General features: G+C 40.5%; 2 protein-coding genes across 3 annotated transcripts in view; one reads left to right on the top strand and one right to left on the bottom strand.

Annotated features, from left to right (window-relative positions):
• The window catches only part of TMEM131 (transmembrane protein 131), a 103976-nt gene extending 96969 nt beyond the window's left edge, over positions 1–7007 (bottom strand). For both annotated transcript variants that reach the window (XM_068424104.1, XM_068424111.1), the window contains exon 1: positions 6834–7007. In XM_068424104.1, coding sequence (XP_068280205.1) covers positions 6834–6984 — 151 coding nt within the window. In that variant the 5' untranslated portion in view covers positions 6985–7007. The remainder of the gene's footprint in view (positions 1–6833) is intronic.
• A 44672-nt stretch (positions 7008–51679) lies between these two features.
• VWA3B (von Willebrand factor A domain containing 3B) lies at positions 51680–124266 on the top strand. Its single transcript, XM_068395171.1, has 29 exons — positions 51680–51742; positions 53966–54184; positions 56110–56204; positions 58553–58803; positions 60877–61036; positions 64931–65100; positions 67011–67135; positions 73853–73969; positions 78693–78889; positions 79536–79690; positions 81530–81668; positions 83058–83189; positions 86328–86426; positions 88701–88880; positions 90327–90454; positions 91931–92103; positions 93232–93396; positions 94512–94551; positions 94673–94829; positions 99137–99255; positions 102001–102051; positions 104222–104441; positions 111206–111326; positions 112153–112277; positions 113439–113585; positions 114132–114229; positions 117020–117032; positions 119433–119661; positions 123999–124266. The coding sequence occupies exons 1-29, from the start codon at positions 51703–51705 to the stop codon at positions 124235–124237; spliced, it is 4104 nt and encodes a 1367-aa protein (XP_068251272.1). The 5' UTR covers positions 51680–51702; the 3' UTR covers positions 124238–124266.
• The last annotated feature ends 19913 nt before the right edge of the window (positions 124267–144179 follow it).

Raw genomic sequence — 144179 nt, 5'->3', positions numbered from 1 at the left:
TAATGGATATATTGGTCAAATACCTTTAAAAACCTAAGCATGTTGTATTGGACTCAGCTAAACAGTTCTATTAAATAACATTTTGTAACTTCATACAGTACACAGACAGAAGGAGCTGTGAGGTACATAGTTTTACTTCCTGTACACCTCCTTCCATTGAAGTTCATTCAGGTATCCTTAAAAACAGTTCAATAACTACAGAAAAACTCCAGTTGTTCTCGGATGGTTCTCTACTGCTATTCATGCCAGGCAGTAGGAGGAAAGGTATTAAAAACGCCTCTATGAGTCTTAGTGAGAAGACAGATCTGGTAAGTGTAGCAGGAAAATCTCAAACTAGTGTAAAACTCCTCAATTTTTTTCTCCTTTTCAGGGAGTGGAATTACATTGCAATCCTTCAGCTCTTTGCTATTTCCCCATTATATCCAAGGTTTTTTAAAAAAGAGCGAGAGCACGAGTGCACACAATCCTGGTTTGGTCCCTTTAATAATCCAGTGTACAAGTTATCCAAGCTTGCTTATCAGAAAACGTTAAAACCAGATTTTAAAAGTGTCAAATGCAGATGCTGCATCACATCCTTGCTACAGTCAGTAAACCACTAATTGTTCCATGTAGACAGTTCAGAAAACAGAAATACCCAACATTCTCGCATCACATGTTAAAATGTTACCAGCTGCCTCTAACAAACCCATATCTGATACAGGATTAATCTTTGCCTGTATTTATGACTAGAAAGATAAATACCTTCCCTTTAATTCTCATGGCCATTGTTCCTTTAGTTTCCTACATCAGACATCTACATTTTCAGTTTACAAGCTTTACGAAATGGAAAAAGGGAATTTGGTGGACCTCTATACCTGGACTGTTTGTTAACAATTCTTCCATATAAGAAAGGCGGGTGACAGTGAGCAAACTAAGTTGAACTATGTTCCCATTTCCAAATTAACAAGCTAGATTACTAATGCCAAACAAGTCAATCACAAAATAGAGGCCATTACAGCAACGCACTAATACACTCCCTATGCAAGAAGAAATTCTGCATCCTCTATCTTGGTATTAATAATTAAAAATGCTGAATTACTAACACGAATTTTTAGGAAAAAACAGAAAAGATTTTTAAAGTAACTGTAGTTCGAACTCAAATTTGGTGACTACCACAGGTGAATGGATCGAATCAGTTGCCTTCGTAATAAGCACCCGGTGCGCTCACTTTTGGAACTACAGGATAACACAGGCTGGAAGTGACCCCAGAGGCCTCCAGCCCATGCGCCTGGTCAGAGTAGGTCTAGTTAGAGCAGGATGCTCAAGGTATTACCCAGTCCAGTTATGACCAACTTATGACCATGAAGAGTATAGAAGTACTTCAAATGCTGTCTTTTAAAAAAAAAAAGACACCTTCTTGCAGCTCCTGTTACATTACACCCAAGTAAGTTCATGCTATAGACTGACAAAGTCAGGGGCACCACATAAAATGGATCTTTATTGACTTTTATCCTTGCCGAACGCACACACACAGGAACAAACCAAACTGGTTGTAGCCTGTGCTTCAGTCACACAACTTTTACTGCTGGTTATGCACGAACCACAACATCCACCATTCACTGTCAAACTCCCAGCTGAATTACCAAGTTCACAGTTTGGAAGATTCTTTATACTTGTAAACTTAGTAAATCACACTATGGAACTGTAACATGTATCAATGTAAGTAGAACAAAGTTGGTAGGTTTTGAAACAAAGTGACACACAGCAAATCCCCAAGCTTTACTGCCAACTGCTGAAATTTAACATGCACAAATGTATCCAAATGACTCAAACTAACCCCTATTGCAATACTGGTAACCAATCACAAAAAATCACAACTTAAAGCTTTAAATAAAGTAATGCCTGAAGACTTCTGCAAACTTTGCAGAGGCTTCGTCATGTTAGACACTATACAAATACATAGCAAGTTCCTTCAAGAGTTTACGACACAAGGCCCTGAACTGCAGCACACTATCCTTCCATCGACCTCCACAGGTGAGGGTACCTCAGTCTGCCTTGCACATGCAATATAACTGGACACTGGTGAAGAAGAAAAAGGCAGAGGAGGGAACAGCAACCATTTCAAGATTACACAGAAGGTCATGGTGAACATGGGGTCTCAACTTCCTGCCCATTGCATTATAATTTTTCCTTATATTTAATTTAGTCCAAAGATTCTGCAGACAAGTAGGAGACCTTTCAATCCAAGCACATGGTTAACATTTATCATTCACGAGAGCAAAGACATAGTGCAAACCTAATCAGCTCTGCCATACTTAAATTTCAAAAACACAGTGAGATAGCATGGTCAATTTTTTATTCACTGTGTTCTCCTCACATTGTTCATGATTTTGATGTGCTACTTCAGCTGCTGGAGTGTTTTCAGTTTGACTAGGGTCATTATTTCTGGATCACTTTTTGATTTAAGTCAGGGTCAAAACATTAGCATTAAACAAATGGTAGCATGCTATATATTAGTTCTGACAGTAGGATATGACAAACAAGCAGTATATGTGGTTTTTTTAATAATGTTATTTTAATCATATAAGCTTTCTCCCACATCACCTTCCAGCATAAGTCTGCTTTCGATACTCATATGAAGTATCCTGGATTGCCATTTTAGATACTGGAAAAAAGCAAAAGGGAAAAGCTACTTGCCTGAGATAAGACAGAATGACAAAAATGGAACCAGACCTGCAGCATCCCAGTGCACTGTACTAATGACAATGCTTCCCATCAACTCTTCCACCATTATTTTACCTATCATTTACACTCAGTAACTATCTTAGTTTCTAGGATGTCAGCAGAGAATATGCCAAGCTTTAGAAAAAAAAAAGAACATTTCTCATTTTCACTGAGGTATCTGGCATCAGATCTTAGATGTTTAAATAGAAATTTTTCCCAGATCCAATACTAAGATGTAATTTCAAAAGTTACAGTTCGTGATTGAGGCTAGCCTAAATATCAACCTTGCTCTAATTGCATCAATCTTGTGAGCAGGTGGGTAGGTAAGAGAACTATCAAAATAGTCTCAACATGCTTTCAGTCAGCTGGCCAAATAAAAAGTGATTTTAAAAAAAAAATCACTGTTGTATAAAATAAAGAGGTTTTTTATTATAAATAAACAAATATAAATAAAGGAACAAACACAAAACAGTTCTCAGGTAAAAAAAGCATGCTGATATTAGACATTTGTCTTCAAAACATTTTACTGAGCATGGGGCTTATGGCATTACTATGGCTTTCTTCAACCTGACACCCAGAAGGCTGTTGTGTGTCCCCTCCAGAAAACCGCAACCACTAAAAAATAAAAACAACCCCCAAACAAACAAACAAAACCCAAAACAAAAACCGCACACACTCAAATATAAACTGAAAGTTGTCCTCAATCCATGTGGCAATACAGAACATGATAATTACACTAGGAAAGGATGAGCCTACATAAAGCCTGAAAATCATACGTATTTGCAAAAGAAACTCCTAAGTTATGTTTGCCCCTCCTAAATGGCAAGAGGGTCTTTGACACGGAATGCAGAATTTTTTTCCTGCCATGCCACTGTTTTGCTATGTGTCCACAGATTTCCCAAGTGAAAAAAACAAACAAAAAAATTTACAGCCTTCTCAGTCTTACTCATTCCTCAGCAATACATTGGGACTGAGGACTCAGCCAGACAAAAAAAAAAAAAAAAAAAAAAAAAAAAGTCACACATCAGTGTTTAGTCTGAAATTGATGTTTAAGTTTTTCTGGCTGATCCACACGCAGTCTTCTCTGCTCTTGTATTTGTTCAGATATCAGATACTCTCCACAAGTTCTGTTTTGCTAACACAGAGTGAGTGTACAGCAATATCACTGTTCCCCATGAGTTTGATTTATACCTTGTACACACAAATGATTTCGGTTTTGTTTTTTGCTGTTAGACAAATGGCAAAGCTGTTTATGTTACATTTTTACCCTCAAACTGTTTAACTAAGATTGGGGACTAGAAGCAGTCATGTCAATCTGGAATACTCCAGCATCAATCTTCTTCCTACTCATGACAGCTCCATAAAGAACTACTTGCTCCTCCTTCTCCATAGAAGCATGAAGCCAGCATTACTCTTCTGTGCATCAGCTCTATCTTTCCCCCAGTTTCTCCTCATGTACGTGCAAGGTACATGCAAGGTACATGCACCCTCCACCTTCATTTTTCAGTTTATTTTGTGATATTCTGATCTATCTTCTCTCACTCTTATAATTTATCTGAGTACCTGCTTCTATCCATTTTTTTCCGTAGCAACGTCTCTGGAATATATACTGCACTGTGTCTTACTACATTCACCTTCACTTCAGCAGTGTAGAAATAGTACAGGAGCAAGAATGTACAACCTCAGTTCTAATTCCTCTCTACAGCTTCCTTCCTGCAGCTGTAGTGAAACATCTATGTCCACATTTGGGGGATGGAAAGGATATTCCTAGCTATTTCCTTACTTTCAGATTATTATTTTTTTTAAACCGTGTCTTACTATATTTAACTTGACACAACCTGGTAGAAGCTAAGGCACTGCAGGACAGAGCCTGAACCACCCTCACCTCCTTTCTTCTGAATTACTGCTTCATTTTGAGCTCCTGCCTTGGTCTAAAGGCTCCCTGTCCAAGCTGGTCCTTCCTCTCCGATGCTCAGTTACTGTCCCTTGCAGACTGGCACTTAGATTGTAGTGGGACTGGATCTCACAAGTCATTTTTGACTTTGTCTTGCTTTAAAATTCCACTGTTCTTTTATCCAGGGTATAAATGGACATTTCACTCAGCAAAAGAAACACTCCAAGACAACAGTTTTCAACGTGTGATCCACAAATTCAGATCGTCAAGGAATTCTTCTAAGGAGTCCACAAAAGACAAATTAAAAACAAAACAAAACCAAACCAAACCCCCAAACACCAAACCAAGACTTATTAGTGAGTTTAAATGTACCGCTCGTAGGTTACACTCAAGAGGCAGAAAACTTTGGAAGAAAAATGAGTGTCAGAAATCAGAAAAGACTGAAAAAAAAATCCATGTTCTGTATAAGAATCAAATTCACTTTTTGAAAATGACAGAAGTGTTGCTGGGATAAGTTTTAAGTAACAGACTATCAATAGAAGGAAATGGTATCAGTACAAACTATTCCATTTTCCTGAAGGACTTCAATCATATCCGTGCAAACCCTGCTAATCTAAATCTGCCTTTGTTTATCTAGGAATGCCAAGGAAGTCCATAGAGAAAAAACGGTATCTCCTTCACCAATGAACAAAGCCAGACCATGGCCCCAACTGTCACAACTTTTAGGGCATGAATCAATTCCATCATACTGCTATATGACATCACCAATAAAGCTTATAAACTCATATAAGCTATTACCTGTAATGGAATGCAATCAAAATCAGAGTTAAAAATTATTATTTCTGAAGCATTTGAACTTTTCTAGTACCTCAAGACACTATGGACCGAACTGACAGACTTAAAAATTCTCATCACTTAAGGATACTGTGTCTTCTTCACACTATTTTCTAAACATTAAATTCTCTAACAAAGTCAAGTGAACAAGAGTGGCTGTGATGCAAAATTGATTGTTTTTTTTAATCTCCTCAATATCAACATCACCATATTTGTAAAAACAAGTTACTAGGAAATAACTCCAATTGAGCACTTCATTAGAAAATGAAAGGCGTATCTACGTTTATTCTGATACATGCACTATTAGGATGCATTTTCTTCCCTCAAGCCTGGTCTAGAGACATGACTACAGACTCCTTCCTAAATTCCTATTCCATACCCTTCTTATTCTTTTTTATTCTTATTCTGATTCATCCTGTTGGACCTCATCTGGCCAGACACATTTCAATCTCCTTCCAATATACCCTCCACCGGTACAGCAACTTGCTTGAAAAGTAAATTCTCGTGTCAGTCGAAGTAAAATCTGTTTTCACCTACTTCTGTAACACATTACATTTATCTGCTGCTTTTTAATGCTGCCACACAGCCACACTTTTAAGTAGACCATGAGTCTGCACCTTGGACATGCTTGAAAGCCGTTCTCAGCAGTGCTACAGAATACGCCTAGGTGTTTTGCTCGGGGCATTTTTTCCCTTGTTCAACCACAATGAAAAGACAACGTGCCAAAATCAAAAGACACCAGAAGTTAACAAGTCCCCGCGTCTGACTTTCACTCAAGTTTGGAGAAAACGCCATTGACCTCGCCAAGGCGTCCGGCACCTGTCAAAAGCTCGGGGAGGCCGAGGGGGTCTCGCTGTCAGTGCCCAGCGGGCATTTCTGCCCTTTCTCAGGCAGGTTTGCCCGTCTGTTTGCCTTGGCTCGGGCTCCTGCTGGAAGCCTGCCGCAGGGAAGCCAGCCCAACGCGAGAAAGCCTTTTTTTTTTTTTTTTTCCCCTTTTCTTCCCTTCTCTCCTTTTTAAAGGGCAGTTCCAGCCCCATCCCCGCCGCTGTCAGGGAGGATGAACCCCACCGAGTTCGCCCCGATGCCAGCGGCTCCCCCTACCCCGCCACCACACGAACACACACACACACACACACCCCCCCAGACCCGCCGGCGCACCCCGGCATCCGCGGCGGGGGGAAGGAGGAGAGCAGCGGCAGCGACTCCCCGGGCGGCAGCCGCACGGCGGGCACCGGGACCCGGCGGCACCGCCGAGGGGGAAGAGGCGGCGAGGCCGGTAGCCTCATCAGCCGCCCGCACCGCGGCCCCCTCCACCCCCCGCCGCAACCGCCGCCGGAGGAAGAAGAGGAGGACGAGGCGGGGGGAAGGAAGGGCAAGAAAAGAAGGGAAATCAGTGCCTCACCTTCCTTCTCGGCCCGGGCCGTGTGGAGGAGCACCGCCAGGACGAAGCGCAGCGCCGCGTCCCGCCACGCAGCCGCCCAGCTGCCGGCGCGAGGGAAGGGGGTGCCGGGGCAGCCGGAGCGAGCGGCCACCGCCTTCCGCCGCGCCGTCATCGCGCTGCCGCAGCCGGTTCGGGTCCGCCGTGTCTCCGGCCGGGCCGCGGCGCGCGCGCCCGGAGGAGCTCGGGGAGGGGCGGGGCCGGGCTGGGGGTAGAGGGCGGGCACCTCGCAGCGCGCTGCGTCTCCTGACGCGTGTGTCACGGGCGGGCGGGGGGTGGTTGGCCAGCGCCGCGCGCGGGCGCCCGCGGGGACGTTCTACGGGAGCGCGCGGGCGTGCGCACGCACACAGAGGCGCGTACCTGCCGCCGCGCTATTGCCAGGCGCGGGCGGAAGCAGGTGCCATTTTAAGTGCGGGCAAGCCGCCCCTTTCCCCTGTCCGGGTCAGAGAATTGGGGGCGTGGGTTGTTTTGGTTTGTTTTATTTTCTTAAATGTGCCTTTGGGTCTTCTGCAGGGGCTAACTGCACCTGGTGGGGTCATCCCGCCCCGTCAGTAGTCTCTTCTCCCCATCTCTTGAAGGGCTGGGTGTCGCTCTCATTGTTTCCCTACGGAGGGCAGCGAGGCTTCTGCCCACACTCAAGATGGTGGCGGGCGGGTGACTGCGCGCAGGGCCGCGGCGCGCGGGCCCGCCGGGGCGGTGGGAGCTCCGCTCTCTATGGTGCGCGCGGCGCCCTGCGGCCTCGCTTCCGGGGCGGGGGTAACGGCCGCCCGGCGGGGACACTTGTCTTCGGCGTTTGTGTCCTTTTTTTTTAGCTTCCCTCCCCAGAGGCGCGGGAGGTTGCGGGGCAGGGATGTCGGTCGCCTTCCCAGCGAGGGAATCCGCTCCCCCGCTGCTGGGCCGGGCCTCTCCGCGCAGCACCCTCGCTAGTAATAAAATGGGAGAACAGTGAGGTATTGCATGCCTGCGGCGTCGTGTGAAGCCCTGTGCTAGAGCGAGGGTGTGGTACTACACATCTGTGCTGTTGAGGAAAGCCATACCGGTCACCAACCGTTTCAGCGACATGAGCGGCCGTAGGGCCTTCATGAAACGCATGACGCGAATTTGCAGTGGGGGAGAAGGCTTGTTAGGACTACAAGGTTGCGTATCTGTCAAGTGGCTGCAATGTTGCACTGGCAAATGGGCACATTTCATTGATGCTGAAAGGAGCTGTGATACCAGGTGTGTGATGTGGTGAGGCTGCCGATAAGAAATGTGAACCGCAGCCCTAGCTTTCTCTGGATCTCGGCTGTCCAAGATCAGGACTGATACTGCCAAAGTCATCTTGGATAAAGCGGCAGAGGGAGAAGTCTGTAGCACAAATAGTCTCTGTTCACTGATGAACTGGCTCAGCTTTTTAGTGTAAAAAGTTGTATGAACCCATGCTCCATTCCTTAATCATTAATTTCCCTATGTGATCAACATGTTACATTTGGTTGAAAGTGCTTGAACACGTGGTTGAATTGCAAATGTCACAACAGGATGATAGATTTGGATAGTGTAATAGGCCCAGAGTCTCTAAGGGACTGAGTAATGCACAGCCTAACTAAAAATAGTAACATTTATTATGGCTTTTACACAATCATAACATACACTGTTCTTTGTTGCCAGAACACCCCAAAGACACCTTGAAATTCTGGATACTGTTGTTTTTTTGAACTATGGCCACAGCATCAACTAGTTTTATTTTCAAGGGAGAAATGGAAAGTTAGAAACAATGGGTCGAGGCCTTCCTCAGCAACAGTGATCATTTCCAGAAGACGTATGAAGATCTGAGTTGAAGGCTTCTGTGTAATTATTAATCTTTCAAACTTGCATAATCTTTTGACCACTGCATTGAAAAAGGACATGCATGAATCAGTGACTTAAGAGCATGAGTCTCTGGTCACAGTTCTCAGAACCACCCAAACCACAGTAAATATAAAGCCCGATCACAGCTGTGAGCAGGAGCCCACGTGTTGGCTTCTGTGGAGGATAGGTATGTACATCAAAGAGCATAATCAAATCTAGTTAAACGAACTCAGAAAGATGAACACCAGTTAGTGCTGCTTCTTTATTACAGTGGACCCTGTATGATCTTGATTTTACCTTCTTAACTAGGCTTCTACTGTACACACATTGCTTTTCTGGGAAAAGAAGTCAGCTATTTTCTATTTCTCGTATTTCAAATCCAGTGTTGCACAACCGAGCAGCCAGACTTTCTCGCTTTAATTGATGCTGTAGAGCATCATACCCACTAAAATGAATGGGAACTCTAATGAAACTAAGATGTAAGGATGGCAAAATCTGCCTCGGAGTAAAAATGGAAATGCCAACTGTGTTATTAAAAAAAAGAGGCCATGATATAAAAGAGAACAACTGTGAGTCCTACCATTATGGTATGTATGAATCTTAAACCTTACAGCATTAAAATATGGGCAGTTTCTAATTGTTCTATATACAGAATGTATTTTTCAAAAGATATTATTAGATGTGTAGAAAACAAATAGCTCACAGTACACATTCTCCCTTTCATCTTTGTCCAGAACTCCCACTGTTTTCTGTGCAGGAAAAAACAATACAATATGGTTCAATGTCTGTAAATGATAAAGCAAAAAGCATTCTATTAATTTATTTCTGAATTAATCTGGGTTATATTATTGCATACATGTATGAGGCTTTTCAAGTTGCTTGGTTTATGCATGCAGTGCATATAAATGTTAACATTTGGATATTGCAATATTGCTTGAGCCTGTTGAAAGGTTTTTTAAAAAACAATTCCTATACTAAAAATAAAAAAACTTCTTATAATGTAGTATGACGAGACATAGAATATAGTTTTTATGGAAATGTACTTGTGTTGATAAAGAGAAATTGCATGAATACTTAGACACTTAAGTTCAACAGCTGACTCGTCACATGAAGAAATGCCCTGTTCTACTGGAGAACACATCAGAGAGACTTTGAAATGGGGAGCTGTACTCTGAATTCTGCAGCTGTTGTCAGCTTTGTTAGCACAATTGCTAAAACAGAGTAAATTTAATGCCAGAAGAGGTATGGTCAGTCTATCTTCAGTCTTGCCTACCTTCAGTGGAAAAGTATGTACTTAAAGACTGCAACATTTACTGACCTACGGTAGTTTAAAGTATTCCTCCTGTGCACACCCCAGTGTCAGCTTCCAGCTGTCAGGGAATTTACCTTCCTTGATAGTTTACATCCTTTTTTTGGGCAAGGAACCAGAACTGCTAAAATACAGATGTGTGGTTTCTGTCCTGCCACCTTTGCTATGGAGGCAGAAGCTTCTGGGAGAGTGGCAGAGCAGTTAGAAGCTGTAACCTCTTCAACTGCTGGTACATCAGAGGTTTATCTGTCAGACTCCAAAAACCATAATCAAATGTTTGAACCGCCTCATCAAAAGTTCGCTGATGACACAAAACTGGGAGGAGTGGCTGACACACCGGAAGGCTGTGCAGCCATTCAGAGAGACCTGGACAGGCTGGAGAGTTGGGCGGGGAGAAACTTAATGAAATATAACAAGGGCAAGTGTAGAGTCCTGCATCTGGGCAAGAATAACCCCATGTACCAGTACAAGTTGGGGGCAGACCTGTTGGAGAGCAGCGTAGGGGAAAGGGACCTGGGGGTCCTAGTGGACAACAGGATGACCATGAGCCAGCAGTGTGCCCTTGTGGCCAAGAAGGCCAATGGCATCCTGGGGTGTATTAGAAGGGGTGTGGTCAGCAGGTCGAGAGAGGTTCTCCTCCCCCTCTACTCTGCCCTGGTGAGGCCGCATCTGGAATATTGTGTCCAGTTCTGGGCCCCTCAGTTCAAGAAGGACAGGGAACTGCTAGAGAGAGTCCAGCGCAGAGCCACGAAGATGATTAAGGGAGTGGAACATCTCCCTTATGAGGAGAGGCTGAGGGAGCTGGGTCTCTTTAGCTTGGAGAAGAGGAGACTGAGGGGTGACCTCATTAATGTTTCTAAATATGTAAAGGGCAAGTGTCATGAGGATGGAGCCAGGCTCTTCTCAGTGACATCCCTTGACAGGACAAGGGGCAATGGGTGCAAGCTGGAACACAGGAGTTTCCACTTAAATATGAGGAAAAACTTCTTTACGGTGAGGGTGACCGAACACTGGAACAGGCTGCCCAGAGAGGTTGTGGAGTCTCCTTCTCTGGAGACATTCAAAACCCGCCTGGACGCGTTCCTGTGTGATATGGTCTAGGCAATCCTGCTCCGGCAGGGGGATTGGACTAGATGATCTTTCGAGGTCCCTTCCAATCCCTAACATTCTGTGATTCTGTGATTCTGTGATCTCTCCTGCAGGGTATTACCTCTTCTGTGGGACATGGATCAAATCCAGGTGATGTTGCACTTTAATAATTCAGAAATGTTCATGGGGTCCCTTTCTCAGGTTCTGCTGGGAGGACAGGAACTCACAGTGGGAAATACAGTCTCTTAAATTGTCATTGAGATTTCTGTCGTGAATGTGCCCCGGGTGACTTTCTCTTTGCTTTTACCAAATGTTTTACATGGTCAATTGGTTGAAAATAAACCAGGCAAAGAAAGAAATGGGGAGAGGAGTCTGTTGGATCATCCAATCAACTTTTCTGCTAGTACAGACTTACTCCTGGTATCTTGTTTATTAGTATTTTTCAAATTATTTTTTTAAATAACTAAAAGAATTCCCACCGCTTCCTCTGAAAAATTTGCACAAGCTCTGCTCTTCACTGCCAACAAGATTTTCTGGTATTTGGTCTTTCCCCACGGTCTTTTCATTTACTCCTACCTGTTCCCATATGTATAAGCCCAAGTATTTCCTCCCCATCCTTAAGGTTTGCACTACTTAAGCATTTGCTGGCTGGGGACATGCCCCCATCTACCTCTGCTTAACAAAACTAGATGTATTAAGCTCTTTTAACCTTTCTCTATAAAACCGCTCTTCCAGATAATTCTTGCTGCTGTTCCTTAAATTGCCTCATTTGCCTCGACATTATGATGGATTGTACAGAAACGATACACGTACCAGCGCTGAGTCTGCTAGGGAAAAGTTGTCCTTTCAGAAATGTTTCAATAAGCTTGAGCTGCCAAAATGAGTTTGCATCACTTCAGCGCTTTGCATCACTTGGCTGCATTTTTGAGCACCCTCAAACTGGGTATACCACACTGTGGATCTGTGGTGTGTCTTTTAATTGCTGATACTTTGCAGCTCTGGTACTCAGCTGGACCTGTGTGCTGAAGGCACAAGTGGCTCAGGGCTCCCTCTCTGCTTCAATGTCCATGCCAGCTTCAAGTCATTGGAGGGCTTTGTTTCCAACATTTTATTTATGGCATTGTGAAACTTGTGCATGAAGAAAACAGAGTAGATATGATATATTGGGGTTTTAATATTCAAGACTGTCTACAAGATTTATTTTCAGTGAACCCTTGTTAACTTTTTACATAATGACTTTATTTTCTAGATAAACAGTGGTAAATTTGCTTTTTTATTATTTGTTTTATTTCTATTCTCTGTTCACTTAATCACTCATACGATCCTACACCTAAATTAAAATCCAAGATATGTCATATAATTTTTGTTAACCCACTGAGAGAAAATATCCTTCATTTCATTAGGAATTTTACATTTTATGAACTAAATGATGTAATGATCCAGAAGTTACTTTCTCAGAGAAAGGGATGACCACCTTCTGATCGGGCTTGTCATTTATCATACACACTTGCCCAGTGAGAGCCTGCTTTCAGCTTTGTCATGATAAAAACCATGACACTCTCTGTAATTTTGGTTTACTGGTTTCCTCTAATAAAAGAAATGATCACAGAATCACAGAATCGACTAGGTTGGAAGAGACCTCTGGGATCATCGAGTCCAACCTTTGACCTAACACCACTGTGTCAACTAGACCATGGCACTAAGTGCCACATCCAGTCTTTCTTAAACACCTCCAGGGATGGTGATTCCACCACCTCCCTGGGTAGCCCGTTCCAATGCCTAATAACCCTTTCTGCGAAGAAATTTTTCCTAATGTCTAACCTGAACCTCCCCTGGCACAGCTTGACGCTATGTCCTCTAGTCCTGTTGCTAGTTGCCCGGGAGAAGAGGCCGACCTCCACCCCGCTACAACCTCCTTTCAGGTAGTTGTAGAGAGCGATAAGGTCTCCCTTCAGCCTCCTTTTCTCCAGGCTAAACAATCCCAGTTCCCCCAGCTGCTCCTCATAGGACATACCCTCTAAACCCTTCACCAGCTTTGTTGCCCTCCTCTGGACTCACTCCAGCATCTCCATGTCTTTCTTGAAGTGAGGGGCCCAGAACTGGACACAGCATTCAAGGCGCAGCCTCACCAGCGCTGAGTACAGGGGGACAATTACTTCCCTAGTCCTGCTGGCCACACTGTTCCTGATACAAGCCAAGATGCTGTTGGCCTTCTTGGCCACCTGGGCACACTGCTGGCTCATGTTCAGCAGGCTGTCCACCAATACCCCCAGGTCCTTTTCCACTGGGCCGCTTTCCAACCACTCTTCCCCCAGTCTGTAGTGCTGTATGGGGTTGTTATGGCCAAAGTGTAGGACCCGGCACTTGGCGTTGTTGAGCTTCATACCATTGGTCTCGGCCCATCTATCTGACCTGTCCAGATCCCTCTGCAGAGCCTTCCTGATGCAGTATTTTGCTGGCAATAGCACTAGCTGTAGTATCACTATTGAGAACTACAACGTGAACTGTTGCTGTGGATACATACCTGGAAAGTTGCAAGCAATAAGCATTAGCCTCGTTCATTTGACCACCACTTCATGTTTCCCTACTGCTACACCAGTGTTGTACAATTGCCATATCATAGCCCCTCTCTCCGACTGTCATCATGACACCAGACAGAGTGGGCTGGTCTGATCTGGGATGACCTGATTAGTTGTGTCCGGTATATAGGTTTGATATATAAAAGGTGAAGGCACCCAGAGGAGGCTGGCTAGACATGGGTGTTGTGCGGCTGTAGTATAGTGACAGGAGCTCTCCGTGCTGAGTGACAGACCGCTGTCGCTTGACCTAATGCGTTATCAGTGCCCCCGTGCCCTGTCCCATGCAGTGCTATGCACTGGGACATAGCGAACTTGGGAGATACAGCACAAAGGGCTCAATCCCGTCATAAAGTCCAACGTAGCGGAAGACTTCAACACCAGGTTAGCTCTGTGCGTAAGAGTACTGTCAGTGAAGGGAACTGCTCCCATTCGACCATGGGTTTGTTAGATGTCTTGCTAGTACACTCCATACTTTCCAGATTCATTCCCCAGGGGCGCACTCCCCTTTTGCTGCAAGCACAGTAGTATTGCCTCCTCAGTGTTTGGCAACCTGGCACAATTTCTGGTGTAATTGACAGGTATTTTGTTGTGACAGCAAGGTGTGTGATATTTATTGCCCCGTACTCCACACTGATTCAGCAACACTGGAACTTTGTAACACAGGACTCCTCTCAATGATAGTCTGGTAGAAAACCAAGACTGCTGACATGGTATTGCAGCATGGTACCCACAGAATCATGCTAGATAGCTGCTAATTGTGTTGTAAATTCTGTATGTTGATTTTTCTGCTGGAAGAGGAGGCATCTAGTGCAAAAAACACCCTTGACTGCAGAAGCAATCCACTGATGCATTAGAAAGACAGAGAAAAGAGGAAGAAATAGAAAATGAATGGGCCCGAACAGAGTGCTGACCAACCAAATACCCTGTTCAGCCCAAAGATACACAGACTACGTTCTTAAGTTCCTAAAGTTTTTCTGAGTGTTGAAACTTCATTGTAAACCTGTTCTTTTGGTTAAAAGGTATTCTACCAAAATGGTGATATACTCAGCTATGTGTTTCTTTTTGATGAGCACATCCGACAGCACTGCAATGATGTGTCAGTGCCAAAGTGTATCCGTGCCGGTGTGAAAAGATGTTAGTTAATATTCAGACTGGTGAAGTGTGAGTGATTTTCATGGCAATTTGAAAACGATCAGCACGCTTGATCATTTATCCAGTTGTCTCCATGCAGATTCAGAAGCTCAGCCGCAGACACCTCCATCTGAAATTCTTGGCCAGAATTTATTCAGTCCCAGATTACCTGCCAATGCACGTGGAACCCAGCTATCCCTATGGCATAGAAGGGCATTTTTGTGAGATGCTGTTGATTTCAGTTCACGAGCTGAACAGAGCAATAGATGAAGCATGCAAAGAGGGCACACATCAGGGGCTGTGGATGCCAGTTGCTGCCTGGACCCCTGATCCTCAAAGGAGACCAAAGTGAGAGACATCTGCTCACGGAGATCAACTTGCAGGATGAGGCAGGATGAAATTCTGATGGTAGAATTTGATGAAATGCCTTGAAATTTGAAAGCAGGACCATCTGCTCCTTCCTACTTTATGTGCTTGTGGTATGCTGCCTTCTCCATATTTTTAAAATCTCTCTTCTGGAGGAGCTTGAATAGTTTGAGGATTAGCTGCTTCTCTTTGCCCTTCAGACAGCTCTAGATATTTTCTCCATCTTAACTGAGTCATATGCTACATGATATGAAGACTGAGTAGGTGGATGTCTGGATTTTCCTGTCCTTTCAGGTAGCCTATGTTATCATTAGTACTGGCATTCTGCGTACAGGCCCTCGGCTGTGCACTTCTTTTTTGGTCTTCTGCTGTCTCTTTCATTTCTGTTTCTGGCTTGGATTGTATAAATGATGGCTCTTCACTGTTGTCTGACTTCCCCTTTGCTGCTGTGGGTAAGCATCTCTTTCGGTTCTGCGTGTTAAAATAGAAAAAAAAAGATGAGACCAAAAGCTAGGGTAGACTCTCAGTGTGCAGCTTTGAAGCTTTCGAAAGACCTTCCCTGGTATTTTATTGCTGTGGACTGATTGACATCGCTTTAACGTGTCTCCAAGTGCTTATTATCTCATCTCTCACGCTGGGAAATAAAGGCTCCCAAGAAGAAATACAGAGATATTTATGGGTGAGGGTTAGCCCCAAGGTCTATAGACTGTACTAGTATGATCATTCAAGGCTCTAGTCCGTCAGCTTCCACTTTTATTTGTGACCTCCCCAAGTTGTTTTAAAATGTGCTGTGCTGTCTTTTTTTTGTGCTGGGGGAAAGAGTGGAGTCTGCAGAGCTGAGGTAGGGAGCTCATGGGCGTTGTCTCCTCCCTTTCAGACTTCAGAGGAGATACCAGATCTCTCACAGCAGAAAAAAGAGAAGTGGCACCAGCTGAGCAGGACAGGAGTAACACAGTTCCTGCAAGAGGGTTCAGTAACAGCGTGGGGCTGAGCAGTCCCGCAAACGGGATATAGGCAGTGGTTCAGGAATTGGCTGCAGTTCCCCATGCCAGCTCATCCTAACTGGGCTAGCATGTCTTACTGTCCTGCAAAATTGTATCTAGTGTCTATCAAATCCCAGTCTGAATAAGCTGAGATATGGCTAAGTGTGAGACATCCCAGTCTTTTGTTATACACCAGAGTACAAAAAAGGTTCAAAAGATGAAGCGCTGCCTTGGATGAGGAGCTGTGGTATGTTGGAGGGCCAAGGAAGCCTGAGTTGAAGCTCCTGAATAAGTAGTCAATTTTCTTGAAGAAGTTTGTTTTTAATAAGAACCAGCTGCTCTTCTTCCAGGTGCTGCTCTCCCATCAGCAACACAAGAGCTGTCAGGCTTGCCTGTCCAAACTGAGGTATAGACATCTGGGCATGCATCAGGACAGAGGTGGAATTTCATCTAACAGGAAGAATGAGGGAGAATTGAGAGCCCTGAGACAACAGAGCATTTTGTCACTGATGCCCTCTCTGGAACATTAAAGGGTCTTATACATACCTCAAGGGTTATGTCTACATGAATAGGTGTGGAGAGTTGCTTGCCTACTCTTATGCTTTGAGCCACCAGGATGCAGGCCAGCTCTGATATGGAAACTGAACCACAGTGGTGTGACACTGTGCTCACATTTACCATAACTGCTCTGTCTGCGGGACTTATCAACACAGCTTTGAGCTTTTGGTTAATGCAGCTACCTAATATCCAGACCAGTCTGGCTTACATCCAGCTATCTCAGACCACAAGCAACTGCATGCACCACTCTGCCTGGACACTTTTGGTTAGTTGCAGTAGTCAGCTCTCGCAATGGCATCTGCAGCAGTTGTACACAGATACATGAGCAAATTGGCTGTCATTGCACAGTGGAAGCAAACTGCTCTTGTGACAACAGAACTCTTAGTATATAATTTCATATTTCATAGTATACAATCCCTTTTGGATTGTTCAAGTAAAATGTAAAAATGACAATATATTGAAACTAAAGAAAAAAAAATTAAAACCAGACCAGTTCCAAACTATGACATATTTAAAATCACTTTGAAATGCAATTAAGCTTTTCAAAGACAAATGGGTTTCTTGTGGTTCCAAAACAAACAGTAGGCAACAAAATCCAGACTTACTTGTGCAGAAATGATTTAGGTGGCGAATGGGAAGGAGATGGTCATAGAGGGCTGAGCTGAAGAAAGTACATTTCCAAGTTCTTGAAAAACCCACGTAGGAGGGAGTCCTGCAGAAAATCTGTGAACTGACTATGACTCAACTTGATCCAGATAAGGTTTTCATAGGGGAATAAAAGACAAAACCTCTGATCTTGATTGCTGTGATAGAGAATTGGGTAATAAACAGTCCTGTTAATGTCTTAATCATAGCTTATACTGAATTTTCTCTTGCCAACATTCCTCTGCTTCTCATTGTACTTTGACACAGCGCGATTGCGTGAGTGTCTTAAAGTGAACTCAATAGCTTTTCCAGGAGGAAGCCTGACTCCTTGTTGGCCACCAAAGCTGGACGTGTTAGAAGAAAGCAACTAGATGAAAAGCAGCCAAGGGGACTTCCTGGCTGGGGATTGTGCAGCCAGCCATCAGCCTGCTTTCATGGGAACACTAATAACAGAAACATCCCCAGAGAACCATTTGGTCAAACAACAATGACAGATGGATCTGGGGAGTCCAGCTTCTCCTTTAAGCAACATCTGCTGGTGTTGGAAGTATCCAGAAAGCCACGCCACACTTACTTAAAAATGAAATAAACAAATAAATCTGCAAGAAGAACAAACCAAGATAAATGAGCTGCCAAAGTACATACTTGCCATGATAACCTGCATTTTAACAATGACGCTGCATGAAAATGTCGCACAGCAGCAGTCATGCCAGACAGAGAGCAAAGATTATTCTATATCATAATCAAGAGTCTGAGCCCAATGAGGGCTGGTCATGTCCAGAACTTGCAGATATTAAACTCGATCCTGCTCGAAACATGCTTATTTACTATCCCTTCTGGTTTACCTGCACATCCCTCTTAAAATATGGAGAAGGCAAAACAAAATTTTGGGAAGTGAAGCTTTGTTAGATTCGTGTGTGATTCTTAAGTCTTGTGATCTATTTTAAGTCAGAAAACTGAGATACAAAATGACTGAAAGTCAGGAAGAGGGAACACCAAGGCTTTGAATAGAAAACCTATAAATTTATAAGAAAAGAGATGAGAAAGCATATTTTTGAAACTACTGTCCCTAACAAAAAAAAACCAAACCACAAACAACCTAGCACTACAGTGACATTCTGTGAAATTCTCAAACTTGTTATTACATTTGGTCATTGATAAATAAGTCGGTACCCTAGTGGCTACCTGTACAGAAAGCTGTGCAAGTTTCTGGAGCACAAGTGAAAACTGAGTTATTCATAGTTTAACATTTCCTTTCTTTTTATGCTTCATATCTTTGAAACCAGTGTCATTTTTAGCTCTTCAAAATACAAGGGCACCAGTTTCATTTTTGCAAACCTACATATTTAAAGGAGGGTGTTTAAACAGTGCTGGCATCTTTGTATTTCTAAATGTTAGTGTTCTGGTTTTCCTCTAAATAAAGAAAGCAGGACTTGCAGTTGAAATTTAAGTTTGTAAGCTTCAAAAATGTGGTTAGAAAAAGTATGTGGAGAAACGAAAATGCCAATTAAAAATATCTGTGTTAAAATTGGACTGTAACGCCTGCTGCAATGTTACTGTTACCAATGCAATTGCTGTAGAAAGCAGAGTACCAGGACCAAGTACAGCAGCACAGGAATTCACTTTCAGCTATTCCAGCAGGGCAGAGCCCTGTGAATCACACTAGGAAGCACAGATCAAATCCTCTTATGTAAACATCATATGGGGCTGGCACTAGTCCGCTGTGCACCCTAAGAGGACTGCTGATGTGGCATTCCCCATGCTCACATTTGCTTTGCGTAATTGTGGGCAGTCGTTCTTGGGTGCAGGAGGCCTAAGTGTAAGCCTTCATATCATCTGCTGAGGGTGAGCAAAAACAGATGGGGAAAAGCAAACTCTGAATGTGGCCATGGGCTCCCAAGGCCACCTCATACACCTCTTGTGGTCACTGCCCTCCCCAGAGATAGGATATCCTCCCCACAGCACACCAATGTCCAAGCCTAGGTCCAAGTCCACGGAGACCCAGGTGGTCCATCCCACAGAATCACAGGATGGTTGGGGTTGGAAGGGACCTCTGGAGATTATCTAGTCCAACCCCCTGCCAAACCACGTTCCCCTAGAGCATCCTGCACAGGGTCATGTCCAGGCAGGTTTTGAATATCTCCAGAGAAGGAGACTCCACAACCTCCCTGGGCAGCCTGTTCCAGTGCTCTGTCACCCTCACAGTAAAGAAGTTTTTCCTCATTTTCAGATGGAATTTCCCATGTTTCAGTTTATACAGTCCCAGTCCCAGGTCCCGCTGGATCTCCAGAGCCATGTCGCTGGCATCCCCTCGTGTTTCCCAGCAGTTTTCTGCTTCAGTGCAGAGTGCTGAGGACTCATCTCCTGTTTCACACCAATCTTTGACTTGCTGAATCAGGACTCCGTGAACTGATTCAGACCCAGTTTCTGATGACTAATGCCAGGCACTCCCTTCCTCCTAGGCATCAGTGGCTCCTTAGTGCTCCCAAGCCCTGTTCAGCCAGGCAGCTACAGGACTGGAGACCAGATGTGCTGCTTTCGCCCACTGAACAAGTGGTGACAGCTAAGGCCTTATTTCAAGTGGCTGTTTTTTATTTATACAACAGTGTCAATTTGTAGTCTGAACTCTTTTTTAAAAAAAAAATTGTGTAGTTATAAGATCATAAAGTATGATCCCTGCACACACAGATCCTATAGTTTACAGGACTGATCTCTTTTTAAAGAGAGTCTGGGTGGGGTACTGGGGAACTCCTCTTGTAGCTCTTCTCAGTCAGCTGGGATCAGATGTGGAATAAAGCAAATACCTCAGGAATACTTTTAGCATTGAAGACTTTATGATAGGCGTAGTTTTATCTATGTAAAGCTGTCTTCTGCTGGGTTGTTTTATCATTCACACGTAGAAATCTACAACTTAGAGGAGCACTCTGTGTAAAAGCTCTGGCCCAACTTCCATTTGCCTCTCCTCACCCATCAAACACAAAAAGTGTAATGTGATACAAACACAGCAATTTCCCACTGAAACAGCCATACAGCATCACCACCAGGTGCTCTCTGCAACTTTTCCCTATTTTGTTTAGCAAGAATTTGAAAGCATTAGCAGTATGATCACTGCTGTGATCTCTGTGGAATCCCTCTGAGGAAGCCCACCAGTCCTTGCAGGCTCCAGCGTGAAATGGCTTGCTCAAGTGTGGGGGTTACCCTGCATTCCTCATTCTAGGTTATCAGCAAGATAAAAATGTTTGTTCTGCCGACCAGGCCTGTTCATTGCACGCAATTTTTTTTCTTGAAAGCTTCAGTGCAGAAGCCAATGACATCCCCAGTGAGTTAAACCTTCTTAACTAATCTTCTAAAAAAACTTCAGCGATCTTTTGGCTTGGTCTGGATCTTCCTCCTGTGGGTTTTTTGGGTTGTCTTCAGTTTTCATATCTTGAGTTAGGTAATTTATTATCCTCTGAAATATCTCTGGTGTATGCATGAATATGAAAGGTGCAGAACTTGTGGTGGTTTGTGCTGTCTTAATTTGTCAGTGTCAATGTAATTGGATGTCCCAGACTCCTAGTGAAAACCAAGAAGACATTCTGCTCTTGGCTTCAGGAAAGTGTGCCGCTATTTTGAATTGCATTTCTCATAGTTATTGCAAAGCTTTGACTCAGTTGTTAGGGAAGTTGTTGTTTGTTTTTTTTTTTTCTTTAATAGTTGCAGTATGGGAAGTTCAAGATGATGTGGATGTGGTCAGGCCATTTTCTACCACCCAGTGTAATCCCTCATAGTTATCCACTGTGAAAAGAAAAAAAGATGCAAGGGCACATTGTGGTATGTCACCTGATACTACACCCAGTTGCATTGCTCAAATCTCTGCAAATTTAAGGAAAAAAGGTTGTATTAGAACATTAGCTTCTATTCTTTGTCTTTGGTGAATGTTTGCCTAATTTCTAGACAAAGTGGGATATTTCACACTTTTTTGCCATGACATGCTGTGAAACGTTTGGCTATTGTCCTTAGGATCTGGTAATGTCAATCACATTTTTTGTTCTCACTTAGAGCTCAACTTTTGATGCTGCATGAGGCAGTGCCCTGACAAGGAGAAAACCTGACGGCACAGCTGTAGTTTCAAATACTTCAATAGGTTTACTTAGGTGTACTATTGCACAATGACCTAATTTAGAGCTATCACGGGGAGCAATTAATCTTTGTCATTCCATACTCATTCTAGAAGCACCTGAAGCCTGGAGATCTCCCTGAAGACACGTCTCTTCCGGCCAGCTTTCTGTGGAGGGGTTCAGTTCCGCTCCAGAGCACATTTACTCACTTCAGTAGCCCAGAACCCCTCCAGGGTCCCTAGATGAAGGTGACTCTCAGTTCAATAGCAGTAGAAATACTGATCACACAACATGCAATCCACTGAGTTTTCACATACACCAAATTTGATGGAAGATGAATTTCTTTTGGTGTCTGCGTCAGCCAGTCATTAGTAGCTCCCAGTGTTATTCATAGAATCATAGAATGGTTTGGGTTGGAAGGGACCTTAAAGATCATCTAGTTCCAATCCCCCTGCCACAGGCAGGGACACCTTTCCACTAGACCAGGTTGCTCAAAGCCCCATCCTACCTGGCCTTAAACACTGACAGGGAGGGGGCAGCCACAACTTCTCTGGGCAACCTGTTCCAGTGTCTCACCACCCTCACAGGAAAGAATTTCTTCCTAATATCTAATCTAAATCTACCCTCTTTCAGTTTAAAACCATTCCCCCTTGTCCTGTCACTACTTGTCCTTGTAAAAAGCCCCTCTCCCACTTTCCTGTAGGCCCCCTTCAGGTACTGGAAGGCTGCTATGAGGTCTCCCCGGAGCCTTCTCTTCTCCAGGCTGAATAGCCCCAACTCTCTCAGCGTGTCTTCATAGGAGAGGTGCTCCAGCCCTCTGATCATCTTTGTAGCCCTCTTCTGGACTCACTCCAACAGCTCCATGTCCTTCTTATGTTGGGGCCCCAGAGCTGAATGCAGTACTCCAGGTGGGGTCTCACGAGAGCGGAGTAAAGGGGCAGAATCACCTCCCTCGACCTGCTGGCCATGCTTCTTTTAATGCAGCCCAGGATGCGGTTGGCCTTCTGGTCTGCAAGCGCACATTATCGGCTCATGTTGAGCTTCTCGTCAACCATCACACCCAAGTCCTTCTCCTCAGGGCTGCTCTCAATCCATTCTCCACCCAGCCTGTATTTGTTCTTGGGATTACCCTGACCCACATGCAGGACCTTGCACTTGGCCTTGTTGAACTTTGTGCAGTTCGCACAGGCCCAGCTCTCAAGCCTGTCAAGGTCCCTCTGGACGGCATCCCTTCCCTCCAGTGTGTCAACCACACCGCACAGCTTGGTGTCATCAGCAAACTTGCTGAGTGCGCACTCAATCCCGCTGTCCATGTCGCCGACCAAGATGTTAAACAGGACCGGTCCCAATACCGACCCCTGAGGAACGCCACTCGTCACTGATGTCCACTTGGACATTGAGCCGTTGACCGTAACAATTTGAGTGCGACCATCCAGCCAATTCTTTGTCCACTGAGTGGTCCATCCATCAAGTCCATGACTTTCCAATTTAGAGACAAGGATGTCGTGCGGGACAGTGTCAAATTCTTTGCACAAGTCCAGGTAGATGACATCAGTTGCTCTTCCCTTCTCCAGCAATGCTGTAACCCCATCGTAGAAGGCCACCTAATTTGTCAGGCATGATTTGCCCTTGGTGAAGCCATGTTGGCTGTCACCAATCACCTCCTTGATTTCCATGTGCTTCAGTATAATTTCAAGAGGATCTGCTCCATGATCTTGCCAGGCACAGAGGTGAGACTGACTGGCCTGTAGTTCCCCAGGTCTTCCTTTTCCCCCTTCTTGAAGATGGGGGCTATGTTTCCCCTTTTCCAGTCAGTGGGAACTTCACCAGACTGCCACGACTTCTCAAAAATGATTGATAGCGGCTTAGCAACTTCATCCGCCAGTTCCCTCAGGACCCATGGATACACCTCATCAGGTCCCATGGACTTGTGCACCTTCAGATTCCTTAGATGGTCTCCAACCTGATCTTCTCCTACAGTGGGTGGTTCCTCATCCTTCCAGTCCCTGCCTCTGCCTTCTGCAACTTGGATGGTGAGGCTAGAGCTCTTGCCGGTGAAGACTGAGGAAAAAAAGTCATTGAGTACCTCAGCTTTCTCCGTATCTTGGGTAACCAGGTCTCCCGTTTCCTTCTGGAGAGGGCCCACATTTTCCCTAGTCTTCCTTTTATCACTGACATACCTATAGAAGCATTTCTTGTTGTCCTTGACATCCTTGGCCAGATTTAATTCTATCAGGGATTTAGCTTTCCTAACCTGGTCCCTGGCTGCTCGGGCAATTTCCCTGTACTCCTCCCAGGCTACCTGCCCTTGCTTCCACCCTCTGTAGGCTTCCTTCTTGTGCCTGAGTTTATCCAGAAGCTCCTTGTTCATCCATGCAGGCCTCCTGGCATTTTTGCCTGCCTTCCTCTTTGTCGGGATGCATTGGTCCTGAGCCTGGAGGAGGTGGTCCTTGAATAATAACCAGCTTTCTTGGGCCCCTCAAGAAAATTATCTTGGGCCCCTCAAGAAACTATTCTGGCAGTATGTTTTCTTTCCCTTCAGCAACTAAGTATTTTTTGTGGATCATATTTTCACCAAATCACAACCCTTTTCAGCTGTTGATTTCTGCAAAGAGCAGCAGGTGCTTGGACAGCTCTTCACATGTGTTGCTTTGGTCATTGTGTGCTGACATCTCTGTAGCTCCTGCTTTCCTGGATGAGGTTTCCCTCCATTTCGGCAACTCCACCTCCTTTGGCATTTGCCTCTACATCATCTGCAATACCATCTGGCCTGGAGACCCCTTAAGAAACAGCTTCTTTCATCTGACCCATGGGATGCCTATGAATGCATTGCACTTGGGCCTCCTCCAACTCTTTAGTCACTTCACTAGAAGTGATTCCTTGAAATGCTGCATCTGGTCTAAATGACTCACCCTGAGGCTGGGAATTCACAGCTGATACCTTTAAAAAATCACCCTAAATTTCTGTCTCAGTGTTTAGAGCTTGGTCAGTAGCCTGTCCATGTAGCCAGTACCAGTGACGTTATCTTGCTCAGTGTCCTGGTTTGGCCTAAACCAGGCCGATTTTCCTTTCAGTGATTTTTACTTTCAGCTAAGTCTCCTCTAACTAACTGCATGTTTTTGCAGACAGTGTCTGCTTCCAGGACTGATAACGCTCGAAGTTTGTAGTTATCACTGAGGCACCGGTAGGGATGTTGTGCAGAAAGGCTCTTGCTGTACTTATTCTTGAGAGAAACCAAGGTCACTGCTGAATTCCTCATTGCTTACGAGTGAAGAGCCGAAGGGGGGTCGCAGCTGCAGTGGGAAGCAGACAGGGCAGGTGACCCAAAATTGACCAACGAGGGTATTCCATCCCATACACGTCATTCTCGGTATAAAGTGGGGGGATCACGAGGGTCTCGCTCTCTTTCTGCTATGGCCGGTGTCCAAGGAGGACTCCGTCTGTTTTCCTGCTGCCCCCGATCCCGATCCGTGCGTTCCTGAATCCAGCTCTCGACCATCGCTAGGCCCAGGCTGGGCCTTCCCGGAGCCTGCCCTGCAGTGCCGGTGGTGACGTGGCTGACTTCAGGGGAGCTCAGTCTTGGTTTTGTATATATATTTGTATATATTTGATTATTTCTATTATTATTATTATACTTTTTTTTTTCATTATTATAGTTTATTAAAACTGTTTTAATTTTCCAACCCAGAAGTCTCTCTCCCTTTTCCCTTTCCCTTTCCCTCTGGGGGGAGGGGGGGGGATAACAGAGGGCATCTGCCGCAGGTTTAATCGCCAGCCCAGCTTTAAACCGTGACACTCAGCTAACAAACTATGAGTTGCCTTTGTGCAAACTCTTTTCAAAGTAAATGTTAATACAAGAGTTTCTGATGGCCTCCCCCTGGGCACACAGTCTCCTGGTATTACTCATTCCAAATTCAATACACGAAGTTCTGCCTCACTTAAACCATCTTCTGACCAGAAATAGAGGGAAACCCCCAGCAAAAGCTTTCTCAATGCAAATAACCGCCTCTGTGGAGGTTGCCCTGTTGCTGTTTTTTGGTTTGCTGTTTATTTGGCATTTCCAAGGAGCTACATTTCTGCTTTTTTCCTTCCTGCACTTCAAGAAAAGTTTTATAAGACTCTGTTTTGCAAGATGCACAGCCTACGTATTAAAAATTGTGGCAAGAGGCTTTGGCCATGCCAACCAGAAGCACTGTCAAGATGCTGTCCTGCTTTCCCTTTACCCTCAGAGAGTATTAACTGAGTGACTGGAAAGTCCTCCTACTCAAGGACAACAAGTTTCTTCTTAGAGGAAATGCTTTTTCTGTTTTGAGCCCACTGCCGCAGGTGCAAAGTACGCAAAGGCTACCAGGGAAAAGCAGTAACGTGCCCAGCGCAGACAGCAGCATTGCCTTCCTTTACTGCTGCTGGCTCAGAGGCAGCAATTACTGTATAAAGCTCCACAGCACGTTATTAATAAAATCCAGCACCATCTTTTGGAGGAGGTGCTGTCTGGCCTAATAATTTTAAACTACTTATTGCCTCACCTATCCAGGAGAGAGCAGGGACTGGGGGCTGCAATCTAGAGGCAACTGAGCTGCCAGAAAGGTAATGGTCGGGTTAAAGCCACACACAGTTTTTGTGCAGAGGAAGGCTTAAGTCAAGTCAAGGCAACGACAAGAGACTCACAAGAATCCTCTGAGCCTGAATCTGGCCATTGAACTGGGAGCTAGACCTGCAGAGTCCTGCTTTTAGGTGACCAGGCTTGCTGCTAATAGACTTTTCTCAGTAAACAAACAGCAACCGAGGCAATTTGCCAAACTGTCTTATTCTCATTGTCAGAGTGAAAGAATATTGACTCATACCTCTGCCAATTTGGTTTATGGTTGCTGTGTGGTCAAAGATTAGTAGGGCAATCTAAGGCACTGATCCAAGTGTGTTACCAATACCTTTGCAATAAACCATTTGTTTAAGACTTTGTCTCAAGTAAAATAGATGTTCTTATGAAGTTTAACATTAGAATCATATGTAATGTTTTTTTCTTCTCTTCTTTTACTTCTTCACAGAAAAGAAAGGCGTAGAATAATTTCTTACTGTGGCAGTACAATCTCATTTAACTTTATAAGCCCTGTAATGTAGAATGACTTTCATATAGCACAACTGCTGACGTGTAAAGATAAACACTATTATTTTATTATTTCTGTGACTCACTTGACATCAGTCCACATGTATTCATACCTTGAGGAGCATATTGGTGGGTAGGGAAATTTGTTTTAGTTACCAAGCAAATTAATATTTTAGTTCATTTTATTTATGGTGTATATCTACCACTGTAATAAAATGCAGACATTTAGGGCAAAAGTCCTTTCTGAGGCCTGTGGCTTGTGATCTCAGATTTGTAGGCAGCAGACAGCTTTTTTATTCATTTGTGTCTGTGGGGGAACTAGAGTTAGTAATGCTGGTAAAATAACAGCTGCTGAATGTCATTTCCCTATCATCTAGCAATTATAGCACCTGCCATCACCTGATAACTTAGTTGTTCTCTTGTACAGTCCTCACTCTGATGGTTTCAGATATTTGAATTCTTTCTCCTTCTCACAGAGTATCAGATGGCTCTAAACAGTGAGTGTGGTCTAATAGGCTCTATGCAGAAGGCTCTGCCTTTTTTCTTCCCCTGAAGGGGAAATTGCTCAGTAAGCAGGGCCTTCTGGGCTCATGAATAGAAATACCGTGTGGCTGAGACCCTCTATCTGTGCCTGTCTCCATCTTTCTGAAGGAAGGCCAGTTTTCTTAATTTTTTCCATCATTCTGAGCGTGAGAGTTATTGATCCCCCGTTACCAAAGATATCTGAGATCTGCCCAGCCATCTGCTGTTCCTCTGGGACTGCGATGCCGTGCCTCCCATCCCTACAGCATGATTCCAGTGTTTTGCTTTCGCAGAGGAAGGAGATGTCCTTTGGCAGCCTCCAGCTCTGATCCCCTCATACCTGGTAACCTGACTGCCTTCTGCTTACCTAGCACACTGTAAACTTTTTCTTATCAGTAAAAGTCTCTGGCAGAAGAGGAACCCAGGAGGTTATATGAGGGAAAAAAGACCCAACTACAAAAGCACTTATTTTTCTAAGGTGATCAAGAGATCAGTCATAGACTGTTCCTCTTACTCATCCTTCCAGCTACTAGACACTTCTGCAAGTACTATATAAAACCAATAAGCAGCTAAATGCTTCATGTTGCTGAAGAATTGATATATGCATGTTTCAGTTCTTCAATATCTGTTCCATTCCTATGAAGCCAGGAACGAAGAACAAAACCACCTATATTTTAAAAATGCTAAAAGAAATAGCTTAAGTACAATGTCAAGTTTTAAAGCCAGGCTGGCTGTTAAACCAATGGCAGATGGTCTCTATTAACCCTTTCCTTCCCCAGAAGGGGGAAGGAAAAGAGAAAAGGGAGAGAGACTTACAGGTTGGAAAATTAAAACAGCTTTAATAAAACAATATCAATGTAAAACAGTATAATAATATTAATGGAAATAATTAAAAATATACAAAACCAAGATCGAGCTCTCTGGATGACGATCATGTCACCACTGGCACTGCAGGGCAGGCTCTGGGAAGGCCCAGACTGGCCTCAGCAGCTGATGGGAACTGGATTCAGGAGCACATGGGTTGGGATCAAAGGCAGAATGGACAGAGTCCTCTTCGGACGCCACCCATAGAAGAAGAGCAGGTGACCCTCGTGATCTCTCAGCTTTAAACTGAGAATGACGTGTATGGTATGGAATACTTAGTTGGTCAATTTTGGATCACCTGTCCTATCCGCTCCTCCCCACAAGTGTGACTCTTTTACATCCTTTCACTTGTGGAATATAAGAGACTTAGCAGTGACCTTGTTTTCTGTAGGAATAAGTATAAGCAAGAGTCTTTCTGCATACCATTCATACTGTTACCTTAGTAATAACTATAAACCTCATGCATTATCAATTCTAGAATCAGACACTGTCTGAAAAACATGTAGTCACCTTCAGAAGGTGCAGTTACTTAGAAGAAACTTAACTGAAAGGAAAAACTACTGAAAGGAGAATTGGTTCTGTCCTAGTCCAAACCAGGACATACAACTATTTGAAGTAGAGGAAAGGATGCTAGCTACAACAGGAAGATCGACTTTTTCTGGGTGTTCACAAAGTTGTGCTTTCTGCTTGTCTTCCTCTGATGATTTTCCTTATCTCCATTGTCTCACTGCTTTGCTTTTTGTGCTTGACTGCTGAACAGCTTTTGGTCACGGGCTTCTTTTGACTAAGCAGATACAGCTGAAGTTTTTTCATGCTGCCTGAATTCTTTAATTGGAAAAGACTCAAGACAAATATGAGAGGCTACCAGATCCCTTCCTGTCATCTGTAAATAATTTTCAAAGGCTACAGAGAATGTTGAAGACATGTCAAGTTTTCAGTAATCTCAGAAGGAGAAAGAAAAGATCCTAATGTAAATACCAAGTAGTATATGTTATTTGTCCTGAGAGGCCAACATGCCAATCAAACTGAAAATATGTTCTTCAGTGGAAAACTGCTTGCAGCTTTAATCAGCATTAGCTTATTTTTTTGCAGAGTACCATATTTACCAAAGTATAGGGCAACCTTGAATGTACGGTGACTTCTCACTGTCTGCTTTAGCAGGAAAAAAAAAAAAAAAGAAATAGCATTGTGTGCTGAAAATTCCTTGAATTATCGTTGCAACCCAGAATGGTCCTACCTGTGACAAACCACCCCTAATGCCTGATGGAGACGAGAGAATTAATGTGGAGCAGGAAGTATGCTGGTTGTAAGGGCTGGGCTTGTTCTTAGACGAGGCAGTTGTGGTTCCATGTGAAATCAAGAAAAAGCCAGCAAATAAAGTTGTACCTCTTTAAATCTTGAAGAGTATTTCCAGGAGAATTTCTGGAAAGAAGTATACAAAAATGACATTAGAGACTTCTTCAGTAAAGAGCATGTGGTTTTGTGCCTATGATACATGGATAATGACATGAATGCTACCTGTAGGCAATTATGTAGTTTATGGGATTCTACAACATAACCCATACATTCGCGGAAATAATTATATCAATAATTAAAGGTATACCTTACGTCTAGATCTTGGGATCAACAACTGTGGGAAACCACAGCAGGTTCAGTATTGGGTTTGGTAACCAGATTATAAAAGAAGGAACCATGAGCTACAGATATTCCTTGCTAGCAGCAGTGCCTTCAGCTGGCATTTCAGGATGCTATTATAAGCAGTACTACCCTTAAATATCCTTTTGAAACATTTGATAAAGTCACAAAAGTAATTACATTTTTGTCCAACTTTATCCAGGAAATAAGGCACCTGGAGACAGTCATGCCTTTCCTATATACAGCCAGCCAGATCCCATGCAGAAGTGCTGCCTTCTGTTTCTGAGTGCTGCTTTGCTTTCTGTGCAACTTCTGATCGCAAAGGTGAGATTGAATTTGTGGCATAACAGCTCAAATGGAAAAAGTGCACATTAATTCCAGAGGTTGGCTAAAAGTCCTAGACATGGTACATCCATCCCAAACTCTACACAGAATGAACATGGCAGCACCGGAATCTCTTATCGAAATTACTTCATTTATTTTAGTTGATTTATGATTTAGGCTACAATTTCTTTGGGAATCAGATTAATGCTGGTAAAAGTCTAAATGCTCAAGTTTCCAAGGAGAAGTCCTCTCTTTCCCTCCTTCCCTCACCCCTGGTTCCAAAATCTGGAAGAAAAGCCCCCAAATCATTAAAGGTTTATAGATTTATTTTGCTAGAAACAATTTTACTGTATGTAGTAACAGGTTTGAACAGAAAGAGTACTCAGTTTTTAAAAATTTTACAGTTCTTGTGACAGATCCATCTTCCCGGAAACTGCTGAAGACATCCTTCAGATACACGGTCCTGATTACGCTCCTAACTGTGTAGTTGCCCGGATTTAGCTGTAGCATTCAGATTTCCAGCTTACAAGAAGTTTGTTGGGGGCAATTCCCAAATGTTTCCGTTCACTCAGCCAAACAAGGCATAAACTATCCTCTAAAAACAGGGAAGCTGATATAGGATTGTTTTGCTTGGACCTGTGTCCCAGCATTGCGCATAGTTAAAGCGCTTAGAGCCACAGCTTTGAATCACAGGAGAAAAGTCATGGCTCAAGGATGTATTACACACACATGAGGACTACATCGATGACTTGACAGCTTACAGATGCTGAGCAGGAATACATTTCAGGAAGGCCAGGGCTGTAGATCATTGCCTGGCATCTCTTCAGCTCTGCAAGCTGTTCTCTCCGGGATCGAGTTTCAGAAAGGAATGCCGTCACAGGAGATTTTACACCATGACTAAAACTGCTGAATTTCCAGCAGGATGTTTAACCTCCCACTCCAGGCTCAGTGCTCGCTTTATTTACTAGTTGTTACGTGGTGGAAGAGCAGGGGTACATGCTCTGTCTCGGGAGTGTATGTGTGAGTGGGGAAAGTACCACTCAAATCCCCAGCATCATAATCTCTCCTCCGAAACAGTAGGAAGAGCCCTCATCTCCAGGCAGCAAACTATTACAAGGGAAGAGCATGAAAAGGAATTGGAGTTCACTGTCAGCTTTGATCCCAGCAGAAAAATTATCTATAGAATAGAGCGTCCGAGGCCGCAATATATCTTCTGTTACGTTCTCCGTGCTGGGAGGGAGGATCTGGACAGGGTCCACTGCAAAGGCAACAACTGTAGGGAGGTTTTATGGCGATGTGGTTCTATTAGAGATGCGGGGCTCTGGTGTCAGGAGATTGACTTGGGACAACTCCTACAAAGCATACCTTTTGTTGTACGGCAACAAGCCACCAGCCAGGGGTCAAAGCTTTACCTGCAATTGCACCAAAATATTATTTTCAGTGAAATAGTGGTAGTCAATTATTATTCTGAAAGACCAATAATACTTAAATGATGACAGTTTCTTAATGTCACAGAAATACCAAGCTGCTCTTCTGTAGTAGCAAAAATATACCTCAAAATACAAAAGTTCAAAATGGGAAACCATGTACACATTGCTAACTTGTGCTGTGGGCTTGCTTCGGTCACTGCCAATGTTCACAGGTTCTTTAAGACTGACAAGGTTTTATCTTAAATCCCAGCTTCCTGAGTCATGGGATTTTATGAGTTTCTTCCCTCTTGTCCTTCCGCTCCTGTCAAAGGACGATGTTGGCAGCCATCATGGAAGTATTTGAAACCGTAGGCTTCCTGAAGCCTGAAAAAATAGAAAGCAAACAAACCCACCTTTAATATATATATACATACACATGCATACACCCATACACCCATAGGATGGGTGCGTCCATGTGTATCTGTCTGTCTGTATGGAGGGAGGGAAAGAGAGACATAAACATCTCATGATCTTTGTGAAGGCAAGGATTTCAGTTTTTGGAAGGCAGACACTGGCAATGCCAGCCCTCTTGAAAAAAAACCTTAGTGAAAAGTTTGGAGGTACATAGCTGGTTTGGAGAAGAGTCAGCACGCTGCCAGACTAGGTCCTTTAGGAGACAGCACACTTATGGCTGGGTCTTACAAGCACTTGATCCACTTGAGCAGCTTTTCACATGGGTGGAGTTGATAGTCAGCAGGGATCACGAGCTACCCATGAAGAAGCACAAGAGCTCCGTCTCTTCCAGCAAGAGATTCCAGCACCCTGACACTGTACTTAGTTTTCTCACTCGTGGTAGTAAAGTTTGCATCATACTTTGTGAGGTCAGAAGCTAAGGATCCAAAAATTACATTCTTCCTCATGAGTAAGCTTTAGCATGATCTGAGATGACTCTTGAGGTTAAAGGGTTGTAAGGCCAAGCCATTTATGAAAATACGCTTTTAAATATTGGCTGAGTTTTCTGAGAAGGAAATTTTGCACAAAAAAAAGCATAAAGAATTGCATCCAGTAGGCATTAAAGATTTAAATACATTTTTTGGTTATGATTTGTAATTCCATATGCTGTAGGTTTTATTTGTCTTTTTTTTTCTATATGCCAAAATAAATTTTAAAGCAAAAAAACCCCAATACATAAATGCTGGCAAATATTCTTACCGTCCAGTATATTCAGACTTATTTAATTAACTTGTCAGGCTTGGTTTTTACCAAGCTCTTTCTGTGGCTATGAGAAATTATATCTTCCAGATCTGATTATTCATTAAATGTCTACTGTGAATGATTTCAGACTCCCTCATGCTTAAAATATAGTGCATGTTTAATGGGATTAAGAATTAAAATATGTTTCTTCATTTTATTTAATTTACGACTTAAAATTACAGAATTTGAATTCTAAGGACGCTACAGAACACATCAATTAACTGTACTGAGCTAATTAACTTTTATAATAATTTTTTTTTTACTGCCACGCATACATTTTCAGACCTGAAAAAAATGGCTGGATGGTTTATTACTGAGATTAGCTTAAAAGCTTTGTTTTGATTTCAGTGGTGGGCACATTTTAATCCAGTTTTGGAGTAAATAATGAATGACTTAATCCTCATTGCATTTATCAGAAAGATCCAATAATGAAATTAAACATTATTTTAGAGTATTGTTTCCCACTGTTTCTTGAGTGGCATAATAAGGTCTTGGGAAGCTTGTTGCAGGACTTTGAATATGTGAACGTCTCACTGCTGTGCTATAGTAAACTACAGAGATTTTGCTCTCCTGCAGTAAGGGAGCAGGACCAGAGTTGAGGTTCTCAGTAGCTGCTGCTCAGAACCCCATGAGCCTGGCCCACTGCGCACCAATGGCTACAGGGGGGTTCCCACAGATTCCTATAGATTCTGGATTATATGGATTAGAGCTGTGTCTCACAAATTGCAGTTGGTACATTATTTTCATATGCCTGTTTCTCTGGAGAAAGTTATTTTATCCTTTTTGTCTTGAAGATGACAGATCACTTTTTTTTTTTTTAATGAGCTATTGTCCCTGGATGGATGACTTTATTTTCACCATTCAAGGCTATAAAAGAATGTTAAGCACAACCTTGGGTAAAATTTGCATGAGAAATTATTTGTAGCACACAGCCAACCACCACTTCATCATACTTACAGGAAACTTCCTCCTCTCTCAACAAAGCAAAAATTTAAAAATAGGACTCTGTATGCAAAGCCTGATGTTATCGCTGCTGTCTTCAGCTGCAGTCCTGTCATTTATGACAGTTGCGTAGTTTGCACAGCATAGGTCTTTACAGGCTGAGAATATGCTGAGAGAAATTCAATGTTTATGAAAATGCCATTAGAGTAATAAGCAAGAAGGAGGATGCAGTGTGAGAAACAAGTTTAAAGGACAACACAAGCATCCCTTAAGTGTCCCAATAGATCTTTTAAACTGTCTTAACCGGGCAGGAAAATATCCCCTGGACAATTTGCCAAAGATTGCTTCTCCTTCACAAGTAACTTCAAAATCCAAATGAAAGACCTTTCCAAGAGATACTTCCTGTCTCAGCTACAGCTACTGGGCTGGGGAATGCATTAGTTCAAGCAAGTCCTACAGCTTGCGTTAAGAAGACTTCACTGACCCTAAACTGAACTGAAAATCAACAAATCTTCGTGTCTTACTAGCTAAACACCTCTCAGGAAGATTAAGATTTAATGTCAATAGGTTACATTTCTTGGAGCACTTTTATCTGTGATATCTGTGATGATTCTTTATTCTCTCCTCTCCCTCCATAACACGTTCCTCTGTGGCATCCTCTTCTGCATGGAAGAAGCCCCCTGAGGTCACCTCATCTTCCTGTAATGCATTTTAAAGTCCCTTTTCTGCTGTGGTGCCTGTAAGAAAACAGCTGCTCTTTAGCAGCTTGAGGGAGGCACTTGTAAAACAGGAGCTACATTAAAAGCATAAGAAGCTGTGATACAGGTTTTTTTACGTTTGACTGTCTCTCCCTCTCCAAAATGGGTACAGGGCTTGTTCTCTTAGAGTCTCATCAACTAAGTGCAAATCAAGTGCAACATGGAACATTAAGAACCTGTGAGAGGTTCTTACAAACATTAATTAAATATTTAAAAATAATAATATGTACGCCCAGCCCCAGTTAACTGAGGCTGGTTACATAAGCAGCCATTTTGCTACTGGTGGACTTTCTTCTCTGCTTGGCAAAAATAGCTGGAAAATAGCTTTTTCTGGTTTGTAAAACTAGCTTATGCCACTGCCAGTTTCGGATAGTCACATGAACCCAGTTTTACAATCTCAGATGGAAAGCCTGGTTGAAGCTGTAGTAGGCAACAAGCCCTGTCTGGCAATACAATAATCCTTAAATGCTACATGTTCCTCAGTGCTGGATTAAAGGGGCTGCATTTAAGGCATTGTCTGGCATTCACGGTGTTCGGGGCAAATTTTGCCATTCAGTTTTTGAGGAAAGAAATGGGGTCTGCAGTTAGGGATGGTTTTAACAGAGGGCAACTAGGATAAGGCAAAAAATCAGCTATTTCTGTATTCTTTCTCTGGCCCTGCCCTGGTGACTTCACGTGTGGCTACACAAGTCATTTGACTTTGGGCAGAAGGAGATAAGACCTACCTCCCAATGCTGCCATGAGATTAGCTCCATGTTTGTAAAGGGCTTTGGCAAGATTAGGTGCTAAGTGTTATCTGGGTCTCCTACACTCCTGCCTCTGACACTGCCTCAACACCCAGGGCTTCGGCAGGTGCCCAGTGCAAGCCAGCGGCAGAGGGATGCCAGCAACCTCTGCTGTAGCCGCTCTCCCCCCTGTGTTAACATATGAAGCCACCTTTGTGAGTCTGTGCTGTGCTTTAATTACAGCTTAATTTGCTCTGCCTGTCATTTTTAATATGCAGCTGTATATATTTTGCTGTCTTCGATTGGTTCTGTGGTTATACTTATATTGAGTGGGATTACCTTTTGAGCAGCAGCGCAGATCAGTGGGAATACAAAAACATGTTAAAAGTAGAAGAGCAGGATTGTTTTACGCTTAGTGTCATTTCTCAGATGTTTTACTTGCCCGCCTCTTCTTCTTTGGGAAAGCATCCTTTCTCTCTTTTTCTAAGCATTTATGCCTTTTCCTGCACTTGTGGGAAAAGCAACTGGGCAATGACCTAATTCGATGCAAATGAAAGGGATTTCCTAGCAAAGGATGGTAATTTGCGCAGCGCTGCAGATATGTGAAAGCACTGAATGGTAACCTGGGAGTACTGAGAGAGGAAGACCTCTGCCGTAACAGAGCTATAATCACCTCGCACTTTCACTAATTGTCAGGATCCAGAACCCTTAAGTGCCATGCTATTTTTTATATAAAATCTATTAAATTGCTACATCTTGGCCATTTTCTCCAGCTATTCCTATCAGCCCTCATTATCGCCGGCCCTCAGTAGCAGGTCTCAGAAACAAATGCAGTTCCTACAGCCCTCCATTCATGAAACTGGTGGTGATAGAGGACACTCTCTATAAAGAACAAAAAGGAGAGAGCTGCTCATGACAATATAATGAAATGGGCTGTAGACCCAGCTTCCCTCTCAAAGTTAAACCAGGAATCATCTTCCAAACACAGTGCCTCAAAGCAGACTCTTACATATCTTACCGCTGTTATTCCATGTCATGGGGATGCTGACGGTCACTCCCGCTTACATTTTCACATTTTTTCAGCAGATGATTGATCAGCTAGGCAGGTTTTCAGGAATAGGTAATACGTGTTGTGTTTTTGTAATAGTTAGGTTCTTCATTCTCAGATGTTAGCCTCTTCTAAAGCTTTCTTTTATTACTTCTGTAGGTCTGATCAATTGAGCGTGCATCATTAAAATCAAAAGGGACAGCAGCACACAAGTGAGTTTTAGCTAGCTTAAAAATACAATAACATCTTAATAATAATATCTGGGAAGTTCCTCAGGAATTTGCTAAATGAACCTATTACTGCGCTCCTTAAAGTTTTGCCTGAGAAATTTTTATGGGGCTTACTTATCAGTGTTAATTCCCAGAGCTCTTCATTTTTACTTTAGTTTTACTGAGTATATGGAGATGAGAGAGAGCAATAGCATAAGAAAACCATTAACATTAACACCAATGGAAAAGGAAATAATGAAAAATAAGACTTTTTTTTTTACATTTTACAAAAATATAACAAAAGAAAACATGCAGGACTACACCACTGTAATTAATAGCCATCTAATTATAAATGCATAATTTGATGAATAAGTTTTCAAAAAGGCTGCCACAGATGTGGCAATGAATAAATAAGAATATTCTACCGTTCCCTAGTCTAGCATATTTCATTTTACCGTGCTTTGCACGTATTAACTGGAGAGTAAATCTGACATCAGCCTGAGATGAATGTGAGTTTCATTCCATGTTAGTGAAAGGGACAGAGAAACACAGAGGGATTGGGTGATCTGCATAGAAATGTCCTGATGCTCATTCCTTTCCTTCCTGTGTGATATCAACAACGAGATGAAAAATGATGTCTGAATTGCACCTGCATGTACATCACGTTTGTCTGTGCACTGTTTTTTTTCTGAACGTTAACACCAGCCAAGCCATACACCAGGCCATGCATATAATGTTATTTTTATATATGCAGAAGTATGAAGTAATAGCCTGCTTTTCTATTGTATTTTAAACTACAGCATGTTTATATATTTAACAAACATATCTGTGAGAAAGGAAAACATGCAATGAAAAAAGATAACAATTACTCAAATTTTAATTTGAGTAATTAAACCAGAATTACAATCAAAATTAAATCAAATCAAAATTATTTAAATGCCATATATTTATATGGCTGTCAGAGCAAAGAATACTTTCTTCTTACAGAGCAAAATAATCTTTAGCTTCAGGAAAAGTAAAGCAGGTGTTCATATAGAAGAATAGCTGCGGAGCTTTATTTTGCATGTTTACAGAAATCTGAAAGCTATTTCTCTCAGGGAAGAAAGACCTTATGACTTAGTTAATCTTCAACCAGAAAAATAACACACTCTCTTTCAGTAAAAGTTTGGATCCTTTTTGCATACCTAAAATGAATGCTCACACTTAGCAGTTGACCCCCAAATAGGTAAATTAGGAAAAGTGAAAGGCTCAACGTTCATCTTTTATTACCAACTAAATTGCAAAGATGATTGTTTATCACTCGTATATATTGAAAAGTTAACTGTTTACACTTCTGTAGTGTAGACAAGACATGGCGATTTGACTTTAAAAGGAACAGTGTGTGAAAAATACAGTGGAGAAAGTTTGTCTCCCTTTTGGAGACAGGGAAGTCCTTATCGGCCCTCCGGGTTGTATTTTCAGACCAACTAAATTTCACGTACAGAATTACAGTGACTTTTCCTTCCTCTCACAGACCTATTTAAGAAAAGTCCATCTCTGTTTCAAAAGTTCATACATATGTGCTGAAGGGTTTCATGTATACACTTAGTGAAGCATATGCTGAGGACCTTTTTTGTTATTGCAAGATTATTTTACTGAGTAACAAGCAAAAACAGGGAGGAAGAAATGAAGTGTGCCCTTTCCTGAATATGAATAGTGAAGTACCTGAAGATGCTAATAAGCTGTGCTGACTTCTGCATTTTTCTGTCTGTCAAAAACATTAGCCCTCCTCTGCCAGCTGCCTCAATCTCTTCCTTTCCCCAAAAATTCCAATGATCTAGTTGCGTATTCCAAGTATGAATTTCTTTAGAGTGATGTAAATCACAGGACAAGGTAAAGCAAACCAAATGTAGTATCAAAATAACCAAAAGAGAAGACTCTGTTGGAGCAGTGCAAAATAATTCTAATTTTTCTTGCTACACATGCAGATCCATCCAAGTATGTGGGCTGCAGAGGGGGTGAAATGTGCTTCTATCTTGCTCCAGGCTCATGGGCTGTTCTCATTCTGCCCACCAGTCATGATCCCTCAGTTCAATGTGTTTAACCAAGGCTAAAGACTGGGTCATCCTGGCTTCTGGTTTCCAGGATGCTGATAATATTTTTCAAAACCAGATAATTTTGGCAAGATTCTGGTGCTGCTTGTTTATACTTTGTGTCCAAAAGTGGAACGGGGGCTGTTACAGCTGTGAGGTTTGTTCTGTTTCTTCGAATCTGCTCTGGGAAGACCTGAAAGGGGAAGGCTCATGGAGTCTCTGGGAGGGCTCTTTACCAAGAAGTTGGAAGAGGGAGAGCAGGGCTTACTCAAAGAGCTCCTTGTTTGCTGTTGGGAGGCACCAGCATTTTCTATGTTTACCGTTGTCACACGATGATAATATTAGAAACACAAAGCTACTCAAAAGTTGTTGTGTACCTATCACCATGTGCTTGTTTAAGTACTTGTAAAAGTAAATGATTTAGCAAAAAGAATATGAACTGTAAGTGCCAACACCCTTTTGCTAGTTGGCTACATCAAACTGCTTTTTGTGCTCGCTTTTGTGGATAAACTAAAAACTCAAAACCTTCTTTGGTTTTGAGATCCTTTATTTGCTGGCACAGACCACAAACTGTGGACACAGTGTGCAATCACATCTTTATATAAATATTCATTGCAAGACCAGTGCAAGACAGACAGAATTTAAGTGCATCTGAAGCCAATGTAGGTAGCTACAGGAAATGGAGTCTGATGTGATTATTGCTTACAAATGTCCTGGGCACACAGGGAACCACCTGATGGCACAGGTTTCCTTGTTGAAGTGGGTCTTAGGTACAGGATTCACAGCTTTTAAGTGGAAAATGGTGGAAGAGCTTGTTACAGTATTTCCTTAAGTGAAGCAGAATAAAAAGCAAAATATACTAGCTCTCTGTAGAAAAATAAACATCCTGGGTTTCAGCACAGTCTTTCAGACAGGCTCTCTCCTTCTCCTTATTTTTCTCCTGAATGGTGCTTTGGATAGTATTTGAGGAAGGCTGAGGAAGGGTAATGATAAATTGATAGTAAACTTCTATGAATTAAGAAACAGGATGTAAAGTTATTAATTCTATGAATGAGTAACAGCTGAATCACAACTGAGACTTGAATTGGCAGACTCTTCGAATCTCTATTCCAAGTGAAATTCCAAAATAAAGTCATTCCAAAACAAACAAACAAAAAAACTTTGAGATTTCCCATGGAAGGAGATTTTTGAATTTTTTTCCAGGACAGCGTTTTGAATGCCATATTTGTTTGTCCTTTAGAACTTCTTCCTCGAGGTCTTTGAACAGCCAATAGCTCTGACTCTTGACCATGCTGTGAAGTGGGAAACTCAAGAGTGAGGAAACCCAAAAAGCCTGATTTCCTCTGATTTGGACTGCTGAGAAGCCCAGCTCTTGGAGGTCCTGGAAGAACCTTCAGGTAAGCATCTGTTATGCAACTCAGAGGTGGGTTATTGTGGGATAATTCGTATGACAACATAGAGTAATCACAAGGGCCCTGTCATTTAAATGCTCCAATTACTTTTTTTCTGCAATAGCTTCTGCTCTTCTCTACATCCCACAATGCATTCCAGGGCTACTATATTAATTGGAAGTATATTCCTGTGCGTGAAGTGGACTTCAATTAGCACCTAAGGGGCACATTCTGGTGTCCTGACTCATGTGGCACGGAGGCGTACCTCAGAGTCACTCCATGGCAGCCTGTGGGACTGCTCATGGAGAAAGGTGCTTCCTGGCCCAGACAAGGGCTGGCTGGGAAGCTCTGAACCACCCAGATGGGGCAAGAGGCTCCACTGACTCTCCAGCATGCAATGCCATGGCCCAGGGCCCTATAAAACAGTCGTTACACTAATGCTTCCACTATTTTGCTTGACTAATGAGTAATACGAGTGGCTCCAGATTTTAAGTCTGTGAGCAATGTAGAAACACTGTAAAAGCTGGGATTGCAGGCAGTCTTGTAATAAATTAATAACTTTGACTATTACGTGAGTAATCTGTAAAATGGGCCTTGAGTTATGAAGACACACACCAACTCTGGGGGATATTATGGAAAAATAAAATTAATGTGACATAATACTACTTCAATTACAACAGAAATGCTGCAGCTGGAAGTGATGGGAAAAGTGGGAGGGGCATAACTCCACTGATTAGCATAATTACATCCATGCATCTGGTTTCCAAAAGCAGGGTGTGAATTGGTTTCAGCTCGGTATCAGTACCTCCTGCCAGCCATGCAGTGAGACAGCCGTGAGCAGACATCCCAGCTCCTGCTCGGCAGGATGAAGCTGGCAGCCAGGGTGGAAGGAAACAACAGGCACTGATTAAAACAAAAAGCCTAGTCGGCAGGTTCTGCGATCAGTACATAATAAGTAATATTTTTTTGCCTTAATGCTATTAATCACTTTTCAAAGCCCTTACAAAATGCACTTCCCTGATGATATAAAACATCCCCTCCAGCATCAGTTCTCTGGCTCTTTCCTCGTTCTAAACCCACGTGCACTCAAAATCCGCACCTGGAGGACTGTGGGTGCAGATGTCACTAAATACAGCTTCTTTGGTGGTTACTACAGAATGATGTGTGTCATTGCCCTTTTCACAGATATCATATAACAATCCCAGCAGGAGGAACCAGGGCCAAGTTATAAATCACCTGGGCAGTGTCCCAGTTGTGCTATCTCTAAGAAGCATGTCCTGCCCATAGTGACAACTTGGGATTAAAATGTCAGCAAGTACTTCACGAAAGTTGTTATCTATGAATTATTTCATAACTCCGTAGAGTATGAAAATATGTTGTAATGAGTTATTCAGACTTGAGAATTATTATCTTAATTGTGCTTGGACTGGAAAAATAATTACAGTGTACTGAGACTGATCTCTTCTGAATGAGCTCAGTGGTAGTAAAATATTTTAAAATGTTTTAAAGTGAGGAGAGAGCTGAAGTTATTTATACACAAAGTCCTGCCTAAAAATATTCTAAGCAACATGTCCATCACAAATGTAATACAGAAATATATGAAAACTAAAAGGTGAAAAGCGTGCCTTAATTGCTTAACACATTTCTTTTCCTGTATTATCAAAATGTTGTGCAGGATTTTATCAACACCAAATCTATTTTGTATTGTTAAGAGACTGTAAAATGTTTTGAAGCATAGCACTGATAGATTTAACGTCTCCTGTAGAACCTGATGTAACTCATATAATGTGAAAAGACTGCATATCTGCCAATGAAGAGAAAGCCAATCCTTAAACATTCTTCTACATTTTGCAAATTATACACTAGATTTTTCTTTTATGTGAAATAACTGTCCAGTCTACATCCTTCTGGGTAAAGAATTGTCATCTATGATATATTTCTTTTGGCCAAATAACCCTTAGCATGAATGAATGTAGAGTAGTTCATTTATTGTTCAAAACACAGGTCTTGGTATAAACACAGTGACTGGGTATAAATGTTGCTTTCAGGATCAATATTTACTATCTCTCAGTGACTGCCGTTGGAGTGATGCTGCATTTACAAATTGAAACAAATCTTTTTTTTTTCCTGTTTTAACTGCCAACCTTGCAGTCTTAGCTTAATATTTAGGAGTCAGCTTTGAGACCTTTCCTTTTGGCACATAACCCCCAGCAGCTTGGGTTCGGCAGAGCTGAGAGGCCCTCACCCATGCTGTCAGTCCCGTCTCCCCTGCTGCCTTTTACAGGGCTGGTGCAGACGTAAATGGTGGGAGCACAGCAAATGGTGTGGCCCCTGCTCTGCCACAAGCTCTCTGCTGCTGATGCGCAGACCGCTGCACCAGAAAACAGGCTCCTCTCTCACTGAGACACATGAAGGTGTGTCTGTCTCGGCTGCTAGCACAGGTCTGAGCCTGTTGGCAGGACCACACCTGCCCATCGTTCGCATCATTTCTAAAGTTGGAGAGACTGCGAACATTTCCTACTCGGCGGAGGTGCAAGCTGGCATGTTCAGCCTGCACAGCCAGAGCATACGTGGGTATGGGGAGATGGCTACCCATCTCTCTCCACTGGCTGGTCGAAGAGGGTACGTGACTAGCTTTGATTAATCACCCATTTCATAGATGACTGAAGTCACGTGAGACAAATCCCTTCCTGTGAGCCTCAGTGACCAGCAGCATGTCACCTGCAATTCTCGTCTCCAGTTATCTCTTTTAATAATGCCATGATACTATAGTCTACATGAAAGAAAGTAATACTATATCGTTTGAATAATTTTTCAAGCTGATGCACTGTGCTTTGCTGTATGCTTACTGGCTGAGAAGCAGATGAGTCCAGATCAACATTACCTAAAATGGAAAAAGCTGCTTTCACAGTTTTCCACAGTAAAATACCCAACCTGGTCCAGACTGGAGCAGCTTACTGATGTAGGCCTTTCATTTGTACATTAAAGTGTTGAATTTATTGTTATATAATACTATATACCTTGCAGGATGGTAGTGGGGTATTTTGGGGCAGCTCTCATTCTTCTGGATTCCCCTCCTCGGTCTCCTGCTGTTCTTCCTTTCATCTGTAGCTGCCTCCTGCTCACCCTCACACCGCCTCCACCTGCAGCAGCCTTCGCTTCAGGGACTTGGACTTATTTTCCTCAATTGGTGCCTCTCTTACCCCACCCTTGCTATAGTTTTGGCAGTAATACAATAATATTACAGTATCTCTTGTCTAGGCTTGATTAGAAATCTTAACATATCCACTTTGATTTGCTGTTGCAGTGAAGTTCCTGTTATCTACTATACAAGATGGACAACTTTAAAAAAAAAAATTATTATTAACAATTAGTGGTCTTTTTTTTCTGGCATTCCCAGCATTCCCTGATCTGATAAGCTTAGTCCCTGTAACAAGGGTTTCTAGTGAATGCATATTTCTCTATAGAAGGCAGACAACATGACAGAAATATATGCAACACCCTGGCAAGCACTTAAGGAAACAAAATGCAGTGACAGAATTCCTTGTGCGTGCATCGATGGCTGGATTTGAGTATGAACGGCAGGGTCATGGCACAGCTAGATTACTATGGATGCAGTGTGGCTCTAGGTATTTACAAATAAAACAACCTGACTTTCATAAAGGCTGTTTTCATTATACATGAATGTCCTTTGAATTGGATTCAGCCTCTAGATACTATCAAAAAATTGTCTCCAACCTGGCTGGAATCCCAGGGACTCTGATGTGTCTTGATGACTTCGTCATACATGACCTCTCTCTGCCCTTTCACTAGATCCTGCGAGAAAGCTTTTGGTGGTTTTGGTGACACTCACTTCATTTGCACAATTGTCGTTTATTAGTGCCCAACACGGAATTTGTTGGTTTCCGTAAACCACTGCATGCCTGTCCCTGTTGCTCCCTTCTGCTTACGATAAGCCAAATCTTCTCTTACTGGACAAAACTGTTCATTTTCCATCTTGCCTTGGAAGAATTAACTTTTAGCTTTGGCTTATCCTAGTGTATTCAGCTTGCTAAGTTATTTACTAGCTTTTAAACATTTCTGCAGAATGTTTGTTAGATTTTTGAACTCTTCTGGCACTCAAACAATCCAAGTATCTTCAGTATAAACTTCTGCCAGTATGTGTATATGAGCTGTGCCCCAAATGTCCCTCCACATTCAGTGTTTCTATGCTGGCATAAAATGAGTGTTTGAACCCAAAGAAAATTTTAATAAACGTCTTTCTTACTCTTATTCCAACACCTCCATTGAAAATGTCCCCTCCAATGCAAATTAATCTAGTGATTCATTCCTTCTCTCACTCCTCCTCTCTCTCCATTTACTCCTCTCACTCCTCCTCTCTCTCCATTTACTCCTCTCTATCCTCTTTTGTTTTATATCTTTTGTTTTATATCTTTATATCATGCCAGATTGGATGAGGCTTTGAGCAACCTGGTCTAGTGGGAAGGTGTCCCTGCCTGTGGCAGGGGGGTTGGAAATAGATGATCTCTAAGGTCCCTTCCAACTGAAACCATTCTATGATTCTGTGATTCTATGATTTATCATTTTTGCATGTCTGCTTCTAAAAACAGATGACTGGGCAGGACCTTCTTTGTCATTTTTGTCCCTTGTATATCAACCTCTATCTTAAAAGCAGTTTGTGTCCCACTGATAATCCAGCTTTAAGTCTGTTCCAGGTCCTCACTGTTCTTACATTTAAGAACTTTGTTGTGTTTTCTAATGTAGAATTATTAATGGCTACCTTGCTCTCCTTCATTTGCCTGTTGTACCGGCATTGGAAAAAAACCCCACCCTTACTTTCTCACTTTTGCTTTATATGCTTCCCAGCCTCTTTACCTGTTCAGGCTTTCCTCATTTCTCACTGAACTATTTCTAGATTACCAGTGCCTGTGATGTTCAGAGCACTCTCCAGATCTTCCAGGGTGCATATGCCATATCCTGGGGGTTCACAGCCCACAGGCTATTAGCGGGCAGATGCTTGTGGAAGCAGGCAGGGACTTTCTGTTTATGTCAACAAGAATCATCATGGAACGGAAAGACGGAGAAGAGAAAACGATGGAGAGAGATACCATGGCAAATGCGACACGGCATTCTTTTCCGGTTCCTCACTGGAATAAGAAAACAGTTCCCTTCTTTCCAATCCCCTTAAAACGAACCCCTCAGTTCAAGGACAAGGTGTAAACAAGAGTGACTCCAGAAAGCGGAAGAAGCACATCACTGACGACGGACTTGGGGAAGAACAAGAACTGTGCGAGCCCCTCCTTTATTTGTTGAGGAGGACAGGAAGCACTTCCGTGCAGCTTATGTCTCATATTCCTCCTTCCAGTATCATCTCTCCAGTATGGGCACAGTGCCTGCTAGCATGCTTTTGTGCTTGTGCAAGCAGGCTACCTGGAAAGAAATCCGTGTGATATAGGTAAGGCAATATCACCCCGGGGCAGTGAGGAAACAGCAGCGTTTGCATCTTTCATCCTCTGTTCCAGAAGACACAAACACTGTGTGGGTACCAGGGAGTGGCAAACCTCGATGTGCTGCGCCTGTCTTAAACACAAAGGTCATGAAGCACTGCTATCTTTTTTGTTATTAATTAATTAATTAATTAATTTGTTTGTTTGTTTGTTTTCAATTCTCATCAGTCTGGTTTGCACTGTTCTAAGTAGCATTGCTTCTTCAGTGACAAGCTTTGCTCCATTAGGTCATGCTATACGTGGTAACTGGAAGTCAGAAATTTGCAGGGATGGAGAAGTTTCTGTTTGCTCCTGTCAGTTTGGAAACACTTCTAATTAAGTATAGATCTAAAGAAAAGTAAAAAGAAGAGGAAAAATAAAAGCCACAGAAGGGTACACACATGTTCAGGCACCATCTTCCCTGCAGTATTGCACACGGCAGATTCCTTGCAGGAAGCAGCAGAGGATAACTATGTAGAGAAGAGATGCACAACTAAAAACCACAGGTGGGCTGTTAAAGACAACTGGTTGCTGGTTTCTGTTGGAAACATTATTCTCTTTCCTCAAGGTTTTTAAAAATGGGCACTAGCCATTCACAGGAGATGCCCGTTTCTTTAATTGTTCTACGGCTCACAGTTTAGTCCTACAGCTATTACAGTTTGGTTAGACCTATGCGCAGTGTCACTAGCCTCCTTCTCCCATGCTTTCCTCTTCCAGTCCAGTGCTCCGACAACATGGGATTCACAGTTTATCCAGTGCATCCAATTTGTTATGCAGATTGTGGGGCAAGGGGAAAAAAGCCCAGATACACATCACTTCCACCATGCCAGTCCAGCCCTTCCCCATTTTCCTATTATGTGTATCCACATCTTTAATGCAGATCTCATTTCTACAGCTTGTATTCTTGCTTCTCCCTGCCATCGCACATCAGTAATGTACCTCTTAAGCTCCGCCTGTCTCTAGCTTTTCCCCCTAGTTTTAGTTTATCCCCGTTTGCCATTTGCCGTGTCTCCCTTCCTCCTCCACTCTCCCACCACACAGTGCCTATTTTTTAATTTCGTGCCACCTCCCTACTGTGTCCTCATCCAAAAGTGTGATTACTTCTAAGTTCATGTTAGACAGACTAGGGTGTCCGTGGGCTGTAAGCCGCTCACAGGCTGTTGGCTGCGCAGTTCCGATATGCAGAACTTAAGGAATATCTTAAAAAACTGAAGGAACAATTTAAGGAATGTCTAGAAACTTAAAATACTTCTCTTTGGGTAAGTGTACAAGGTACAGAGCAATGCCATACAGATGCGATTGAGCCTGCCCTAAATCCAGCTCTTCTAGCCAATGCTCTGTCCTGCCTTGTTTGCCTGCCTTTAGGCAGGAACAGTCAAAATCCCACGCTCATGTTGCTTTCCCACCGCTGTTCCCAGGGCCAGCTCTTCTACAGCTAGGTCATTTACCTCTGACTTTTGCAGACATACTATGAAGACATTTTTTTTTTAGGAGGCTCTTCAAGGGTGAGAACAACATACACATGAAAGGAGTATTTAAAATATTTCACTTCTTTGGCTTTATTTGTATGCTTTTTATATTCTGCGTGTGCTGATAAACTGTTTTTTAGGTGTATGCACTTTTTTTTGGACAATCACTGCAAACAATGTGTCTAGTAAGGACAGCATTAACTCAGCTTCAATCCAACTTGCTTTTGTTTTCTTCCTTATCCCTTGCAACCGATTCCTGTCTCTCTTTGAGAGGGAGTCAACAGGAAGCATGACACTGTGGGGCAGGATGTGTGACATGAAACTTCCTGGAGAAGCTCCCTTCTTTGTACTCTCATAGCCATAAGCATCAGTGCAATAAGTATCCTTACTTACTCATCGTAAGTACCACTATAGGAGCCTGTCTCTTTCTTAACACAATAGCAGTTAGATTAGGTGCACCATGTACAATGATTTGCATGGATAAAGAACTTTTTCAAATTTATGTTAAATGTGGTTTTAATTATGTAAAAAAAAGAGAGTATGCGAAAGAGTTGGTTTTTTTTTTAACGCAAGACAGAAAAAGAGTGGATTATCCTTTTATTTTGGTTGAAAAAGAATCATCATAAAAACCAAGCCAACAGTTTCATGTTGTAAGCACCAATACGGAGGAAATGCTGACAATGCTAATTTTTTGGCCATAAGAAAAAGTGATCAAATATATTTATTGATAGGTGAAATATTCTAGAGTCAGGGCAAAATCATGCTTGCTAATGCAACCTCAGGCTCACATTACAATACATTCTCTAACAAATGACATAATAACATGTTTTCCACCCATCAATATCACTTCGTCATTCAGCCCAAAGGTCAGATGACAGAACGGCTCAAGATTTATTTTTATCATCCCTGTACAAGGAGTCAATTCCCTCTTCCCAGTTACTTGGATGCCTGCCTCCTTTATTATTCAGCCTTGCCTCATTCAGCAGGCAGTGTCTGGAGAATACGTTCCTCATTTTCCGCATGAGTTGCAGGGCAGGCAGCGGCCAAGGCAGGGCTTCTACGTGAACAAGGAACAATGTTTATTTGATATGCAGAGAGCATTTTATTTTCCTAAGAACTTTATCTAAAAGACCACAGCCAGTTGATCATGAAGCCTATGAGAGCTAGAAGTAGCTTTGCATTTGCCAGCATTTGCCCCTGGGCTTGTGAGGCAGCTGTACAAACGCCTCAATTCAAAGCATTGTAAGGAATGTTTTGTTGCAACACTTTTTGTTTAGCGCTGCCAAGATTAGAGTGAAGGCTTCTGGCAGACTCTTTGCATAGAAAGTTACAGCACATATAATTTTTTTTAAAAAATCGTAATTACTACATTTACAGATGTTCAGGCATGAGGATAGACGGGCTCATTCTGTATAGTGCAGAAAAAGCTACCTGAGTAAGGCATTTTAGGTGTTTGATAAAAAACTTCCATTGCTGGAAGCATCAAAACAAATCAGGAGATCGACTATATTGATTTTTGGGCATCTACTTATAAATCCATTGCACTTGCACTTTCAAGAGAAATTTTGAAAGCCCCCCTCTCCCAAAATATGGGTCCCTAAAAGAACCTTGTGCTATGGCAGTCGCGGTGTTCAAAAGGATCCAGAGAACATTCAGTACCTACTATTTTTAATGATATAATGGGCAACTGTTTCATGCCTGAGAAATAAATGCCTTTTCTATACCTCAGGGGAACAGTTGTGCAATCCCGACTGACTTGCCATGCCTAGGCTAGTCTTTAAACCCTTGGTTCCAACTGTACGAGAAGCTGGAGCTCCAGAAAGCCACGTTCCCATCCCAACCGCATGCCGTATAAGGAACTTTTCTTTCCTATCTCTGTTTACCAAGCCATCTCGGAGAGCTGAAGCCAGTGCTTTGGCGTGCCGCAGGACGGCCCTGTCTGTGCCTGTGGGTGTGTATTTCCATCTGAACATCAATACGTAGATAAGATTGATCAGTTGCTCCTATAAAGCGACTGATCTTTTATTACTTTGTGATTGCGCAGTAAACCAAAGCAAAACAGAGAAAGTGCAGAGCTCAGCGCTTGTTTGTTTCTTAGCTGGAAACTATGCTCACAAACATTTGCAGCCCAAATACTGCATACACAGACACGGGTTTCTGGCTATCCGACATCAACAGGAGCTTTTTAATATTGAGTTCAGGTTTATGATGCACATCTTTTTGTATATTTTACTACACTAGAATAATTTTTAGTTCAGCTTCTCCAGGAGCATGGCAATTCCCCAGCAGTGTGTATCGCTCCTCTGACTTAAACAAAGGATGCGTGGCTGCTCTTAGTGTAAATATTGTCAGTGGCTTAGTCTAAATTAAGAATTAACAAGACCAGAGGACTCGGATCCACTATATATAGATTTCTGTGACTCTCCAAGTTGGCTCATGTATTTTTGGCTCCTAAAGAAATGAATGCACGTCGTTGTTGTCTGTTGACAATGAATTTATTCCGCGTTGATTTCCCCGCAGCCGTGGCACACGGCAGCGCTCCCGCACCGAGGGCCCGGGGAGAGGCCCTCGCCCACCCCCGCCTCCTGCCCGTTTGCCGCCCCTGGGCAGCGCTGCCCTCTCGCTTTTCCTCCTCCTCCATTTTGTGGTTGGGGCGCGGGCCCGGCGCAGGGGGTGAGGCCGTGCCGTAGCAACCGGGCGGTCTCCAGGCCAACAGCGGGGCGGTGGCGACGCCGTGCCAGGGCGGGCGGGGAGGGCGGCTGTGGCGGCGGCGGCGCGGCCGGCGGCAGGTGAGGGCGGGTGGGCGGCCGGGGGCCGCGGCGCGGGGGCGGGCGGCTCCTCACTCGGGCGGCTGCGGGGAGAGGCAGCGGCGGAGCCCCCAGAGCGGCGGCCGCCCCGGTCCCGGCGCAGGGCAGAGGGGTGCCCAGCCCCGGCGCCGGCGGGGCGGCTCGGGAGGTGTGACACAGACCCCTAGTCCTTCACCCCAGGGGCCTCGGTTTCCCTTCCCCGCCGGTTTCCATGCAGTGTGTCTGGGGACACGTCGGTTACCTCAGGCAGTGGCTGTCAGGGTGGCAGTGAGGGCGTAGCGTGGCTACCGCTTGCCAACGCCGGCAAGCGACATGGCCACACCTCACCCTGGGTGGTGCCAGCGGCAGGTCAGGCCTTGCCCTGTGCTGCCCCGCTTCCCTGAGCCCCGCCGTGGTTTTGCAGTGACACCCTCAGCCCCATCTCCGCAGCAGGCAGCTGCCCACCTCTGCCCTCCGCACGCCTTACGTCTGGGGCTCGGCGCGGCGGCTGGCGTGGGGCGGCTCCTCGGGCTGTGAGGCGTGTGGCCTTTCCCGAAGCGATCCCGTGTGCTGGGGCAGGCTGGTCCTACGGCCTCGGTGAACGCTGCCGCGTCAGTTAAGAACTCCAAGCGCGTGGGGCGTGAATGTTCTAGCTGATTTGCACTGGCCAGAGCAGAAGGGTAGAGGTGCCCAGGTGAACCCTCGTTCACCTTTCAAAAATAACTTGTTTTGATCCAGACTTTGGGCTGAAGGTTATCCCAGCTGTCATCAGTTTTGAACTTGCCTTTCCAAGACTCGAGGTGAACTCGCTGATTCCACTGGGCATCCCTTAGTGTCCTTTCAAATGCTCCTTTTCATAGGGCACCAGCATTTCACGCCCAGGTGCTGTTCAAGCAGCTGGAGGTGGTGCTGGAGGCTAAGGCAAGGGAAATCCTGTCACCACACCCCTGGGCATCTGCAACATGAGATGGCACCTGGGATTCGTTCTCTGATGCAGGCTGCTGCTTGAAATGTGTCTCAGCTATTACCATGAGAGCACTGTGGCACTATTTCTGCAGCCTGGGAGAGAAATGGCACAAGTCTGGTGGCTCACTATGGCCATTCACTATGGGCATTGTCTGCCATGGCTCCCCTGAGGCAAGGGCTCCTTTTTACTGCGCTGACACCAAGTTCCAGGCTAGTCAGGGGTTCTGCTGCTGGGAGGCATCTTCTGCGCGGTGCCTGGGGTGTTAGGGTGCAGAAGAGAGTTCTGTTTTTTAAAGTCGTCCCTGCCTTTCATGCTGTTCACATCTGTCTTCATGAGCAGGACAAAGACTGGAATGGTTTCTATGTTTCCATATGGGTATTTAAACCCATATAAGAGGAATAAATAGCATGTTCAGTTCTGCAATGAAGAAAGAGGGAGGAGGCCAGGTCTTTGGATTATTATTTTATCCCATTTTTGCTTTTCCCATAGGAAAAACTGCTTGATGACAATAGCTACCAGCTGGCCTGCTAGTGATTCATAAATATCCCTTATTCATTCATCTTATTTATTAAAAGAAGAACCAAGTAAATGGCAAAACAGGATATCTCAAGGCAATACACTCAGCCAATATATGCTACCTTGCTTCGTCCGGCGTTTTGTTTTCTATTCATATGTTGTGTCTTATTTACAGTTGGGCTTTATACCACATACACTTACATATATACACGCATAATTCTCTTTCTTTGTGAATCATCTTGTAGTCTTATAGGCAAAGTTATGAATCTCTTCACAAAATTGTGTCTCAGATACTCCCAGGTTTAGTCATAAATTGAATTATAGCAAAGGTAGGGTATAATGCAAAGCAAGAATAGAACATAATACAACTGTCTGACAGCAGGCCAAAAACCACACTCATTTTTCTAGCATATCTGTGTGGAAACTTCCACATTGGCTCTTTTTAATGATTATTTAGAGGGAAGGAAGGGAAACCGTATTACCAACTTCCCACTTTTCCATTTCTGAGTATGGGGCTTCCCTGTCAAATCTGACTGCAGTCTTTTTTGACGTCAGGAGTAGCCATCCTTTTTAATTTATAATATTGTTTTCCTTGAGGAAAATCTTGATCTTAACCTTCTGCAGTTTATTATTGCCTGGGCCTGTGGAGCTGGTCTTTAGTTCATATTGACCTATGCATGGGAATATTTTAATTTTTTTAAAAACATAATAATTCCTCAGGTTTTTAGGAAGAAATGAAAGAGGACCTGTCAATCAAGATCTATCATGACTGGCAATCCATCTAAGAGACTTGCCTGGAGTGACTGTGAGTATTTCAGGACTATTTTTGCATAGATTCCATGTTTTCCTGAATAACTTCCAGTTTCGTTTGCAACATTGTGGTGTGCATGCTGCTAGCTGTGTACAAGCCATTCTGAAGCTGTTCTAGTCTCACCTGGGCTGTATATGGGGTGCTGTGCTGGCCTTTCTACATTTTCAGAGGAGGAAACTGGGAATGACTGTTCAAGTGACTATAAACAGTGTGTGACTATATACAGAGCTCAAACAGCTGCAAACCTTCACCTGTGTCTCTCTAGAGTTAACATCTGTTGCTGCTGCTTCAGTATTGAGCGGAGGAGGGGAGAGGGCTGGTAAAATGCCAACCTCTACATGCATGCCAACTCAGCACCCTGCTTGTACGACTGTTAAAGAGCTGGTGCCAGTCTGCACCATATAGAAGCCTACTGTCACTGAAAAATGATTTCTGAAGATACAGTCTCATTTCCTTCATGTATTATTAACTGAGGAACAGTCTATCTAATGAACCTGTGTAACCATGTCAGTTGTAACCTTTGATCTTAGCAGAGAGTTCTAATCATATTCCATACTAGACTGAAGGTTATTTTTTACTCATTCAAGATAGAAGTACCCTTCTTTGTATTTTGGACCAGTTCGATCCATGCAGTACGTTTACAGCCAGCTTACAGTATATGGGCAATGGGGAACTGGGATAATCCAGATGATGTTGATGCTGGGGAAGATGGACAGAAATATCAAAAGTCCACAGAAAATAAACTTAGATACAGCAAGGGTATTCAATCAACTAGAGCCAGCTTAGCTCATGCAGTGTATTTTGGGAATGAACAGGAAATACCAAAGTCCTCCTAGAACCTCTGTGCTGAGGAACAGAGGCATTGCTGTTGTCATTGCTTCCATTTCTGCCTAAACCACTCTAGGCTCTGGGCTGTCTCTGCTGCCAGTTTCAAGTGGAGCTAGCCCAGCCAACTATACATCGGTGCTATGTTCCTTGTTCTGTAGAACTTAAAATGAAACTGAACATTCATGTCCATCATTTCCTGTGCATACGCATGGTCCATCACAGCCTGCACTAGATACTGCCAGAACCATCATTTACACATGAGGTAAATGATGTGAGGAGAGGGAGTTTCACCAGCCTTGCAATCAAGTCAGGGTCTGCTGCTGGTGCTGCTATTGCTTATGGTAGGAGTTCAAGAAATTCTTGTTTATTGCATGATCATAGAATCATAGAATGGTTTGGGTTGGAAGGGACCTTAAAGATCATCTAGTTCCAACCCCCCTGCCACAGGCAGGGACACCTTTCCACTAGACCAGGTTGCTCAAAGCCTCATCCAATCTGGCCTTAAACACTGCCAGGGAGGGGGCATCCACAGCTTCTCTGGGCAACCTGTTCCAGTGTCTCACCACTCTCACAGGAAAGAATTTCTTCCTAATATCTAATCTAAATCTACCCTCTTTCAGTTTGAAACCATTCCCCCTTGTCCTGTCCCTACTTGCCCTTGTAAAAAGTCCCTCTCCAGCTTTCCTGTAGGCCTCCTTCAGGTACTGGAAGGCTGCTGTGAGGTCTCCCCGGAGCCTTCTCTTCTCCAGGCTGAAGAGCCCCAACTCTCTCAGCCTGTCTTCATAGGAGAGGTGCTCCAGCCCTCTGATCATCTTCGTGGCCCTCCTCTGGACTCGTTCCAACAGCTCCATGTCCTTCTTATGTTGGGGGCCCCAGAGCTGAACGCAGTACTCCAGGTGGGGTCTCACGAGAGCGGAGTAAAGGGGCAGAATCACCTCCCTCGACCTGCTGGCCATGCTTCTTTTGATGCAGCCCAGGATATGGATACTGCTTCTAATGTGTATGTAGTGATGGTCTGACAATCTTTGAATGCCTATTATGAGTTCTGATTCCCAAGACTTAGGAGAGATGTCTTAGGAGCTGGAAAAATTGTCATTTGGCAAACTGGGCTTAGCTTTCAGGGCTTGGATTTCAGCATAAAAGAGACAATTTCTTTAATAAGTTGAAGGTAAATATATATGGATGAATAAAAAGACATAACAGCAAGTAGATGTGTAGGACTGAGATCAGCTTTCCAGATTAAGAACATTGTTCAGTGTAACAAAAGAAAAGAGGTGAGCTGTTTGTGTACAGAGTATCACGGAATACAGGTAAAGAAAGGAGACAATTCAAGTGAATCGTTTGGTTAAAGTACAAGTGTTGTGTTTCCCTCATTTCTCTTTACAACAGATGCCTTTGATTCAAAGCACAGACAAGATCCCGAAGATTCCCACAAGGCCCACAAGAAGAAGTCAAAAGAGAAAGAAAGGACACTGACAGTCAGTCAGTGGGACATGGATGTACAACCCCTCGTTTCATCTTCTAAATGGCTTCAACTTCATGGGCTCAAAAGAAACAAATTGTCCTTATCCCAGATTTTGTCACAGGTTGGATTCCAGCACAGGAAAGGTATAAGACAAATCAATAAAGGAATAATAAAAAAAACCCCAACTTTGAATAGTCTATAGGGTCATGCTCATTTTGCACCCCAGTGTACACAGAGGAGATTTTCATGTCTCATATCTTAGGATAATGGCAGAAAGGGAAGCTGTATCCACAGTTGCTGACATTGCCAGTTCAGAGAACTGGGGAACTCCATCTCCTTTTGATCTGAGAAGGACTTAGGATCTGAGAAGGGCTTTCCTTATTCAACTGTACTGTTGCTTTACCCTAGGCTCCAGTTCAAATCCTTTCCAATTTAGCTATAGCTGGGAAATAGAGGCTGTAGTCTTTTTCCTGCAAATAACACACCATAAGATCTCTGCCCATTCTTAGATGGCAAATATAATGTATGCCGTGCCATAATCTGCGATCTACTAGATGATCATCAGGGCTAGCCAACCTGTTTGGGAATAGTATAATTTCCAGGGATCCAGCTTTAAGGAAGCAGTTAAAGTTGATTAGAATTCAGGCTGCTTTTCGTGCAAAGTCAGGCTATAGAAAAATGTTCCTTTGCAGTTATCTGACAGCTGGAGGGGAAGAGTTTCCTAATAATTATTAATCACTGCCATAATAGTGTTTTGCAGAGCACAGTAAGATATTCTTTTCTTTGAAGAGCTTGCTGCCTGAGAAATAGGAATTGTAATGTATTGCAATTGTTCTAGGTTGCATAATTTTAAGATTTTGGCTGGCTTGTGTCATTCAAAGATCAACAGTGCAGATCCTGAAATCCTGTGTTCTTCATCCTGTAGATGAAGAAGAAGCTGTTAAGCAGGGTTAGTGTTGTTACTGTGTAATTTTAGGAGCAGAATGTACTGGCTTAGCAGGGCAGCATGCTGTATGGAATAGCTGCTTTGTGATGTTAAGTATTCCCACCTCTAATGCTTTCTTATCAGTGAAGATCCTGTAGAAGATTTCTAGCTACTGAAAGAGCAGAGTGCAGCCTTTTCCTTAGTTGCACCCACTTCTGCACCCATTTAGTTGTGTAAGAGAACAGCATTATCTGTACCAGATTTTGTGTTTTGTTTGATGGACAAATATTTGCGAGTCCTGTCATGAGGTAAATGGATAATACAGGGGTTTAATTGCCCAAACCTTTCATTTATTAAAGTCCCAGGTAGCTTTTTGGCCTGTAAATAATGAAATGAGGGGTTTTTCTCCCCACTTCTGACTAAACTGGCAGGAAGCAGCAAGAGCAGGGCTGCTCCATGGGGGGAAAAAGAGGCAGGAGCCAAAGGGGACCACAGCCCAGGCAGTGCCCTCACTGACCAGGATGCAGTCCTGCAGCATCTAAGCACTGAAAGCAGAGCTGGGTGCTGCTAACAGTGTGCACAGACCATACAGAATCACAGAATCACAGAATCACAGACCATCCCGGACAAGGTGAGGTGGTGAACCAGGTCTAGGGTCCAGCCAGGGAGTGCAGCCAGGAGAAGCGGGAGATGGAACCTCAGGGAAGACTGGAGGCAAGGCCACAACATAGGTCTAAGAGCCACATCCAGGAGACAGAACTGGAGACAAGGCTGTAATATAGGGCTGAGAGGTCTATCCAGGAGAGAGGTCCACTAGCGGAACTTGAGACAGGTACACCTACAACACAGCTAAAGCAAAGACCAGGTGCCCAGGCCTGAGCACTGTGTGAGTGGAAACCCCAGGTGGGGCTGATCAGGGCAATCAAGGCCTGTTGGTGCCCTCAGGGCCCCAACACAAACATAGCCAGAAAAAAAATGTAAAACAAAAACGTAATTAGAATTTCTCTGAAGTTTCTTAACGTCAGGAGTTCAATACAGATGCATGTGCCTCACACATTGATGGTATGCACGTCAACCTGAAAAATATCCGTTTGAAGTAATCCTTATGATTAGCAACTTGATCTTTTGTAACCTTTACTGTAGGTTATGTGACCACCTTGGGGAAACTTGTGGCTTCTCGGTATGCGGATGGTCTGTTTCCTGAATACGAGAGAGCACAAGATGGCAGCGTGTATAATGTAAGTGTGACTGACTTGTGGTAACTTCCCTGTGCACTTAGAAGTTATTATCACTGTAGCAGAATTATGTGACTAAAATGTCTCCCTATGGCATGAAATACTTATATTGTTTGTGTGAGAACTTTTCTCTTGATCCTTTTTTTCCTGTTTTATCAAACTGTTAGTGACAACCAGTGGTAGAGAAGCTAGATATCTCTTTTTTTCCTTGCAGTCTTACACTCTTGCCTTGGTGCAGCATTGCAGTAAATCTTGCCAGAGGAGACTGCAGTTTCTAAGCAACATTTACCCTGTCTTGAAAGAGGGAACGCTTAAAAAGAAGATGCTCAGCCGACTTTAAAAAAATAAAATCGTAGTCAATAAAACAAACGGGGATGCTGAAATAAGAAGACATAATGCGCTGTCATTGCCTATGCAAAGCGCTGCTCTACTTAGTGCCAGCGGGTCACAAAAGGCGCAGCCTGCTCTATAGAGGCAGCTAGCTGGATCTCTGCCCAGGCTCATGTTCTAAGGAATGTCTTAGCAAGAGCTGCTGGCAGCCCCATTGTTAAGAGCATGGATTCTGATTGGGGAGATACGCATGTGAGCAGAGAGGGGAGCGAGTTAATTCATAAAGGATTTTACAAAAGCAAATGGCTTGTCATTTTTTCTCATAACTAGAATCACTTCTGAAGCACAAGACTTAAAAAAGTGAAAAGAACCATTTCAGGGGGCCTTTCCCATTAATTCCATATGAAATATCTACATAATGTCTTTTAATCTTAGGACATGTTGGGAGCAGTAGGAAAGACATTTCTGGTAGCATTAAGGTAGCAATGCCACTACACAACATCTAGTGAGGTCTCATTGTGTACAGTATTGTGTACAGTTACCACAGGTTGAGAAGAAGCAATTCAAACCAGAACAGGTACTGGGCAGAGCTAGTAGGATGAACTGCAATGGAGTGCTGGTTTTATAAGGGGGCTTGGTTGATGTTGACCTACCTAAGTAAGACTGAAGAAAACTGACAAAGGGTAGCATTATTGCCCTTGAATGCCTACGGAAATTATAGGGAAAAGCTATAGGTTTCTATGCTAAAAGGCATGCTAGTCCAAGAATAAATGGGTATGAACTGCCATGAATAAATTTAGACTGGACAGTCAGAAGTTTTCCAGACCTCAGAGAAATGGGAATCTGGACTGGCCAACTACAGGTGAAGTGGTGCTGCAAGAGAACTGCTTTATTTTAATCTGCAGTTTCGTTGGTGTAGTGCAATAAGCTTATTTGTATGAGTCTGGCTGTCATAGGAGGAAACTGCATTTTCTAAGTGCTCCTTCACAGGCCTACATTCCTTTGGCAGGCAGCCTGAGACTCTGTATCTGGGAGTCACATTACAGGGCCCTAGCTGACGTTAAGGAACAGAGAAAAATATAAATGAGAGAACAAAGTGTGCAGAGTGACACACAAAATATCTTCTCCCTGAGAAATGTTAGTGTTTAAAAACATTTGTATCTCCAAGGTTTTGTCCTTAGTCCCAGAAAGGTAGTTGGAGATAGAAGGTAACCGGTTAATTAGCTCACATGGGTGAGAGATATTGGGGAAATGTCTTTACTGGAACCTGCAGTCGATTTTTGAACCCACAAATCATTTTGCACGGTGAATGTGTATACATATATTCATAGGGAGGGTCTGCTGTTTTTCATTTTAATACTGAATCTAGGTTTTTCTTATTTTACTGATATGGTATGGGAAATTTTAGTTGTTGATTGCAGTTACCTGAACGAAATTTGCCTAAGCACCTACTCACAAATAGTTAAGATGTAATGCTGGGCATTGTTAGTGAAATAGTAGTACAAACAGGAAACATTTTACATTTTCCTTTCAAATGCTAAAGCAACGTGGAGACTGACATGCCCCAGAACCAAACCATTCACTGCCTTGTATCGCTGTACAAAATTTTAAGAGCCAGTCAAAATTCTGGTCTAAGAAGGTACAAAGTTTCTGTGTCCCTCTTTGTTCACCCATCTGCTCTGCAGCCCTTTCTACATCCTAGCCTGTGTTCAGCTCATTCTAATTGCTCCAGTCTTGAGATAGACAAGTCAGACAACCCACTGGCACTGCCCCATGCTCGTATAAAAGGATTATGAAAAGCAATTAGGACAAAATGTGGTGTCTTTTCTATTATAGCTTAGATGCGTTTGTCAAGTATTTGCTCCTGAAACAGTGGAAGAAAAATGTGTTGTTTTCTCTGCTACCTTGGCTGGCATATCTGGCACTTGCAAACCAGCTATTGCAGCTGTACTAAGCTTGGGGCTGAATTTGTATTATTTGTTTTGATGTTTCATTTCTTTCTCTCCCTTATTTAAATAAAGCTGACAGCCAAAAGAGAACTGATTCTTCATTTTGTGGATTGTCTAATGGGAGCTATTGAGCTATATAAGCAGCGAATGGAATGGTTAACCAGTGAGAGCCGGCAGATATTTGGAGTAATTCAAGAACGGTGCATTGTCATTGTTTTGGATTTTGGCACTGCGGTTCCAGCTGAATTTGATCTATGTCGGGATGCACTTTCTATGGTACTTGTGGAACAGGTGACCCAAATCGCCAAATTCAACCTTATTCGGTAAGCGGAAAGAATAATGGAATCATAGAATCATAGAATCATAGAATGGTTTGGGTTGGAAGGGACCTTTAAAGGTCATCTAGTCCAAGCACCCTGCAATGAGCAGGGACATCTTCAACTAGATCAGGTTGCTCAGCCTGACCTTGAATGTTTCCAGAGACGGGGCGTCTACAACCTCTCTGGGCAACCTGTTCCAGTGTTTCACTACCCTCATTGTAAAAAATTTCTTCCTTGTATCTAATCTGAATCTACCTTCTTTTAATTTAAAACCGTTACCCCTTGTCCTATTGCTACAAGCCCTACTAAAAAGTCTGTCCCCATCTTTCTTATAAGCCCCCTTTAAGTATTGAAAGGCTGCAATAAGGTCTCCCCAGAGCCTTCTTTTCTCCAGGCTAAACAAAGAAGTCCATGTCTGCCCATTGCCGGAGAATAAAAAGGAGTCTCATATCATATAGACATGTGTTTGGATAATATGCTTTCTGTAGTGAAAATTGTCCTGATTCATGTTATGGTAGTATCTATAGATGTTCCACCAAGTTTCACCCACAGTTATGCTCAGCTTGCTACTTCCATTTAACAGAAGACCATTGTTATTCTGAAAAACAGATAAAGACTAACAGAACCCAAATAATGATACATGCCTTCTACAAATGTAGCACAGAAAAACAGAAAGATAAGGGAGACTTTGCAATAGCAGTAATGCTCTTCAGGCATCTAAGTATTACAGAGTGAAACAGTGAGGTCCCATCTGACTGCCTAGGCAGTCTTGTGTCATTAGACATTACAGGTTTCTGCCTTACAGCTAGATGTACACTCCCCTAAGTGCCATAGGCATAGTCATTTGTATTTCTATAGATTTCCATGGTCATAGAATTCAGTAGGAGAACTAGGAAACAATAGTAGATTTCCATAACAAAAGACAAGGGCTTGTTCCCTAACATGAGTAAATGAGTTTGGGTTTAGTTACAAATAGAAGAATAGAAGCAGCTACTCAAATTTATGTATCTCTGCACGAATTCTCATATATGCATAAAGGTTTGAACGCGTAAGCTTGGGTTTGGATAGATGAATGGAATTTTGTGACTATGAAAAAAACGAAGTACAAATTAGGTCACATAATTCTAAAATTGGTTCCACAGTGATAACTTGCAACTACACTGTGATTCTTAAAGTTGTTTTACCCAAGCTTTCTCCTACAGATTTGATTCTGGTGCCCTATCTTAATTCTCTAGCTTGTGATGCAACTGAGACTTGAAAAGTAGAAAACTTTTGAGAAGCACATAAAACATTTTCAATAAAAATGATCTGCAAAACCAAGTCAAAACTGAGGCACAATAATTGTGTTCATTGATTTGTTTGTTTGTGCAGGAGGGAGATAAAGGACAATATAGCATATAAATTATTACTTCAAAAGAATCTTGGGAAACATACTTGTCTTTTAGATTTGCAGGATACTCTTCAAAATAGTGCTTGATGGAATGTCACAGATACTGGAACCAGTTATTTTTTTTACTTACTTGCTATCTTTTTATGTACAAATGCGCAGGTATGCATGCTCATATGCTTTGTACTTCTGTACTACCATTAAGACTAAGGCCTTTGATCAATTAAAATATCAAAAAGCTTAGCATCACAAATTTTATTGTGATGGGTAGATAAAGATCAGCCCTACTGCAAAAAAAGCGTGTCAGTTAAAATGGTCTGACACAAAGGTCATGCAGCAAGTTGTGGAAAGAGACCTGTGGAAGCCATATTCTTTTTTTTCATACACATACTTTAAAAACCTGATCATGTTTTTATGTTAAGGGGAGATATAAGTTAGGAACTGTTTTTGAAGTACTTCAGCTCTTTGGAAACAGTTGTCCCAAAAAAATTCTTATAAAGTTACAGTATTTTTCTAAGGCTTTTATTTTTCCTCTACTTCTTTTATTGCAAGTCTAGATTTAGTATATGTGGTTTATTGTAATTATTACTTAAGAATATAAAAGAATAATAACAATAGCAGAGCTCCACTCTTTTGCTCTGCCGGCATTATTCTTACTATTTCTGATTTATAGTTAATGTCATTTTCAGGGTTGCTCAGGATCTTATGAAGTGGCAACAGAAATCTACTCCTGTGTCCGAGCATACTGTAAAGTCTGCTGTTACGTGGCTCTGGAAGCTGGACCATATGACAGCTGCCAGCCATACCAGTTCTGCTGAAGCCCTGCTGGAAGCCATGAGTGATGAGGCGGTAAGCTCATACATCTTTTCAGATGCCTCAAGTAAATCCATGAATATTCAGTGCCAGACTGGCTACTGTGATTTGCCCTGATGAATATTGCAAAGATAAATGTTAATGACGGCATTTGGAAAGTTTTCTTTTTCCCCTAGTGTAGCTGCATACCATGTTTACTGATGGCCTGTTTATGTAAATGTACTGTATTTTGAATGCAGAAACTTGTTTATTTTCTTTTCTAGAGTATGTAGAATAAGTAACATTCAGTCATTAAGGGAAAGAGAAAACATCTTCCTTGCCACTTTCTTTGCCATATATGTTTTTCAGGACTTCAAGTTTATGAGAAAATTGCTAGCATCAACATTATTGAAGACAGGGAAAACATTTTTATTTTGTTATGTATCCAAAGTGCTCGTGAAAAATTATATTTAAAATCCAAAATAGTAAGTAAAGAGATTTATTTAAGCATTAACTCATGGTAGGGGTATGCAAATCCTTTTTCACCAGCCAGGTTATAGCTAGAGTTTCTTCCAGGACAAAAATACAAAGCATGCACAGCTATTGCTGCAATTAAATTCTGTTTGTTTCTAAAAGTACCATATTACTTTATTCATAATAGCAGAGTCACAAGTCATAAAACATATATGCCATCATTTGAGCTATTCACTTAAAACTTGTGCTGTTAAAGAAATATTTTTTCAAATTTGCTTACAGCGTACATAGTTTCAGTTCCCTGGCACGTGAATTTAATGCAAAATTGGGCCTACTGTCTGTGGACTAGAATTATTGGTTTTCACTGCCATTAAGGTCCATCCCCGTGCACAGATCGAATCCTAACTAACTCCTTCGTAAATCTTATTCTGAGACATTGTTTGAAGGAGAAGGTAAATTTGGCTTGAGTTTCCTTCTGGTTCCCTGTGCTGGTAGATTCTCATCCAGATGAACCTTGATATTTGGAAACTGATATTAAAAAGGAAGTGGGTGAGGAAAAAATTTTGCAACAGTAAGATTTTTTAATGACTGCTTTTTCAAATGCCTTCTTCATAAATTTTATTAATGTTTTCAATTTGCAGTATATTATTGATTTCCTGGTGGGAAACAAAAAAGATTGTGTTTAGATTTCAGTATTGTCTGGATGAAAAAAAGGCTTGTTGGACCTGGTGGGTCTGTGTATATATAAACAGAAATTAAAATCTGCCGAACAGTGAGACATCTGTTATTTTTTTCTGGACATTGGTGGGCTAATGGGTAAACTGGGGGAGTCAATTGTGGCAGGTACTCAACATAAACAAACTTCAATTACTCCTAAATACAGTCATTATCATTCATAACTGACAGTTCACTTGAGTGCAAGCGTCACTGTACTGCAAGCTGGGGGAGACCCCATTCAGTCTTAGGCAAAAGCTGCATACTCACTGAACAGTCATAAATGACTCATTCCTCAGAACTGGCTTAACAATAGAAGTTGCTTCAAAACAATAGCTCTTTTTGCTCCAAAACAATTTGCTCTGTTTTGCCTATGCTTTTGCTGTCATTCCTTTAGCTGAGCTTTTCTGCCCATGTATGGTGACTCCCTAGATTTCCCTTCCTCATGACCTGTCAGTCCCAAGCTCAAGATCACTCTGCTTTAAGGTTGCAATCCTTTGAGTTCTACCTGCCACAGATGCACCCATAGTGTTTAACTTGCAGTTCTGTACAGGTGCCACTCTGCAAAGTGTGGGTCACCCATCCAAAACACACCTTCCCACCAAGGTAAAGACTGTGAACAACTGTTCATGTTGTTCTCCTTCCTGTTCTATGTATGAAGTTTGTTTGCTCGTTTCGATGGCTATATAAATTATAATTTTCAAAATATGAAGGACTAAATGGAAAGCTTTTAACCTTTCCCCACTAATCTGTAAGGAACATTTCCTTTGTGGTATGGTATTGCTGTGTTTGTAGTTGAGTGAATTGTTTGTGTTTAGCAATTTTGTTTATTTTCTTGTGAGGAGTTGATTCTGCATCAGCTATGCCCAAGAAATGTCAGCATTTTAAAAGTTGCAGAGGAAGGCAGTAAATCCTTTGGAGGAAGTGTGAAAATTGATATCCTTATTGAATATCAAGTTTATGAATTACTGGCAGTGTTAGGAGGGAGGGGGAGAAGATGTGAATCTGAAGAAACAGATTCCAAAGGGAAAAGTGGTTGTGCAATATGCATGTATTCCCACAGGTCAGAAGCCTCTTCAGCAAAATGAATAGGAATAAGGTGTTGTCCAAGGACTGGATCTCAGCTGGGAGAGCTGTGTGCAAGCTTGGATGGCTTTTTAGCTGGATGAAACAGAGAGGGAACCTTGTAAAACTGAACTAGAGCACAGAAAGGTGCAAGAGTTCTTTCGTTTTGTTTTTGTGCACCTGTTCCTAAAGCTAAGAAGTATTTTGTTAATCTTGCAGTTTAATGAAACCCATTCATTCTTCTCTTCAGCGTTAGTATTTGTCTAGCATTAACAGTGATGCCTGGTTGACCATAGACCTGCTTGCTCCCAAGCAAGTGTGGTCTGCAACTATGGGCCCTGCCTCCCACATAGAGTGTCTCACCCCCTCTACAAGATCCAATGGAAGCCCGAGGTGGCAAGGTGCTTCTTCATGAATTTGCCTGGTCTATCCTGAGATTGGGTTGCTGCTTGGGAGAGATGTCTTCCAGTGCTGAGGATTAGCCCAAGTATTTGTGGCAAAAGGTAGAGGAGGGAGAGATCTTGAAATCCAGAAATCCGTGTCAGTTTGTATCAACATGCTTATGATGTGGGACAGTACAGGGATCCTACGGACTGGAAGCTTCGACTACAAACTGGACAAAAGATGTTTATGTGCCAGTCTGTTGGCTCAGGGAGCTGAAATATAAATCAGTATCAATGGCAGTAGTGGAAATGCATGAACACACTTACAGGTGATACTGAATTTGCTTTACTACTGCATGAAATTATGTGGGTGCAGAAACATTTCCTTAGCGCCATCCCAGACTCAAATAGTTGGCTTCTCTTTTGTGATGCACGTCCCGGGACTCCTAGACATACTCGAGTGTAGTTTTTCAGTTTATCAACTATTTATCAGATATTTATCAGTTGGTATGTACCATGCCATAGGACTGATATGCTATACTTGCAGTCTCGAACATCGTCATGGGATAGCTGATGTTACATTTGTTTTTAATGATGGTGAAAATTCAAGAGGCATACTTACCATGAGGATTGTTACCATGGATAAGTGCAAGTAACATCAAATCCCTTGTAATGTAATACTCAAGCAATGACTAAAGGACATTTCTTCAGCTTCTCTCTTCTTGCAATAACATTTTCAGAATATAAGTGTGTGTGGTCATAATAAACCTGCCAAGCTCCCTCTGCCTTGGGAATTATAAAAAATACAAATTATCTGTAAATACCAGCAGTACCATTCAAAGAATGAGGCATCTTTCCTACCCTCAAAATAAATGCTGCCAGTAAAATATGTCTGGTATAAAAGTTCCTACTGATTTTCAGCCCTGGCAGGGCACCAACATAGCATCTCTCTTCATAAAAGGGGAATGCAACACAGAGCCGTGTCCTGACCAATAATACAGTTGTCCTTCCTTACACCTCTCTTTGGTTTCAGTTAACTTCTGTGTAAAGGGGCTTGCATTGGGCAGGATCAGACTCAGGGGCTGCGGGCCAGGTTCTCTTCTCACTTCAGGAAATTTTGTGTGGACTTCATTTGAACTACTAGCGTAAATGAGAAGGAGAACCAAAGATCTGAAAATCCTATAGCCCAAGTAATGCATCTGTTCTACCAAATTTTCCTACCAGTACTCAGCACAGGACAGTGCTTGAATAAGTAGCAGGCATCTATGTAAAACAATGTCTTCCAGTTCCCATTTTTTTTTCTGTTTAATGGCAGGTTGAAGCTGTTTATTACTTTGCTGTGGGTGATGTTCCAGTGGACACAAAGCAGCTGCTCCTTGAGAAGGTTTCTCATGGCCCCTGTCCCGTCAACACTGTATCTTTCAATGCTAGGGAAGACGAAACTATTATTTTTCTGAAAGAGTTGAGCCGCTTGGCCTCTGGCAGGTATGGCAAAGAAGCAGCACAGTAATGATTTGAGTACTTGTAAAGTGCTTTGCTGCTAGGAATGATATCTGAAAATATCTGAATATAATCCCTGTTTTACTCATGAGGAAAACGAGACAAAGCAGTTCAGTAAGTGATCTGGGGAAACTGGGGAAATAGTCTAAGAGACAGGACTAAAATGCAGGACCTACTCAAACAGACCAGCTTCTCTCCCTGTATGTGCTCACTGGCTTGCAGAAAGGCCATTCCTTTTTTATATCCTAAATCATCTGTCATCTGCTCCTCTTTTGAAGTCTGAAAAATTGTTCAGGGGAAAGGGTCACAACATAAACTGAAACAAGTTTTTATTGTATTGCTTTGTACTCTGGTAATATCCACAGGCACCAGCAAAGGATCTAGAGTTTTGTTGGATCAAGTGCCATACAGACATGTACTAAAAAGGTAATGCCTGTCCTAAATGGGCAGTTCCTGGAACGACAGAAACTTGATGTGGTGTTATCCATCAGTTCTGGTTGTGTGGAAATGGAGTTCTACCATGCTCTCTCTCTAGCTTCTATTTGGTATGGTCGGTGGAAACTGATATATTCCACATGGCTTTTTGACTCCTTTATCCTGGGAATCAGCCATGTAGTGAGAATCAGCCTTCAGTTCAAAGGGATAATAAAACTTTAATCTTGATTCTGATATCAAAATAAGGAAAACAAATGAACAAATGCGAAACCTCACAATACCAAACTCATGCTGAACAGCAGGAGGGCAGGAGGAGTCAGTAGGTGTTTGTCTGCTTAACAAAAGTCACCGTACAGTTACAGAGCTGTGAAATGGCTGCTAGCTCTTTCTGTTTCACTGTTGTTTGTGCAAGAATGGGAAGACCTCCAAGAGTAGAAATCTCCCAAATGACAGCAGAGCAATTGGTAAGATGGCAGCTGCTTAGCTCTTTTATAGCCATCTGTGTTTAGAAGTAGCTTTTAAGAGATGGAGCGTCTGCCAAAAAACAAGACTGTGGGAAAGTGTTATGTTTGCTCTGGTCTGATGTGTGTCTAAATGATTGTGGTCATTTAGAACCGTGGTACCTCAATGATACCAGGTGCATTGCCAGTCACCATCCTTCATTTCTTTTGGCAGTGTTTTTACCTCCTTTATAAAAGGAAAGTGAATGTTTCTTGTACGGTAGAGAAAGAGGCAAGAAGGGTTGTGACAGAGAGCTGAGAGGAATCATTTTGTTTGATATGATTCCCACTCTCTTCTTTTTGCATGAGTCTAGCTTTGGTGCAGAGACTTATTGGGCCAGTTAATATCTTGCTGGTGGGTATTTGTCCAACAACTGTCTATAAGTTTAAATCAGCTTTCCCATGGGAATGGCCAAGTTCAAGGGCTTCTCATGGCTTGAGCCTGCTTCTAGTGTAGTTCTGTTTTAGAAATGCATCTTTTTCCTCTGAGAGCTTTTCTGTTTTGACAATGAGGGTAAATGAAGTCTGCTTGACTTCCTGATTTGTATGTCAATAATGAAATAAATGTTCCTGTTGGGCTTTCAACTGGGAGGATAATCTGATAAAAAGGTGTTAGTGTCATCTCAGACATCTCAAATGACATGCTTGCTCAGCATGTTAAAAGCATTAATTAAAAATAGATTTCCAGAAGATTGAAACGGAAGGTGCCTCAGAGTAAATGATACCATATGAAAGGATGTTCTTCACGAAAAGACTTCAGAATGTACTTAAATGTATATAAAAGGCTTGATAATATTCATAGTGCTGTTGTAGTTGAAGGTTTGGATATCTTGAATAGATAAGCAAATAATTCCAAAGTTGTACACCACTATGATCTTGCATGTGTAACATACATTTTGTTAAAATTAGGAAAGTATTTATGTAGTTTATGTACTGGTGAAAACTTATTTTGTATTACAGATTCCATGCTTTTGCTGAGAAGAATGACTATAAAGATGCTACTGGACCTGCACTAAAATGTGAAGAGGATGGAAAAGGTCTAATTTCCCTGAATTCCAGAAAAGTGAAAGGGCGAGTGCCTCTAGGTAGACAATATGAAAACCAAGATGATACTGATTTTCTCAGCGAGGTTTCAGAATAGAAATGTAATATAGGAACTTGATAAATGTAAAATCAAGAGAAGCCTTCTGTAGGTATGGGTGGGGTGAGAACAGGACTGGTCAAATGGAAATTCTGTGGGTGGGAAGGAGAGGGAAAGGAAAAGAGAGAAGTAAAGAGAGCAGAGTGCATGTGAGAATGAAAGAGAAGTAAAAAAAGGGAGAAGAACATTTACTTAGGGAGATGAAGAATAGTACTGGTGTACTTATGCCAGTGACCTTTTGGAAATGTATAGAAAAATGGCAGAAAGGAAGAGGAATAGTGTGGAAGACCATCTGATACAACAGCCAAATCAATACAGGCCAAGTTCATATGTAATATAAGAGGATTAAATCCACTTGAGGTTGACTTGCTTCTCTCAAGATCTGAATTTGTCATAAAGACAGGCAATGAGCACAGTAAAATAACCATAGAGAAGGTGGTGCAAAGAAGGGGGGGGAAATTGATGAAAAAAAAATGGGAGGTGACAAATAACAGAAAGAAATCATTTTATGGGAGGATGGAGCTGGGCAGGAAGATCTCTGTGTGTTTCTTATTAGTCACAGTGCTGCTTTCTCTGGGATAAGTCAGCCTTACTGTTTTGTGGGACTGGACTAGGGTTTCAGCCAGGCTGGGAGGAGACCAGCTTGTGGTGGGAAGTGAGGCTGTATATGTCAAGTCTGACATCTTTATCAGCAGGACATTAAATTAAAAAATGATTTTTTTTAAATATCAGGAGGCATAAGACCTCTTCATTCTAATGGCTCACATCCGCATTATGCTGGGGGGCATTAGAGTTGCCCCAAAGGTAGGATGATGTTATCCTCTTCTTACTGCTAGGGAATGTATGGCATAAGGTGGATTTAGCGTCTCACCTAAGGCCGTTTGTCAGTCTTGGACTAACTGGCCCATATTTCCTGGGCTGTGGTCTAGTTCCTTGTGTACTAACCTATCCTTCACTAGAACCGTGATTATAACAGTACGAGAGAACCATAGTGCGGGGACAGAAATAAAAGAGTGAGACATCACCTGTTTTTTTGCTTCATGAAGGGACACTCAAGCCTCACCCACGCAGGCTTTAGAAACCAAGAGCAGAGTATGCTTCAAAACCCTGTCTCTCATTTCGTACTAATTCAGAGCAGTATAATGATCGCCTTCAGTCTGCTACGAGTTCTTCCTTGCTGGACTCCATTTGGGGGTGTGCATGGGGGGAGCTGGCTTCCTCTTCCCCCAGGCAGTCAGCCTGTTTCAATAGATGGGCCTAGAGCTCCTGTATGACTGAAATTACTTCCTCAGCACTGTTTCTAAAGCTGAAAGCTGAATAGCTTTAATCGCTCAAAAGGGTAGTAATCTCCTTGAAGTGCATTGTCTATTGTGTCTTATTGCTATTATGGAGCAGGATTTACACATTAAAAAGGAACACAATTAGCTTTCTGCATTTACAGTGCATTATAAGCCCAGTCATGACATCACTGGCAGGCAATTGGAGCTATTCAGTTGTATGCAGAATCTAAAGTCCTTTCAGAAAAGAAAACACGTTGGAGACATTATTCTGGTCTGTGTCCGATGTCTCTTGTTTCAGAGACCCCTTCAAGGGTGTAGAAGGCAATAATAATAAAAGTGTCAATTACATACTAATGGCCTCTGCATCTGGTTTTTGGATGTGTGGCATAAACTATACAAGGAAATAAACAGAGAATGAACCAGAGATTTAATCTTCCAGGTGTGGTGTTTCTTGAAAATAAGGGGAGGCACAGGAATATTTTGATTATGTTTCTTTTTGCACCACAAATGCAATAGCTGGAAACTGAAACTCATCATTATGTTTTATGGACCGGATAAGCCATTGTAAGGGCATCTGTTAGTTTTCTGGGTATCCGCTGAACAACGGTGTTTTGCAAATACAGGGTATCTTCATGTTCATTCTTTTTCATCTGCTTAACTAAAACAAGTCGGAAGTGAACTATTTAAAACTTTAGATAAGAGCTCCATTCTCCCCTGTTTTGCATCTTGAGCAGTCATTTAGAAAGCAAGTGTGAGAAACTGTCAAATTTGAATTTTTTTTACACTCATTTTGAGTGGGTGCTCAAGGTCAAAACAGGTGTAAGCCAGTAAAGAATTAAGGTCCTTATGTTGACAGACTCAGATTTACTTAAGGCAGAGAAATGCTCTTACATAAAGCTGAATTGCATGAATGTGGTGATATCGCCTCATCCAGCACGGATTTTCCTGTTATCACTTGTGCCTACATTTTTCTGTAGCTTCTTCATCTGCAAAAAGCTGCAGAATTAAGCAATCCTGTTATGTAGTTAAAAGTATAAGTGGAGGGGAGGTGAAATTTAAGTTGGAACTTGAAGACATAGAGGGCAAGAAATGGTGGAAGCTGTGGAGAAGGCTCTTGCACAAAAAGGGGTGCAGCTGTGTCATCTGCTTGGAGTGACAGGGAGACAAGTGCTAAACAGGGCTTCAAAAGCAATGATGTTTTTAACTAGATCTGAAATGAATAGTGCGTCCTCATCGACTGAAATAGAAACAGTAAATCTCTGCGCACTGTTTTTCTGTGTGGTGGAGTAGATGAGCTGGTGTGTGTAAAGAAAATGCAAATGGACGGAAATCAGGATTTGACTGATGTGACAAATCCAAAGAGGGATGTGTCCGACCTCCCTGTGAACAGTGTAAGGCTGTATTCTTAGGTGTGCTCGATTTTCCACATTTATCTGATGGTCACAGGGAAAATTTCAGATTGCTATGTGTAAAACGGGAAACATAAGAGCGCCAGCCTCCTCTATGACGTTGAAGTCAATTAACTCTGCACTGTTATGTACACAGACATGGGAGAGACTGAATCCTCCCTTCGGAAAGCTGAGATAATGATTTAAGAGTGGCTGCTTTGCCTACAAGCTGTAGCAAAGATCATTGCTTCTGCTTTTTCCTTTCATGGGCTTTGTTTAGTCTTAGCAGCCTAACCTTGGCCTGGTAAATCTCTTTGCTAATGTGTAGAGAGTGAGGCAGATAGATAGCTGCTCTGCGGTACCACATGGGATACAAAGTTCATTTACTTTGTCCATTTGCCTAGTGGGAAAGGGGCAGAACTGGGCTACAGTGAGTTTCAGTGCTGCTTGACCTGGCAGGTACGCAGGTAAAGCTGCGTACTCCCCTCCTGTGCTCCTTTGTACCTCCATTCATCCCCCTCTAAGTGGGAATTTTAAAAATCAATGCTTGAGGCAATATTGCTGTGTTCTGCTGCCACGTACAGGCTGAGGAAGGCACCAGCAGTGGAAAAAATCAAATTGCCCATCTTGCCTTGCAGGCAAAATAAATTTAAAATACTTATTCCATTATATTTGGATTTGCTTGCTTCCACGGTCTAAGTCAGATAATCAGAGAAGTAAGAAATGCTTCTGTTTTCCATGAGTTGCTTTTGCATTGGTATTTGCTTGGTGTTTCAAAGATATTGTAGATTTTGCAGACCTTTTTTTTTTTTTGTATGGCCTTTTTTTCTCAGCAGGTTTTGTATCTTGAGTATGAAATCAAATGGGTTACAGTGACTTGTCAAACTGGATGAGTTTGTCTGCTGGGAGGTAGGTGAGGAAAAGCTGCTTCTTTTAAGATTGCCTGATAGCGTTAAATAACTGGGAAATGGAAATGAGGGCGGTTATGAGTTTCCGTGTACATGTGCAAGTGTGTTTGTGTTTTCGCATAGACCTGCCATCTTGCTTCTCAATTCGCTGGTGTCAGCAAAATGCTTCTGCCCCTCGCCACAGGCTCTCCCTGCACCCTGCCCCATCCTCTTCCTTTTTTTCAGGGCCTCCCTCCTTCAGAGCAGAAATGCCATTTAACCAAGGGCAGGGCATGTCTGAAGCGTTCCCCAGAGTGAGGTGCTCTGCAGGGTCATGGTGGCCATGGCAAGAGCCAAAACCAACCGACTGCACTCAGCAGAAGGGCGTTAAGGCCGGTTCCCTCATGCGTGTCTGGTGGCTGCCCTCTTGCCGTTGCCCTGTGGTGGTTTTTGAATCGGAACCAGGGCGTCCCCAGGGTTTCAGCCCAGGTGGCTGTTAAACCACCAGCCAGGGTGGCTGAGGGGGACACTTCATGGTGGGGGGGACGGGGAGGGCCCTTTCCCCCTGGGGATAAAGCAGTTTTTTTAAGACAAGGTCTTTCCTGGGACGTGGGTGCCTGAAGGTGTACAGAAGCCTGTGAACCTGGAGCAGGTGGGACTGCACCCCTGCGGGGGGGTGGCTTTCAGCTGCTTTTTGGTTGGTGGCCCCCAAAAATGGCACAGCTGAGGTGCAAGCGCAGGGAATTTAAACCAAAGAGAGGTTTTTGCTTTCTTGGTCATTTTTCACTGATGTGCTTTGAGGGATGGGCTGCAGATTGAGAACCACACCTGGAAGGTGATCTATAAGGTCCCTTCCAACCCAAACCATTCTATGATTCTAAGGTACTATGTGTTGTATGTGTATGTATATTGTGAGTTTGGTGGCTCAGTTTCAAAAGGCACAGCTTTTTCTTCCCACTCCTGCTTAGCTGGAGAGGAAAAGAGACAGAGGTGGAGGTGGAGGTGAGCCTCCCGTGTAGAGAAAGTTGCTTCAGTTGTCGTTGCTTGCAACCTGCACTCCCAGTTGAATCCAGGAAAAACTGTTGCCAGATAAAAGGTTTTCTAAGCAACTGACCTTCACAATGTGCAGTTGTTGATACCTGCATTTGTCCTGTATAGTAAGTTTGATCAAACATACTTACTTTGAAAGTGCATGCAGTTTTCCTTTGCTGTGCTGCAGCATAAACAAGGAAAAAATGCCTTCTTGTCTAATACCAGTTCAATACACATATCTTACTGGGGACAATAACAATAATCGTGTAAATCTGATGAGTCCATAGCATCCATTTAAGGGGAAATGAAGCAATACAATGATATCATCAGTATTGTTTTAAAGGTAGTTGAAATATGCATACTTCTTACAATATTTTCAAACATAATGTTAAATACGTTCATAAAATTAAATCTGGGTCCCACTATTTAATAGCTTATGGAGGATATCGAGATTTAGTTAGAGACAGCCTCACTGGAATTGCATTTTCAACAGTCTTAAATTTAGAAATATGTGCATGTGTGGTGTGAATGCATGTGTTTTGTGGTTTTAACTGTGACAACAGTTAAATATTCATAATATATATTCAATGGCTGACTACTCATCAGAAAATCTCTAGCTCCCTACTTGCTGGAATTTTGCCAATGCTCAGAGTTTGTATGTTTTTAATTTCTGAGGGGCGGGGACTGTTTATAAAAGAAAAGATGACTTCTTTCTGAGGTATTTGAACTGAATACTTCTCTTATACGTAAAAGTGACGTAAATGATAACAGACTAAGGTTTTTTTCTCCCTTTTGTGTTTTATGTTGTGGGATGATCTGCTTTACTAAAGCTTTTTGTGATTTAGGAGATGTTGATCTTTGTCCTAATGGTTGAAACAGACGTTTTTGAAATGCAGAAAGGTCCCAGGAGATGGCAGTGTACAATAACACATTTCAACATATTTCTTGGAATCTAAAAGCATTTCACAATTAAAATTGAGTAGTTATTCTCTAAAACGTTCATATTATTATTTCAGGGAAGTTTATCAAAGAACAAAATGATCAGGTTTGTTTGTTTGCTGATAGCCTACTTTAGTAGACAAGTTTGCATGTCTTATCTTTTATACAGTGAACCACTGCTGTATATTAACTGAACCACTAGTTGATAAGATATAGTTTGCCTTGTTCAGCATCTTTATGTGCAATTCAGTAATAGGTTGTAATCTGCAATAGCTTGTAGTCTGCATTTGTGTTTAGGATAGCTCATGATTCAGTTTGTTTTATATTTTCACAGTAACACTGCAAAGAGTTTTTCTCTATTGTCCTATATTGTGATTTAAACTCTCAGACTGACGTAATTTAACACATTTTCTAGTAGTTCGTACTCCTTAGGTATACATGGTGCCTCAATTTTAATAATTGTACTATACTAAATAAATATATGTTTTAATTTTTTTAATCAAGACAAACATACCTATTGAGATTAAGAAAACCTTGTATCAATTCCAGCTTTGGATTTTTCCAATTTTTTGAGAATACAGCCTGATAGTAAAACATTTTATTTTTTTTTAGCATTTATTTATGACTGTTGAGAATTGCTAGGATGAAAATAAACTTATCTTAGCAAAATTTCATCACATACTCTTCAGGAAAAGAAGATTTAATTTTAAATAAAGGTATTTATGTACTTTAAGGGAATTGAAAGAGTTGAAAATATCCTGTCTTTAAAGTTTCAAAGTTGGGTCTAATATTTGGAGCCAGCTTTTGCAATGAAGTCCAGGGGACAACATGTGAATTTCTTTGTGGTGTTTCGTTATTATTATGTGAGAGTGTTTAAAAGGATTTGCTTCCATTGTGGGAACAATCTGTGGCCGACTCTGGAGGTTACTTCCACCAGGCTAAGCACCTCTCATGTCCTGGTGATGGCTCTGAGCCCTTTTTCAAAGTTTATCAAAGAACAGCACTTGTCACTGCAATGGGACCTCAAGAAAACAAGGTTATGTGGCAACATCTGGATGAACACAATGACTTTGTGGAGTTATAAAAAGCAGAAATTGTCTCAAATGTCAAGTTCTTTTTATGATTTCTTTTGCAGTAGCTGGTGTCCGTGAAGATGTCTTTTTGATCTGGAAGGAGCTGGAGGAAGCCAGGAGTACAGTGAGACAAGTTCAGAAAATTTTATCAGAATCTGACCAGCCTGCTTCTAGAGATGGTATCATTTATGTTTCTTTCAAGAGAATTACCATTATATTAATGATTAATATTTTATTTGTGAACAGTTTTGATTACATGTCAATTTGGGGATGATTTTCTCAGAATTGTCTGTATACAGGTAGCACCTATACTTGGCATCTAAACTTAGGGTTGCTTAAAACTTTCCGTTACAAATCTCTGTTTACTTCTGCTTAAACTTGATGAACTTTAACAGTTCAGTCTGAAACACACCATTTTTAGTTCACCACTGACTAGGTTTAGAAATTGCCTAGATTTCCAGATATTGAAATTCAGTTTTTGTGGTCTCTCCTTCTCTGCCTGAACCAGTAAATCTTTAACTTTATTCTACACAATGCTGGGGAAGTACCTCATCTCTCTCCCATCACGGTCCTCTTGGGATAGCCTCCAACCTGGTAGCTAGTTCATTCCCCTAAATGGGACAAAGTATGGGTTTGAATTCTCTTAGTCAAAGGTAGAGGACTGAAGCCGATTCTGGAGGAGTGCTCTGACAACTCTTGTGTTAAGAAACACGGAGGAACACCCACATCTGTATGGTTTTGCAGTGCAATTGCTTTTGCTTTGGCTAGATGGAGGCTGGGGCCAGGTGCCCTTTTCTGGATCACCTGCTGAGGAACACTTTGTACAGTCAGTTTGTCAGTCACCCGAGCTCTCAGTGGTGTGTTGTTCTGCATTAGCAGGACTTCCCATATGAAGTTAAACAGCTATACTGTAATGCATATGAACAAAACGACCACAATAAAGCTGCAAGGGCAGCCCTAATTTCAGTGTTCATTTATGTGCTCCTGACTATGCAGCTTTAATGCTCTTTTAGTGTTTGTCTTCATAATCACTTCATAAATAAATTAAAAGAAATGAAATTAGAGTGTGATTTATTTTGTCAGTTCTTCAGCATTATTTGACTGTTGCCCATTGATCCAAATAACTGCAGTCTTTCTGTCTGCCTGCATTTCTTCCTGATTTTGCCTTCCTGATCTCTTTAAAATGCTCTGCTGCAAAATGTAGTTTGTTATGAAGATTGCAGTGTTCTTCAGGAGAAGAAACAGAGGAAGAGAGACAATTTTTCTACTGACTCTCTAGATAATGCACTAGTTACCTGAACTAAGACATGACTTTTTACAGAAAGCATGTGGAAGAAAGAAAACGATAGTTTTCTTTTTAAAATTATGTGAGTGCTTTTGTGACACTTGCCACACTGGCTATTCTAAGGACCACAAGCAATCAGAAAGCAGGTGTTTCCACATGAACAGGCTCCGACCCTGCACCTGCCCTGATGCGGGCTGATCTCTGTGTTCGTTAAGGCAATAGATGTCTCCATAGGTTTGTTTATAGGCTCAGGATCTCAATACTGTTGTCACTGTAGCTGCATCTAAACAGAGTAGACATTTGTACCACCTAGGTCCACTGAAATTAAAGTGTAACAAAATAAATTCACCCTGCTATGAGACCCACTGCAGGGTCATTTGGTTTAGGTGTGGTTTATTGAGCTAGTGATGAGTGAGCATAGAGCCTTGTATCTTTTTACCAGTATCCAGAGATGTGCAGTGCCCAGCCTTAAGATGGTCCTTAGAAAATTTCTAAGACAATATGACATCAAAGGGTAAACATGAGAGCAGTCATACCAGATCAGACAAAAAATATCCTGTTTCTTTCAGTATCAATTAAAAATGCTAAAAGGAGGGTATAGAACTAGAGAAAATGTCAAGATGGCACACAAGTGATTTGTGACTTGGGATACATGGTGCAACGTTCACCCTACAAAAAGGCAATATTGCAGAGAAACACAGTAAAATATCTTCCAAAGACATTGTACTTTGCCTTTTACATTAAATGGCCTTCTCTGAAAAAGACCAATGGCAATGTTAGCTGATGTTCTCAACTGTATTTTCAATTATATCTTCTGTTGTTTCATTTCAACTTCAACATTTCAACTTCCTCATGCAAGTGGTAAATGAGCCCACTAGAGGAGGGGCCCTGCTTGACCTGTTGTTTGTGAACAGAGAAGGACTAGTGGGAGATGTGAGGGTCGGTGGCCGTCTTGGGAGTAGCGACCATGAAATGTTAGAGTTTTCGATAGTGGGGGAAGTAAGGAGGGGCAAGAGTAGAACTTCTGCCTTAGATTTCCGGCGGGCTGACTTTAGCCTGTTTAAGAGGCTGGTGGACCGAGTCCCTTGGGAATCGGTCCTGGAGGGCAAAGGAGTCCAGGAAGGCTGGACATGCTTCAAAAGGGAATTGTTAAATATTCAGGAGCAGGCTGTCCCAGTCTGTAGGAAGGCAAGCCGTCAGGGAAAAAGACCGGCCTGGTTAAACAGGGAACTTAGACTAGAACTTAAGGAAAAAAAGAGAGCCTACTTGCTCTGGAAGAAGGGTCGGGTAACTTGGGAGGTCTATAGGGACGTGGCCAGGTCATGTAGGGAGAAGATTAGAAGGGCCAAAGCTCAATTAGAGCTTGATTTGGCTGCTACAGTCAAAGACAACAAAAAAAGCTTTTACAAATACATCAACAGCAAAAGGAGGGTCAAGGAGAGCCTCCACCAGTTGGTGAATGAGGAGGGTAGTGTAGTGTCAGGGGATGAGGAAAAGGCAGAGGTGCTCAATGCCTTCTTTGCCTCGGTCTTTAATGTCAAGATCGGTTGTCCTCAGGAGACTCAGCCCCCAGAGCCTGAAGTTAGGGACGGGGGGCTGTGTGAACCTCCCAGGATCCAGGAGGAGACGGTTAGTGACCTGCTGTGCCAGTTGGACACCCACAAGGCTGTGGGCCCGGATGGGATTCACCCCAGAGTAATGAAGGAACTGGCAAATGAACTTGCCAAACCACTCTCGATTATCTACCGGCAGTCCTGGTTAACTGGAGAAGTTCCAGCTGACTGGAAATTAGCAAACGTAATGCCCATCTACAAGAAGGGTCGGAAGGACGATCCAGGGAACTATAGGCCTGTCAGCCTGACCTCGGTGCCAGGCAAGGTGATGGAACTGATCATCCTGAGTGCCATTACACGGCACATGCAGGACAATCGGGGCATCGGGGCCAGCCAACATGGATTCATGAAAGGCAGGTCCTGCTCGACCAACCTGGTCTCCTTCTATGACCAAGTGACCCGCTTAGTAGATGAGGGCAGGGCTGTGGATGTAGTCTATCTAGACTTCAGTAAGGCATTCGACACTGTCTCCCACAGCATCCTCCTGGACAAACTGGCTGCCCGGGGCTTGGATGGGTGGACTCTTCAATGGGTTAAAAACTGGCTGGATGGCCGAGCCCAGAGAGTGGTGGTGAATGGGACAAAGTCCAACTGGCGGCCGGTCACTAGCAGTGTTCCCCAGGGCTCAGTTCTGGGGCCAGTGCTGTTCAATACCTTTATAGATGATCTAGACGTAGGGATTGAGTGCACCCTCAGTAAATTTGCAGATGACACCAAGCTGGGTGGGCGTGTCGATCTGCTGGAGGGTAGGAAGGCCCTACAGAGGGATTTGGACAGGTTAGATAGATGGGCCGAGACCAACGGCATGAGGTTCAACAAGAACAAGTGCCGGGTCTTACACTTCAGCCATAACAACCCCATGCAGCTCTACAGGCTGGGGGAAGAGTGGTTAGAAAGCGGCCCAGTGGAAAGAGACCTGGGGGTGCTGATCGACAGCCGGCTAAACATGAGCCAGCAGTGTGCCCAGGTGGCCAAGAAGGCCAATGGCATCCTGGCCTCTATTAGGAATAGTGTAGCCAGCCGGTCTAGGGAAGTGATCGTCCCTCTGTACTCGGCACTGGTGAGGACGCATCTTGAATCCTGTGTCCAGTTCTGGGCCCCGCACTTCAAGAAAGATGTTGAGGTGTTGGAGCGAGTCCAGAGGAGGGCGACCAAGCTGGTGAAGGGTCTGGAGGGTCTGTCCTACGAGGAACGGCTGAGGGAGCTGGGGTTGTTTAGCCTGGAGAAGAGGAGACTCCGAGGTGACCTTATTGCAGTCTACAACTACCTGAAGGGAGGTTGTAGTGAAGTGGGAGTTGGCCTCTTCTCCCGGGCAGCTAGCGATAGGACAAGAGGACACAGCCTCAAGCTTCGCCAGGGGAGGTTCAGGTTGGACATCAGGAAGAATTTCTTTACAGAAAGGGTTATTAGACATTGGAATGGGCTGCCCAGGGAGGTGGTGGAGTCGCCATCTCTGGATGTGTTTAAGAAAAGACTGGACATGGCACTTAGTGCCATGGTCTAGTTGACAGGGTGGTGTCAGGGCAACGGTTGGACTTGATGATCCCTGAGGTCTCTTCCAACCTGGTTGATTCTGTGATTCTGTGATTCTGTGATTTTCTCAAATGATTCTCCTTGAAGTTAGACATCTTATACAGGAATCTGTTCTGGCATTTTATAATTCAACCAGTATGAAGGTTAAGTCAACCTTCACTCTACTAAGAATATTCCCGTTATATGTTGATCCTGTAGTTATGTATCTTCTTTACTCTCTGTCTTCTGGTGGGTTTGTTCCATTTACAAAGGAATTTGTTGCAAAGAAATGCCTGATAAGAAAAAAAAACCACAACCAAAGTAGGGAATATTAAAAATCAGTCAGAAATATCCTCTCACTCCAAAGCTGTCAGTGAACCAGAACACGTTTGAAAATTTTGACTGCAGCATCATAGCCTGTTTTTGAATATACCTTATCCAAAATGAACCATGTTATACAGGTGGTTTTGTTTGTTTTATTTTCTTTATGAGCAACCAAAGCTGATCATTCATTGCAAAAGCATACGTCTGACAAATACTTGTCTTCTGAGAAGTGGTTGCAGAAGTATGGCTTGAAAGCTCAGAAGCTCACTCTGTACGATGCACTTGCTGATTGTACTTTTCGCCATTCAGATGGGATTGTTGACATAAAAACTAAACCAGAGGATGAATCTTCACAAACTGATGCTGTGAGTATTGTTAATTTTCCCTCATGTCCTGTGAGTTGATTGTTTTTTCTTTTAAAACTTCAAAACTTGACTGATAGCTGAATTTATGATAAAGTGTATGGTCCATTGTTATCTAGTTTTTGTTAAAACAAGCTTATTAGTGGAATGGGAAAAAGATGGTCATAAATAAGATTGTTTCAAAGGGCTATTTGAAAATGACTGTTTCAAGGTCTTCTTCCTGGTCTGCATATAATCTGCAAGGAAGAATCAGGGCTGCCTTAAGCAATGCCTTGTTTTTTTATGTATTTGTGTGGTGTAGGGCGAAGGTTGCTTGTCATCTTTATTTTTACTTAGAAGGAGTGTTGGTCTCAGCTGCTCCAATGTTTGCAGGTCCTTAAACAGATTTGAATTCATGTCTTCTATTTTTTTTTCTCAAGCTCTACCATTTCACTGTTTGATAAGCTTCTGTTCTTGCTAGCTACAAGAATAAAAGCAGTTTCTATTGACTTTTGCTAAGAGCAAATTCTGTGAGCACCCTATCCCGTGTCTATTGCTGCACCTATTCATGTGCAACAAGCATGTGCCTTTGAAATTTCTTTGCCAGATATTAAAGGCACTGCAAAATAATGTGTTTTGGAACATGAAACATGTTTTTTTTTGGCTGTAGGAGTCAAAGAGGAAAGTAATCCATGCAAAATACTGTGACAAGTTTGTACATACCTTCTGGAAAGATGGATCTATAGTTCATGTATATGTTAGTACAGAAAAGTATAAGCAGTACGAAGAGAAAATGAGGATGGCTCTCAGACAAGTGGAAGGAAGGTTAGTGTTCTGTCACGTAAAATCAGTTTGTATTACTTTACATTGGTTTTGAAATGTTTGACATTTACTATCATAATAAGCTGAAGTGGTTGGTAAACTGTCAGTAGCGGTACTAAGCCAGAAATCCATTTTAAATCAGATTCTTGTGTGTAGGATTTCTTAGTAGCCATATAAGAAAATTGATGAACAGTTTTATCTTTTGTTCTCCTTCTGGAACACAAATATGAAAATCAGTCTGCACATTATTGAAATACTGCTGGAAGTGCCAAAAAGTGTTGGAACATAAGCTGGCAGAGAACTTTAGAATCATCAATAAAACTTGGTAAACATTCATCCTGTACCTAGGATCTCTTGTGATACCTCTGACACCAAGTAGCACAGCTTGGCTTGTGCCCATACTGATAATGGTTGTCTGCCCTTTTTGCAATGTGTTGAAGACGAGTTTGAATGGTCTCGATGAGAGTCAGGGCGTGAGCTATTAAGTAATGCGTATAATCAGAAAGTTCAGTGCTCAATCTAGCTCCCTAGTTTACTTTTCTGCAGCTGTGTAGATACACTTTTAGGTTTTGTAGGACATCTACAAAAAAATAGGCAGTCTGAGAGTCTGATTCATCAGTCCTAAAGATGCCCTAAAGAAACTGGCTTTTGTAGACATTAGGAGGAGAAGGAAACTTTGAAAATGGATATTGTAGAACTGAGAGAAAGAATAAATGTTGCCTTCTCTTTTGTCTATTAGGACAATGAGATGTCTCACTGAAAAAAGCAGGATGTGAACTTTCATTTTATTGCTGCTTCTCTACCAAAAGTACAACAGCCTGATTACATTTAGTAAGGTCAAACAGAGTTTTGTTATTCCTTTTAGTTTATCTTCATCTTCCTGTATTTAGGATAACATTAACATACTGTGAAAGGAAAATTGGAGGTAAAGGGTTTTGGTGAGTATATATTTTTGAAATCCAAGCCAAGATTATGGGTTTGCTGTTTTGAATGGTTCATTTCACTGTTAAAAAGTCTTGGTAGACCTCATCAAACACTTTGGGGGAAATAACTAATGGCAAAATAGCTATCATCAGTAGCAAATGTAATGGGATCCTTTAAGTTTCCACGATATAATTTTTTTAAACCTCTGTGGACATGAGTAATATTTTTCCCAGGGCCATTATATTCCATCTGTTAAACGCCTCTGTTTCAGAGTAGACAAGTAGTTTATGACTCTCAAGGGAAATCAGATTTGGACCTGCTGCAGCCATTACTGAGGAAATGTTCTGTGCACAGCAGTATGTATGCACGTATTTAACTGGCAGGCATGCTTAAATTCTGTTTAAAATGTAAACCTAAGTCTGTATTTAAGGCTCAAGGTCAGCAAAGCATTGAAGCATCTGTGTTATACTAAGACTCTTCAAAGTGCTCAAGTTCCTTGCAGAATAGCTTCTTGAGTGGTTTCCTGAAAAGGGAGGCAATTTAGCATATGCTTAAATGACTTCCTGAGTTCAGGCTGGAGAACAGTTACAGGGGCAATAGTTATAGTTACTTCCACATGGGATTTCCCAGCTCAAGCTACCTGATAACTGACTTTGTGAAAGTGCTGTATTGCTTTGTCTGTTTTGTCTGTCTCCTACTGAAGTTAGGAAATAAAAATGCCTGGTGTTGTTATGTAGTGACAGAGGATTGGTTCATCAAGGCCAGTATACCACTTCTGACAGTGACTAGTAACAGTGTTTAGGGAAACAGAGTAAGTAGTACAGCAGTGATTTAAAGATCCTTCCTGTTAGATTCTAATACGCAAAGCTCCAAAGATCTTACAGACCAGGTTTTGTGTTTTTTTTATTCCTCCGCCAGGATTAAGTGGCTTCAACAAGGAAGCAGAGGGCTCTTTGGGAATGTGTTTGAAGATGGTGTCTATATTCTTATTGATACATCCCAGTCTATGAAGGACAAGCTGCCACTGGTGAAGGAGAAAATATTTCAGCTCATACAGGTATGATAAAGTGATGATTCTGAAGACTGAGGAACATTTTAGAGTAGGCTGATCTTTTCTGGATGGTTGTTACTCTAATTTTTATTTTTATTTTTTAATGATTCTTTAAAAATAGCAGCTTTATAAAGGTATTTTGATTTTTGTTGGTGTGCTCATTTTTCAGTTATTTTTTTTCCTCATTTGTACAAATATTTGAAAAAAATCTGGAAGAAATGTTAAAAATTAAAAAGGCTTAAGTAGTTCTTCTTTCCCTCAAGTCATCTCCCTCCTAAAAAAAAAAAAAAAGAAAACAAAAAAAAATCTGTGCAATAAAACACCTTTTAGCTTTTCATTTTTATTTTTAAGCAGTGTCATCCAGTTCCACTGGCATGTTGTGGTTCACTTTCATACTTTTACAATGGAGGGTGTAGAATGTTTTGAACTTTCTTGCATCTTACAGTGACTCAGAACTTTGCAAAGGGACTTGCAAAGTGCAGAAGTACCTCAAAAGCAGTGAGTACTGGGAGACACACCTAAGACAGGGTTTGTCTCACCTACTTTTTAGAAATCTACAATGACGTCATCTAAGCTTGCATTAATGTTTGAGAGAAATAGGCACTGTTAAAGCATGATTAATCTTAACTTTTTTAGACCTGAGAGGAGTAACTGACAAATAAAAATTCCATCAGTCTGGCATCAATAGCAATCATTAGTAGGAGTAGAAAATTTAAAACTGCAACAGAGAGATTTTTGAGCTAAGTGCATAAGTGATAGGACTTGAATGACGTGGTACTCTAGACAGATTAGCACTAGAAAATGATTAGATGCTGTGCCAGAAGGTTTCACAGGCAGCTGCACAGAAATGGTGATGAAAGGGAGGCAAAGATTCCAGGCTGTGAAAGTTTGTACTAGCTTGCACAAATCTTTCGCTCCTTATAACTTCTGTCCAAAAGCAACTTCAGCAAATTCTTAACTTAATTCTCTCTTGCTGTCCTAGTTCCCCTTGCCAGTGCTTTATATTTGATTCTTGTTCTCCTCTTCTAAATGATGTCTTACTTTGATTCTGATTTCAATTTCCTTTGGTAAGCAGTCATGATCTCTTCCTTATACCACTCTTCATACCCAGTTTCATCCCTCTTGCCCTCCTAGACATTTGCTGTTCAAGTAGTTTGAGAAATATGAGTAAATGGAGACTTACACTGGGAAATTCAAGTAATCTTAATAATTGCAAGCCAGAATTTTCTCTGTCTCTGTATGTCTCTCTGTAGCCCACGGCTGAATATTATCATAATTTATTGTAACCATATAATCAACTATACATTAATTAAACAACTCCTATTAGTCAGTATTTCAGGATACAAGTATTCTTTCTTTTAACACTGAGTAAAATTCAGATGCTGTCTCTTGCAGGAACAATTAAGACACAAAAAGAGATTTAACTTTGTGAAATTTAGTGCCCAAGCAGTGGTGTGGCGAGAGAAACTTGCTGAAGTTAATGAGGAAAATTTGCAAGATGCTTGGCTTTGGATAGCAGGGCTTGAGGTAACATGGAAACTAATTATGACGAAACATGTTTGTACAAAGTTATATTTGTGTCTGCTCTTTCTGTATGGCTGGGGTATTTTTGGATTGAGTAAGTATTTGACTTGGGTAAGCTGAAAATACACATGATGTATAGACTTTAGTAGATCTGAGTACTATGTATTATTTGTGTCAGGTATAATAATATTTTAATAGTGGACCTGTTTATAATACCATATTAATTCAACTCACAGCCTGCTATGTTTAGTAGCCGCAATGCAAACATTGGCCAATTTGATTTCTGTAGGAAGCATGACAGTGCTCAGACCCTGTGTCTAAATTTGTCGCTGTTGCTGCAGGGCCGCTGCATGGATGATGGCTGTCGCTGGCAGACTTACAGCTCAGAGGTGATACAGGAAACAGGTGCCAGCGAGCTGGAGGAGCATTTCTTGTCCCTTTTGGTGCATAGATAGACAGGTGACTTTAGCCTTCACAGGAACATGAGAGCAACCACACTCAGACCAAACAGCTGTCTATCTATCTACCCAATATTCTTTCTCTGACAGTGGCCAAAATCTGAGGATTTTTCCCTGAAACAGAGTAGAAAGGCTTGGAGTCAGCCACAGTCAGCCACCAGATTGTAACTGTCAGCAGCTTTAGGACCAGTTAACGTGTCAAATGTGGACAGCAATGTTAAGAGCACGGTCATACAACGGTACAGATATACCCCACGTTGTGTTTTCTAACACAAAAACCATGTTTATATAACAAAACTCCTCAGCATTATGGTTGCTCTTCCTCAGACTTACTTAATCATGAAATTCCTGGGGATGAGGGAATTGGGGAAGATACATAATACCTCTGAGACTACAAAGCAAGATAAATAACTTGGTATTCTCAGAAAATCCTAGCAGACAAATGCAAGGAGAAAAGAAAGTATTAGTGTGGCCTCACTGAGTAGTTGGTGAATACTTATAACTGAGGTTAGTAAATGTAATTTTACTGCCTTTCTTGAGACTTGAAATGTTGGCTCTGTTTAAGCCATATATGTGGTACAGCATCATGCAAGTTTGATAAGACTTTGAACTACTATAATTCAATACCATCTTGTATATGCATTTGGGAATGGCCTTTTTCATCATTATTGATAAAGTTGTGAATTGTTGATTATAAATTTCCTCCTAAGTTTAGATCTTGATATCTGAAATGGTACAGAGAATGGTACAAGAACAATCTACTTTTTTTTTTTCGGGGATGACAGCTGCTGCTGACCTTTTAGTCTCTTCAAAGCAGTGCAGGCGTAAGTCTGAGATCAGAAAGCTGGCTTTACAGTGAAGCTGAAATGAACAGAAGATTGGTCTGGAATATTAATCAGAGTAGATCCTTTGATCTCATTTTATACACTTTGGTCCCAGGATGTTGAATAAGGAAGCTGAGCTATAAACAGTAACTAACTGTTCCTTAAAAATCCTTTAGAAGTGATAACATTTTAAATTTTGGGGTTGATTATGCCATGTAGTTGAAGCGTGTCAACTTTGTTTAAACACTGATAAAAACAGTGTTCATTTGTAACAGTAGCAACTGAGAAATATAAAATCAACAGCTTTTACCATAAGGTACATAGTTATTTCCCTCACGTCATCAACATCCACAGTATTTTCCCATGATGTAGTAAAAGAAGTTTTGTTTCAAATCAGATCAAAACCACGTACCATTATTGTAAAGAGCCAGGATGGCCAATTTACACATCATAATGAGTGATGTGTGCCTAAAACATTTTAATGCTTACTAAAACATTAGGAATATTAGATATGTTTAATACAAAGAAAATTGTTTAGGCTAGTTATTTCTTATGAATGGGTACTGGTAGGGATTGTTTGTGAATTAGAAGATAGGTTTATAAAGTATCATCTGAGCTGTCTTGTTGCCTGGCCCCTACATTCTTATGCAGTCATACAGAGTCACTCTCAGAGTGTACCTCCTATTCCATTTCATCTGATTTACTTACTTGGCCCTTTCTAATAGAACAGTTTGCTGGAGGGATGTACTGGAAGAAGTTTTAACACAATTAATAAGAGTGAAGAAATAATACTGTCTCTTAACATATTTTTGCATGTATGGGTCAATGTTAGTGATTTATATTTATCTTCTGTAATGCATTATATATGTTGATCGTGAGTCTCTTCTCACTTACATCATTACAATCCTCACTGCCCTCCAGAGCAGTACTCAGGTGTTATACTAGCATAAAACAAACTCATATCTTTTCAGGGATTTTGCTTTGGCCCCATTAAAAGACTAAGACTGAGACTTGATGAAACACTTTTCCATTCTGATAAAACTTTACTTTTGCCTTAAATTTGGAAAGTTTTATATACTGAATGTTTGAAAGGTGGAAATCTGAAGACATAAGCTTAAGTTTTTAGGTTCCTATAAGCCATGAAATGCATTTTGCTGAGTTTAGAGTTGCATTTATTCTAAAAAGAAAAAAAGACAGATCATGGTCACTAAGTATATGGATGTCACAGGAAAAGTGCAAATATGAATTTTTAGGAGGCACAGTATTGCTTTACTGTGTATTTTTTGTTGCTATAGCTAACTTTAGTGCTAAAAAATAAATGATGTTTACATTGATGTGCTGAGGAGGTAGATGTGAGATAGTCTGGAAAAAAAATTGTTCAGAAAACCAGAAAGTTCTTGACCTATTTTTGAGAAATAAATTTGTGCAACTCTTTTGTGGAATTTTTGAATTATTTGATTAAGTAAAATATGTATTTCAAGGGAGTGTGATGAGTTAGCAATCAGGAGCAGCAGTGGGGCAATACAATACAATATATTTTTTATCTTACATCTTCCTATCTGTCTTTTAGTGATTGCTTTTGCTTCTGCAGCTCGTATTTCTGTTGCCAGCATTTTGTTTACATGTGTTTGCATAAGCACTGAATACCAATTTTGTACCAATTTACCAATTTATGCTACTTTGTCACTTGCTTTGATTTTTCTAGCTATTTGACATAAATATTTTCACCATTTTATTACTCATTTCAGTTCTGTAATATACATTGAATCACTACACTGTCATTATTAATTTAAGAACAGAGGCAAAGAACTGTTAGTATTTATAGCTATTTCTTTGTCTTTTTCTTTTTGGTTTCTTAGATTGGAAGTTCCACAAACACACTCAAAGCTCTCCAGATTGCTCTTGCTGATACTGACACTCAGGCTATTTACCTCTTGACTGATGGGAGACCTGACCAGGTATTTCTGAAATGAGAAAACAGAAGATGCAGTAGTGTGGTGTCAGAAGGCTGCAGCAAATATATGAGATGAATATCATACCTGCAGAGCTCCGTCTCTTGGAGGTTCTCATAAAATTGAAAAAATGTATCTGAGAAATATGTTGTTTGTGAAGGGGTTTTGATTAGCACTCTCCACCCACAGTCCTGTCTTTGGTGCATGATAACTCATGACATTTCTCGTGAGTATTTTTAAGGATCTGGTAATAGATTAGACAGTAAAGCTTTATGTTAGTATCAAGGTTGGGATTTGTGTTAAAAAAACCATCATCTCCCTAACTTAGTACAAATATCTCGTGAATTAAAAATCAAAAAATAATGATGGTCCAATGATATGGTTGGATTGAAATATTAAAACCTTACAATCTTGCATGATGACTTGAAAACCTAAAAAGAAAATTATTGACAGCAAAATTAGAAAAACCCCAAGTTTGTGTTCAACACTTTTCCCCAAAGAATACGTCAAATACATAAGTAGGTACCTTCTTACATTCTGTTGCAGAACTTACTCAAAGACTATGTCATCTGAGGAGTAAGGGCCTAATTATTAATTTACATTATTTTAAAATAAAGATGTTACTATTAATATTGTTCCATTAGGTCTCCATATGATTCCATTTTTGGAATCATGACATGAGTCAAATTTGATCTCATGTAGATGAAATTCTGGAGTAGCAGCAGTCTAGAGTTGCTTTAAGTCTAGTTTTAAGTGGATAACAAAATCAAAAGTATGCTTTTATTTTTGAATGTGTTGTTACTGTAACTTAAAATGAAGCTATTTCATGTTATATCACATTACATAACACCAACTAAAAACTGAAAAAAAACCACTTTCAAGCTGTAATGCACAGTGAAAACCAGCCCGTATGCTGAGAATGGCATTTCAAAAATACTTTATTTGCCCTTGAAAATTTAGCTTGGTTGTAATTGTAGATATGCAGCAAAATCCTGACTTTACTTAGGTAAATAGCTAGGCTGAAGGCCATATGAAATTAATTACTGAAGCATATTCAATAAATCTAGGATTCAGAAAGCATTATAAACTTGCAGAAATAATTTCTTTATATGGTGATAAGGAAGGAAAACGCTAAAGGCCCACTGTTCTTTACATTCTGTTTTTCTTGATTAAACGAAAGTGGCACACAAGGAAGGGTGGATTTATATGCTTCAAAGTGATTTGAATATCAAAATGTAAACCTGATTTAAAATTAGCAGATGAGAAACTTTGACTCACATATTTTATTTTTTTTTTTAATTTTAGTTTTAATCTTTGATATTTTCTAAAGACAAGTTGATTGTTATTGGCTATCACTCAAAACTCAATTTACAACTGATTAAAGTCTTTGCATTGTTTCACACTTTTGCTAACTAGAAGCATATATTAATATTTTATTAAAGAATAATTTGGCTTAACTTACACTTATTCAAATTCTTCATTTTAATATTTTTATTAAGTTAGAAATTAATGAATACTTGATTTGTTTTTACCTAGTTAATAATGGCTTTTATGATTTATATTATACTTTTTTAGACGAAAAAGGGGACATGATCAAGATGATTGCTTTTAACTGTTAAAATGCAACAATTATATTGCAAATATCAGGAGAAAGCTAAATTTGTCAAGATTTATGACAGTATTCTGAATAACTGAAGTGTTATCAGAAATTAGAGAACTGAGTCAATTATTTCTTTCTACCAGATCCTTCCAACATTTTTAGACATAGTAGATCTTTCGTTTTTCTCACCTGATTTTTATTTCTTTGTTGTAGGAGGCACACTAGCTTTCCTATTTTCTCAGACTCTATTTTGTTTCCTGGTATTGAAGCAACTTGTCATTGACCTAATTTAGCTTAATAAAAATATCAACAGCTATTTACATCCAAAAATATTCAATTATATACATCCAGTGATACTAAACACCAGTGTAGTAGTTTAATTTCCTATACTTTAGTGATTTCCTTTAAGACTTCAGAAACAGAGTACTGGTTATATTATAATTTACATTTTATTTTATTAGAGTATCCTGTGCCTTAATGCATTATCAGTGTTTCAAATTCAGTTTTAAATTAGCTCATTTTATATAATTATGAAATAGCAATCCATATAAAATGTATGCTTTTAACTGATCTATATCTGTCTCTAAGCAAGAGTATGAATGATTAAATTCTTCCAAATTCTCCACATTTTGATACCTTTGTAGATGTCAAATGTTTAATATATATTTTTTAATTTTCAGCCCCCACAAATAATTTTGGCTCAAGTTCATCTTCGTTGTAAAATTCCCATCCATACTGTATCCTTCAACTGTGATGATATAGAAGCTAATAAATTTTTATATGAACTATCTACTGAAACAGAGGGACAGTTTCATTATTACAACATTTATTTGACTGATCCTGATGCTACAGAGTTTATTGTTGTGAGTATCTGAAAATAAATACTTTTGTTTCTTCATGCTGTTGAAGGGACCACAGGACTCGCATTGTTGTGATTTCGTATTATGATAGATTATTAAAAACAGAAGATTAATCCTAGTCAGATTTTAAGTGTTGTTAAAGCAATGAGTGTGACATTTTTTGCTTATGACATTTTATTAGACGACAAGAAAAAAGCCCAAATATCATGCAAAGTACATTTGTAGCACTACTGTTGCAAAAGAAGACCCTGAAAGCGAAAACTCAAAAACCATAGAGGCCAAATTCAGCTCTGGAAGAAACACACGTGATCTCTGCTGTCCCAGAAATAAGCTACTGTTTCAAATGAAACTATGGTTTGTATGCTGTTAATAAATGAGAAAATGAAGAGCTGAATTTGGATGATAATGAATGAATGAATCTATGAATTTTGCTGAAAGTTTCCTCTACAGTAGCCACTGGGGAGAGGTCTGTGATGAGTAAAGTGACTAGAATAGCAGTGACCTATCAAATGTGACTAAGCAGCTCAATCTAAAAACCCCTAATAGGCAATTTCTGAATAGACTAACAGAAACACCCATTTAAAGCATATTCTTGTTTTTAATTAAAGGTACCACTCAGTTAATTAATTCCACAAATTTTAGAAATGGTGGTAGGGGAAAAATTAGAACAACCAGGAACAAGACAGTAGCGGGAAATTTAGAACTTTGCAGACACCAATTAGAAGGAAGATGTGAAAATATCTCCTGAGAGATATCAGAGAGTGTACCAGGCAATTTTGGTGATTCTGCTGATGTGGACTGGGTGACACTGCGCATGTGGGAAAGATGAGGGCCAGAGTCCGTGTTGTGCATCTCCAGACTTCCGGCCCTGTGGGAGTTGTAAAGGGATCATTGTTGGAATTTCCTTCCTGTTTCCTCCTGTAGACCAAATGATTCCCAATCAGTTCCAATGTTTACTTGACGAGTATGGTTTTTACTTCCCATTTTTCAGGGACAGTATGTGATACAGCTGTGATCTGTAGACTGACAGGACAACAGTTATAATGTACATATCTTGTATTGTATTTTATTTATTTACTTATTTATTTGCTTGCTTGCTTGCTTGGAATGAGGGGAGCTAAGGACCTCATTACATTATTCAGAAATATGGCTGTTCATACCTCAAGGGGTAACTGTCTTGTTTCTGAAAAGGAAAAATAATTTCAAAGGCTGTATTGCCAAGCACATTTTAATCTTGTTTTCTATAAGCTTGTTCATACATACAGAAAGTGAATAAAACAAACTTTGATTTGGGAAAGAGAGAGACTACCTGGAAAAGTATACAAAATTATGCGGCTGACCTGAGTCATTATTCAAAATTATTATCAGAGCTTGCATATTTTCAGTTCAGAAATGAAACATGTTTAGGAGTAATTGTAATAAACCATTTGATTTTCTTTTTGTTAGAGTGAAGACATACGTCTTTTGAAAAGAGAGATTGAACAAGGAGAAAGAGACCTAGAGAAAGTGAAGACCTTTCATGCTGAATGTCTAATGATGGATTGTTATAATGGAGAAAATGATCCAGAGAATAAGTATGTCCTCATACTGCTATTATCTTAATAAGAGATAGGAGCTATCTGTTACATGTCTCCTTTTTCATTGTCTTGCATTTTTAACCTCTGACATTCTCCACTTCTTCAAAGAAAGGTTGTTTTTTTTTAAGCAGCTACAGTAATGGAAAAGAAAAATCTGGAAAAATGCACTAATACTGTGATGCCTGAAACAAAATGATCTCAAATATCTCAATAGTCTCAAATTATTAGGAGTAATTAAAGCAAAGAGGTGAAAATATTTTTCTGTCTCGAGCACATGGTAAAGTTGCTCCCTTGGACCTAGAGAATTCACAAAAAATTGTTGTCCTGTTGGTAGAGCTGGCTTGGTACTTCATTAATAAATTGCCACTCATTGGGATATGCTGATTGCAACATAAATTACATGCAAATGTATCCCTTCAAAAGGTGGCAAACACCATGAATGAAATTCAGCTTATTTATTGTCACATTTTTGATTTTACAGTGTGTGTCTGTATGTTCATGCCATATTTATCCTTGCTTTTTATCAAAAGATAAGTAACTATAATAATTAAAAATAGTTTCATGTTCAGCATCAGTTGAAAAACATGTTGAACATCTCATGGTGCCAAGAATGACCATCCAAAAAGAGGTCCTTCCACAGCATACTGAAGGTAGACTCCTGAGCCGCTGTGGAAGAGTTTTCTTCATGTCTGATTATACTGAGTTTCTCTTTGGGGACAAACACAAACTTAGCTTCAAACATGAAATTACTTGTAATCTCTACAGGAGCACAGCTTTAATAAAAAAATAGCTTCCCCTGTGCCTTATTTATTTGTGCAGTAATAGTACAAAAGCAAAAAAGTACATTAAAAAAAATCAGATTTTTAAGACAGAAAGCTATTAAAAACAGTAAGTTAAAATAAAGGTATTAAATATAAAGTAAAATAAATTAGAAGTGGAGAGTGCCGTGGAACAATTTCATATGTGTGGAAGAGCAGGTAGGATGTCCAGTATAAAAATGTAGATAAGTGTTTATTTCAGAATTTGCATATTTTATTTTTTATTAATGCTGGGAAATAGGTATATAGGGGTGTGTATATATATGTGGATATATATATGTGTGTGTGTCAGTTATTTTCATTGCTTATGGTAGCTTTACTCTTTCCTTCAGGATGCCAAGTGGCTATTACAGAACATTCTGACCTTATTAAAAATATATGAGGGTGTTGCCTTAAAACTAGAAGTAATGAACATCTTTTAAATAGATTAAGAAATGACTTTTAAATAGTTTAAAAAACTAAGACTATTTTAACCTCCTTTGAACTCCCCTTTGAAATGCAGACTAGGATAATAGAGAAAATATTTTGCACTGTTAGAAGCATTTGAAATGAGTATTTAAATTACCAGAACACTTAAGCTTAGTCTTTTTTACACCAGTGATATATGTTTGAAGTAAGTTCTTGCTTGTTTTTTATTTTTGTCACTTACAAGCAGTAATCACAAGCAGACACACATTGTGTCTCCTGTAACCGAACATGTTGAAGAGCTGAGTACTACTCTTAGCAGTTGGCCGTGCTGTGCTTCAGAAGAGCCAGCACCGGCACATCAGCAAACCTGGCAAACCACTGCTGATGGTCCAGCCCGAAGGAAGAAAGCATTATATGCAGGTAAGACTAACTGGAACTGTAGTTGTTAGCAGAATTTATTCACTAAGTTGAAAAGAGTCTGTTGAAAATAGCAAAAAGCATCCCTCATTGTATCACACAGAATCACAGAATCAACCAGGTTGGAAGAGACCTCAGGGATCATCGAGTCCAACCATTGCCCTGACACCACCCTGTCAACTAGACCATGGCACTAAGTGCCATGTCCAGTCTTTTTTTAAACACATCCAGAGATGGTGACTCCACCACTTCCCTGGGCAGCCCGTTCCAATGTCTAATAACCCTTTCTGAGAAGAAATTCTTCCTAATGTCCAACCTGAACCTCCCCTGGCGAAGCTTAAGGCTATGTCCTCTTGTCCTATCGCCAGTTGCCTGGGAGAAGAGGCCGACTCCCACTTCACTACAACCTCCCTTCAGGTAGTTGTAGACTGCAATAAGGTCACCTCTGAGCCTCCTCTTCTCCAGGCTAAACAACCTCAGCTCCCTCAGCCGTTCCTCATAGGTCAGACCCTCCAGACCCTTCACCAGCTTGGTCGCCCTCCTCTGGACTCAAATGTTTCCTCTGGAAACAAATGAAGCCTTTGATGATTCAAATAACCATCTTTCTGAAATGCTAACTTTTCTTCATTTTTACTTTTCAGCCATCTTACTCATTTGAACCAAACAAACAGACAAATGTCTGCTCATTTATGCTTCATCACATGCCCTGTGATGAAAGATCAACCATTTTGACAGAATGTTTTAAAAGCTCTGCAAGCGGTTTTTTGGTAGTAGATATTAAACTCTTATTTCTTTTTATTCTAAATAAGTACATCATTGGGAAGAAAGAAGAGCTGATCTGTGTTTCACTAGTTACAGCATTACTTACACTAATATTTCTCCTTAACTACACCTGTAACACTACGTTTCTCTTTGAAGTCTGAAACCAAGTTTACCCAGCTGATGTGAAAGAAGTCTTCATCCTTGGGAAAGTACAAAGTGCAAATTAGTCCTGAAGTAGTTTTGTGTTTGAGGTCTTGTGTAAGCAGTCCCTTAAAAATTGGGACTGGATACCAAAGGGGAACTCAAAAATTCCAGGCATGTATTTGAGCAATGTTAGCTCTTCCTTTCTTTCCCTTTCAACACCTACAGAGCAAACAAAGACGAGTCTGCTGCGAATGCTGAGCCACAGTGTGAAATCCAGGGAAGAAAGCCCAGAGGAAGGAATATCTCCTGAAAAAAAGAGGTTTTCTGTCAAAAAGAGCGTTAAATGTACAACCACGTTCAAAGGCAAGTTGACAGAAGAGGAAGCTCTGGGTGGGGCAGCCGGTGACATTTCTCTGCTGCATTTGTAACTAATCGCGCCTCTTTTGAGGCAAAACTGTGCAGACCTGCAGTACAAAGGACTGGAACCCAGCAGAGATGCAGAGAGCTGGACACGCAGAAGGGTATTGTAACAAGGTCCTTACAGATGCGTCCAGACTCCTGCCAGTGCCCAAACTATTCAGTTTACAACAGCTTAGTTATGTCCACAGTATGCAGCAGCTGTGATCCAGCTATGCCTTAGACTGCTGAAAGGATATCGCAGTCTCTTCTTGTCAACAGAATAAATAGATCTTGAGAATCTTGTTACAATACAGTAATAGATTGTTGTTGTGTTACAGTAATTTGTAGCTATGTTGAATGTTGAGGTTAAAGCTGAGAGTGGTGGTTCTAATTCTATGGTACCAATGTAAAAGGAGGTTGCATTTTATTAATATGCTTAGACTTGCAAAAAGCATGCTCTCTGGGACAGATGCATATATAGAGAAAAAAGTATTTCCAGTGGGGCTTGGATATACATCCAGATAGTTCTCATTTCTCTCAGTAATTCATGCAACTCTGAACTTTATGATAGGTCCTCTAAGTTGTCCTAAAACCTCACCTATGATACTTAAAGAAGTTTGATTTTTAACATATTAGCATCTTATTTTTATTTCTTTGTATACCTTTTATACAGTTTTTCATAGCATTATACCTTAAATTAGCCACTCCTGGCCACCTCATTAGTGATAGGACTTGGTATAACATCTTGAATTGGAGACTAAACTGGTTAATCTTTCTTTTTGGGTTATAAGAAATAAATACATGAAAAGGTTCTTTTTTTTTAAAAATTAAATTATTCCCCACCTATTTTATAAAGTTCCTCATTTATTAATTAGGTCTCATGAGGCATGTAATAACACTGTTACTATTGATCAAGCACCAAGAAACACAGGAAACATAATTCTTATTGATTAATTTAGCAACTGAAATAGACATTATTGTGTAGTCTTTGTGACACTGCTAGTAGGCTCAAATAAAAAATGATGCTGTTATACATCAGCTTGTTTATGTATACTTTTGTGTGCACAAAAGCTGTGAGATAATGAAATGCAAATGTTTTATCTTAGATCTGAAAACGCAGAAAGCTGTGAAAAGGACGTCTAAAAGGTATGTGTGTGCATATATAGGTACATGACAAATAATCATAGAATATGTTTTTCTTCAGTCGTTTGAAAGTTCTCAAGTGTATTTCTACCTTGTGCTACACCTTACATTCTCTTTTTTGTAGTTCTCTAGATATGTCTTCAGCTCTTTGGTTAAAGACTCATGGCTTGGTTGCTAGGCGACTCACCATCATGGATGCCTTAGCTCCGTCAGCTGTCCCTCGTGGTATCAAATACATCCCAGTTCTGGACAAGCATGTAGTTTCTGAAGTATTCGATGAGGTAAAACTCTTACGCTGTTTCAAAGCAAACATAAAACTTGGCACTGTCTTCAAAAGGATTTTTTTATTAATTTCTATAAACGTCATAATTGCATTCTCTAGTGTTCATTGTAGATGATTGATGTGCACTGAATGCATAACAGATATCTGAACGTTCATTCATGCATCAGTAAGAAGATAAAAGTGATAGTTAATATTATTTCTTGCAGACTTTAAGTTTTAGAGCTATATATGTTTCTTTCACAGTCACCAGTTGATGGCAGTGTGCAACCATCAGGTGTACAGCAATTTCTTGAGCACCACAACCTCTACTGATACATATTAATTCACTGGAGTATGTCTTTTAGGTGCATAAAGTCATTTGAAAAACTGTGCAGGTGCACGGTTTGTGGTTTTGTGCATTCTCAAGGTTTACATGTGTCTGCTAAGACCTTTTGAAAAGTGTTGGAATTCAGTAATTAAAATTTAATTCTGATAGGTGTAGACAATTGTGAGGTTGTGCAAAATACACAATGAGTTGTATATCATGAAGCTCTAATTGCTGTTCCACTTAAAGCAAATCCATTTTGTGGCAAGTTGCTCTAATTCTTCTTGTGTGATGCATCCTATGAAAGTCCTATGAAACTTGTTTTAACTAATAAAAACTGTTTCTTTAAACAATACTCAAAGAAAAAGTTAAACAGCATCTGTTGAAATGATAAGGTGTGAGCAAGGATTTTGGAATAGGATGTGATATAGAGCTAAGTAAAATATTTGTAACAAATGTACACATTTCTACATTTTAAAGTTTTCACGTTTGTTTTTTAAATTTTGGAATGGGAATTTTTGCTGTAGCACGCAGATTGTGGAATCAAAACCAGATCCTCTGTTTTAGCAAAACCAAGTCAAAACCAAGATCTTTAAGGATTTTTTTGAAGTGTGAGATTTTTTTTTGTATGAGTAAAAAGATGGCTTTTTGTATCAAAAGCATTTTAAAATGTACATTTCAACATTTCAGATGTAAAATAGCCATTTTTCAAAAAAGCCCCAGATATTCAGTGATAGCAAAACTGTACAAAACAATCTACTGTAAGTGAAATGTCAAACAAAAGACATTGTGACTTTCACATAACTCTTACACCTGATTTCTGAGCAGTTACTTCTTTTCCCATCTTCTTCTGAATACACCTACTAAGTAGAGCTCTTTCTTCCATGTTTCTAAATGAAGACTCCTTCAAATCCTTTCCACACAATCTTGAACTGCATTTGAACTGCTGTTTGCAAAAACAGTAGTCTGTAAAACAGTGGTCTTTGAAAATAATCAAAGCAATGATTTAACGAGCGCTATGTACGGGTAATTTTTAGCGGCAGTTCTTGCGAGTTTATGGTAGTCTAGTTCAGGGCTGAATTAAGTTCAGTGTTCTTAGAATGAGCAGTTGCTGTACAGCATCTTAACAGTGGTCCATGAGGTTTCTTTAGATTCAGGGTTATAAACACAAAGTAATATATAATTTTTACCACTTTTTCATACCTGCTAATCCCCATTAGTTGTATAGAGACACTCAGTTTCTCAAGCAGTGGAAAATTACTGTTCTGTGTGTGGAGGCATGGATTTTTCTGGATCTGAAACAGAGTATAGAAAGGAAAAAAGAAGGTTGGGGGCTGCACACAAGGTGGAACTAGTAGAATTTATGAGCTATGGAACCCACTCTCCCTTAAGCTTCATGCCAGCGTATCAAGGAAAAGCAGAAAATAGTCTGAGACTAGACGTAGAGCTTGAATAGGAGACATTAACAAATTGATTAAGAATCTTGATTATTCCAGTACTTCAGAATGCTTAATTGAAGATAATAAATGTACAGACATTTTTGCATTCTTCATACTGAGATCTTAGTTTTCTTGGTGTGGAATGCAGACATCCTTGTTTGCTTTTCTGGGGATAGTATAATTTTTTATTTTTGGCCTCGGCTAGCAGTGATGATGGAGTAACTACGAAGAGTTTTCTCACGTTGGAGATGCAGCAACTGAAAGGTTTCCATGACAACTGTTCATTAACAAGAGGCTGACCTGTTGTTTTCAGTTCTATGTGACCTGACAGTTTCAGTGGAGTTATTTCAAAGATGATAATTCATTAAACTACCCATCAGATTCATATACAGAAGAAAAAACTGACTTGGGGGCTTGTCTAAATTACACTATGGTAGTTCTGGAGCAAACCTTCCTTATAGAACCATCTGAGTATGTGTTGCAGATTGTGGCATCTTAAGTACAGCTTTGCAAGTCATCGAGTTTTGACTCAATGCTTTGCTTAAAAGAATAAAGTTCAGATTCAGTGAACCAAAACATCTTGTCTGGTCTAAAATAAGCAAGATTTGTCTAGTGTTATTGTGCTTTGGTTTTGTCTTTAAAAATTTGAAATTTTTGTTTTGAAATAAAAGCCATTTTGAAACAAGTGAATTCTTTTGATATGAAAGTTTAAGTACTTAATTTAGAAAATGACAAAACATTTTGGCACTAAATAATCTTCCCTGTGATTTCTTTCAGCTGAATCTGTCGAAGTTCACTTGTTTTCGTGAGCAGTTTTCATTGCTCTCAAAGTATGCTTAATATTTCAAGTTTACTATTTGCTAAGAACCTATTACATTCTGGTTTTATTCTTCACTACTGTAATAATGTGTTTATGTTTGCCGCTCATATTTTATTCAAAGTGTTTTATAAACTGTATTAAATATTCATTTTGCAAATGATGCTATTTGTACTTGGAATTACTCTGGGAATTTGTAAGAGAAAGTAGGAGAGGGCTTCTACATGGTGAAGGCCTACTGAACTTTTATAAACTTGGTTTGAGTAACTTAGCAGAAAACAACCCTGGCAGTATGGAACTGGAAGAGGGGTACTCTCAGTTCCTTGCCTTTCAGCTTTCAAACTCCACCTGGAAATGACAAGTAGCCAGATTTCATGGCTCATTGTTGTCGGCAGAGATTTACCTCATCTGTCTCTGGCAAGATACTTCACTGACATGTTCCCATTAGCTTTAGCTTCTAAGTGATCTTAAGATTAATTTAATATGAGGAGCTTTGATGTGGTCTGGCACTGATGTGACAGAGATTTATTAATCAGAGAGAATTCCTCAGAAAGAGAGGGGAATATAAAGTCACACCACTGCTCCTGAAAAAATGGTCATATAGCAGTAATTTGGACTCCAGCTAGGCTGTGTTGATTCAAACACAAACAAAACATCACTGAAAAATGTTCTCAATTAAAGAAGTCTTTTTATTGTTTTATTTTCTGATTGCCTGCCTTATTACCCCAACAGGGTTTTAGTTTTATTTAAATTGAACTTCATCAATCTTTTTGTCATCTATATCCTGATCTCAGACAGACACTTGGAGAAGCTTCCCACTCAACCATATGTGTTGAGGACAGTTTTGGGGAGAGTAACATTCTCCGTCTTCTCCATTTCTTTCTTGGATTTTTTCTGTTTATAATCATCATCAAGGCACTGATATACAAAACAGGTTTTCTTACACGAACTGCTGAGTAATTTAAGAGGCTGAAGGATGGTGGGACTTTGGACCAAGAGATGGGAAGGCATCTTTCCTCCTCTCTGTCATCCTTTTCTACCCTTTTCTTTGCTTTTTGAAGATCTACTTGTAAGTGTATGACACTCTCTTTTATAATGAAGTGGACTTATGTAGATGCTGTATTGTGAGATTTCTGACCAACCTGGTTAGACTTCTAAGTGTTTTTGTGGTTAATTAAGACTAGTTTCAGTGAGCAATACCCACCTTGTTCACTCTTTGGTGATCAGTGTGATGGTGAAAGATGTCTCTCTCCATCTTTAGCACTCTAATTCCTTAGAAAATAGGGTCCTCCCGGATAAAAGTATTAAATATACTTAAATAAGTAACTATCACACTTGTATGCTAGAATTAGATGCTAATAAGTATGAGAGTTGTTTTAAAGCAATACAATCTGAAATATGGTCATGATCTAGGCATGCTTGTCTCCCTTCTGACCTACCCTTCCGTTGTTAGAGTGAGTTGTTTGACAGTAATGATTTAGTTAGAATTAACTAGTAGTTAGGAATCTTAATTTGAATAAATCTGAATAAAGGGATTGTATAATTTCAGAAGATTTTATTAACAGGCTGGAAACTATGTCTTAATTCTGACATTTCTTTGGGGTACTCAGATCTTTCCTTCTGCAGCCTTCCAGCATTTCTTCTCTCTGTTCTGATCCTTGGACATGGACTCATGGGCATTCAGTTATTCTGGTGGAGGAAAAGCTGTATGATAAATGAAGTCTTTGTCTTTTATTGTGTAATAGGTGTTATCATTGGCCCATGTTAGCAACGACAAGAAGCAGATCACACTAATTAATCCTCAGGCAGTGAATCTTGATGCCTATAAAGAGAAGCTGGAACAAGCAATTAAATCCTATGAAAGGCAAGTCTACTCATCAGATGTTTATCATGTTTGCAGTCTAATTTCAGATTTTTCTTATGGAGTGGGTATTTGCTCACACATGCTTTGCTCAATACTGATAATTCTGCACATTGACACACTTTAATCCACCATCAACCTGTAGGAGAAATGTTTATTTTCTTCAAAATAAATGACATGTTGCTCACATTATGTTTGTTCAACAACAATAAAAAAAATATTTTGCTTTCTGGGAATAAACCTGGAAGCAATCATCCCTGGGGAGGAATCCTTCCTAAGCATATACTAGTAGCCAGACTTTTAACTTACAATTAAGCTCCTAAATCCGTAGACTGATGTTCAAATTAGTGACCTGCTTTTTGCTGCCAGCTGCCTAGCACCTAAGTATGGATGCAAGAGTGCAACTGAGGCACCTATAAGATACTGACAATTTTTTTTTTTGAGAAAGATATGCATTGTGCTTATTAATTAAATGTTGGTAAAAGCACATCAGAAGTAAACAGGACAAGGACATTATATCTCTAAGCTATTTCTTTCCTTGATCTAACTTTGTGCATTTTTTTTTTGAAGTAATGCAATTATTTGACTACTAATGTCATTCTACTTATGAGAGCTTTGACTAGAATTGTTTTAATAAATGAGGTATCTTTTCAGGCTATATTCTAATTACATTTACAGATGTAATTATTTTATATGATCAAAAAACCCTTGATGACAAGTGCTTGGTCTTTGTTTTTTGATGAATTCTACTGAGGCCCTTTAAGGTATTTTCCTCTGTAGCTGTGATCATACCAGTTCTTTTTAAAGCATGTAGTAGCTCACTTTTTCATTTCCATTTCCTATTTCTAAATGTATCCATCTTTTGTGGTAAAAATCAAGAATTATGGTTTGCAAATGCTGCTTGCTATGTCTAATATTAATGGAATTCAGTGAAGAAAAATCTTGTTTTTTTGTGCTCTGTCACTGAGACAACACTGTTATTATCAGGCTGATGAAGAAATAGAAATCTGTATTTGCCACTCATTTTGATAGAAGGTTCAAGTGGTGTATTTTTGATAGTGACTTCTGAAAAAACATTCAAGTTTTTCATTGCTGTGCCATACCATTGAATATTTTACATTTATTGACTTCAGTTATGAGGGAAAGAAAAGTGTTTTCTGGTTAAACTCTGATGATCTATTGACAGTGTTTTCACAGTTTTCCTAAAACTTTGATGACTGAGAGTGCGGTTTACTTGTGTTTACCCATAGAGGTCAACGAATCAGTGTATCTACAATAGTAGGATTGAGTTCCCTACTTCTGTGAAAAAGATGTATAGAAGAGAGATCTGGCTGAACATCCTTATAATTGACAATGTAAAAAAGATTTCTCATTGCTTTTCCTTTACATGTGAAACAGCAACCCAGTCAATTTATTTTGCTGTAAATGCCTCAGTACTTTTCCAGTAATTGAATTTGCAAAGGCTGCAGTTCAGCTTTGTGAATAGTGATTGGTCACAAATTTATTCTGACATCTATAGATGAGGCAATAAATCAGGGCATGCAGGTTTCAAGAACAGAAGCAAACATGACAATATCTCCCCTGTATGTAGATTGACCTTAGCATCAGATTAACGGGGTAAAAAGTGGCGAGGGCAGAAATTTTGTGCTCTGACAAAGACAATATCCAGTACTGAAGGAGGAAAATGCTGGAAGACTCAAAATGTGAATGATCTTGTATAGCCAGAGGCTTTTACAAATGAGTTAGTTACGAGTGTGCAGATTTAGAAGTATGAAATAGGCAGTGGAGCATGCTGAGACTGCAGATTGTGAATGAACTAAGTAGTTTACATTCTGAAAATGCTGGGGTTTGGTTTCTACTAGATAAAATGAATCAACAAGAAATTAATATTCAAAATCTGGCGTTAATGAGCTTTTTTGTACATGCAGCAGTAAGCTAGCAAGACTGTTAAAAGTCTAATGGTAACAATCTGAATTTTTCCTAACAATGAATTTGTTCTTTATTTCCAAAGGAAGTTAGGACATTTTTCTATAATTACAGCAATTAGGATCATCGGTAGAGGTTTATTTCTATAGTATGAAATGAAGTAATTGAGTGATGGCTTAATTGTTTGAGATGTTAATAAATAGAGAAAACTGACCTAATAAGAGTTTATAATTTACGTCTAAAAAGCAAAAGCAGAAAGTTTAGTGGTGCTTTTAAAAGATCTCAGAACTGCATTGCTTTGGGATAATCACTCCTGTTTTCCTGTCAGTAGTTTTTCTTCGTAGCTAGAGTTTAATGAAGTAGAAACCTGAATGGCACAACTGAGGGATTATCTTAGCAGAAAAAAAAATAGCATTGCTCTCCATGTGTCTTCAGGCTACAGTTTTCTGAAATTGTTTAATTGAAGGAACTGTGCTTAGCCTAACTGGCATTTAATTGGTTTTGTTATTTGATTTATCTTGCTGGTGCTGAAAAGAACCATCCATAGAAAATCCTGGCAGGAAGCAGCAGTGATTGCCATTAATCCTTCCATGACCCTGAAATAGTCATGTTGCTACTTGATGGAAGATGCTGTTTTCCCATCTTCTCTTGCAGTTGATAATTTCGTAGCTGAATGATAAGGATACAATTTGATGATACAGTGCTCTTGGAATACTAATCAGTGCAGATATCTTAAGAAACTCTGTTTATTTGCTAGTTTTGAGATGATCAGATATACAAAGAATTGCATTCCCTCAAAACCTGCTTTGCTTTCTTTAATAGGCGCCTAAACCTAGTTATTTGGAGAGCACTATCTCAGGAGGAAAGAGACAAGTAAGCTATCACCTTTTGGTTTTCTAAATTACCTCTGAAAGGCTGGTCATAAATATTTGATACTTTTTAATCACTGTTTCTGTAACTAACTGGTTTTATTTTCAAATATTTCATAACTATACCTTACTTTCAAAATTTATAGTGATACGGAGTAATATTAAATTCTGGACCTCCTTCTTGCAATGCTGGTTACTTTTAAAGGAAAGAACTTGCATTCTATTTGAATGGTGCTGGTCTATTCTTAATGTGTCAAGTGGCAGGGTCTTGGGAGGGCAACATGTCATTGCCTTTGGCACCAAGGTAAATCTTCTCTCATCTGGTAAAGAGCATTTCAGTGGCTGGTTTGTAAAGGTATAATAAGCAGCTTTACAGCATGTGCTGGAACTGTGTATCACACTGGAAGTTTGTACTAGTTTAACTGGCTTGTTTCTATGTATTGGTTTAGAAAACTAGTGACTGTATAAACAGGACTGACACATCAGTGAAGTTAGTGTCTGTTTACTTCAGAGAATAAAGTGAAGATCAATTAATGAAAACTGAATGGGCGTGAAATATTCCTAGGCAGAAAAATGAGAATGAAAACTAGAATGCTTTTAAGAAGACTTAAGCTAATGAGCAAAAGCACACAATTATGTCATCCATAAGGAGAACTAAAACCCCTTTCTGGTGCAGAGAGGAAGTGAAGGCTGTTAAACAAAAAGCCAGCATATAATTAAAAAAAAGGAAATAGATGTCTGTTGATAGACAATGTGTTGTAGAGTATAGAAAGTTGACAGGGTGGTATCCAAAATATTTTATTGTTGGTAATGTATGGCCAATTAAGTATATAAGGAAACAACAAAAGACCTAGCAATTGTACAGTCTGTTGCTAGAGGGGCATATTAAAGTTGTTATTCTTCGTGCATAGCAATTGAAATATTTGATCTATTTCTCTTCTAAATTTACAAAAGGATGACAACATACTTTCAAAATTAGTAATCTGAAAAGAGAGAGTAATAAACAAAGTCTACTAACTTGGTCATGGGAGTCCTGAAATAATTGGTTGAGGAGCTTTCTGGTTCACTAGTGTGTACTAAAATGTTATCTCAGATAATAGGGACATTCAAATTTACTAGAGAATTGGTAATATTGTGCTTGTGTTCAAAATGGTTGAGAGATCCAACTCGGGAGATAAATTAGCTTGACATTGATTATAAATTAATAATGGATTCAGTTAATAGAGAACAAAATCTAGCTAAACAACTATACCGGTCAGGTTAATTTCAATACAAAGTAGTTCCTAGAGGAGTAGAGATAAGCAGTGACAAAGGGTAGGGCAACACGGTAGGCATCACCATGGGTGTATGTGTTGGTAAAAGAGACACTTAAATACTCTCCCCAGTTCTAGGTTTCACATTTTTTTAAATGTTGGCAAAGCTGTAGAGGAGAGCCACAAAAGAGCTACTTTTTGAGTACTAAAAAGAAGTATGTTACTTCCAATTGGAGATGAAAGAATTCTACCTGTTCTGGATTTTGGAGGGTTCAGTTTGTTTGTTTTTTATCAACAAGGTGACTGTATCTAATTCACCTTTCGATGTGTAAGTACCTTCAGTGTGTAGCTTCAAACTGGCTCTTTAGTCTAGGAGGCATGGACATAACCTGAACCATGGATGGAAGCAAACTCCTGATCACTGAGTGAAATTGAGCAGTGTAGGACTGACAGAGGAATAAACAGGAGGAGGTTGGCTCTTTTTTTATGTGATCAGTCAAGACTGCTGTGGCAAATCAGGACTTAATAGGTGTCTGGTGCCATTTTAGATTGTCTAGATGCTTGCCACCCTAGCTGCTTCTCCAGAAGGGCCAGGGATTTCCATAATAGTTTCTGCAAGTTCTTTATTGATGCCTCACATATTTTAGGACATCTAAAATGGCACCAGACATCTATGCTCAGCCACTTAAATTGCTCTGTAGATGTCTTTCTATGAGATTTGATTAAGCCAGATGTGATTGTTTGACTAAACACAACAGTAGCTGGACGAAACACAAGAACTTGTGGCATACAGAAGATAGATTGGATGATTCTCATGTTTTATTCTGCCTTTATGCTTTGTGATTCTGTTTGTAAAGTACTGCCAAGATTAAAATTTTTCCTACTTGTAATTACTAATTTTTTTTTTTTTTTTTTTTTAAGATTTAAAGAGGATGGGCCAGTTCAATATATGCAGCATAAAGAAGCTTTGCTGGAGTCTTTAGAGACTTTGGGCTGGCCAATTTCCCATGAAGATGTAATATTGTTAGAAGATGAGATACTGGCAGCATTAACATATATACAACAAGCCTCTGATCTTCAGGAAGCTGTCAAAAAGGAAACTGAGAAAAGCTCAGAATCACACATAAGCAACAATAAAAAGGTAATAGATTGGAAGGGATTTTTTCCCTCCAGATATTCCTCTCCAGTATGTGCTTCCAGAATAATTCTGTTCTGTGGTTATAGCTGACAAAGTAGGCATTTAGCATGATGCTATACAAATGGATAGAGGAAAGAAGGTAGATAAAAAGAGAGCAAGTTTTCAATTACTTTTTCGAAGTACCGGGGAAGCAGAAGTTCTGAAGCTGAGAGCACCACAGAAGTTGAGCCTCTTAGAAACAATTCTGAGCAAAGTATCTTTACCTCCTCTGCAATGACAGCAGAGATATATATGAAAGAAGATAAATAAGAGATATATTAAAGGCAATTATGATATAAGATTTGTGTTTGGGTTAAAGTCTGCTAACAGGACTAAAGTATTTTGTAATGTCAGAGTAATTCACTGTAATCTTCCGTGGTATCTTTCTTCTAAGAGAAAAGATGGAGACAAGAGATAGGATTCAGCTTCATATTCAGACACTAAAATTTATCTGTCCATAAAATGTAGGCATACATGAACTGGTGGCTAATCTCATAGTGTTGTGAGCGGAGTCAATGGCATCTGGAGCTCATCCTGAAGTGGACATCTACTTTCGGTGAGCCAGAGTGCTCTCTCCACTCAATTAATAACATTAGCAGAAAGAAGTGTAGCTACTCTGAACCTGTAATTGAAGTTTGTGATTTTTGATCTATCTATATATATATGTCCCCCAGATGAACCTCTGATTTTACTTTAAATTCTATTGAGAGCTTTAATGAAATGCCTATGGAAATACACGAAGCAACAAGTATAAAAATAAGGCTAGTAAGTTATTTTAGGCTGCGCTATCGGAAGAGAGAATATACTTTTTCATTTTAGCTTTTTCTGTGGTGATATATATGGTCAGAAAACATCTCTTAGGTTACAATGTTGTGTTCTCCTATTATTATTTTCGATCTTTCAGAACATTCTTGAAAATGAATTGATTCTACGTTAATGGCTTTATCTTCAAGACATGAATATGAATTCTCAGCGGAATGAAGAACAGACTTTTAAGTTTTTAAAAGCAATTTAATCTTCCCCAATTGAAAGATTTCTGTATACACTATTGATTCTTTAAAATTCAAAGTACTTACCTCTGGAAAAACCAAACCATTTATCTTATTCAGTTTCAAGTTTTAAATCTAAAAGCTTCATCAAACAGTGCTTCACTGGGAGTGCTGCTGCCTGTGCAGAACTGCTGTCTAGGTGGAGTAGTACTATGATAATATTAAAATAAGCTCTCTAGGAAATTAATAAGAAAGAAAATATTTTCTCAGACCTCTAAATTCTAATAGAGGATAAGTAAAAACAAATAGAAAAATAGTCATAAAGCCCATGTATTAATATATTGCTTTATATTAATTGCTAATAATTAATATATTTATATGTATTAATATATCATTGAGTGAGGGAAACTACGCTTTGACTGACCTTGAAGGTGTGGTTGGCCTAGTTGTAGTGAATGCTGAAGAAAGTCCTATGCTTTGTATTGTATAGGAACCATGATCATAATAGTTCTTTTTTGCCCTGACGTGTGCATGTGTATGTATACAAATATGTATGTGTATATATAATATATACACACATACATAAAATTTGAAAAAGTAAGCTAAGTGAAACTCAAGTGAGCACAGTACAAACCTGTACTGTGAGTTCTCAGCAATGAATGGGAATGTACAATTGGAATTTACAATTGTACATTATGCCAAGTATCCATATACTCTGCTTACAAGAGTATACCAAAAATCTTTTGTTTAATTTGACATTCCTTGACTGAGATATAACTCTCTTTTCATCGAGATCAACAATAGTTTTCATGATGAGCTGTGGCCTTTTACATACCATTACATAAGTTACAAAAACTTATTTGTGTTAAATTGAATAGAATACATTAGAATAGCACAGGCCATGTATGATAAGTGATTATGGAAAGGATCACATTCAGTATTCTGTAGTTTTTGAGAATTTTTTTCCATTAAGACTGTACATTTGAAAACATTTTAATTTGTCTTCAAAAAACAGATGATCTTGATTCATTTTGCATTAGCCTGAAAATATTACATTACTAATACAGCTATTTTGATTATTGATTTACCTCTGCCATATAATGTGCCAATACAAGAGCATCAGAAATATGTTCATGTTTCATTTATTGACTGTAATTTTACTGTTGCCTTGAAACAACCGATGTGTTCTCTCAGAGATGATGTGATTAACATTGTGCAATCTCTTAACCTGAGTCACCCTGCTTTAGGAGCCTAATCAGAGCACCATCTTCAGTAATTGCTAATCTGCAACTGAAAGGCTTTAGGAGTGAGAGGCAGAAATGCAGATGTAATTAGAGTTCTGTTTATGTGGTGGAAAAAACAGTGAAAAAAAAACAGAAGAAAATGGGGAACCTTTTAAAAATGCTGTTGGAGGTTTTTCCAACTGTGATTTCTGTCTACAAAATGGATATAAAAAATTAAACTGCCAGCTGAAATACACTACATCAAGGAAACAGCTGCAAAATTGTCATTGTGAGATGGTAGAAAAATCACAATTATCCTGAAGGTCTACTCAACAAAGCAGATTTTTTAATTGCCAGCTAATTTTTTTTCACTAAATCAAAAATAAAACCCCTTAATTTTTAGCTTTTAAGGGTTCTTAATTACCTTCACAACTTCTTAAAAGAATTAGTAATCCTTTTTGGATGTCTGCTACGGGAGCTTTCTGTTTAAACCTACAACTGAATTAATGGTCTGGTTATCCTCCCTCTGTGCTCTGACCTCTGGGAGTTGTGTTCAGTCTGATATGTTTGCACATATCTGTGAAAGGCAGGGTATGCCAGTGCCTTACTGGAGGAGGATGAAGTAGACATCCATCTGCACAGGGCCGTGAGATGACTGAAGACCTCTAGTGATGGAGGAAGTAAATGCTTTGGGAAATGAGCAAATGTGTTTAGTCATTATCAGACAAAATATAAAACACTAAACGTTGATGATTACCTAATTGGAGGGCTAATTGTAGACTGTATTTTATTCAGCTTAGTTCCTTTTGCTGTACAGCTTAAAGCATGGGTTGACAAAAATCTTCCTCTTCAGGCTGGCACTCAGCTTTCATCTAAAGATTTTAAAAATCAGAAATGTATCATTTACTTCATTTTTTTTTCTAATAAGTAACTGCTTTGACTTAAAATATTGTATCTGTTTTCTATTTTGAACTTGTCAGGCATACCAGTCAACCACAATTTATTATTATGGTTTTTTCTCACTGAATTATAAAGCTGTTTACAACATGATGTCACTTAGTAAAAGGACTTTTTCAGGGTCCCCTTCCCCTTCTTGTTAGAACACTTCAGGTCTACTGGGGTCATGGCGTTACTATTCTCCAAGCATGTCTTCCAGGACAGTTTGGTGCATTCCGTTGGTGGCCATAACATTTTCATGTAAATTATTTCTTTCCCTAAGTGTCACAACCTGGCCTTTGAGAGTGATGGAGAACATTTCATCTCATATTAAATATTTCTGTTTCTGCATATGAATGGATTTCAGATTCTGCAGAGAGATAAAGCCACATTCATTGCTAAGGATCCACTCTCGTTAAGAACATACTTTTAAAAGTATTGTTTCCCATAGGATGAGCTTGAATGTGCAAGGCTTATGCTTGTTTGTGACCCTGTTGTATGGTCACCGTGTGCTAAAAATAACTTAAAATAGTTAATAAGCATAATGTGTTTGGTAAAGCATGTTTATTTGGGTGGAAAGGGACCTCTAGTGGCTCATTGAGTCTGTTCTTTCTGAAAACTGTATTTCATATACAATTGATTTAATTATTGCTAATGAAATATTTATAGTTGAGACTTGATTCTTTACAAGAATGGAAATCTGGATCTCCCTTGGCAGTTTCTTCTATTTCCTGGTGTCCTATTTCTTACACTCCTCATTCTTCCTCACTGTTTAAGGATCACTAATCGCTGCCTGTTGATACGTTTTTTGCATTCATATATCTCCTAAACAGCTTGGCATCCTCTGTCTTTGTTCTTGTGTCTCTTTAGGGAGACAAAGCAAAACAAGCATCCCAAATAGCACAACAACAAAGTTATAACTACCTAGAAATATTTGGTCAAATTTTCCATTGTTATCAGTGAAGTAACCTGCTGGACAGAGAGCTGTAGCTACAAAAAGTTAGACTCTTTCATAAAAATGGACAGTGGTCTACACAGAATGGGCTTGTTGCCTCTGACAGACTGCAAAAAGCAGTGGTTGCTTGGCTCTGGAGGTGTCAGGATTGTGAAAAGCCAAAGTTGGAGCCAAGATGCATGGAGATCTGTGGATAGTCTTCCAATCTATTCCCACTTACATTAGGAAAGTGCAAAACCTAATCTCTTTGAAAGGGAATTTTAAAATGCAGCAGGTATTGGCAGGGGGAAACAAAGTCTATTTCACCTCATGTGGTTTAATGCATTGCCTGCAACAGAAGCAGAACTAAACAGAGTGAAAATCCCTGAGAATCAGACGTGACTCTTTTGTAATAAAAATACTGGAGAACAATATCCCAGAAATGTGCCTGAACACCTAAAGGCTGTGGTGAGAGGAAGGAGAGATGGGTTTGAATTTAGACAGTATTTCTCAGCCACCTGAATTCTGCAGGGCTTGACATCCTCATTGTGGATGCCTGCACAGTCTTTAGTATTTGGGTTAATGCAGAGTGCTGGAAGTTGCCCAAGTTATTATTCAAGCATTACAAATTAGTTGATAATAAATATTCAGTAGCAGCTGTCCCTTTAGAGCCTGAGGAATTAAGTAAAACCCAAATACCTTTTTGTGTCTGTGGAGCTGTCTTTGCACTCAAATCAGCCTTTGTTAGGTTGTACTTCAAGCAGTCAGTTAAGCGCTGTGAAAAGTTCCTGGTTTAGACTGAATTTAAAAAACAGAACTCCATGATTTAATCAAAATTATTCCCATCTTTTCCATCATTATTGACTGTTAGGGAAAATCGAGTATCAAAATCAAATATATCTTTTTAGGAAGAAAAATGTCATCAGACAAGGAAGTGGGCCACACACACCCTAGCAAACAGGGGTTTTTAGGAGCCTGTGAGTTGGGGTGGTTTTTCAGAACAGTGTGTAGATCTGTGGAAAAGTTTGAGATTTCAAGCTGTGTGTTTTTATGATTCAAAGGAACTGTATAAGAGATGGATGCTTGCAAATTGTTTATGGGGTAGGTTAATAAATATGTGTTTTAAAAACTAATGGGGAAACTGATTCATTTAACTTTGCACTTACTTGTAATTTATATTTAGAAACATTATCATGAGCAGTATGGAGAAAATAATAGACTTTTTCAAGAATTAATTTTCTGTTATTGTAGTAAATATAAATTATAGTGTTATTCTCACGGATTATTAAAATGTACTTATAAAAATGCTGGGATTATGGACTTTTCAATATTAGAAAGAAAATGGTTTTGTGTCATCAGCTTGCTTAATTTTCTCAGGAAAGCAAAACGTAAAGTATTCTTTCACATTCTGACATATACACATAATACTCTGATCTTCTCAAAACTTCCTGTGAGAAATGCCCTGAATGGGAAGAAATTCTTTCTTCTAGAAAAAAAGGATTCAGGACCATGACTAACTTTAAAGGCAAATAACACTGAGACTCCATAAAATGTTAATGTGTGATAAAAGACTTTAAGGTAAACTGTGACTGTAAAGTCAAGTACACAGAAGCTTGGAAAGCCCGACAGTGTATTTTTACATAGAGCCACTTGTGATTTGTGAGTCTTTGACTATTATTTTTCACATACTGTGTTTCCGACAGCCCCCTGCCTCACTTGTGTGAGATCTGTCATGCTTTTTACATTCTTCATTCAGTTACTACTAATTGCAGTCACTGACTTCAACTAGGAGTTGAGTCAGTCCACATACAGACAGCCCCATTGGTATTTCAGTTCTCACCATCTGGTGCATGGTCCTCCAGACTTATTTATGAGCAGTAAGCTCCAGTGTTCTGTGTGGCTGTGGTACATTACAGGAGCTGTAGTCTGGGGAGCTGCCCCCAAAGAGAAGAATTAGTGTATGAAGAACCCAAACTAGCAGGGCAGAATGATGGACAGTGGCAGCTCTGGAAAATGTGGTATAATATTTTGCTAAGCTGGAATGTTTTAAAACTGCTGAAAATTTTAATTTTGAATTTATAATTTGTAAATAAATATTTTTTCCAGACACTTCAAGATTTTTTAAACTTTTTTTTTTATTCTATATTTGATTTTTTTAATCAGTTATTCCGTACAGTGAGGTACTTTTAATGAATATAAAATTATTGTGAAGACTCATCCATCTGGACAAAATGACTGTGTATAGCACCTTCATTTATTCTGCAAAATCAGTTGATTTTTCCTTACCTCATTCTTGAATATGAAATGTACAACTTTGTAAATTTTTTTCTAGGAAAATGGCAGCCAGAGCCATAATTCATCAAGGTAAATTTCTGCCTGAACACTTGAAAATATAGGTATTGTTATGACCATGTAAAAGAGGATTTTATAGTGAAAACTCTTAGATGATCTTATCCACGAGTACTTCCTGTAGCATTGCTTCCTCTGTTTATAACTATTCGGAATGTTTAAAATAATTCCAGTTCACCGTGAATTATTTGCAGAGGCCATAATATTCCATTGCCTAAATTTTTATTTAATTCCAAAAGATAGATTGAGGCTGACTGGCTTAGTTATTGTGGAAAAAATAATTTTATCAAATTACAGAGACTTGAAGAAGAAACTGTGAAGTCAAAGTCTAAAAAAAGACAAAAAGGCCAAGTATTTGTGACTCACAAAAGCCAAAAGGTGATTGCAAGATCAGACGTCACAGGATTTTATTATCCAGGTATATATTTTTGTCCGCACTTTAAATATTTTTTAGAGTTTCTTAATACTGATATAACATTCATTTTGGTCATAATTAGCCACTTCTGCCTTAGTCAGATTTAATAATACACGTGCATATTCATGAAAAATTAATATATATCTTCTGTGTGCACATATGTACATTTATAAAAAGACATACACTTTGTAAAGTTAGAAAGCAATGATACATTTATGTAAGAAGAGTATGGAAGGAATCCTTTTAAGTAACTGAGTATCCAAGAGCATCGACCTATCCCTCTTTGATGTCTCCCTTGAATGTTTCTGTTGAGCATTTGGCAAAAGCCGAGCTTTTGCATGTGTTCAAAGAACTCACTGAATGCTTCTGCCTTTTTGTTGAGTTTTGAGCCAGAATGATTAGTAGGTAAAATTGTGTTCTGTTGTTTCATTAAAAAAATCATGTGTGTGTGTGTGCATGTGTGTTTATTTTTGTGTTACCTTTCTTGTTTGTTTTTTTAAATTACATATTTTTAACTGTGGTAATAGTTTCATTATGTCAACAATCATCCACTTGATCAGCTTACAAATTTCAGACCTGGGCTTGAAAACTATTCTTCATTTTATTTTTATGGCATTATTAAGAATAGTTACTAAGACTGTATTTTTTTCAGGTACAAAATTCTCTATTGCCCTAGGAGAGCTTACCCTAGATAAATGAAAATGAAGGATGTATAGTATAGATGTGTTTGACCTCAGTGATATGTGACAGCCTATAGGATTTTTAAAGAAAATTTCCACAAAGGGTAAAAGAAAAATCATTTGAATATTTTATTATGTTGTTTTTTTAGGAACTGTGATAAAGAATATCAGTTCTACGTGTGCACTTGTTGACTTCAACAATGGGGAGACCTGGATCGTACCTGAGAAGTTCGCTATACCTGTGGGAGGTGCTATGCCATGCCCATATCTACAGGTGAAAAATAATATTTTTTTTATGACAGCAAATATGCGTTTTTAATTTTGTTCATTTGGTCACACATAGAATAAAGAATAGATGGTTTTAAATACATCTATTTATTTTAAAGAAGAGTTTTCAGTGATAGTAATATCATGCTCTTTCCTACATGCTATTTTTCATTTGTTTGGAGCTTATTTTCATTGTAATCCTATTCCTTTGTTTATTAGAATTCTATATTATTTTCTTTATAAAACATGAATATTTGGCCACGTATAGCAGAAAAGTGAGCTATTTACCAGCAGAATGATTGTTTCCTAGCACACAGATTATGAATCAAGGAGAGCCTTTTATACACAATGTGATGTACAGCAGGTTATAACCATTTGTTTTTCACAGCATATTTTAAACCCAGCAGATGACCTTATACTAAGGCAAACAATAGTAACGAAAAAAAACCAAACCAGAAACTCCATTTCTGTTTTTATTTAAAATTTATCATCTGACTACCTGTTATCACAGTTGTTTTTTTCAGGTGATTCTTATTTTACACAGGAGAGTGATGATGGATATAGAAAGGATACAGAATGGATACAGCTGTTTTGAGCACAAAAAAGAATTTTTATAACTGTTTTGTTACACTTAAAACTAGAGACATGCCTTTTTTTTCCATTTGAAATGAAAGCAAATCCTGATCAGGTAGTTCCTGATATTCTGTAAGGGGTATCTAATTCTAGAGAAGATCTGCAGAATTTGGTAGAAAATTGTGACTTCCATGTTCATTTAAAAAATTATTTGTATAAGTCAGTTACATATGGAATTCCCTAAAATTCCCAAGGTTGGTTTAAAAGCTTACTAAAACCATATAAATTCATGTGAAGTTCAAGGGGCTGAAGAGTTGTAAGAGTTTCCTCATTCTGTTCAACTAGCTAGTTGAGCCCTGGTACATTTAGTAGGGCTCTGTCCTTTATTTTTATTTTGTGTTCTCTCCCTGAGTCAGTGGAAATTGTGAGTGATCAGTACGTGCAAGGACCAATCTTCTTTTAAAGATCCATATTAAAGCATGGGAACATGTTAGAATGATGATTCATGTAAAAATATCTTAATATTTACCTTTTATGTCTTGTAAAACTCACAAGTTACATGGTTCTTGCAAACTGATGCTTTCCTGGTGTGCAGGTTGGAGACTATGTGTTTGCCAGGACTGGGACACAGACAGAAAATGAATATTATGCACCTGCCATTGTCATAGCAACACCAAAGAGAGTGGAAACGGTGGAAACGGGTGATAATCTCTACACAGTTCTGATGTTCAACAACAGGAAAGTAAGTAAACCTAGAAGATGATACCAATTTGGCAATGGTATTACCATTGCTCTGTTTCTGATGAGGCAGATATGATTTTCCAGGCTAATGAGCTCACTGTCCCAGTCCCTGTCTCCAGCTAACCAAAGTAAAACAGATTTCAGGGCTCATGAAGAGGTCATGTAATAGACATGAACCAAGAAACTTTGTAGGATTGTTTATTCTTAAATCATACTCTGTTCTTTCCTCTTTAATCCATTTGGTGGCTTTCACAAGCTTCATGCTGCTAAAATGAGAAACACAGGGGGTTTTATCACAGTCAGTATAGTCTTCAATATGTAGTCAGTATAGTCTTCATTTCATTATGTTTGTTTGTAAGCCATTATGATAATTTAACTGCATTTTTCATAGTGCATATTAAGAAAATGTACTTTGTACTTGAAACTTTTATCTTCATTAGAGGTTGATTGCAGTTACATTAGAACAGTTTGCTTTTTATACATATGTATCTTCATTGTTTCTGAGATTTAGATTTAAATTAGAGGATTGTTGATTGTATTATTGCAGGAACACTGTGTAAGAAGCTGGCTTATTAAAATCAGCCAATCAAAGTATGCCTTTTCCTGTCGGTACATAAGAATGGTGCAGATGGTGGATTATATGGCGTGAGTATGCTTGAACCTAAAAATATAAAACTTAATTTTACGTGAATCCTAAATGTTGCACTTTGAGTTCAACTATGTTGTCAGATTTCCATATGTAGTACTCTTAACTACAGTTGTTGTCAACTGGCTTGTTCTACCCATGCAACCAAGTGGTTTGACCCTGAAGCGTGTCAATCAGATGAGCATTAACTGTCTGTCCTACCATTTTATTATCTGGCAATTTATTGCCCTATTTTCATTTTGGAAACTTTGGTGGGATGTGATGGTTTGAAGCTTAGACCCAGGAAGCTGTTAGAGGATTGCTGAAAGGCGAGATGGAGTCTCTATTTGTTGTAGACCTCATTTTTCTTTTAAGATATTTATTGTGATATAAAGCTACACATTAAATCGCAAGTTGTTTCTAAGATACTGAAGTTTCTACTTGAATCTGGGCTTAGGTCTGGGGAGAAAGCGGGTAGGATGAATCTGAGCCCCTACTTAAGTTCTGCAGAACTTATGTAGAGCAGGGGTAACATTTTTCTGGTGTGAAGTGTATGCTGAATGTACAGTGGTTCCAAGTGATTGTGGATTACGTTTTCATCTTGTATTAACTTCTAGTTTAATCCATTTGAAATAGCATTGGATTGTGATAACCTTCAGAGCACCAACAATCTCTGACAGCAAGAAACAACAGATCTTAGAAAGCAGAGTAAGACCAGAACAATCATCTACGGATATTTCTCCAGAATATATTCCCAACCTCCAGCAATTTGTGATTTACGGATATTCTGAAGCAGAATTGGAGTCTGCATTAACAGCCTTGATGGATTTTTCTTCCATGAATTTTTGCAGTTACTTTTTTGAACCCATGTAAACCTTTATCATCCATAGCCTCTTCCCAGAAGAAGCTGCACAGTTTCAAATTTTGAGTGAGAAAACATATACTTTTGTTTTGAATCTTCCATCTGCCTTGGCATCCCATAGGGATTCTAGACTTAAGGGTTTCATCTTCTGTGTATGTCAACATAGTACGGGAACTGCTGCCAAAGAATAGTATAATCTCCGTCATGGGAGATTTCTTCCCAGGAGGTTGCATGAACAGGACAAATCCCACCTTTAAAGGCAATTTTAGAAGTTCTTAATTTTTATTGAAATGTTCTGTTGTGATGATCAGTGTTAAAGATTACATCTCAAAATGATGGGTGAAGGTACCAGTCATGGGCTGATGTATGGATTCCCTGAGAATGATGGAACAAAAAAAGCAACACTGATTCAAGCCCTGTTTCCCACACATTTTCTAGTAGTGATTCCAGCACAGTTTGAAACTTGCTCTTCTGCCAGCTTGCAGCCATAGCACATAAAGAAATGATTACTCCCACTTTACTGAGCAGAATTCCAAATCTGGAAATACATCAATGCCTTTTTCCATGCCAGATCACCTACATGATGGTAGCCTCTTTTCACTGAAAAGTAAACCCGAAGACCATGGTTTCCTACTTAATGCATACAACCAGTTGAAAAGAGGAAGGTACATAACTGAGCTGAGTTCCAGCAAAATCAGTGGAAGTCTTTCCTTTCCACTGAGTTGGATCATATTCTAAATAAGGTACCTTATTAAGAAACGATGTGACTAAATGCATAAACAATGACAGTGGCTTCCACTCTACATGCTTTGTTTCATGACTGAGTGCTTTAATATAAAATTTAGTATTCATTCTCCAAACAGACACTATTGGCAAGCTGACTTGCCTTTGTTATGTACAAATGATGAGAAAATTGAGTTATTCACTGGCAAACAGAGGAATTCCCTGGAGAACTGACTGAAATGAATGCACTAAATTTTTGCAAATGAGAAATAAATGTACTCATTAGATCTAAATTTTAGATGAAGTGATATCAAATCTGGCAGATCTCTGGGTAAAATAGTATGTGAAACTGCATGTTCAAGTCATATTAATTATGAATTTTTATATAGTGTTTCCAGCTACTAAACACTGATTTGGTTGTAAATGTGCTGGCCAGTTTGTATGGCAGATTATTGAAATTAAATGAAAGAAATCTAAATAAAATATTCCAAACAATATTTCTACCACAGCAGAAAATAATGGACTCTCAGTTAAGGCATTCATTTTATCCCCTTTAAACCAAACTAAAACAGGTTTTAGCATGGCCTGGAATAGAGCATAAATTTTGCAAGCATCATGACTTAGCACACCAATGTCTTACAGTTGTTTTAAGATCTGAAGTTTTCATGACATCGTTTCTGTTTTTTCTCGCAGCAGTTGTAGATTTTAGAAACAAACCACCATATTTGAAATGAAAAGATATTTACTGTGAAATGTCTCTGTTTTTGAGGAGAGCACTATTCAGATAGTTCTCAAATTAGCCCTACTAAAGGAACACGAGAAGTGCCTCCAAACAATGTTATTTCAAATGCTATTACTTCTGATTACATCTGATTGCTAGTGTTTTAAAGACACCAAGGCCCAGATAGATACACAAAGGGACATCATGGGACTCAGAGCAGTAACACCTGAGCATTTGGCAGCTCTGAGAGTGGAATTTAGATGCTTTGGCTCCATGGATTTATATTGAATATCGAGATTTATAGCGCAGAGTGCAGTGAAATGTGTAAAGCAGCTGATAAGAAATGACAAAGAAAGCTGAGCATCTAAAACTGAGACTCTCTTAACTTAGATACTGACTTATAGCCCTGAACTAGGCATATTTGAGCCTTTGGGATTCCCAGGGTCCTCTATTGGCATTGGATAAATTACATAAATAGTAATTTTTATTATGTAGGCAACATAGACCTAACCCCCAGGTACCCAGAAGAAGTGCATTGGTGTGCCAATAAAAACCTTGGTGATCACTACTGATCCACAATATTCCACAATTCTGCTGCCAGAATCACAGCACCTTCTTCTGCACATTCCCAACTTCATAATCTACTGCAGTATATTTCTTTCAATCTTTTTCCACATTATGTATCACATCTGGTTCTGCTGAATTTTTAGTCTCTTTTCCAAGAATTAATGATAGAAGCTTGGTACTATAGAGCTTTTATAGTTAAGAAGTTTCCTAGTTGTCAGATCTATAACTTCCTACAGTAAATTGCTTTGTAAGATTTGAGTAGACAGTCCCTGACAATGCACTTACTAATTCAGAATGTTTGTCTTTTGCTTGTAACATTCTCAGCTAGGTTTTGAGTTTTCTGTAAAGCCACATACTTGTAAAGTGAAATCTCATTCCTTTCTTGCTACTTAACATGTCACTTAAGTATCACATAGACATACATAATATCCTCTCCTGGGCATTGACTACATTGGCTCAATAGCTGCATCATAAAAGCTGGTACTGGCCACGATTTTACTTTATATTTGTTTCTTTGTGTAACCGCCACGCCACGTTGAATGACTGTTTTCCTTTTATGAGGAGATGTACATCCAAAGCCATTAAACAACTGTTTTTCCTTAGTTATACGTTAAACAGTTACTAATATTAGCAATGCTGTGGCAGTGCTCCAGCCCGGATTGAGTTGGAGTTTCCAGTAGAGCCCCTAACTTTCAGGGGACATAGAACGGTGCTTCCCACTGAAACTTATTATATATTACATTCCAAAATAGATACCTACCTCCCATGTCATACTTATCAGAGGAGTACAATGCAGCATATTGCTCATCGGTGCGCACAGATCTAATTAGAACATGCTGACATTGTTGATAGAGACAAAGTAGAAGCGTAATTTAATTGGAAAGGAAGCAAAAAGTTTGAATGCAATATGATATTAGAAGCTCAAAAAGATACAATCTGTGTGTATCAAGTCCTGTAGAAGTAAGGGACGAAAAAGTAAAAGTGATAGCCTAGGGTCCCCTGTTGACAGGGGATCCACAGCGCACATAGATGTTGAATTACAATAGCTTGTCTGAATCTTCAGCCCTGGGATCTCTGGGGTTGTCTTTTGATGTTTCTGTGGTAGGTACTAGGGATCATGCTTAATTCACTAATCTTTAGAGGTACTAATATAGCTCTCATCATTTTAATATTAGATGCTAGCATCTGTTTGGCATGTTTTCCTGCCATCACAATGGAAAGAAATAATTATTATTCCTACTAATAATAATTATTAGGAGACCTTATAGCAGCTTCCAGTACCTGAGGGGGGCCTACAGGAAAGCAGGAGAGGGACTTTTTACAAGGACATGTAGTGATAGGACGAGGGGGGACAGTTTTAAACTGAAAGAGGGTAGATTTAGATTAGGTATTAGGAAGAAATTCTTTACTGTGAGGGTGGTGAGACACTGGCACGGGTTGTCCAGAGAAGTTGTGGATGTCCCCTTCCTGGCAGTGTTCAAGGCCAGGTTGGATGGGGCCTTGAGCAACCTGGTCTAGTGGAAGGTGTCTCTGCCTGTGGCAGGGGGGTTGGAACTGGATGATCTTTAAGGTCCCTTCCAACCCAAACCATTCTATGATTCTATGGTTCTATGAATTATGGCAAACAAGCACTCTGCACATGTAACCAACAAATTCCATATGCAAAGTAAAACACTACGTGCTCTGGGCCCACACCATAAAAGACAATTATTGCCCAAATCCTCTTTGAAGTCATAAGAGGTAGACAGAATTCGGGCCAGAGACAGAAAGGAATTTAGGAGCCTTTCTCTTGTCTGATATCAGTAAAGCTGGGTGCCTAAATACTTGTTTTGATTTTAGTTACCAAAGCACCTCTGATAATTTGAGGCTTAGTGCAGTCAAAGGAGACATCTGTAACTGTATTTTGCTTCATAAATATTCTACAAATTTTAGAAATCTTAAGAGTGGGCTGGGAATGGACTCTCTGAAGGATACGAAGGGTATGAATTCTTGCTGAATCATATTAGAACTGAGATTAACAGGAATACTATCCAGATTTTTTTTAAAGAGGAAAAATTGTATGCAATAGGCTGGCAAGATATACAGTATCTACAGACGTAAGAGAGCGAAACTGCATGCTGTGTTTTAGGCTTTTCTTTACTCATTTTATAAATAAAAGGGAAACTGAATTGTAAGACATTTATAGCACTGTCAAATGGTCAAGAGTGTGATAAATCCTTCTCTCATCAGTACTGTGAGATGTGGGAAAAGGTGAAATCTATGGCATGTGGAAAAGCATTTAAAATAGTATACGATATGTGCTTTTAGCTTAGTGAATTTCCTTGTCTGATTTTCTTGCCTGGACAGAGAGACCACAAAGCCCTATTGGCACTCATCTGTGGAAGATGAAGGAGGAGAAGCAGCAAAGAAAAGTATTGTGAAAGAAGACAGAGGAAAAAATAAAAAGAAGAAGCGAGCAGAAGACAAAAGACATCCTGGGGAGAGGATGTTGAACTCCGATGATCTTTTGTTTGTCTCTAGAAGGGAAGTAAAAGAGAGAGGAAGAAATTCACTGCCTAACAGTGTAGAAGAATTTAAAGGTAAAGAAGTAGCTCTGGAAAATTATAAATATTAGGGATTAAAAAGATCTGATGGGTCTTTAGTTAATCCCCACACAAGGAACCAGGGTTCTGCATTATCTTTTCTGGGTGTTAGACCAGTCTGCTTTCCCGTGTCCTATGTGATGGGGTTTGTTCACCTCTTTTGGAAACCATTCTTCACACTGATCATTCTCAGCATGTGTTACCAAATAGTCTGAGAGTACTCTATCAAGACTCTAACAAGACTTCAAGGTGGTATGAAGGTCAAACATGCTAAAGAGTGTACTCTGTCCTCTTCTTATGACACCATAGACATTGGATATGACTTTTTATTGCTTAAATGTATTTTCATTTACATATCCTGCATTTTATTGTGTTTTATCAGAAAATACATGATTTGTATTTGTCCTCTTTGGGTGTAGATATTTGTCCCATTTTCAAACTATGCTAATATTTCATAGCATTTTGTAAATTATACCAAATGTATTACTTGACCCCTGACATACACATCTATTTTAATGGTGTTAATACTGAATTTTATTTTAAAGAGTGAAGAGAATAAAGAAAACAAATTTGCCTGGCATTGTTTTTTCCTTCTGCCCAAGGTTCAGGTCTAGTATGAACTATTAGTTTACACTTACTGCTTGACTGGCACTCCAGTATGTGCTGAGCACCAGATCTGTGAGATTCACCTATACAGGTTAACACTTACCCTCAGAAATAGTCATATTTAATTACATTGATATGAGTAAGTGTTGAATAACGTAGGTGAGGTGTTGGAAAGCTCCACTGTTCTAATGATTTGTCCAGTTAGTCTCTGTGGACGAGGTATTGAAAATATCAGGTATCTAGCAATTCAGTTTCCTTTCATGGAGTTTTCAGAATGCTCAAATAAGGCTGGTTAGTCAAGTCAGGAGCCTAAATTGCAAAAGTACTTATGAGCTGAAACACCCTATTTTCATCTTCATACACCTACATAACTCTGAAATTTCAATTGTTGCCCTTCATGCACTGGACACTCCAATGTTCATCAGAGTGATCTCTTACCTGATTTTCCTAGTAGTTGTTTTCAATACTTCATTATTTCTTGATTGTTTATAACAAAGGCAGATTTTTTTTTTAAAATAGAGTCAGCATCTCAGAGAAATGTTTTGAATACCTGTAACTACCATTAATAGTTAAAGCTAATAACTTTGGTACCTAAATATCTTTTACAGTAACCAGGTTATACTTATTTTTTCAAGATTTCTAAAAGCAGTGTGTTAAACTGGGAACTGGTTTATCTGAAAGATGCAGAATCCTCCCACATGTTCTTTTCTTTGTAATATCTAATACCTGAATAATTTGGATATCTTTTAACTTTCAAAAAAGCTCAACATTCCTGATCTATTTGCCTGAAGTAAAGGCTTTTTCTTCATATTTATACACAATAGTTTTCCATGAATGTTAGTATGTGTGTAATGTGTTAAAAGCATTTAATGCCATCAGCAGTTCCTACCTTTCCTTTCCAAAGGTTTGTCTCGTCACTTCTTATGAACTCTCCAGATACATATATATTTTTTAATAATCTGATTGGGCTGTGTTTTGTAACTACTCCATGTATTAATCAACTCTTCTTCCTACGGTTCTGCTGACTTCATATGTGGATTTCTCTGTTATATGAGGAAGTAACTTCTGCTGAACTTGAATGAGCATTGCCCAATACAGAGATGGATTTTTGTGCTCTCCAAGATAATGTGGATTCAGCTACATGGCTCTTATATAGGTGGTTGATGAAGCCTTGTATTTCTGTGAAGCTTTATATTTCCACAGAGCTGTGGGTCCTGTAGGAATTAATGGAGCATTTTTGAATGTTTGTGGTTTGGTTTGTGCTCAGCTAACATATTCCTGATTGTTAGGAGGAATCAACAGTCCATTCCTGTTGTTCCCACTCAGGGAAACAGCGTTAACAGAAGTGAATAAAGATTCAATAATTGTGTTAGTCATTTAGTGTATATTAGCTTCATTATTGTGTTGACGTATAATTTTGTCTTATTTATTCCAGGACTACTATATTTAACACATTATTGTTTTAATGTGTAAGCCTGCTGCTCCTATTGTGTTTGTTAGCTCTGTATGTTTATAAGAGAGTGAATGAAGTCCTGGCAAATTCCCGCTAACTTTTAGTGGGACAATGATTCTGTGTCTAGGTAACTCAGAAAAAACTATTTGATTGAACAAGATCACAAATGCTTAACTCTCTCATTTGTCATTGCAATCATTGTTTTTCTAGAGACTTTAAAAAATACGTATTTGTTTCTATAGAAAAATTATTCTCCCTGTCTTTCTAGTCTTCTCTCTGTTCTGTAATGCCTAAAATTAATGTTCATTTCACATGATTTCCTTGTTGATTTTCCAAAATGGTGATCTAGTAAAAAACTAAATCAGAAGACAATTCAGAGTGAAGTACAGGTATGATATACAGTGATAGACTGCATTGTCTGATGCATTAGCAAATCGTAGCTAACAGAGCCCAAATCTCCTTTTTAATTTATAATGGGATGTGACTTGAAACACTTACACTGATAATTACTGTAACTGGCAATATGGGGTAGGTGGGAGACCTTTGAAAATGATCATTTTTTATCCTTTTCTATGGCAAATCTGGTTCCTCCAAACTGGATTCAAGAGTGTGACAGCTGTGGCACCTGGCAGTCTAGTGGATTGGCTGTGTTTCCCACAGTAGGGTTTCACATTTTTAGCACCCACTTGTTTCCCCATCTCATTTTTTAGATAGTTTATTCAGCATTTGGAGAAGGCTATCATAACAAAGCAGCGTTCCCATCTGTTGGTCATGGCTTGTTTAATAAGCAGTTGATGTCAATTCAGCTCTGCTTGCATCTGTTACTTACTGCAGCTGTGTGTTGTTAAGGGCTCCCCAACAGCCTCCAGATTTAGCGTTTGTTTTTCTGTTGATAGCATGTTACAACTCGGCCAAAATGACTCTCTCTTCTGTCAGGGTTGTCTGCTTATCGGAAGAGGAAAGTGTGTTAAATTTTCCGTCTCTTTCTCCATAAAGAGTGAAACATGGAGATGTGCAAGGGAAGAAAGTGCAGTTCCATTGGTGTAAAAGGCATGTGGTGGGGTGTCTAAGGGAGGAGAGGAAGGGTAATTCTGTCCAGATTCTGGAAGCAAGGCCAGAATGGTTTCTTTCAACATCTTGGGAAGGTACATAGAGAGCACGTGCACTGGGTAAAGAAAAGAAACAGTTTGTGAATTGTGTGTGATGGGGAACACTCACTTAGCAGTGCACCTTTCATTTTATTCAAGCCAGCACTGTGGCTGAAATAACTTTCAGTATTTCAGTCCCGTATTGTTTTTGTACTTCAGACAGATACCATCACCTTATAGGACACAGTCAAGAAATTTCCTGACCCTCACACAGGTGAACTCCAGATTCCTGTCTCTTAGGTTGCCCAAGAAGAATCAGAACGTTCCTTCTGTGTATCTAAGTGCTGATGTTGTGCATGTGTAAGACAATTTCCAAGGGCATGCTTTTATTTTTAAACCCTCAGCTTCAGGGTTTTCAGTGGTAGCTATGGATGATCAGCATTCCTAAAATAATCATACTCATGTCTTGTACTCTCTACATGCTCAATCTGTGCTGTTGCATCCCCACTCTGTGTATCATAACTTCATTCTTCAGCTGCCTCCCACAGTTCTGTTTTCTGCTACACAAGCATTTATTATATGATCATTTAAAATCCCCCCTAAAGAAATATATGAAGCAAAATAGAACATGAGATTTTGTTTGCTTTGTTTCTTCCTATTTTATTCTCTTTCATTTTTCCTCCTGCTTCCAGTGTTTTGCCATTCATTCATTACAATTGTCATCGTTTTGTGCCAGGAAGGTGCCTAGTAGTTGGTGGTCTCATTTCATATGATTGTAAAAAGTGACTTTTCAGTGACACAGTATTGTTAATAGCAATCCAGAGAAGATAAGCATGGATGTACTGGGTCAGGCAAAGGTCCATGTAGCCCAGACCCTGTCTCCGGCAGTGGCTAGAAGATGATTCCTGAGGAAGACTAAGAACAACGGTTGGCATGTGAACAATAACAGCTACAAGCTTAGAAAATGAGAATGCTTAAAAACCAGACTGGTTTGAACTTGTGAGGATGAAAGCAAAAAGGAAAGCAGTGAAAAGCCTTTTTACACAGGACTATTGCTCCATCGTCATGGAGTCATTTGTTCCATGATAAATTTCAGGGTGTGTGTTGGGAGGGGTGTTGAACTGTTATATCCAAGCTCATGGTGGGTCAATATTTTCTCTCACTAAAGAGTACCTGTTCTCTCCTAGCATCTTCATTCTCCATTTCGTCATCTTGGCGTTCATCAAGGCATCAAACTCTGCAGTTGCCGAGTGCTTCAACTTCCAGCTCACCAAAGCATCCCTGTTGCTTGCACAGTCATGCTGTAGAAAAGTCTCCAGAGCCTCGTAAAAGCAACATCACCAGAATTATTAGAGTCAACACAGAGCAGCAAGGATTGGCAGGACAGCCTCAGCACCACTGTGCAGAGCAAAGGAAGACACGTTAAGAGTGCATGATGAAGGAGCTTGTGAGGAATAAACGAGGCTGCAGATAGGAAAGATTTTTAGCATGTGTAACTGTGAAATTTTATTCCTTGAATCAAAAATAAACTGACTTGTTAATGCTAAAATATTTATGATTTTGCAGACTTACTTTGGAGGTATGAAAGAGAAACAGCATCAGAGGTTCAGCTGTGCTGCTGAAAAATATCAGTATGAGAAGATAGAATGGAAAATTGTATTTGTCTGAGTACCCTTTGTTTGCAGTAAACCTATTTGATTTATTAACTGTGGGTCTTTCTTGCAAAATCCCTTTTTCCAAAACTCCTTTTTTCACAGACTCACTCTCTAAGACATCTGGGAAGACCTGCTGCAGGGAGCTTACCCAGTTTTCCACTGGTGCTTTTACATGTAGCTGTCCTAAAGCTTTTCCACTGATGGGGACTGTCCCATAAGAACACAGATGAGGTGCTTTGCCCTTGAAGACTAACCTCTTGGGAACACAGGCTTAGACCAAAGGCTGAATTCTTCTGTATGATGTTTGATATAAAGCCAGTGCAACTCTGAAGGCAGAGGAATTGCTTCAGTGTTACGTCATTATAAATAAAAGCAGGAACGGCACGTAGACACATTTAGGAGCATCTCTACTCTTAGCTCCCACATAATGGATAGGTGACTGAACCCTGTAAAAAAAAAATATCCAAATAAAGATTCATTTTCTCTGTCTAACAAATGTATTATGAAATTCACTGTCTAAGACATTACGTTTGAAATGGAACACAGTGGGGGGATGTAGTGTGTTTAGCACTGAAGTTCCTCACCTCAACCAAAGTATGACTTGTAGATGTAGCAACACAATTGTGTGCTTGTCGAGGGCTTTCTGTTAAGAAGGTGAAAACTGATTCTTAATATTTTTGGTCTATCAAGGTGAATGGACATTAAAGATTCTCACAAGCTTGACTGTAGACACCTATGCAATTTCCAGGCAGATGTACATATTCATCTTTACATTTGAGAGTAAAGTGGAGTTGAAAAGATACACTTAACCAAATAGAAAGAGAAGGTGGCCAGTTAATGTATGCACATGTATATCTTGTAATCCAGTGGTACATTTATATTTGGTGAATTTCAGCTTTTATGGTAGCCAAGTTAATCACAGACCTTTTTTGTGTTCCAGGTACATGACACATTTATAACTGTGTCTGACTGCTAGGATATTGTTCTGCTTTGATGTAGCAGTAATATCTCAGGTCTTTTCCTTTATTACCTCCTCTATGCTTTGATTCTTCTCTTTTAAATGTCTTTCTCAGATGAAGAATATTCTTAGATTAATATTACATTATTATTATATTTCACTTATCTTTCTGAATGAATTAGCAAATATTAAAGATTGATGCATGATTAAACAAAGAGTAATAGAGACAATTTCACCTTACAAGATGGTGTCTGGCTGTCTTGGCTCTTCTGGATGCCTAGAGTGTAACATCGTTACTGCAGATTTCAAATGGCAGTGAGAGGGGTGCTGTGCTAGCTGTACCCAGCAGCTCCAGGGCCCTGACAGAGCCAGTGATACGGTGGGCCAAGGACATCTCTGCAGCCAAGCATAGATTTCTGCATGTTGTTAGGCTTTTGCATAGATATGTGGGGAAATAATTTCCATCAGCGGCAAAATGAGTGAGACAGAAATACAGGAGACATTTCCTCTCCTCAAGAAAGGTTATTCTAAGTTGGGGTTGGCTGGAGCCCAGACGTTCTACCATACGGCTTCTCTTATGGTCTTTCTGTGTGTTTGTGTCTGTTTAGAATAACAGCAAGGAAGCGCCGCCTTTGAGTGAGCTCTATTATATGCAGCACACTTCTTCCGAGCACTAAATATTTCACTTAGCACAATGTAACCATGGTAGCATGGCAAGTACCTTGACTTTTTGGCCCTGAAATCTAAAAGAAATGGAGCAATGAACAGAAGACGTCCCAAACACCGTGAAATGCTCAGCTCCCACCAAAGGTCTTTCTGGGTTGCTGGTACCTTGCTCTTGTGAGGTAAATTCCCAGCACAACGGACTGGGTCTTTCTGGGTTGCTGGTACCTTGCTCTTGTGAGGTAAATTCCCAGCACAATGGACTGGGTGGAATATTCTGGTTTGATTTTACAGATGCAGGAATGTCACATTTGGTTTATGACAAAGCTGGTAGAGCCTCCCTTGAGGCCAGTGTGGAGACAACACTTGGAGCTGCTTGTGGTGCTTATTACCAAAGCCCAAGGAGCCACTCAGAGGAGGAGAAGGTACCACATTATTTTGAGATGAATGGGAGTCCCCTGCTGTAGGAGAACTAAAAGTACCATACTTAATCCCTGGTTCTCTTGGGCTCGATCTACCTGTTGTGCTTCTATATACAAGCACACTGAAAATCTCAAGCCCCACTCTGTCTGTGCTTCAGATTTTTAACAGCCATTAATATGAAATGAGGCTGATGCCATCATTTAGGAGAGATATGTCTCAATCAGACTAATTCACCATTGACGTGATCATCTCACCTATGTCTCTTGTGATTACTGTGTATTTGAGGCTGAACAAGTGCAATTCCAATGACATGAACAGAATGGAGTGTGGGCCAATTTTGCAAGTACATATTGTTCAAGTATGTGCAGATGGATTGTATGCCACCCCACAGTGATGAAGACTGGGATCCTCTGGAAAAAATAGCTGAAGAAAACTTACCTTAGTATTCCACTGGGTGCAATACAACTTTGTGAGAAATACAAACAGGAATGTTAACCAAGTGCAGGATCAAAACTGGCAGCACAGGTAGTCTGAATGGTGAATTCTTCTTCTGCTTCAAGGGTGATCATCAATCACTGTTGGTTCTTTAGACAAGCTATATTTAAAGACTGATTTATTATAGAAATATGGATGATGATGGATGAGTTCCCTTTTCACTTTTTATTAAGGATCCATTTCACTGTTCCTTTCTGGGTGTGCAGTCTGACCTCAAGAAGCACCTGTAATGGGAGAACATTTATTATTTTTCCCTACTGTGGCCCACAAGACTTTTCTCCTGCCTAAATTTGGTTAAATATTTTGTTGCATTGCTTTGTATTAATCGTAGGAATTGTCAAGATGAATTATTCTTTTCATTCGAAAAGTTCTGTTGGTCCGTTTGCACAGTGAGAGTTCTGTACCGAGTTCCACACTGTGCTGCGGATGCACAGGAGGTTATGTTTTCATATGCTTGCTGCTTTCTGCTGATCTCTTTTAAAGAGGCAAGTAGTATTATGATGGTCTGTCAACAAGATGAATTTTCCAATTAGATTTGCCAGATGGCTGAGCTTGACCAGGACGGCCTAATTTCAAGTTCTGTCAATAGACCATAAACAGATCACTGAAAATCCAGTTTGCTGGTTCCTTGCTCTGCCTCATACAAAGTTGGCAGTGGTGGGCTTTGGGACTGGCCCAAGCTACGCTCAGGCTCCTTCTTTGTGATGCTTTTCCAACCACTGAGATGGTACTCATCCTATTCACTTCCCCCCACATTTCTGTTTCTTTTTGCTAAAGAAAGATAGCCTACAAAACAGAAAACAAAAAAAAGAAAAAAGTCATATTCACCCCCAACTATATTTTTCATCCTGGATCAAACTCTGGACCCCAGGGGTTGGGACTCAGCCCTTGGAACTCATCATTACATGCATCCATTGGTGCTGTACAAGAAGGTAAAAAAGATACTCTATACTGGACTGCTGAGTTGAGCAAAAGAAAGGCGTAGGAAGAGAACACCTGCCAGTTAGCTGTTGTGTTGGTAGTGTGACCATGAAACTCCTGAGATCCAAGGGAACCAAGGATAAAAGGGGAAATTAACATAAAGGCTTTTGTGACACCAGCTGATAGAACTGGAGGAAGTGGAAAAGTTTTTGAGATTGAATTATTTTATAAAGTCATCAGTAACCTCCTACTCAGTTGTGAAACCATGAAATCAGATCAATGTCCTATCTTCCATGTAAAAGGGCAGCTTTATTGAAAAAGTTTGTATAGCAAACTTTGACTCAATCTGTACAGGTATGCAAAGGACCTTTTCCTCCATGGCTCTTTCCTTCCTTGCCTAGAGAAGACACTGCTAGCTTGGCAGCTGCATAAATACAACTGAGCTCCAAAGGGCTCAGCCCTTTGATAAATGACACTGTGAGAGAGCACGTAGCTGCTCTTAACCACACATCCACACTGCTCTGAGTGGATCTGGGGCCACCTGTAACCACCTCCCCTTGATAAAATGAGGGTGTTAGCATCAAATCTGAGGTTTTTCCCCAGCTGTGACGTGCTTCTCCTGGGAGGAGGGGGTGCTTGGCAGAAAAGCATGCAGGCTTATGCTGACTACTCTTCAAAACTGAGCAGTTAACAATGCCAGTCCTCCCCACACTGGTCCTGGAGCCAGGCCAACATCACTAAGTAAGTGCTGTCCCTAACTGAGTCATGAGATGAGGTTTGCTGACGAAGCTTTGCTGATTCTGGAGAGACACACCTCGAACCGGCTCAATTTAATAGAAAACATGCTGAAGGGCAAGACTGCGCGAGGGTTGATTTCAGCACATCGTAAGCTCAATCTTCTAATTACAGGACTGTAAGAAAAGGTTAGAAGCGAACAAATACAAACACATCTGTGGCCTAAACTGACCACCAGCTATTTTTGCCCAGTTCTTCTTCCACTCCAACCAGCTCTTAAGGTTGGGGCCTCAGCGCTGACAATGCCACCCCTTCCACTGAACGCTGCCCCACTTCTCAGTCCTTAGCAGGTTTAGAAGAGGTAATCGTCCATCTGCAGTGGCATTCCCTGCTCCAGACGGTTTCCTCCCTGGGTAACACAGAGCTGAGCATTGCAGCATCTGTGCAGCTGCAACTCTGCCTCCCTGTTTCCCACATGATCTGTAGCTGCCTGAAGCATTTGTGGAAAGGATGTAGGGAAATTCAGGACACTGGCTGTGACATGTAGTCACAGCTACCTGCATGCACTGGTCAGGAGCCAGCTTTGTGACTGTAAGCTGACTTTTCTCTATGTCAGACAGTGATGAGGAGACTGGAGTTTCCTGCACACCTCATCTTTGGTTTATGTTGTGTGTCTCCAGCAGAGAGGAAAGAAGGTCAAAGTGGGATGGAGATTTAGGACAGGAGATGCCATAGTTTTCGGGGAAGCTTCTAAGACTGGGATTTTTAGAACTTTTTCTCAGACAGCTCATGTCTTTTTGCTTTGGAAATAGCCTTTCATCTGGAGAGAAATGGTTATGGGCAGGTATACAAGGTTTTCCAGGCAACCATTGTATGGCTCACCATAAAAAGAAATATGGTGACGTGGTACAGGGCCTCATTTGCCAAGGTGGTCTTTTTTTTTTAATTCCTAGAGCTTGCTTTTGATCTCATTGATACATTTATTTCCCAGCATCTGAGTTCTTCTGTGCATTGCGTTGGGACTATTGTCCTCAGTTTCAGTAGTTTAAAAAAAATAATTACTGTCATTGACTTTCACAGGAGTAGTTAAGGAAGGATTAGATGGAAGGCTTTTGATTTTAGGACTGTGGCTAATTCCAACACCTTTAGCTTCCCTGAAGTAAACTGTGAGTTTCAGGATCAGCAGAGCTGTGAAACTCGAGGCTGATGTGAACGGCCCAGCAGACCTTCCCTGGTTTTGCTGTAAAGATACAGGCCAGACTTATTCAGACCTGCACCAAGCTTTGTTCCCAGGGGCTCACAAGCTCCAGCCAAGCTCTCCCTAATCCTGGAATGTAGTTTGAGTTCATGACATGGCACATCTGACTTCACATATAAGTTACAATTTTTTGCCTCTCCTGCTTATCCTTTATAATGTTTCCAGGCAGATGTCTTATGCAAACAGCTTTGTCAGTGCCCTAAGTCAACCAGAAGCCACATGAAGGTGGCTATTGCAGCACTGAGCCTGCATTGATCAGCCCCGGTGATAAGCAGCCTGCATTGGTTTGGGATCCACCCTGCACTGCTAGAGCTACACACCTTCTAGTAGGCTCAGAGTTAAAGCAGAGCTTGGCTGCTTGTACTTGAAAACAAAATCCAGGTATGCAATAAGTAATAAATACTTGTGGATGCTGACTTTTCAATCTCAGCATTCTCCTCAGATTAAGTCACTAACGTTATGTTCTCCTTGGATTGTCCTGTTAACATCTACTTGAAGCCGCAGCTGGTGCAGTACGTGCTGCAACAGTGCCACTACTGTGCCTGTGCTCCGGGTACTGCGCTGGCTGGAGCTATTGCAGGGCCTGGCTCTGCAGTGCGGGGCCCTTCGGTCTTTGGGGCATCAGTCTCCCTGGTGCTGAGATGAAGTGAGAAAGAAGAAATGAATTACATTTCTGTGTTTGCTAGAAATGTAAGGGGGGATTTCTAGTAACCAGCAATTCGTAGAATTACCATCTCCTCATGCTCCTTCTGATACAACATACTGTGAATCCACTCACTTTGCATGGCTAAACGGAAAGCCAAACCCTTTACCAAGAAATAGAATAGAATAGAATAGAACAGAACAATTTCAGTTGGAAGGGACTTACAATGATCATCTAGTCCAACTGCCTGACCCATTCAGGGCTGACGAGAAGTTAAAGCATATTGTTAAGGGCATTGTCCAAATGCATCTTAAACACTAATAGGCTTGGGGCATTGACCATCTCTCTAGGAAGCCTGTTCCAGTATTTGACCACCCTCTCGGTAAAGAAATGCTTCCTAATGCCCAGTCTAAACATCCCCTGATGCAGCTTTGAGCCATTGCCATGTGTCCTGTCACTGGATCCCAGGGAGAAGAGCTCAGCACCTCCCTCTCCACTTCCCCTCCAGAGGAAGCTGTAGAGAGCCTTGAGGTGTGTGGGGGGAGGGAATTCAGGCAATGCGATGAATACAGATGGGGAATATAGCTGAAAATGTTCTGTTTTCTTTCTACTGTTCTTCACATTTTTCATCTTCTCTGCCTGTCTGCAGAGCCTGGCTTTGTTCTGAAAGTCTTTTCACACATACTGCATTCATTTACCACCCACAGATGCTGCCTGTTTAATTCTTTCCTGCTGTTTTCATTGATCTAACACAAAAGTCACCTTGAACTGAACGAGCTTTGCCCTTGCTAGGCACGCAAAGTATTGACAAATATAAATATAAAAATAAGCATACAAAATACATGGGCTAGGCAAGTTTTTGTAGGGATTGGTGTAGTAGGAGGTCATGGATACTGAATCTGAGTTGTTGATAAAAAGGCAAGATGCCGTTGGTTTGAACAGACAACTCATAAAATGGTTGCAGAATAGACCCCAAGGCAGAGTGTGTTATACCTTTCAGTATTTATTTTGGTATCCATTTTTTTCTGAGCTGAAGCATATTTGGGTACTTATGGCCAGTTTTTCATTCACATGAAGATGGGTGACATAGGGTCAGTATGTAATCTGCCTGTTGATATATTAAAGAGGTTTATCACTGGAGAAAAAAAACCTTTTGCAAGAAAGTTCCTGCCAAGGTCTACCATCAACCCTTCTTTTATGCAGCTGCTTTACAGACGAAGGAAACCCAGACCCTTCCTTGCCAAACAGGAGGCAGGACTTCAACTTAACAGCTTGGTATTGAATGCTTAAATATTTTTTGGCACACAAATTTAAAAATATGTTTTCAGACAATTACACTGTGAGTATGCTAAAAAGTGCTGACAGCTGTGTGTTGATCTGTTTGTTCTCTTAATTAAATATACAGCTAAATGCATTTAGCCACGTTAGGGTTGACTGGGACAAGTGGTGCTGTGCTTACTAGTCCCACACAGCTCTGCCAGCCCTCGTGGTCAAACACGCTGTCACTGGGTGCTTTCATGCCCAGCACAAAAGCTAAGAGAGACTTCCTTCACATCTTCCTTGACAAAATTAATTTTCTTTGCCTCTTCTTTCTCCTTTTGGTACCACGGATCTTCTGCTTAATTCTGGCTGTAAGAGCAGCAGGAAATTGCATACTTTACTGCCACAGAGAAATGGGTCGCACTCAATGGAAAAGCTTAGGACGATGTGCTTTTTAAAAAGCACAGAAGAGCAAAGCCCCATCATTTTCCATAGTTGGTGGGCATTTGGGGCATCCTTCCCCCTATAAATGTGTGACACTTTTTTCAGTGTGGAATCTGGACCACCGAGAGGAACTTTCCTGGTGACAAGCTGGTGGCTGACAAGTAACTCGTGGTCTATCTTTCTCCCTTTTCCAAGCCTACCCACCCTGTATTGCTTAAAAAGAGATCAGTGCATTCAAATAATGATCTACGCAGTTTTAACCATAACCTGTACAATCTGACTGCAAAAGCCTTGAAGTTCACAGCACGCCAAAGCACTGAACACAATATTAGTCACCTCCCACCACTGACTCTGTCTCCTGCTGAAACTTTCGTTCCTGTGTATATGTGAACTTGTGTATATGTGGTTTGTACGTGCTGTGGCAAAGCGCTTTTTAACTTCAAAGAAGTCAGGGAGAAGCGGAGTGCCAGGTTCACTCCTTCACAGAAACTGGCAAAGACAGATCTGAGAATAGTTATGTAGTAGAACAGGTGGAGTAGGTAATAAAAGAAAAAAATTGTCTTTTATTATGCATCATATCTACATGCACTTCTGTTCCTGTTTTGCCTTTTTTTATTGAATTAGATGATGAGTGCTTCTATAAGGGCTTGGGTCTTCTTATAAGCTATATAAATCTAAGCTCAATGGCACTGCAGTTTTGACCTTTCCAGCAGTGGCCCCAGATAACTTTAAGGGGTCAGACACCAATGTACATGACTTCAATTAATTCCCATAATATTCACCTGGTACTTATCACTATATAACGCTTCAAAAATGTGTCTCCTTTGTGACCTAAATGAGTTTTCATGAACTAAAATGTACAAAAGAAAGCCAAGTCAGTGGTAAGACCCATGCTTGACAATTTTCATCTGAGAGTTGAAATCTAAATGCAAGCGCTTGGTGAGGAGTACGTGTGTGCCCAGGACACAGATTTAACATCTAACTGAGCTGGAGGAAAATCCAGTGATTCAGGATGTAGATGTGATACTCATGAATACTGTAGCCACAAATATGCTTCCTGAGGAAGTCTGAAGAAATTAAGGAACTTTAAAAATCTCTATTTTTTCTCTCTTCAGAGACACAGAATTGAAAGGAACAGGATGAAGTCCAGTTGCCTAGACACATCTGTCCAGTGCTGTCTGAGGTGTCTAAGGGTCTCCGAGACATCTGGTTCAGGCTGGCATATATAACATAAGACTTGTGGAAGACTCATTTGGTCTGGCTGATAGATGTTGGGTGAGATAATACACAGCACCTAAAATAGCACTGAGCAGATGAGAAAGGGAGCTCCTCTCTCTTATATTAGAGCACTGGGGCTGTTTGCTTGGAGCTCAGCCCTGCCAGGGGCCAAATGCTCCCGTAACGTGGCTCGGAGGCATCGAGGTGCCTGAAGAGACAGGCACTAACGGAGACATTAAAAACTACTTATTTCTTGCTGATTTAAGTGGCTGCTGCTCCTGAAAATCATAGAAACACGGAATCATAGAATAGTTTTGGTTGGAAAGGACCTTTAAGATCATCAAGTCCAACCATTAACCTAACACTGCCAAGTCCACCACTAAACAATATTCCTAAGCACCACATCTACTCGTCTTTTAAATACCTCCAGGGATGGTGACTCTACCACTTCCCTGGGCAGTCTGTCCCTATGCTTCACAACCCTTTTGGTGAAGAAAATTCTCTTCAATCTAAACCTCCCCTGGTGCAACTTGAGGCCATTTCCTCATGTCCTATTGCTTGTTACTTGGGAGAACAGACCGACACCACCTTGCTACAACCTCCATTCAGGTAGTTGTAGAGAGCGATAAGGTCTCCCCTGATTCCTTTTCTCCAGACTAAACAACCCCAGTTCCCTCAGCCGATCCTCATAAGACTTGTGCTCTAGACCCTTCACCAGCTTCATTGCCCTTCTCTGGACTCCCTCCAGCACCTCAATATCTTTCTTGTAGTGAGGGACCCAAAACTGAACACAGTATTCAATGCGTGGCCTCACCAGTGCTGAGTACAGGGGGACACAAAATGTGTCCCACAAAATGTGTAAGTAACCCTAAAACTCTGGCCCAGGGCTCCTTCTGAGGGTATGTGACTTGAGGGTGCTGGCACCGTGTGTGCAGTGCCCAGCACCCGGCAGGATCCAGCCCCAAGCTCTGGTCAGGCCCCACTGGACAAAGCCCTTCCCAGTGGTGAGGTTGCAAAGGACCGTGCTGGCTACCTGAGCCCAGCTGAAGCCTAAGCTTGCCCTGCTGCATCGTTATGATGTGAAACAACAAAAAAAACCCCAACCGCCCTAACTGGGCTCTCTTTGGACACAAAGAATTTCTGGAGTAGGATCTGAGGTGGAAAGAGGGTGTTGTTTGCCATTGTTTTATGTCTTTATTTTGGTCTTGGAAGAAGACGACAGACAGGTTCCCCAGCGCCATTTACACTGAGCCGCAGCTGTGCTTCCCAGGGCCTGATTTTTTTTTGTTGTGAATTGTAGAAAACGGGACAGATTCCATATAATGAACTCAAGTTTTCCTTTAAGCTAACACCCTCTACTGTTCACTCCTGCATGTTATGCACAAACAAAACATAGCCATGATTAAAGTGACTACTGACTTCTGCGTGGTACAGTGATTTCTAGAGTACTGTCCTGATTTTTTTTTTTGGTTATTCTTTGAAACCAGTACAGCAGTGATTTAGTCACCTGATCTACCTTGTACGTCTTTCAGAAAAAAATAACATGCAGCAATGTCATTTTTCAATAGTTTTGATGTGGGATACTACTCTGGGATTTATTTTTGAAAATGTCTTCAATTCCTACAGTGCCAAGAATTGCCTGACCACATTTTGATGCTGTTGAATGTTGGGGCCTTAGTTTAGCAATCAGAAGTTGGTGAAGTTAATTTTCTTATTTTTTATGCTATATTTTTGTTTGGCGTAGTTGTGAAAGTTGAATGGAGTTTCTTTGTGAATAGTGATTGCTCACATTTCGTAGGCTTTTGATTTTGGAGAAGACACTCCTCTTTCTTGTGTTTAAAGAGTCCATGTGAATGAGTTATCAGACTCTGAATTACCTTGTAGACCAGACATCTGGGCTTGCCTACCTCTGAATTACAGGCATGCGCCATTCACCGGCTGTTTCTGCAGTAGCGTAGTCAGACTGATCAGCCCATGATTTGAGGATAAGGTTAAGGCAAATGAACTATCCCTAGAATGAAATATGCTTTGTCACTGGAAGAAGGGTGCTAAAACTGACAGGACTTTTAGTTTTCTCTCTGTGAAAGACAGCTACATGGCAGTGAAAGAGGCAGGAGAAACTGCTGAGTTTTCCTCCTTAGTCTCTCAGTAGCTCTCAGTAGCATGACACAAGTGTCTGAAGCTCAGTTTCAGTCTCCTTATTTCTGCATAAGAACATCTAGTACATTGTACTTTCTAGCAATCCCCATCTCCCTTAGCAAGAAAAGGATTTAAGGATAATCTACATTTAGGAATACTGTTTTCTAGGGACATGAAACTTGTCCTTCCGTGCTATTCTCCATATATATGGCAATAAATGGGGAGCTAACCTTTAGGAATATAATCTGCCAAAACATTCCTTTCCCTCTCACCATTACCAGCATCAAATCAGCCAGTATTTGTTGTTCTGTGCATAGGCAGCTGCAAGCATGGTTAGTTCTTCTCAGCCACACTGGATTTTAGCAGGATTAATCTCATGAGTTCTTCTGTCTTACTGCCGGTCTCTGAAGATATTTCCAAAAACTCTCTGGGTCTGTCTCTAGCCCTCAGGCTTACCGACCACGCAGTTTTCCCTGAGTTTCCTCTGTGCTGAAAAAAAGAGGCATCGTCCTGTGAAATCCCTTCTCCCAGTGGCAGCTGTGCTGCCATTTCTCATTTGACTTTCCAAGAGGCATCAGAAGATTAGTTGCAATCTCTTTGCTACCTGCTAATCCAGAGCGCTGTGTTACAGCGCCTTGCTGTCCCTCTGAATATGACATTAAGCAGACAACAAACAGAATAGTGTTTATAGGTGCTACAGTGATAATAGAAGAGATATGTTGACACTCCTGCCTCGAGTATGACTGAAATAGCTGTAACATCCACAAGGCAATTCCATAGGCCTACTCAGGTGGAGGCACAGGGTGATGCATAGTCCTTCTCATTCCTTATGCATGGGCAGCATCAACTTTCAAACTTACGTTTTGCTGACAGTTACTGCTATGGAGGGTCTTTGGCCATCGTATAGGATTTTTAAGTATGTTATTAGTTTGCTGAAATAAAACTCCTGTTGGTATGGAACTAGGACAAACTGGCTCAAAACTAGGATGATTTCACTGTCTTGATGAATATATGCATCCTGCTAAGATATGATAAGTTGTGCCAGCGCATGGCAAGTTATCATGCCTTAACCAAGTGTGTGTGTAAGTTAAAAGGAGTTAGGGCATAGGTAGCCTAGTGTTCACACTACAAAAGAAGATATCTCCTCCAGAAAGATTCAGAAGAGCCATCTAACAACAACTTGTCTCTCCCACCAAGACAGCAGGCAGAGCCATACCTTCCTCAGTTCAGGTAAATCAGCGAGGGAGGACATTAATCGCTGACCTGAGCTCTTAGACAGCTTGCTTGTTTATGCAAAGCTTGTGTACGGTATGTTCTCATTGGCAAAGATTTCTGGTGTCTTTGCCTTTGTTGTCTGTGGCCATCTTGATATCATAATACAATTCCCACTTGCCCCAATCAGTGATATTTGCTCTTCAAAAGCATTTCATACTTTCTTCAGGCTTTCAGCTTTGCTCCACCTAATTTGTGTGAGCTGGGGCTGGCCATGTCTACCAGTGATACCGTAGTCCGAGTACTGCAGGTCTGGCTGCGGGTTGTTCATATAGAAACATGTTGGACTGTTGCTGCCCTGCTTTACTCTCTGGTCCATGGGAAGTCATATAAAGACATTTAACAGTGCCAGATAAACGAAGATTCATCAGGACTCAGCACTCTTTCCTGCAATATTGAACTTTCTGTATCATTTTCAAATGCTTGTTTTTTATGGCTATTATTAACACCAGTATTAGTGAGGCATACTTTACACCTCGAGCCTTGTATACAGTAAATGGAAATGGTGTTGGCTAAAATAACTTGGATTTTATTCTTCTCCTCTTTGCTCAGTGGTTGAGGTAAGTCACTGCTTTCTGATAGGAGGCATCAGACTTCTCAAAGTGCTGTTGAAGTGAGGGTCATCGACACCTGCAGCTGTTAGCCCCTGGTAGCTTTGCCCATACAATTTTTTTAGTTCCTTTAGTTCTTTAGTTTCTTTAGTTCTAAGTTTACAACTTGGCAGAGCACTTACAGCAGTTAGAGACCTACCACTCATCATGTGTCTCGAGTATCTCAGGACACAATCCATCTCGGAGTCTGGGCAGACTGTTGTTAGAACCGAGTAAAGATATTTATGAGTTCATGAAAGAGACATCTTTAATCTGTGATGACCAACATTTGGCTACAGACTGTCAACTGAGCTCCTCAGATTCATTAGTGAGGCCCAGCAATGACAACTGCCTTCATAAAGCACGATGAGAAAAGCTTTTAAGCCCTACTTTATATTTCATATAAGTGTCTCTCTTTCCCTGTCCTTGCTGCTAATGGACCACCATTATGTGACTGAAAATGCCAATTTATTCTGTTTGGAGGAGTTGGGCTGTGTCCCCATCAGTGCCTCAGGCCTGACTAGCATTTTGCTGAAGTTCTGCTAGAGACAGCAGGATAGTTTTATTTTCACTAAGAGATAGGATTGTCCTGAGAAGCAACATAAAAAATAAGTGTTCTTGTGTACACTTAGTCACCTGGGAAACATTAACAAGGCTGCATTTGCAATCATGTTTGTTTAAACAGAGTTACATGAACATTCACAGAAAAATCTCCGCAGCTCCCTGAGTCTGTGTCTTCAGGCAGTTGGACTCACACAAGATGGTAAGTGAATTCCCAGGCAGGCTTGCAGTCAGCAGAGATTTCCCCACCTCTCTTAGGCCATGAGCCATGTCCCCCCGAGCAGTGACCATGTGCTCCCCAGCCCTTGGGGCTCTCTTCTGGCAGAGAACGGGGCACGGGCAGGTACTTGCTTTTCTGTGAAATGCTCTGTAAACTGGCTGTACTGCAGAAACGGTACAGCTGAGTGCTCACTTGGGCAACGGGCAGGAAGGTTCCTTAGCTATCTAGGCATTGGTCTGCTCTTATGGAAATACCTCTCTTTGCTGAATGCCAAACAATATTAGAGGCTTCCTGCTCATTCTTTGGAAAGTTTAGCCTGTAACAACTTGTGTTGTGATTTTGCTTGTAAAAATGACTGGCTTTAGGTGGATGCTAAGGCTTTCATTTATATATCAAGGATCCAATACCATTACACCAAAACGTGTGGGATGCTTTCCATTGATTTCAATGGGACACAGTGCTGGCTGCTGTGTATTCGATGTTTATTTTTATGCAAACAAAGGAAAAGCTCGTTCACTTTGGGTAAGAAAGAATTGCACACGGTTCTGTCCTTCCCCCTTACTGTACCCCCCCCCCCCCCCGTACTGCAGAATAAGGTAAAATAAACAGCATTTATTCACTTATTAGGACAACATGGAGATTACAGAGTGAAACACTAAACAGGTATGTGTGCCCTTTGCCTTTTATTTATAAGGGCATCTCTCACTCTAGCAGGGCTAGTTTCTGAAAATGGCTTGGCCGTGTTCAATTTTCTACAGTAGTCAGTTCCTCACAGGATTAGGCTGTTTCAGAAAATACCTGTGATGTGGATTTCACATGCGCCATTTGAACGTTTCTGTTCCTTGTTTCTCTTTTTTCTGTCTTTTGAATCCTTTTGTCTTGCATTTGCACATGTGAACCGCACAGTTTTGTTCAACTGAGCTCCCACTCGGCAACTCGTCTCCAAATCATAACTCCGACTGTTTAAATGCGAGTGGCTTCTTAAGGCAGATCTAATCAGTGCTCCTCTCGGGAACGCAACCAAATGAGCTTTCCTCAGGTTTGCAATTCAGTCCAATTATTTCACAGATCTTTGTTCATTTAATTCCGCTGAAGTGGAACAATCAGAAGAAACGGGTCAGAACTACAGTGCGAACAGGAAATGATGATTTCTTAACTTGGAGAAAATGAGATTTTAAATTGGATTTATTTATTTCTTTATTTTGAAAGCCTTATTCTTCTGTCATGCATCCTGGTGGTGCTTTACTCCAGAGCATAGCAGTCTTGAGATAAATACTAGAATGATGTCAATGCCGCTCACAACAGAACCGCAGTGCCAAAGCCTCAGACACTGTAAATAAGCTCAGCTCTGTTGATTGCGCTGGACCTACACCAGTTTAGAGCAGCTGAGAACTTGAAGTTCACTGGAATGAAAGGATGAGGTATCACTTTTTGGATAATATCATTACACATGTTATCATTAATCAGCTAACAGGTTCAGAAGGAGACTTCTAGCAGTGCCACTAAACACTTACCCCTTTTTGACAACAAAGGATGATTATGTACCAGAATTTCTACTTTGGCTATTGACCATCTTCCCCATAAGGCCAGACTCTCTCCATGTTTTGGTTGTTCATTATAACAACATATGGTCTGCGAGGTGTACTGCCTCAGCTGACTGAGCAACCTGATCTAGTTGAAGATGTCCCTGCTCACTGCAGGGGGGTTGAACTAGATGGCCTTTAAAGGTCCCTTCCAACCCAAACTATTCTATGATTCTACAATTCTATGATTCCATGTTTCTATGCTCAGGTGACTAACGCCAGGAACTGGCCTCAAGGTGTGGAAGGACAGTACTGACATTATGGCTGCTTCCAGCTCGAGGCCTCCTTCAGCTCAGTGAGATCAGTGAAACTGAACTCTGCTCTGAGCCCAAGCTAGCAGAGAGCAGGGCGGATTTACACAACTAAAGTCATGAGTCTCAGCTGGCTTGATCCTCGCCTCAGATCTACTTTTTCCCTCACAGATTAGACATTCTTCAAAATGCCTCCTGCTGCTGGATGCAGGAGAATGCTGCAGTGTACCTTCCAGGAAGTGATGAGTTTTGGATGCTTCCAGTCTATTGTGGGCTCAGGATTTCATTCTAGGATGGACTAAATCAAGGCTCTGAAAACTCCTGTTGCAATTAACTCCTGTTTTTCTGGTGCATTTGGGAGAAGTTACTGTGGCATCATCTATCTTTCTTTTTCTTTATTTCTCAGAGGCTGCTGATGATTAACCTGAAAACTCACAAGCCAGCTGGTCCTGGAGTGAAAGGGAACTTCAACTTGACAGACTAACTCTGGAGAAATGGAAAGCAGCTGAAGAAAGATATCTGTGCGAAATTCTTTCTTTCTCAGAATATTGTCAAAGTATATTTTATAAAAAGGTGCAATTTATGGACTCAATAATTGTGAAATTTTTTTCCCAGTTTTGTTTCTTTTTTTGATTTTAAAGAAAATAGCTCAAGATTATGTATAATTTTTATGGCCATCTAGCCATTGTGTTATTGGCAGTATTTCTCTAACTCACAAGCATCTAAGGAATACAATAAAACGGACCTGTTTAAAAAGCACAGCATGATATGAGAGGCAATTTCATTATATGCAAGTAAAGGCAAATAATGAGACAGGCAGTGTCATAAAACACAGAAAAAGGGGAAGGCTGTTTCCCCATTTTCTCTCCTGAAAATAGTCTAAGCCATGCATTACAATGAACTTACTGAAGACAAAGATTTCCTAAACTGTATTGTCTGAAAAAAAAAGATTAATAGAAAATATTTTGAGACATACCACCTCAGCTCACCAGCCATTTTCTAGCAGCTATAGGATTTTTAAAGCACAGATATTCACTGAGTTGGTGTTGGAGAGATTGTACCATGTGTGTTATGCTCTGAAGGAAGAAGGGGATACTGCAAAACTAGAATAGGAGAGCTCTAAGAAGCAAAACTTTTCAGGGGAAGATGAAGGAATGTGGACCCTTCATCATATCCCTTGGGCTGGTGCATAATGTTCCTGCAGCATCTGCTTTGCCTATTGGCAAGAGGATAAGAACGTTTCATCTTGGCAAGGTCTTTTGATGAGAGGTTGCTAGCAAGGAAAGGCCCTGTTTTCAGGATACATGGACTGGTACTGTAGCTGTTTGTAGAAATATATGTGCAGCCAGAGGAAAATTGTCTCAGTTCTCCAACTCAACAGCCAACTGGTCTGAAAAGTGGAAGGAATAAGAATGAATTAAAAAGTTATTGGACTGCACGGACACTCAAGGACACCAGATGCCTGCTGCTCCTGAGGGAGCCATTGCTAGCCCCATGCTCCTCAAGTATCTTCTGGATAAGACTGAGAAGTGCTTGTTTTTGAGGTGGACTGCTGAGAAACCCTGCATGCAACAGAAAACTCTTTGATGCCATTCAGGTTTAGTAGGGAGCAGGTGACTGATACTATCTTCCTGGTGACAGCTGGATGTCTGATCTTCTCAGTCTGCTATACCTGTGTTCAGTAATTCACGGATCCTTGTGGAAGTTAATCTTATTACTGGTGATATGCATGAATGCACATGAACTATTTTTCTTCATTTTGCAAACTAACCTGGCTGTTTAACTCTCAGATATTTTCTGGTTTATTTTTCTCTTGTGCAGCGAGATAATTTCTTTACCTGCTTTTTCAACAGCAATCCAAGTGCTATAATTTTCCTGCCTCTTAATTCTTCTGCCATCAGATATGCTACTATTTAATTGAACTTCTATACTTTGATGATAGAATTTATTTTCCATCCTGTAGAGTCACTGCACCAGTGGAATGATGCTTTACACCTTTGATACCTAGTCTGATTCCGTTAACTTCTTTTTCTGCCGAGCTAAATTTACGAAGTCAATCTCATTGAAATTTAAGCCCTGCCTCAAATTTCCTGGAACAGTACAAATTCCAAGTTAAAAAGTATCAAGGATTTTTACTCGGTGGTATGAGGAGGCAGAGGGCAGGCAGCATACATGAGATTGCAGAAGTGTGGCTGAAGGCAGTAACTCCGAGTGGAGCACAGTGACAATGTTAATGACAGAGCAAGGAAAGGAAGGAGGGACGACTTAACAGAGTGGTAGAAATTAGTTGCCTGTACGAAGGAACACCCTTCTTAACTGATGTGTCCCATGGCAATAACAGTGGGAAAAGAGTAGAGCAGGTAATGTGTTGCTGAATATACCCCAATACACCCCAGGGACTTAGAGAGGGGAGGGTGTGTGTGTGTGCGTGCGTGTGTGTGATTACGTAAGTTACACAAGTCTTCACATATGCTCAGTTTAGAGCCTCAGTATCTGTTTAAAGATACTTCTCATATTTCATACATTAAGAACTAAGGTATATCAGGATATTTAAAGGTTAGAGCCACAGAGGTATTTGATTTCCACAGGAGTTCAATGCCCACATATTTGATTGTGGAGAGAGACCTGAGTGATTTGCCACAGGTCACAAGAATCTTCTCACAGAGGAAGAAACCAAAGCCATTCCTCTAGGGAGCAAAGCGTGCCCTTAACCACTGGGCTATGTTGCTGCCTGTGCTCAGTACCTGAAGTATTATTCCTAACAATGAATAGACATTTCTAGAGCTATTCTGGTAATATTTCTAAGGGGGCAAATAATTCTCACTTGAAAAACAGTAACTGAGGTACAGAAAGTTTTGTGAAAAAGCAGAGCCAGAATTCAGATCTTCTGTGGTCCAGCTGGTGCCCTACTCAAAAGTGTCTTCTTCTTCCAAGGTACCTAGGAAGCAAATCCTGAATGGCGGCAAGCATCACCAGCAGAGGCCTAGGGTCTAATAAACCAAGCTTCTAGATAGAAAGGCACTGATTAAGTATTACTTAAATGTTGGTATTTCCCTGGACTTCAAAATAAAACAGGAAATTCTTAAAGTGGGTATTGGCAGCTATGTTCTAATTCTATTCCAGTGAAGATAAAACTAAATATACAGTGAAGTCAGACTAGAAATCTAGAAAATAGAATTCTGGACACAATAACAAAATGAGAAAACATGAAAGAGGGAAGTAGACAGGCACAGCTGAACAGGACCTTGACGGTAAGTATGAGAAGTTCATGACACGAAAGATGAAAGAAAACAAGAGGAAGAATTTGGAGAGTGGACTGACAGCTGAGGAGTTTCACTTGCAAGCTGTAAATAAGCTGGTGTGAAAGACACTAACACAAGGCGTTGCTTTTTCTTTCTTTTTTTCTTCCCCTCTCTTTTCTATTTTGAGGTGCTGGAACTACAGATTTTCCCTTTCTTATTAATTATAATGTCCAGCTGCAAACCATCACTGATGCTTTGCTTAATTGTGGATGGAGTGGAACCAAATTTATATTAAATTTACATATAAAACTACAAAATACTTTGTCGAAATTAGACCTGGTAAATCACGGTTGTGTTTTCAAGAGGTGTCTGTCAGACACCAATAATTTTAAGTCACCAAATCAAAATCATCAGTAGCGCCTTGCTGAACATAACTATTTGGATGGACGACGTCTTGCAACTGTCAGCATGGTGAACCTACTTGTTGATGTCTCTCACAGGACTGGTTTAATGATTGTACAAATGAAGCACGAGCTAAACTTGGAAAGAAAACATCATGGAAACAAGGAAAATGTTGGAAAGAAGGAATATTTGTTACAGTTCTGTTTCTTGCTGTAAGGAGCTTTGCTACCACTCTGTCCTTCTCTTCATAAACTCCCAACTAATGCCACCTTCCCTGATATTCTTCCCCTTCTCTTCCTCACCATTCCTTACTCTTTCCAACAACAGCTTTGTCTCCCCTTTGCTCCATGTTCACCTCTGTTATTGTCGTCCTGCTTTAGAGAGGCATGCCTTGCTGTTTGGACACCAAAAGGTTTTATGGCATATTTTTCTGGG

This window comes from Nyctibius grandis, chromosome 2 (genome assembly GCF_013368605.1).
Source record: "Nyctibius grandis isolate bNycGra1 chromosome 2, bNycGra1.pri, whole genome shotgun sequence".
In the NCBI taxonomy this organism is placed as follows: domain Eukaryota; kingdom Metazoa; phylum Chordata; class Aves; order Nyctibiiformes; family Nyctibiidae; genus Nyctibius; species Nyctibius grandis.
The sequence above is the reverse complement of the archived record's forward strand: the minus strand, read 5'-3'. Positions and strand labels throughout refer to the sequence as shown.

Excerpts from the sequence above, each read along its gene's own strand:
- VWA3B (XM_068395171.1), top strand. The coding sequence starts at position 51,703 with ATGACTGGCAATCCATCTAAGAGACTTGCCTGGAGTGACT. Across the intron at positions 65,101-67,010 it reads AGCCGCTTGGCCTCTGGCAG|ATTCCATGCTTTTGCTGAGA; the intron begins GTATGGCAAAGA and ends TTTGTATTACAG. Across the intron at positions 73,970-78,692 it reads CCAGCCTGCTTCTAGAGATG|CAACCAAAGCTGATCATTCA; the intron begins GTATCATTTATG and ends TTTCTTTATGAG.